At 34.1% G+C, this 144179-nt stretch overlaps 8 protein-coding genes and 1 long non-coding RNA gene across 13 annotated transcripts; all 9 read right to left on the reverse strand.

The window, feature by feature from the left end:
* Positions 1 to 323: 323 nt before the first annotated feature.
* Positions 324 to 12630, reverse strand: LOC117327382 (CAAX prenyl protease 1 homolog). The gene is made up of 10 exons (XM_033884332.1): positions 12496 to 12630; positions 10540 to 10686; positions 9338 to 9424; positions 8954 to 9070; positions 8418 to 8570; positions 6850 to 6991; positions 6080 to 6225; positions 4366 to 4533; positions 3657 to 3797; positions 324 to 2243 (listed from the first exon to the last, which is right to left on the reverse strand). Exons 1-10 carry the CDS (start codon positions 12583 to 12585, stop codon positions 2025 to 2027), a joined length of 1410 nt encoding a protein of 469 aa, XP_033740223.1. The 5' UTR covers positions 12586 to 12630; the 3' UTR covers positions 324 to 2024.
* Positions 12631 to 13945: 1315 nt separating this feature from the next.
* LOC117327385 lies at positions 13946 to 15575 on the reverse strand. Its single transcript, XR_004532628.1, has 2 exons — positions 14637 to 15575; positions 13946 to 13984 (listed from the first exon to the last, which is right to left on the reverse strand). It is a non-coding gene; the product is annotated as an uncharacterized LOC117327385 (long non-coding RNA).
* A 2022-nt stretch (positions 15576 to 17597) lies between these two features.
* Positions 17598 to 29404, reverse strand: LOC117327384. Its single transcript, XM_033884335.1, has 6 exons — positions 29304 to 29404; positions 22041 to 22105; positions 20315 to 21150; positions 20014 to 20168; positions 19401 to 19428; positions 17598 to 18196 (listed from the first exon to the last, which is right to left on the reverse strand). The coding sequence occupies exons 3-6, from the start codon at positions 20508 to 20510 to the stop codon at positions 18180 to 18182; spliced, it is 396 nt and encodes a 131-aa protein (XP_033740226.1). The 5' UTR covers positions 20511 to 21150; positions 22041 to 22105; positions 29304 to 29404; the 3' UTR covers positions 17598 to 18179.
* An 8663-nt stretch (positions 29405 to 38067) lies between these two features.
* Positions 38068 to 50272, reverse strand: LOC117327383. 2 transcript variants are annotated; one of them, XM_033884334.1, is made up of 7 exons: positions 50161 to 50272; positions 48275 to 48368; positions 42972 to 43013; positions 41876 to 42566; positions 41216 to 41364; positions 40704 to 40851; positions 38068 to 39229 (listed from the first exon to the last, which is right to left on the reverse strand). In XM_033884334.1, exons 4-7 carry the CDS (start codon positions 42201 to 42203, stop codon positions 39153 to 39155), a joined length of 702 nt encoding a protein of 233 aa, XP_033740225.1. In that variant the 5' UTR covers positions 42204 to 42566; positions 42972 to 43013; positions 48275 to 48368; positions 50161 to 50272; the 3' UTR covers positions 38068 to 39152. The 2 variants fall into 2 exon arrangements, with proteins under 2 accessions (XP_033740225.1, XP_033740224.1); XM_033884333.1 differs by lacking the exon at positions 50161 to 50272 and adding an exon at positions 49495 to 49580.
* A 3590-nt stretch (positions 50273 to 53862) lies between these two features.
* Positions 53863 to 60708, reverse strand: LOC117327387 (baculoviral IAP repeat-containing protein 3-like). Its single transcript, XM_033884336.1, has 6 exons — positions 60647 to 60708; positions 59820 to 60218; positions 59104 to 59291; positions 56662 to 56836; positions 56031 to 56408; positions 53863 to 54856 (listed from the first exon to the last, which is right to left on the reverse strand). The coding sequence occupies exons 2-6, from the start codon at positions 60184 to 60186 to the stop codon at positions 54669 to 54671; spliced, it is 1296 nt and encodes a 431-aa protein (XP_033740227.1). The 5' UTR covers positions 60187 to 60218; positions 60647 to 60708; the 3' UTR covers positions 53863 to 54668.
* A 5951-nt stretch (positions 60709 to 66659) lies between these two features.
* Positions 66660 to 80164, reverse strand: LOC117327389. Its single transcript, XM_033884339.1, has 6 exons — positions 79850 to 80164; positions 75529 to 75579; positions 74784 to 75122; positions 72942 to 73166; positions 71038 to 71116; positions 66660 to 70610 (listed from the first exon to the last, which is right to left on the reverse strand). The coding sequence occupies exons 1-6, from the start codon at positions 79899 to 79901 to the stop codon at positions 70433 to 70435; spliced, it is 924 nt and encodes a 307-aa protein (XP_033740230.1). The 5' UTR covers positions 79902 to 80164; the 3' UTR covers positions 66660 to 70432.
* A 700-nt stretch (positions 80165 to 80864) lies between these two features.
* Positions 80865 to 89213, reverse strand: LOC117327388. 2 transcript variants are annotated; one of them, XM_033884338.1, is made up of 6 exons: positions 89123 to 89213; positions 86780 to 86833; positions 85938 to 86276; positions 84681 to 84914; positions 83095 to 83173; positions 80865 to 82582 (listed from the first exon to the last, which is right to left on the reverse strand). In XM_033884338.1, the coding sequence occupies exons 1-6, from the start codon at positions 89172 to 89174 to the stop codon at positions 82411 to 82413; spliced, it is 930 nt and encodes a 309-aa protein (XP_033740229.1). In that variant the 5' UTR covers positions 89175 to 89213; the 3' UTR covers positions 80865 to 82410. The 2 variants fall into 2 exon arrangements, with proteins under 2 accessions (XP_033740229.1, XP_033740228.1); XM_033884337.1 differs by having other exon boundaries at positions 80865 to 82588.
* Positions 89214 to 99815: 10602 nt separating this feature from the next.
* On the reverse strand, positions 99816 to 114417 carry LOC117327390. Its single transcript, XM_033884341.1, has 6 exons — positions 114287 to 114417; positions 105991 to 106893; positions 103546 to 103715; positions 103307 to 103337; positions 102794 to 102868; positions 99816 to 102518 (listed from the first exon to the last, which is right to left on the reverse strand). The coding sequence occupies exons 2-5, from the start codon at positions 106670 to 106672 to the stop codon at positions 102810 to 102812; spliced, it is 942 nt and encodes a 313-aa protein (XP_033740232.1). The 5' UTR covers positions 106673 to 106893; positions 114287 to 114417; the 3' UTR covers positions 99816 to 102518; positions 102794 to 102809.
* A 10663-nt stretch (positions 114418 to 125080) lies between these two features.
* LOC117327392 lies at positions 125081 to 134543 on the reverse strand. 3 transcript variants are annotated; one of them, XR_004532629.1, is made up of 3 exons: positions 126132 to 126237; positions 125788 to 125901; positions 125081 to 125352 (listed from the first exon to the last, which is right to left on the reverse strand). XR_004532629.1 is itself a non-coding variant. In XM_033884343.1 (3 exons), the coding sequence occupies exons 1-3, from the start codon at positions 134343 to 134345 to the stop codon at positions 125309 to 125311; spliced, it is 474 nt and encodes a 157-aa protein (XP_033740234.1). In that variant the 5' UTR covers positions 134346 to 134543; the 3' UTR covers positions 125081 to 125308. The 3 variants fall into 3 exon arrangements, 2 of the variants coding, with proteins under 2 accessions (XP_033740234.1, XP_033740235.1); XM_033884343.1 differs by lacking the exon at positions 126132 to 126237 and adding an exon at positions 134030 to 134543; XM_033884344.1 differs by lacking the exon at positions 126132 to 126237 and adding an exon at positions 126257 to 126599.
* Between the last annotated feature and the right edge of the window lie 9636 nt (positions 134544 to 144179).

Here is a 144179-nt window from a genome sequence, read left to right on the forward strand (position 1 = left end):
TGAACTACATCTCATTTTTCATAAGTTTTACCCCCTCTCAGTGGAGTTGATACACAAACAGCACTAGGCTGTCCTGCACAACTTGTATCACCCTTTATAAACAGCTGCAGACTCCTCTCTCATCACCTGTGACAACCTATGACTTTGTAACAAAACTGGTCAGGTGTTACACATAGACAATATGGTTCCCTTCACAAAACTGACAGCAAGTCAGTGTCTATTTTTTCTGCCCAGTCATTTTGCACTCAAGAATAGTGTGACAACATTGTTATTCAATACAAATTTGATTTTCCTGCGAGAGATAAATAATACCAAACAATACATAAGGTTTCTGTCACAGCGCTCCTTTATTTCTGCTCTTTTGCTAGCATTTCTATACAATAGGATTGACAACAAAATATTACTCTACATCAATAGCTGAATTCTGAATGTCTCCACTTAATCATTCTTTTGGGGTAAATATTTTGATTAACATCGTTTGTGGTAATATCTTGTTAAGAAGCACACAAAGAGAATGTGTAAGTAAAATTGTTGAACAATACATTTAAAAAATTGCATTCACACCCAAATCATAATTTAATCACATCAAGAAACTGGTCCCTCAATTACAGACCATCTAGAGCAATAAATCAGTTATAAATGATATACAAAATGTATATCTATATTATGTTACTTAGCAAAACTATTTTTTTCACATGATCTAATTTCCAGTTGGCACGGAATAGGTATGTACAAATTCCTGTGAAAAAGAAATTATACCAGAGATATAGGTTTTGTGTCATATATTATTTCTTTTGATGAGATCTAATTATAACAAATAATTGTTCAATTGTATCATTAAGTATATATTAAATATTTGTTTCAGCACACAAGAAATTATAAGTGCTGCATTTGAGACTTCTGTTCCTGCTGTATGTACACATTCTTTGCCATGGACTTAGCATTCAAATGACAAGACGGATATCAAGGAACAAAATCTTGTGCCAAGACTATAAACCACCTGATAGTGTTGAGCTAGAACAATCTAAACCCCTGTGTTATAACTGATTCTCATACGATTTACTCCGGTCAATGTTGAACACAAGTAAGACAATTGAACATTTGGGCCCGTAATCATTATGTTTTAATCGCAGAGGTAGAAAAGTTTTACAATTTGCACAAGATATTGCATGCACTGCATTATAAAGCATCACATTTAGATAGAATCGCCTTCAAGAGATACAGTAAAAAAATCATCTTATTGGTAAATATTGTCTTGAACAAATCTGGTATGATAAGGTCAAAAGCATGCAGAATGGTTTTAACTAAACATCTGGTTGATAGTAACTGCGGAGAATTTACCATGACATATCTGACATGACCTGTTGTAGATCTCGGAAACTAAGATAAGGCATAATTGCATGGTACGTGCACCCTTAAGATGAATAACTTCCAGGTGGTTCAAACAAAAATGAAAAAGAAATTAATGAACTGTCAAATATCCAGTATATCTGGAATGGACAAAAGTGAACAGTAACAAGTTATAAAGTATTACGAAAAAGACGTAAAGTCATATAAAAATCAAACAATGTCATTCCAAAACTAAGTGAACAACATATTCATAGAGTCCGGTATATTATTTTGCAGACACCCATTACAAAGGAATTGCAGAATTTAAGAAGTTCTCAAGTTCTAAGCTGTGAGAAATAGTTATAATAACAAGCAGAATTATCTAAAGATTTCAACTTATGATCAACCACTTTAATCTTTTGGTAAAATTTGACACCATGCACTTCATCAATTAACCTAATGGTATGATCATGAAAACATCATCCAGTGCAAAAATAACAACATCCATAAATAAGTACATTTAAGTACATGTAATCAAATATAATTAGTTCTCCACCGAAAATGATAATTAAAAAATGTCAAATATTATACATATAAGCAATCAAAAGGAAAGTCGGGTTTAAGCACTTTCAATTTGCATGTCAAATTCTGACATTATTTTGACAGCAAGCATGTATCGTATCCTGGTTGTAGTTTTAGTCTGTTTTATCCAGAGCCTTTAATCTTTCCAGCAGTGGGGGATGTGAGTAGCTCCATGTAGAATACAGCCAATCCACAACAGGGAAACCCAGATTGTCCTTGTTTAGTTTTATAAGGGAGGATTTTAAATCCGCAGCCTTGTTCATTTTCTTACTAAATGCATCAGCTTCAAATTCAAATTTACGACTGAGGACTGTCATACAGAAGGATAAAACCTGTAATCAGAAATACCAGAGATCTTTAACATATGTACACAAATGATATTTTTTAAATCAAATTTTTTTAGAACAAAGTAATATTTATATAGCATTCTAATCTAAAGGTTTCTGATATCTTATCAGCCTTTTAATTAATCAGCCCATATATTATACCTTCAACAAGAGGCCCATGGGCCTTAACGGTCACCTGAGTTTTGAAATATTTCTGTTACATTTGACACTTTTTGACCCTGCCCACCAGCCCCTTGGGGCCAATATTTGCATACCAGCAAACTGTCTTCCAAAACTGCTAATTCCAATAAAAATGACACAAATGATAGTCAAAAATGTGATTTCCTTATATAAACAACAGTAAAGGGTACCTCCTCCAACGGGGCAAACATGAGACCCCAGGGCCATGAAATACACAACTTTGGTAAAGCACCTTAAGACCCTTCCACCTATGAAAAGTATCTGATTCTACCTTATTTGGGTCTTGAGAAGAAGATTTCTGAATTTTCAGCTAATTTGACCTTTTTTTGGCCCTGCCCATAGCCCCTGGGGGTCAGTCAGGGCCAACATGTGCATACCATCAAACTGTCATCCCATGCTAATAATGTTAACCAAGTTAGAATGAATTCCAATAGAAATGAAACAAATGATACCCAAAAATGTGATTTTCCTATATAAACTATAGTAAAGTTTACCCCCTCCCCAGGCGAAAACATGAGACCCCTAGGTTTATTTCTAAGCCTTTTAATCTGATTTCCCTACTCAAATTTGGGCCACACCTTTTATTTACAAACTGCCAATGTATCAAATCTCATTAGATTGACTCTTTAATTAATAATACCGGGTACTATCCCCAGTTATAGATCTACAGAATTTCTCTCTATAATGACTGCCTAGCTATGTAAACTCATAGACTGTACCACTTTAAAACTGAATCCCTGCTTATTCATAAAATGAAATCCAAATCTCTTCTGATATCTATTCTTGATGAATAAGTAAACTGTTTCAAAAGAAAATTTTAATGGAGAAGGTGCCACTGCATAAGTTTTTATGACACAGGATAAGTTATCATAAGCTTCACTCAATAGAACTATCACATTTTTACAAGTGAATAGAAAGCTTTATTGTGAACAGTTTTTATGTATGTTGCTACTTTCTGACAGTCAAAAAGGACAGATCAGATTTAGGATAGTTTTAATGTATTTCATCTTTAACATCATGATAACCCAGATGTTTTCGTAATTATGAATAGGAGCCCTAGCTGTGGGTTGAAAAATGCCCTCCCCCCTTTCCCACACTCTTAAAAATACCAAAGTATTCATCATTCTTGTGAAATATAACTATATTCCATTATCAAATAGGAAACCAAGAATATTCTTTATGTTTAATTACATATAGTTGTTGGTAAGAGATTCTTACCTCATGATAGGGAGAGAAGATGAATTGGAATATGATGAGCATCCCAATCAGGATTGGCTGAGTGTTAAATCCAAAGGCTGAATACAATATAGTCTCCTTAATGAGGAAGGCAAATATCATAAAACACAAAAATGTGTTCACCTGGAAAGAAAAAGCAGTTGTTATAAATGGTTACCCATGATCATGGACAATCAGTGTTTCAGACTTAGGAGCTAATATTATATTTGATATCTAGGACGTCTTTTACCAAGAAAAGAGGTGACATATACGTATGTATTAAATAATCACCTGTTATCTTAGCAAGGGAAGATTTTGTTAGGAAATTTAATTGACAGATTTACAAACTGATAATAATCATTGAAGTGAAACCCAAATTATCAATACCCTTTCTTTTCAGGTCAAATATCATAAATAGTGAAAGGTATATTTTAGTAAATGAATTACCTTTAAGATACATCATTTTTATTCATCTGAGAAAAACAAAAAGCAAGATTTGACAGCAGTGATCCCAGCATGCTTTCAGGCAAATATAATACGTGACTCGGAGATTTTTTAGATATTCATAAGTAGTTTAAGGATTGAAAGTGGGTAAAAGACAGATGCAAACTGTACTCTGGGTTATTTTCAGGAATAACACAATCAACCTTAAGTGTATCTATCCTATCAAAATGATGACGAGGACAACATAGAATCCTATCATAACCAATACCTGACTGATCACCAAATTATTCAGGTTATGATTCAGTTTCCAGTGACCCAACTCATGAGCAAGTACAGCTAGGATCTCATCATCGGTACAGCCCTGCTTCTTGTGCTTTTCTTTTTTTTCTTCTTTGTCTGTTTTCTTTTCTTCAACATTAGCAGGTTCTTCAGATTCCTGAAAATCAAATGATTCTTTAAACATATTTTTAAAAATTATTGAATTTTTACTGAATTTCCTTTAAATTCATGGTGATATATCAGTATATTTTGGGACAGAGTGTTGTGAATGTACACGACGACTTCTCTAAAAGATCAGCTGTTTATGTCAGCTCATTCTGAAGGTGATGTTCGGCCATGCGCGACTACAATCGGGGTAGTCTACATCTGGTGAAGCTTGTACCTGCTAGCTTAATTGCAGACTATACTTGCCATTGTCGGCATATTATACATTTTTGTATATGATATTCGGCCACCCTTCATATTATTGGTGTCAGAAGTAAATGGGAATAATTTAAGCAGTGCCTTTACAGCGATACACTGTGTGCACATACGTAGTGGTAGCTATTTATAGCCACGCATTGCAGGGTGCTGCACGGTCAGTGTACTTTTGTTTAGTACGTAGCAGTTTTCACAAATCCATTTAATTTTAACACGTCATGTTGTTTCTATATCAGGTTGTGTATTGACTATTGACAGACGAGACAAGTACATTTACCTGTGCTTGTACTAGCTTGAAGTCAACAGATAGAGGACATGGTACGATCCTATTTATATGGACAGATCCCTATACCCACTGACAACTTGTTGTGAGGGGATTACAAGGGGGAAGATTTTTATGCTGCCAAACACTTAGTATAAGATACCCAAGACATTCAACAGGGTGTGAGAAAAAATAATTGTTCACCTCCTTGCGAGTGGGCGAGGGCGATCTCAGCCTGAGGAAGAAGATTCTTAAGTTGATCATTTTACTCTTACTTGTCTGGCAATTGCAAATGTTCCACAGCTCAAGAATCACCCTCTGAGGTTGGGATCCTCTATCTCACTACCAAGGGAGTGAATGATTATTTTTTTCTCATAGACTGTTTGACCTCTTGTCTAATTATGCCAATACAGTATGTTGAGAACATACTAAGGTTGAGACCTCACATTGACATCGGTAAAATTGTGGATTAATATTAGAGAAAAATAATCATTCACCCCCATGGGGGTGAGACAGAGGAACCTCAACCCGAGGGGAAGATTCTTATGTTACCAAACACGAGGCTTGCCGAGTGTTTGGTAGCTTAATTATCTTACCCCGAGGATTGAGATTCCCCTGTCTCACTTCCATGGGGGTGAATGATTATTTTTCTCTTACCCTGTTTACCCTCTTATGTATCTAGTATTGACGTTACATCAATGCAAGGAAATGTTGATTTGACGTGATTGAATTGTCAACGTGACGTCATGGTACTGTTGCTGTGATGTCATAGTATTGTTGACGTGATGAAATACAATTGTTGAGAACGTGAGAAGAGCATGTGTAACTTGTCTTTTCCCTAGGTTGAGATAAGAAAATCTCACCCCAGTAAAACTGTGGATATCCCTGTCCAGGGTAGGAGAAACTCCGATCTAGAAAATGAAGTCTATATAATAATGTTCAAATATCTATACTTTGATCAACATAGATATATATAGCAAAGACCACGCAACATTTTAATCAACACAGATACATCATGTACCTCCTGTGATTTGTCTTTTTGTTCTGAATCCTCTTTCTCCTCGCCTGGAGGTTTGTAGTCTTCTATCAAAGTATCAAACAGAACAATTCTCTTATTCTTGAAGAATCCGTAGAAGTAGGCATTACTGTGGGCTGATCGCTTTGAGCCTGGAAAGAGAAACTTCATTGTCAAATACCACTCAATTAAAGAGACGACTTGTATTTGGAAACCATATATTTATCACTTACCAAAGTTCAATTTAAATCCGGTTGTCCCCAAACTGCCATAGCTAGGTTATTTGGGTGTTGACTTCATAAAGCAATGAATGCAATAATTTGTTGTTTTTTTACTTGACATCAATTAATTCTTTAAACATCAAACATTCTTATCTGACAAAAAAGTTTAGCTGGGCATCTGATGTTTAAGTATTACACAATAAACAAATAACCCACCAATTTAGAAATATGAAAGACTAAAATTATGAACTATGTACAACTTTAGAGAAACAAGTCATTCATACTGTAACTTTATATAATTACATATCTAATGGAGTAAACTTATAATTGAGTATGAAATAGTTGCTACATAGATCATATTTGAAAATAAACTTGCACAAATACACAATCATCAGAAAACACTCAAAAAATATCCTTTATGTAAATTTCCACACATGTATCTAAATTAACCATCAAAATAATTGTATTACAACACAGAAAACCGATATAAAGATCTGTATTGACAAGTTTCATTTCCACACAGCAGGTACAAAATCACACTTAGCTACTCTTTACCTTCCACAACAAAGAGCTTTGTCAAAGGGAAGTCAATGCTGGCAGCTAAGGCTTCAATCCTAGTTCGGAGTTGTCCCTCAGGCAGGGGGGTAAACTTATCAAAAAGGGGAGCAATATAGTCAGCATAGATGGTGATCAGCAGCTGGAAATGGAGAATAATACATATAATATTATCTAACACAAAAATAAAAAATAGAAATTTGTTTTTGAGGACAAAAAACATATCTCCTTTCTCACCTTCCTAATGGAAAGGATGCATGTATTTTTTCCAGTCTCATCAAGATTACTTTGAACTGTTGAACATTATGCTCCAACTGCATGGACAGGATTGTACTGAAAATTCTGCACTTGATTGACCTTTGACCTTGTAATAACTTTAAGGTTACTGCATCTCTTTGGATATTCAAGTGCAGTTTTGCAATTTTCAAAAGTGAGGGACAGTGCTGGTAATCACTAGTAAAATCATGATTGATCATAACTTTTACAAATTACAAACGTGACTGATGATCGATTGCAATAACATCACTCCTAGACCTCTAATGAATGTTTAAACCAAATTAGAAGGGTGCGAGGTGTGTATTTTTGGACTAACAAGTTTTCCACAAACTTACCCCAAAAACTTTAAAGTGGCTTTCGGTGCCAAAAAAGTGAAGTCCACAAAATGGTAAAATGTGAAAAAATCACAAAGTGTTTCTGCATAATTTTCCATAACATCACTCCTAGACCTCTAATGAATGTATAAACCAAATTAGAAGGGCGTGAGGTGTGTACTTTTGGACTTCCAAGCTTTCCAAAAAACTTAAAAGTCTTGGTTGGGACGCTAATGCCGACCCCGGGGTAATAGCATTATTAGCTCACTATTACTCGTAACCGGTGAGCAAAAAATCCAACATTCATTCACATTCTAAAACCTTATAAAGTTAAGTTTAGAAAGGTTTAAGAACGTATAAATACTGGATTTTTAGTGCACATTAAGTTCCTATCTAAAGGGATAGGGTTTTTTAATTTAAATATCATTAACATTTGTTGCAAATGTTGGAGTATTTTATCTTAAAATTGTTGTATTCTGATAATTCATGTACATTACCATTGTAATCATGAAAACATTTTTGGAACTATATTTTGTGTTACCATGGTGACAATAGTAGCTAGCTAACTTCTGTTCCACTACTGTGCACACATGTACAATCTACAGAACAATGGTATAAAGTGATGTACTTATATTATTGTGAGACAGTTGAATTTTGCAATCTGTCTGCGGTAATTTTAAATTGGTTAACGTGAATATAAGGATTGATTGTCAAACTTCCCTTCATCAGTCTATGCAAGCAACAAAACTGACAACCAATCCAAGATTGATAAGTTATCTAACAAGAAACAAGGCTCATATACTTGTGATTTGTTTTTAAACATTACATGTATTACTAGGTAATATTATCTTCTGAATTTTTTTTTTTTTTCACAAAAGTTTACTTTTCTAATTTCACAAAAGTCTGAAAATACGTTAATTGTTTCCAATAGAGCACTGACATACTTTTCTTAAAATCTTGAATGAAATTTAGACTTACCAAAGACACCACAAAGGTAAAGAGCCATGTGTAGATGAAGAAATAGTCACCACCGATCTGGATAATGTAGATCAGCCCAGAGACAATTGGTAGGGAGATACACTGCATCACAATAAACTTTTTTACCTGATCCTTAACAAAAAACCCAGGTGTCTGCAAAAAACAAAGAATCATGTCAGTAACACAGGGTATCATCACAGGACCCTGAGAATAATGAATGTCTGTTATCAATTCTGGAAAAATGCTAACCCTAATAATGCTGTTAATATCCTAGTTATACAGAATCGGGGCATTTTCCATCTAATTTAAATGACTATGGAGTTTAACAAGGAAGTTCAACAATACCAAATTAGCCTTGTCCTTGCCCTACAGTTCATTATTGTGTCAAAAATAAAAAAGAAGCCCATTCATCTCAGCATCTGTATTGTAGTTCTCCCGAAATTTTCCCCTGGTTATTAGATAAATGGTAAATAATTGTATAGGTAATTGTTTGTGGTGTGACCTATTTCTAACAGATGATAAACTTAACGACTTGCCTGTTTGTTGAATCCATGCTTTTCCTCCAACACAAATGTAGAGTACACTGTCCATGGAAGGGAGGTAACTGTGGAAAATATGCTGGTGAGGAATAGGAAAACTAAAGACTGGAGGATCTGTGGGTTATCAAAAGGTTATATACATCATTCAGGTATTGTACTAGTTTTCAGACCACAAGATAAACAAAAGTAATAACAACTGATATAAATATGGAAATCATGGATTGAATTTTTCATATCTGATTATATGATTTGTGATTAATTCCTTGCATGCATGCAGAATTATAAATAAATAACTTTTTAAATAATATGTATTGTTCCATGGCAACACATGTATGATAGTTTAATTATTATAGACATTTCATTTGTTTTCTTTACACCTACCTCATATTCAGGTCCATATTCAAATCTACTTGTTATCTCTCCAGCATACCACCATATAAATGGAAACCCACCAAAAATCAAAATAAGCTGCAAAAAAAAAAAGAATAATAATAAGATAAACAAGTGCAATCAATGATTGCGAAAGCTCACCGGCGGCAGCAATCACACTATGCATTCATTTTTTATGTATGTATAAGCATGTCATTTTGAAATTGTATGTCACATAATATCGCTCCTAGACCTCTAATGGATGTATAAACCTAATAAGAAGGGTGTGGACTTACAAGCTTTCCAAAACTTACCCCCAAAATCTTTAAAGTGGGTTTTTGTGTCAAAAAAAGTAAGTCCACTAAATGGTAAAATGCCCAAAAAAATCGTAATTTTTTTTCTGCATGATTTTGTCACAGCATCACTCCTGGACCTCTAATGAATGTATAAACCCAATTAGAAGGGTGATAGGTGTATACTTTTGGACTTACCCACAAAACTTTAAAGTGAGTTTTGGTGCCAAAAAAGTTAAGTCCACAAAATGGTAAAATGCAAAAAAATCACAATTTTTTTCTGCATGATTTTGCCATAACATCACTCCTAGACCTCTAATGAATGTAAAAACCAAATTAGAAGGGCATGAGGTGTACACTTTTGGACTTGCAAGCTTTCCAAAAACTTACCCCAAAAACTTTAAAGTTTTTGGGTGGGACGCCGACGTGACAGCATTAGCGCTCGGTTACTCGTAACCGGTGAGCTAAAAGCAACAAAAGTCCTAGTCACAGCAAGTTTGAAACATGATTTTTTTTCTTCATTTGGTGAATTTTGTCAATAGATGATCACTTTATCTTATTCTACACAATTATTCCAATTGGTCACTTTTTACTTTTGCTTCAAATCATAAAGGATTTCTCTTATTTTGACATACTGGCAGCGCATCCTAAAAAACCTGATTATCTAAATAATTGATCCAATATATCTGTTACCTGTATGTATCTGAAGTGACAGGCAACATGCTAGAACAGCATACTTACTATAAGCGTCAATGTCATGTGATAGGGAATAGTTTTTACATGTATATGACCCCACAAAGACAACACAATACATTACAAACAAATCACATGATATGTTGACACTGAATACTACTGTTCACATAGTATTTCATGTAGATAATTAATCTTATTAAAGCCAAGAGGAAGAGCAATAAATCTTACTGTTGATTCTAACTGAGAATATAATCCCTGCCAGAAGCCAAAGGTACTTTTGTCCAGCTGATAAAGACGTGCTTTGGTAAAAGTCTCTTGATCCAACACATGTTTTAGTGTATCTGGTACCGTCTCCACGGTCCGAGCTAGAAATCTCTGAAATACATTATACATATCAAATAACTTTAGTTAAAATATGAACACACATACATACATCCACAGAAAAAATATTAAAAACAAGCAAAAAATAAAAAGCTAGAAATCTCTGAAATACATTATACATATCAAATAACTTTAGTTAAAATATGAACACACATACATACATCCACAGAAAAAATATTAAAAACAAGCAAAAATTAGATGTTTCCAATCATTACGATACATATAAAAATACCAAATTTCCAAATCAATGTCTTTACAAGAGTCTTATGTTCCATTGTTAAATAATATTGCATGCGAGCTAGGTCATATAATTTACTACAAGTATATGGTGTATTTTTATAGGGATATATATCATAGAATAGATTATCTTATATTCATAGAACATAACACTCTTGTAATCATTTACAGATCTTAGACCTTCATGTATATTTACATAGATATATGTGTAAGATTAGTGTTTAAACACATTGTGGACATTAATCTGATTGCAAGTTGGACAGATCATCTATCTGTCAAATGTTATGTCTTTGTATCTGGACCAGAAGAAACTTGAATTACATGTACAATGTGCATATATTTGGATTTGTAACCAGGAAATGAAAACTGAATTGATACCACTGTTCAGACCAGAAGATTTGTCAAAAGTCGATCTGCCGATTGCTCTGGACCTTTGTATGCGAGTAATGGATGCATGATATTTTTGGTGATTTTGAGTGAGGGTACCCAATTTATATGAGACTAAATTACCCAGAGTTCCAACCCTGGCAATATATGTGTTTGGTAAATTGCTGATATTTAACGACCAGTTTCAAGTTTCCTCTGGCCCTGAAATATCTTGTGTATAGGGCCATGCATGGCCAGAGCACACTATTCCCAACAGAGTGAATTCCTCATTTTCATATTATGCCTAGTATGCTCTTGAGACTTGCTAGACTGTTATTACAATCCGGGCACCAACATTTCAGATAATTATACCAACTAAAGGTCTCTGGCTAATCATTTGTTAAGACATTACAATGGATCAGTCAAATTTCTCATCCTGTAAACCTCTAACATTGTTAGAGTAGGACACAGGCGTTTGAAGTTCTGATAGTAAATACCCCTATTTTTATATGGTATTATATCTCAGTTTGCAGTCAGAACTTCAAACGCCTGTGAGTAGGGCACCTGTACTTGGCCAGGGATGGAGAGTCAGTTAGCCCTCGTCTCTGACTCTGACATCATGTTTGGTGTATATAAGGGCCAGAGTACACCACTGTTTGAAAACTAAACAACACCAATTTAGTTTGATCCCGAAGACACTTGTATTAAATATAACATGACTTGTGGATAAATTAGCAAGCTTAGTTTTCTTGATTTAACTATATAAGAAGTAAAACACAATAAATGATATTTGGTCTTTTCCTTCCATTGTGTTCCGATTCAGGGAGTTAGGTAGTTGCACTGTCACGTTATGCCACTCCCGATTTTATTATATTTGCATCAAAATCTTAGCTAGTCTATAGTGTACACCACACGTGTCGAAGAATTCCACGTTTTCATATATATACATGTAGTAGAGCGCTCTGACCCTACACTACAGGCTACACAAGGCATGGTGTAAGGGCCATAGGAAACTAGGACTAACATTCAAGCTAGCGAGTCGGTGTTGTCGTTTAGATAGTCATATATGTATAGGAACACTAACCCGAGTTTCCTCTGGCCTTTACACCATGTCTGTTATACCAGACATGTTGTCAGGAACAGAGCAAACTCGGACAATAGGAACACGTGCAGAAGTGCCTGGTTCATTGTTAATAATACCTGTCTCGATGATAAATATGATTCCCACACGTACACAATCCACTGAAACCCGAGAACAGCTACAAATATTGAGGTCTCAGAAAGCTCCATGTTGCTACAAATGCCGGCTTTGTAATCATCTGTCTGCGTCAGATCGGTGCTTGGAAAACTTAAGCGTATAGAAGATGCAGAAAACAAATGCGCGCGAAATTTATAAGACACCTGGAAAATATCAGGAAATTGCAAAACTATGGTATAATGCTATATTTAGAGCGCCGTATGTCGATTTAAAAATTACAGACATAGATTCCAGTAATTTTGTAGTAATGCGATTATTTTGGCGAGGGGTCTGGGGGCCAAAATTTCAGGAAATGAAATGATCATCTCAGTACCGAATTAAGGTCACTCTTACTATGATTTTCTCCAACTTCGCTAATTATCGGATTGTTCTGTTATTAAAACTTACAATCTTCTTTTGTTGCATATCTAGCCAATGTTAAATATTGATGGGGTTCGATCATACCGCTTGAGATGACGCTATTAAATTATATTTAACACTAATATAATTCAAAACAAGCCTTTTTAGCGTTTATCAAACGCACGGTGGTCTTTTTTCGAAGGGAATTTGAGAACGGACCGGTCTGTGCTGTTGTAGTTGTGTTCTTGGGCAAGAAACTTTAACCTAATTGCTCCGGGTGCCATCGGCGGGCCTCCCATATGCTGTTCTGTGAGGTAGTCGCCAACTACTACAAGGCGTCTGTGCCTAAAATGACCCAATCGGATAACCTCGGGCCTTTCCGGCAAGTTAGGAAAAAATTTGAGAAGAATACCCGAGGAGTTCTGATTGAAAACGACCCTGACTATTCATGGGGCGATCAACCCAACAAACAAACCGATGGGGCTGAGGCATTGAGGTAATCCTTACTGACTGGGTTGTAACACTGGGACACGTCATTGTCGTACATAGCTTTGTTTCGCGAACTTGACGTTCTAGCAAGAAAAATACATGATAATCCAAATAAAAACTACCCATTTTTTATAGCAAACGAGGAATTTTTATGTGTATTATTATCAGAGACTTGCATAGTCTCTGTTATTTTCTATTTCTATTGATAGAGCGTCAAACTTACGACTTTTAATTCTCTGGTCACTTTATCACACTGTAAACTTGTGCAAAGTCATATGAAAAACCACGTGACCCTGTGATAGGTCTTATTTTTTGTGACGATCAACATTAGTGTATGTGTCGCGCCTCAAAATAGACCATATAAACATTGAATGGCTATTGTGCATGCATAACATGTATTCATACGCATGGAATGATGTCACAATTTGAGTGTCACTTATATTACTGTAAATCCAGCCTGTCTGGTTACCAGGTAGTTTGTATCGTGGCTTTACCATCCAAATGTAGCTGTATTTGATAAGTAGAAGTAAGATATATGTATAGATATAAAATGACAAACCAATGTTATATGGTTATATTTTAATAAAAGAATATAGTATAAATCTATGGTAGCACACCACAGTAAGACAGCCTGGCCATGGGCAATTTTTTTGTTAAGCAAATAACTCCTGTATTATGATATGTATAAAAAATGAAAAAATAAATGTACACTATAATTGGTATATCCAGTATGAAGTAGTACATACAGGCTTCACATTTATTAAAACAAAAATCAATAAATTGGTTCCGGATTTTAAATATCCGGATTTTCCGAACGTGTGTTTACACAGGAAATTTAGTTTCGCCTACAGCGCAAAATGGAAGCCCACAGAAAAGGTAAGATAGCGGAAAAACTTAATTTACAACATATGTCCAAACAAGATTAATTCTGTCTTTGGGATAGAGATATTTAATTTTAAATAGGTTTCAGAAAAAAAATTGTGTAGAGAATTGTGCCATTTTGGGTCAAATATCATAATATTTTGCAATTTTTGAGAATTTTTTAAGCTGTTACCATGGTATTCACAGCTCTAAAAATCACAGAAAATATCAGTTTACTTATCCTTCAGAGTTCTATTAAAATTGCAAATGTTGTACAGATTTCAAATATATATACTTTATTAGAGGTTATATGTAAGGTTAACTGGCAATGTTTACATATCTAAAGCATGTGCCATATTTTTCAGAATTTGGCATTTTTACTGTACACTGCTACCTATCGTAGCACTAAATACAACACAAATTAGCTGGATCCGTATTAGCGTAAGACAGCATATGTCAAGCTGCATGACTTCTAGCACTAGTGGATGCATCAAAATCAAAATACAAATGGATTTGATCAAGTTCAAAACAAACGATTTCCACCAAGAAAATAATTTTAGAGATGTTATCGATCTGACGGTCGCTACGTTTTACCTATATTTCCCCTTAGTTTTCTCTCCGTTCCTTTCCTTGACCGACACTAGATTTTTCATGTTTGGATAATTTGACTCCTGCGACCTTGACCTTCACGATTTGTGATGCGAAGACCTTGAATTGTTGCCCATACAATTAAAAGAACATGCTTTTTAACATGTGATAAAAACCTTTTCAATATAATTTATTTTTACCTCTGTCACCTAAATGAAGGTCAATGTCAACAACTATCATACTTTTTTAGCCAGGCATTAGGCCTAGTGCTATCGATGTGCTAAATATCGAGTCAGGACGTGTCAAGATAAAGGAGCAGAGACATTTTAGTGCGATTTTATGAAAATTTTGAATTTTGGCCGGAAAGTAATATCTTTTATCACAGTGCCATATCTTTTATTTTGTGGAAGCAGAACTTTGCATATACCGCTATAAGACCAATCTCTTTATATTGACACAAAAATAACCCAATTATTTCTCCGCAAAAGGTCTACGAACGGTCAAGAAGTTATGGTCGTTCAAATAAGTTCGAAAAAGTTCTATTTATAGACCGGTGACCTTGAACTTTAAAATTCTGTTAAGAAAAATGTTAAGGTAATCACTAGCTCGATATTCTCTAGTGTACTAAAATATGAACGCTGAATCCATTTTCGTTTTTGAGCAGAAATGTTTACAATATTTATGGAAATAAAGAATAAAATGATAATAGTAATAAAAACATGAAGAAAACAATTAATGATGGCAACTGTGATGTTGCGCCCAGGTAGGGACTCAGAAATTGTACTTAGCGTTAACTTTACTTCCACAAACGCCTGTAACCCATAGAAATTAGAGAACAACTGTTTTCCTGGAGGGCGAGTAAACACTGATAATGTCGGGAGGTGCCGGGTTCGGTCACCTCTGATGACCCCTGTTACACGAGTTTTTTTACGAGTTTAAACGTATTTTATTGTAACAAAATTTACAACAGGATTGGGCACAAGTTATTACAACTTATAAACGCACTCTCCTAACACAATGACATATAAATAATTACAAAATGCTTGAAATACATATTTAGTATTGAATAATATATATATATTTTTATAGAAAGATGGAGAGAGAGAGAGAGAGAGAGAGAGAGAGAGAGAGAGAGAGAGAGAGAGAGAGAGAGAGAGAGAGAGAGAGAGAGAGTGAGGGGAAGAGATATGGGGGAGAGGGAGAGAGAGATAATTAATGGATGGGCAATAAAAAAGAAAAACAAATGTACAAAATAACACAAGCATTAATGGTATACATTCAATAACGTATAACGCATATAACAAACAAGTAATAAGGATAAACATTCTCATTTAAGACACAATGGATACACGTTTTACTTTAAAATATAAATCGATTGACTTCTTAAAACCTGTTACTGTCCTTTATGAAATGTTTTATAATTAATATTCAAAGACATTTCTTGATTACCATATAACAGAAAGTCTAAATCTGGGTATTTCGAAAGCATAAAAACACAAACATAATTAGTGAATTAATACACTTTTTTAAATGGTCAAAGTTAACAGTTTGATTTTGATATCTACTTGAATAAGGAGGTGTAGAATTACTTACAGTCGGACCACGACTGTCAAAGTCATCACATGACAGCACAAATTTAAGTAATAAAAGAAAAACTATACTGTTCTGCTTCACAAAGACTTGCATAAATGTTAGATAAACGAAAAGTACACTTGAATACACAACTGTTTTAAACATGGAATAACATCAAAATACAAGGTAATGGTTTAGTTATCATCAGTAATAAATAATGGTGGACTAATGTGAAAACCCGTGCTGGATTGGTTTTTTTTTTTACTTTTTATTAAAAAAAAAAGAAAATCACGTCTAGAGGGGTAACTGTTGTTTTTATATTAAAAAAAAAAACGACAAAAAAAACTAAAAAAAACCCAAACAAACAAACTGTCTTGATACTCTGCGTTGTGTCCTTGCAGCAGCTAACGTCATATGATTAGGCGTCCACGAGACTCTCTTACCAACACCGACTCAGATAGTAAAACTTAACATAAGTTACTAGTAGCAGCGAGCACTAGAATTCTACCGGCCCAAACCTAGTTCTTGTAGCCAGATACATCCAAAATCCCTTTCTTTCGGTCCAAAATGTGCCAGCCGGTATTTTTTTTTAAAATATATAAATATAAAATAAAGTAATCATTTTCAACATATACCTACTAGTATCAACAATCTAATCACATAGTCTACTTTTCTTTAAACCTGAATATACTATTAAATCATAAAAAAAACATGAATCGATAATGATAATACAGCATATAATTATACATTTACGGTACCGTACCTATCTATCTACATCTATATAATATATATATATATAACTTTGCAACACAAATGACGAAGGAAGACAACTTTTAGACTCGTGCCCTGACCGGGCCTCGAACTCACTATCTACGGCACCCAATCCAATGCAATCGCATAGCCAGAAATACCCACAGCTTACCTAAAAAGTACGTTTCAATGGCGCAGTGATGGTCGGCCCGATACCCTGACATGATCATTGTCTGTATATATATATATATATACATATAGGTATTGCTCCACTCAAAAATGCTACACCACCGACATAGAGTACTTAATCACGATCGTTTGGATGGGCTGTTGTGTATTTTCATACCGAAAGTTATACATATGTATATATTGCTACTCTTTGCTCTAAAACACAAACAACGCTATTATGCCCTCCAACACTTGCGTCGCCAATTCCATTTTTTTGAATTTAAAGTACATTCTGAAGAATTCGCATGTAATTTTCGGTGTTGATTTATAATCAATTATAATCAGAGTGTTGTTAATGCTTTCTGTTTCATTTGTTGGTGATAATTAAAAATATTTCCACATTGGAGAATCCGGAACTGGGTTATACACGAGTGTGAACATTTATAACATGCTTGCTACTCCTCATTTTGGGCGGAAACTCTCTTTGACTATTTAAATTTAAAGTCGAAATATCAATGAAACCATTTCCGTTTCCACTACTTTGAATATATATTTTTCTCAATAGACACAGCAGTTTGAAGTATGTTGTTTTGGTGTATTAGTTTTTCAAGAGAAAGTTTATAAATGTTCTTTTCCGAGACTTCGAATTTTGATCATGCATAATTTTCCAAATGTGAATTCGGAGAAGTTGGCAAGCATGCTATACAAATATTACATTGTTAATACATATGGGGAGTGAACTTAACGAACTTATAATATGTTTAATGGTTATATATTAAATGTCAATACGATCAGATAAAATAAAAACAAAGCAAAACAAAACAAAACGACTTAAAGTTGGTCCCGTGCCACTTGTAAATCAGTTTTCAACACCATCTGAAAGCAAAAGGAAAACATTGTGAATGCCTTTCTGTTAGTCAGGAGCAGATGTACGCATATTGGGGAATCGATCCACGCCTGGTTGGCATTTTATCATTAATTACTTTAATCATCATGACTAGCATGTATTAGACACTACTCTTTCAGTAAATTTCCGTATATATTTTGTCTTCATAATTCATACGTAAACAATAAATTATAGGTTTTTGTATTGTTCTACTAACAGCAATTGACGGTTAATTAAGGATTGCTCCGCTGTGGGCGAGATACATACGTGTAGTGCACGTGTGTGTGTTTTGGGAGGCTGTGGCATGTTTGTGTTTGTTTCTTGTGATGGCGCGGCACTGATGCAGACTTTATAGTGTTACCTCACTGAAACATACTGGTCGAAGACATCTTTGATAATGATAACTACATGTTTGTATATGTTTATATAACATTAAACGATATGTTGTTGTTTATTTTTACAAGTAACAATTCCATGTCAAAAATATGTATTTCTTTATTCATTTAAAGCTAAAACTAGACTCTTGGCCTGGCAAGTGACAAAATATTTTCACTCCCATAAAAGGAATACATGCTCTCGATGAAAGACGGGGATATTATTCGATGTTCCAATCTGATTAAAATAAGCTGTTACATTGCTACGTTTACAAAGTACTACGCCTGAACATCTGAAGGTGCTCCGATCAGGGTCACATTCAGGTGACCTCATGGCAATGGATGCTCATTACATATTAGCCAATCATAGATGAGCTTTCCAAAGGCTTTGGTTGCAATTTGGTTAGCAACAAAAGATGCAACAAAGATGGCAGATTTAAATGAAGCGATAGAGACAATAGTTCTTAAGTTATTTCAGGTAGGTCAGCTGAAGATCGAGCAGACGAAGATACTTGATGCGCTACATGGGAACTAAAATTGTATGGTGGTCCTACTAACCAGGTTTGGAAATTCTTTACCGTTCCAGATGTTAGTTCAACGGAAACAGGAAATGGGCCTAGAGGAAAACGGTAAGATCATCGTGTGTTCACCACTAGTAACACTCCTAAGCGTTAGATGTAAGTGCAGAATGTAAAGTTTTATAATATGCAAATATTTATTTCCAACGTGTTAGCTAGGTAGCACGTAGTAAACCTAGCCATATAGATGTTCCGGCACCAATGGGACTATTTTTAGTTAATATATGGAATAATTTATTTACCATCGTGTTCCTGCTGTTTCCTTGTATCCTGAAAAGAAAAGTTGACATTTTGTTCTATTATCGTCAATTGCATACAATAAACATACTATGATAATTCAATAGACGACTCAGTTGGTACCCACAGTCAGTCAAACATGATATGTACATGAGTCTCGTTAGTGGAAGGGTGTGATTATATAGAGAGGTTTGTGTCGAAAGAGATAAACGTTCTAATTGCTCAAAAACGTGCAAATGAAAATATGGCATTATATCGGAATTATAATTCAATATTAATCCATCAAATGTTTGCTAAGCTGATACGTCAAATATTTACATTTTTGAAAACTTTTAGAATACATTATGAGGTAAGTTATAAGCAATCATGTATTCTTATAAGGTATAGAAGAAATAAAACAATTCGTTAATATAAGATCATTTTAGCAATCCTCGCTGTTCATAAAAACAGACAAGCATTGTCATATATTTCATATATATAAGGGCGATGCTACAGATGGATTATCATGTTATGTTAAATGCTTTTGAATTGAAAATTCATAATAAGGAAATACATAATTGTATAAATGATATTATATGCATTTACGAAATAAAAGAGTAGAACAAAATTCTATCTTACCTCCAAAACACTATGGATAAATTCTATTCCCATTCGGTGGATGACATGGGCACACGTTGGAAACCATCGCGCATGCTCACGGTCCGGATCAAACGATTGTCCCAGCATCCTAAGTTCGAGTGGACAACGACAACATGCGAGACGCACAATACTCTCTGGAAGAAGATCATATATCCAGAAATAATAAACTTTTTTTTTCCAATTGAGTGAAATAAACCAAATCAACACAATATTATAAAATACATAAAAAGATGAATTTTAGTACACATACACTTGTTTTCTATAAAACAATCACACTGACCTTGTTCCCTATTTTTAGGCTTCACGTAGAAGCCGGCATCTGCTAATATCCTATTGAATCCTTCATCACTGCAGCGTTTGTCGTTATTGAAGGTCAGCATTCTCTTTTCTGGAGTACTGTATTTCAACTTCAACGCAAGGCTGTTCGGCATAGACCAGGCAAACACGACTGTAACTTTTTGATGTGAGACATGCATCACCGTTCTTCAGTATGTCGTCAAAAGTTTGGACCCCACGCCTTTCTTTGCAGCTGGTATTGTCGCACGGACATGCACCAACAGGCGCAATTCTTGGACTGCATATTTTTTCGTAGATGCCTTGGATTGGAGCTACAGTATTAGCATTGCTTCCAAGTACAACAACGCTTCCCCTGTCTTTATGTTCTCTGTTCCGAGTGACAAGTCCGGGTATCTTTGTATTCTCGGACATGATCACGTAATAAAATTCTTGTTTATAAACCGTTTTCTAGGTTTTGCACCTAGTTGGTTTCAACAGGCGCAATTTATCGCCGTACTGTTATCAATCGTAACTTTATATCAGTGTCCAGTATCGAAGTAATCAGACTTTCCAATGTTGTAAGGTAAAACTGTCAGGGTTTGCCAATTTTATTACCTTCTCATGCAGTCATCTACCAGTCCGTGGTCTTCACTTGCCCAGATTCCGTAAAAAGACGAGCTAGCAAGCAAACATCTGTTTTTCCCGACCGTTCTCAAAAGACGGAGTTTGGGGGCACTAAGTCTAAAGGTAGGTGTATGTCCGTTGCTGGTAGGTTGTTGTCTCTTTCTGAATCCTTCTTTGTGATTCAATCTAAGAAGCATTCTTCAACACATCATATATCTAAAACAGAATATATCCCCACTATTACCGATGATTTGATATAAAAAAAACCCTCTTTTTGACAAAAAAAAAAGAAAAAAAAATATCAATTTTTACAATAATTTCACCTGGTACAGTAACACTCACTGGTGTCGAGCATGTTTCGTTCGGTCCCGATTTCCCCCTTCTTTATCTTAGTAAATTAAACACGGATGATTCGAACACTGTTGAATCTGCGGTTGTGTGGAATATATTTTGTGGTCCCTCCCTTCTAAACTATACAAACATTTCCATGATGTGTTTTATGTATTAAGGGTCGTGTCAGGAATATAGTACTATCGGTTTGATAAAGCAACGAGTTCAACAAGAAGCTTGTTCTTGTGTGTAATCTAAAACTAATGCAGTAGTGTTTTATAATTACAAACATAATGCTAAGCGATCAATAGTAGGTCTTTCTTGACATAAGAATCTCTAGTTTCATGACATAGTTCCCTTCTTTCAAGTCTTGCTTAAAAGCTTAAAGCTATGACTTCGCACGGATCGGAATATCTTTCAAATGTTTTGTTCAACAACACGAAAGTCAATGAGTTTGTTTATTCGACCTTAATTTCGCATTTTAGAAAATAGTCGCGTTGAATATGATTCCCCATCCATACTACTACGATACACTAACATAACCCCCAAATTTGTGGTCGACTTATTTTAAAACGTTCTCGGGATGTAAACATCGATTCCCCATTTATAAGGATCTGTTTGTAAAAGTAGTAAAAATTATGTTATACAGTTATACATGTATATATAACATAAAGAAGTAAATGGTTTATAACTTTCGTTGAAAAAATGAGTCTGCTTATGAATAAAACCAAATATCACTTGTCTAAAAGGATAATGTGAGATTTCAAGAAACTTACTTTCACTTTCATCCGCAGTAAACGTGGTGTAAATTTGGATAACAGATTTTCTCGTTATTCCCGATCTGTAAGTAATTGAATGAATTAGTATCTTATCACACTAAGATAATATGATTATATTCTAATAAATGACAATTTAGTAGTCTTATAATAATGCGAGATTATCATGCTCCGATAGCTTTATTTTCATTGCAATAATGAACTTCATTGAACAATTCAACCTTGCTTAAAACTCGTTATTATGTCGTCGTTGTAGGTGTTATTGCGAGATTTCACTTAAATATCTATGCAATGTTTATAACATTGCAGTTTTATCAATGCCGTAACTTTATATTGTTTACCTAGTCAGTCCTTTAGTTTTGTTAAATGCTCAAACCTGTATATGAATACAAAGCAGATAGATTATCTGAAACAGTTATATAATAGTGTCAGGTCAGGCCCACATTGTAGGATTCGTGGAAACTTTGTTGGTATTTCCAGGTTATAATGTACTACTAGTATCATGCTGTGGTATTCATGATATAACGTCATTTGAGTTTTCAGGAGAATTGTATAATCAATAAGGTATGTAAAGCTTTATCATGTATGTATGTACTGTATGTACAATGTTAGATCTAGTCTAGTCCAGAAAGAAGATGCCCAGCATTGCAAATTATTTTAAGGGGGTGCATGTGTCTTTTCTTTTTCTTCCATTTTTTCCCTTATAATCCAACTATCTATTTAAAACTATTTATACAGAGACAAGCGGTGTCTCCGTTTCCAGTGTAAAATTATGCTGTTTCCCATAATTTCAAATATAAATCATCACTACGGTAGAAGCCCGTAATGATAGGTAAGCTTCTCTTCATTTTCTTACTTTTATGATTCAAATCTTGTAACCCATCCTACACTTCGCAAGCATATTCAAGGAGTGGTAAAATAAATCTTACATATATATATATTCTCAAGAGAGCATCGCAACGAAGGAAGTACTGAAGTTTCTGAAAGATATTAACCTTTCTCTTGACAGAAGTATAACATTCATATCATCACCCTACTTTGCATTTGAATTAACAGTTAAGTACAGTTTCATCTTAGTGATTACATGATGATAGTAAAGTTATAGTAAATATCAAACTGTATCAATATTTACATTATTAGTGATTATCAGGATTGAAAGTAATCACCTATGTTTGAGCCCATGTATTTACATGTAAGTTATATGCGAGAGACAGATTCAATCGCGATATTAAAAGCGAAATTGGTCCAAGATTGAACGTAGAGGAACGCCTGTTTCAATTAGACTTACAGTCGAATAAACATTATATATTATAATTGCCCAACAAAGAATAACTAACAAACTCCTTTGCCAAACCCTATCAAAAGTTTCAAAAATATACAACGTACATTGTGATCTACTCGTGTTATGCTACAATAGTTAATTATGCAATACATACGCTTTGTCTTCATCTCTACTTACTAAAGTCAAACCTCGATAATTCGAATTTCTCGCTGTATTGAACTGTTTACTCGGCCCCGAATTTCCTCACTATATCACTATATAACACTGCTAACGAACCTATGTATGATTCGAATTTTTACAAAACAAATGTATCGAACTTTTTTCATGGACCGTTAGCTATGATATTGTAGGTAATTATTTAAAAACAAAACCTGTACTGACCACTGGACAGGTGTTGGCCGTGACCCCCCCCCCCCCCCCCCCCCCCCCCCCCCCCCTCCTCCCCCGGCAGGAAAGACACCTCACCCTCAAACAGTATGACTTACAATAGGGAATACGATAGCGTGTGCTGTCTAGTACCAATTATGATTTTATCAATAATCAGGTCCTATGAATTGATTACTTGTGTATTTGTATTAGTCGATAGAACCAGTAGAATTAATTGACCGTTAAACAAAGCTCCAATATAATATAGGATTAGAAGATGAATACCAATCAGTAATACCATGCACAATTTCATAAAAAGATTATTTTTTCTAACTTATTCATGTTATCAACTTATTCCCTGAAATTTAAATCTATTAGGTATATCAGTTAGATGCGATAATTGAATGTATAATAATCTGCTCCATTGTAATGGCAAAGTTTACGTTACGAAATTTAAGAAAAATATATTAACACCAGCTCTCAGCAGTACAACCAACACGGTCACTGAGTGACAGTACTACTGTTTATCGTAACTGCAGAAGAGTCAACACGGGACATCGAGCAGGATAAAAATCAAGAAGATTGATTAAAATCTAACATTAGATAGTGCAAAATAAATGAATTGAAAATATCGAACACAACATTTGTGTTCCAAGTAGTAAATAGTCGACGCTTACATTCTTTGAAATAGAAAGAGTATTTCTTAAAGACGTCCGAAAGTTTTCCTAAAATGGAAAATTTGATTTTTTTCTGAACTCTAAGTGGTACCAACAATAAGTATAGAATGAAAAATGTTTATTTTCACCCTACTTACTTAATCACCAGAATGTTCTAATTCCTGCAAGCGATCAACTTTTTGAAGTATGATTTATATAAACCAAAATGCCATCCCCTGCAAAAGTTGTATCTAATCCGAAGGGAGAGTAGAAAACATAGATAATCGTCAATAGAAACTAAGTTATCTAAATGGATCGATGTAAGAGGCGTGCTTTCTTATTCACTAGCTGTGTCCTCTACGTATTCTGACTTTTCTAATTCTCAAAGGATTAAGGATGGAGTATGAAGAGCTCGTCAAGACCTTTAATGCATATCAGAAATTGGAATTATTGAGAAATTAAGGGCAGGATAACGTTAACTTTACATATATCTTTACACTTGTCTAGTATTCCGGATTGTATTCAATATAATAATATGTTTCCAAATAGGCAAAATACCAACGGTAAGTTTAATACGAATACTTTACTAGTGTATTTGTTAAACTGTTATCAGGGTGTTCTTTTAGATTTGTTATTTGATACTCAGTTAAGCGTCTTTTTGTAAATTACACTTGCATAACTATATGAAGGGAATCTTCTTTTATACGATCAGATGGAAAACAATAAACGTTATAAAGACAAAGACAAAATTGAAATATATGATAGCATATGGAAGAAGTGCAAAAAAGTAGTTCTAATGTGTGTTTAACAACACGACTTTATTGCAAACAATACACAGAAGAAAACTAACACATTTTTCAAGTGTTAGTAATGACTATAAATAGATACCCCTAAATAAGGTTGGAGCGTCACCACAAACGAACTATTTAAAGAACAGAGTGGCGTGATACAGTTCCAGGAAAGATATACATCTGGGTAAGGACAGATTAGGTGTATACTATAAATAAATAAAGGGCACACCGGCGAGGTAAGAAAAACATGTGAACGAAATGAAAGTTACTTAACAGGAAGTCATAGATAACAATCATGTCATACCTTAAAATAAAATATATGATAGATTTGTATTCGACACTGTAAAAGACGGATATCATAATTTTTACACACAGCAACAACATTAGAATATAGAAAAAATAATACATTCTAATCAAGTTGCTTGCTTTCAATGTTACTATACCCAATTTAATAATTCTGTCATTGTGTTGTCTTTATCTCGTGATTTTAATTAGATTAGTCTCTTAGTTTAGGAAATTCGTAGAAAAATGAAATGATAACGATTATCATTTTGTTTATCAATTCATTTCGTTGAGAAGCCCGAGAGACTGAAATGATATATACAGATAATAATTTAAAAGTAATCTCATTAACCAATGAAATATATTTCTCATGTAAAATCGATGTATTTTGCTATGCTAAAAGAATTTCAAAATAAATATATAATGATGAAAAATTAGCACAGTAATAAATATATATATATATATAAAAGGTTTTGTTTTAATCAAAGTGATGGTTCATTTTTCATATAAATTATAAATCATTATTGCCAATTTATAAAGTGAATAAAAAGCTTATAAACATTTATTAAATCTAAGATGCCATCTCTATTAAGAGACCACTCTACAGTAAGAGACCGTTTTTCAACTTCCCTTGAGTGGTCGCTTAATACAGATTCGACTGTATATGAAAATATATTAGATTTAGGAACTTATAATCTGTAAGATGCTTCTGGAATAATACAAATACTGTAGATCCAATAAGGTATACTTGTAGATATTTTTACTTTTTTGAGAATAACTTAAATATATATTTCATGTTGTGCAGATATAAAACAAAAATGGAGTGTATTCCAAATAAACTGCGAAGTGGTTATGATGAGAGTACAAAGTCTTTTTTTTTGTGTTATAGCTCTAGAAAATCAAAATACATTCAATTTGATTCATATACTTCCATCTACAGTACACAATCCCCGAGGAAATCAACTGTTATTGAAGAACTCAATTTTATAACATAATTTTTAAGCCAATGAAAGTGCTTGTTACAAGTGAGATTAAATTATAATAATGTAAATGTGAAGTTTTAAGTCAATTGTAGTAGCAGCATATGAACTATATTCATCTATATTGGAATTCTGAACTTCATATGAAATGCTAATATCTCGATCTTTTAGAATGCATCATTCGTTTGGTTACACAATGACCATAACGTGTTGCAGATGATATGGTGCGTTGTTCATGCCTTTTAACAATAATACAGATATTTCTAGTTCAGAATAAATAAGTAGTAAAGCATTACTAATCATTTCTGTTTAAGCCCAGCCTAGTGATTCTTTCCTTTAAAAGGACTCCCATAACTAAATAAGTAGACTGGCCACCAGACCCTAAGTGGTTTTTTTTTAAGAATTACCAAGCTAAATTCTAATACCAGATTATCTGCCCCTAGTTTGAAACTTAGGATCTAGAATCAGACATATCCTAGGGATCAAAATCATAAAGCTCAATTTTATTTATAATTTTAATATTCTAGAGACAGGGGGCCAGTCTACTAAATAAGCTGCTTCACCTGAACAAAGTCCTTAAAGGGTTTTGGACACATAGGGTATTTTTCCATTTTCTGTTAGCCCGACCCCATACATTTTGGCTGACACATGTTTCACCTCGCCTTACAAAGCTGTTTATCTATTTTAGGCCAGTAGGGGGATATTGCTGCTGGCTGAAAAAAATTAATGAGCTAGGTGGTCATGTGGTCCAACGCGTCATCTGGTTCACCTCACCAGTACCACTAGGCTAGAATCTGCCTTGTTATATGCATTTATAGAGGGAAACTTCAAAGAGCCTCATATTATTTTGTAAACATTGAAAGCAATGACAGTGAATGTCCTGATTTTATCATCTTACATGTTTAGATCTTCTTTCCACACCCCATGTCTGTAATTGTATAATCAAAATAGTAGACCAGCGGACAATATCATAACCTTGGTAATTTACTAATATCACATGTCATCTTTTTTATTTTTTTTTATTTTAAAAACTCAAACAATGGCATATACACTATAGGTCTACTCAGATATGTAAATATCACATATGTGATATATACATCTCTGGTATACTATACAGTGAGGTGACAAAATGATCTCACTTGTGCAGTCTTTTTACGGTGATTAATTTTCCTAGCCTTGTTAACCATTTTATTTTTGGCATAATTTGATAAGATTTTGTACACTTTTAAGAACATGTTTTACCCTTTCCTGACATAATATTAACATAAAAATATCCATTTCTTAATTTTGCAAGATAAAGATTTGATAACAATGCAGTAGTTTGAAATACAGTTGTCTCATCCTGATGTAATTTAATTAGATAGTACGTAATCACAGAACTGATTTTGTTTTTATCTAAGACGATACACAGGTTTTCTGTACATTGAACTTTAAGGATTTCCTTTGTACATATTAAATCAAGAATTTTTAAATATTGGTTGAAATTAAAGCGTCCAGATAATTTTTTACTCAAAGCATGTCATGATGACATATTGGAAACTAAAGATCCTTGGATTCTTTATTCAAATCAGGAACTTTGAACTGTCAGTCTTGGGTAAATGTTTGAAGAAATCAGTTACTGTCCTGATCAATTTTACAGTAATGTATTCAAACAACGTCCTTTTTTGACAATTTCCTTAAAGAATTTGTTATGAAGGTTATGAAGGAAATGTATTTCATGTGGTGAAAATGTTACGCAGACATTCGTATTGATTTGATTAAAACATATAATTTTAAATACCCTAGTATGCTTAAACGTATTCAGTTACTCAAAGTAGAAAATATAAAAGAACTTAACAATCTAGGAAAATATTTATCACTAGCAAATAAACTAAAGGAAAGATTTTTTATAAGATTTTAATTAGAATATATTCATTTTTAATGATTATTTCTCTGTTTCCCTGTAACAAATCTGACAAATTAGCTTATTGAATTATAAATCATGTAAGAGTGGATGCCTTTGTCCATTAATGTTATATTCTATTTTATCCAATAAGTTGTAAAACTTATGGAATGAAGTTGAACTGAATACAGTTGTTCAATGAATAACAGGATCATCACTGGAGTACACGTAACCTAATATATTAATGTAAAGTATTCCCACATCACAAAACCTTTGGTAGATAGTGTGTAAATAGTGATTTAATGCGACACACATTTGGGTGTTTATAACGTTAGTTATACTATCATCTCGGCAGCAGTGAACCTGTGACGTAGGAGGCTGACCGACCTCGTTATCAGAATGAAATTTTGCATATAGGTCAGTTGTCCAGATGGACCCATACCATGCCCTGTATCTCAGCGTGTATATACACAACCCCAGGAGTGTGGGGGTAATTTGACTGGCTTTTCAGAAAACCAACCTATAGACAACTTTAACCTTTTTGTGTCTAAAACCCTTTAACCCGACTTATCTGGATTTCATTTTCGCCGAACTAAAGCTATTAATAGCTCGGGTATTTCCAGATTTGCTCCATTTGTAGTGGTGAGGATTTACAGTGTGTGGAGGGTATTTTTAGAAACATCTCACCTCACTTACCTAGACTTTGCCAGATAGGGCTACCTTAGTGTTTAACCGTGCTTTTAGACTGATTATCAGCTAAACACTGTTAAGACATATTTTGAATATCAACACAACTTGAAATATTGTAACCACCACGTACGTGAAATCCAATATATATTTATATATAGAGAGAGAGAGAGTCCGCCTGAAGAAATATGAGAGATCAGAAAGGCCTACAGGCAAATCCTTGGTTTTCTTATATTTTGTTTTATACATTTACCTTCGCAAGGTCAGATTCTTTATCTATATATACAGTTTGTACTACAGGCTACATATCTAACTCTACTTTTGTGCATATACTTACAATTTCAGTCCAAATAACAACTTCCTTATGCGCAGCTTTTTAAGGCGTGATTGTGTAACACATGTACATTCACTAAGGTGTATAATCTAGCACTGACAGAAAAGTGGTGTACTGTTTTCTGTATATGTGATAATTAAATGTAATGATTCACCAAAGGTCAAATGTCAAACTTTAACAGAAGACTTGTGAAAGTGCGTTCTACTGAGTAAATTATTACTGTAATATCGTAGTCTACATAGCATTAATATTAAAAAGTAGTGTACAACTTGCACTGGAACTTTTCGATTTTAATATCTCGAAGAAGTATATTGCATATAAAAACCATATACATTATTTTTTTGTAGTTGTTTTTCATCAGTGAATATGCTTTTACATTTTAAAGATTATATTGCACGCAAAAGTCTTTACATACTTACAAGATCGCTCCAGACAGCGGCGTCCTAAATGGGCAGGTATCTATAACCGCCAGTAGTATACACCGAGGTGCAGACTGGGAAACATTGATACGCTTGTCTACTTTTTAATTATATAAAGAATTTGATGACTCATTGAAGGTCCCAGACTTGTAACGGAAAGAAAATATGTGAATAACATCCTCAATGTATTTTTTGAATAGTTGACTTACATACACTCATAGCTAAAGATAACGAGGCAGCAATTTTATGTTTATGTATGGCACGCGATTTAATATTGTAATAGCGACACAAGGTAAAAATCAAGATGACCACGATTTTTGTATTATGATTATGGCGATACGAACGCAGGCGATATAAAATCAAATTAAATACAATTACCACACAGGTCATATTTTCGTCTTAACGTTGTCAAAATGTCACTTTTTGTTGTATGGAGAAGTATCCATACATAATCGTTATATAGATAGCCTTTGGACGAAAATATCCGAGTGTAAGTACTCGAGGGCCAAAGTGTGATTGTTGCTATCCTATCGAATATCCGTGGAGTGTTTACTCGGGTTTATAATATCACCCCTATTTTTAACTTTGTGCACCAACGTATTATATATAGCAGCATTATATGTATAATTGGCTTTAAAAATGTAAATGAAATGTTTAACAATGTCACTCAACAAATAAATTCTACGCACGGGTACCATATATGTGTATCGTCTACGAAAAAACATGGTGCTCTCACAAAGGATCTAATATTTAGATATGAAATAAATTTGTTATTGAAAAAATAAAAAATAAATAAATAAATAAATAAAACAAAATACAAGAAAAAGAAAAGAAATTTTTCCCCTCATCGTTTAGGAGTTTTACTTCCGAAAGGAATGCGCCTCGTTGGTGATGTCTCGAACCCGGCTTACATCTAGAAAATGGGAGGGTTATACTCTAGCCGGGAACATGTGTATATAATTTCCTTCCATCCAAGAGTTTACTTGATCCATAGAGTATAATTGTATCACTTGCTCACACATCCATATAGTTCAGCAACACAGCAGCTTACTTTTACATAATAACTTTTAATCTTACCTTCCGAAAATAAATTATTAATTCTATTTGATCAAATGCTTATTCTAAGACAGAACACTTAGTAAATAACCTTTACATTTTATTGGCTAGATTATATTACATATATGTTCTTTTAAATAATAATGATTATATCTATGTGGGTGTGGCATACAATAGTTTGACAAAAAGTGGTTTAAGAATACACTAAGAATTATGAATATACAAAGTAGCACGATAGTTTAAGGGTATCACCTACTCACCCTGATGGAACCACGGGGGGTAGGCGCTGTGGATGGAACAATGGAAGTCTTAGACATATTGACAGAATGTCAAAAAAATCTATATTTTCCTACGGGGTTTATGATCAATTTGTTAATGGCAGCCTGTGCTTTAACGAAAAATTATATAACTTAACCGGACTTATCTTGATTTCATTTTCGCCGAACTAAAGCTATAAATAGCTCGGGTATTTCCAGATTTGCTCCATTTGTAGTGGTGAGGATTTACAGTGTGTGGAGGGTATTTTTAGAAACATGTCACCTCACTTACCTAGACTTTGCCAGATAGGGCTACCTTAGTGTTAAACCGTGTTTTTAGACTGATTATCAGCTAAACACTGTTAAGACATATTTTGAATATCAACACAACTTGAAATATTGTAACCACCACGTACGTGAAATCCAATATATATTTATATATAGAGAGAGAGTCCGCCTGAAGAAGTATGAGAGATCAGAAAGGCCTACAGGCAAATCCTTGGTTTTCTTATATTTTTTTTATACATTTACCTTTGCAAGGTCAGATTCTTTATCTATATATATAGTTTGTACTACAGGCTACATATCTAACTCTACTTTTGTGCATATACTTACAATTTCAGTCCAAATAACAACTTCCTTATGCGCAGCTTTTTAAGCCGTGATTGTGTAACACATGTACATTCACTAAGGTGTATAATCTAGCACTGACAGAAAAGTGGTGTACTGTTTTCTGTATAACCAAAGGTCAAATGTCAAACTTTAACAGAAGACTTGTGAAAGTGCGTTCTAATGAGTAATTTATTACTGTAATATCGTAGTCTACATAACATTAATATTAAAAAGTAGTGTACAACTTGCACTGGAACTTTTCGATTTTAATATCTCGAAGAAGTATATTGCATATAAAAACCATATACATTATTTTTTTGTAGTTGTTTTTCATCAGTGAATATGCTTTTACATTTTAAAGATTATATTGCACGCAAAAGTCTTTACATACTTACAAGATCGCTCCAGACAGCGGCGTCCTAAATGGGCATGTATCTATAACCGCCAGTAGTATACACTGAGGTGCAGACTGAGAAACATTGATACGCTTGTCTACTTTTTAATTATATAAAGAATTTGATGACTCATTGAAGGTCCCAGACTTGTAACGGAAAGAAAATATGTGAATAACATCCTCAATGTATTTTTTGAATAGTTGACTTACATACACTCATAGCTAAAGATAACGAGGCAGCAATTTTATGTTTATGTATGGCACGCGATTTAATATTGTAATAGCGACACAAGGTAAAAATCAAGATGACCACGATTTTTGTATTATGATTATGGCGATACGAACGCAGGCGATATAAAATCAAATTAAATACAATTACCACACAGTTCATATTTTCGTCTTAACGTTGTCAAAATGTCACTTTTTGTTGTATGGAGAAGTATCCATACATAATCGTTATATGGATAGCCTTTGGACGAAAATATCCGAGTGTAAGTACTCGGTAAGTGTGATTGTTGCTATCCTATCGAATATCCGTGGAGTGTTTACTCGGGTTTATAATATCACCCCTATTTTTAACTTTGTGCACCAACGTATTATATATAGCAGCATTATATGTATAATTGGCTTTAAAAATGTAAATGAAATGTTTAACAATGTCACTCAACAAATAAATTCTACGCACGGGTACCATATATGTGTATCGTCTACGAAAAAATATGGTGCTCTCACAAAGGATCTAATATTTAGATATGAAATAAATTTGTTATTGAAAAAATAAAAAATAAATAAATAAATAAATAAATAAAAAAAAAAAAAAAATACAAAAAAAAGAAAAGAAATTTCCCCCCTCATCGTTTAGGAGTTTTACTTCCGAAAGGAATGCGCCTCGTTGGTGATGTCTCGAACCCGGCTTACATCTAGAAAATGGGAGGGGTATACTCTAGCCGGGAACATGTGTATATAATTCCCGTCCATCCAAGAGTTTACTTGATCTCCATAGAGTATAATTGTATCACTTGCTCACACATCCATAGGGTTCAGCAGCACAGCAACTTACTTTTACATAATAACTTTTAATCTTACCTTCCGAAAATAATCCCGATAAAGATCCCTGTGTGAGGAAAAACCGGAAATTTTATATTGTTTTCGGATACTGTGTTTATTTGATTTTTGAGTACAATGAAACTAATCTAAACAAAATTAAATAAATCATCGTGATCAATCAAGTCATCACGCAATAACGCAAGGAACGTTATGTAAAGTGCACCACTGCGATAGTCCGGATTTCAACATCAGCGCTGTCTTTTCTACATTGGATTAAAGAGCAGGAACACACGAAACTGAAGTACGTATGGCCACAGGTGTCTGCATCTGGTTAGTATTCATAGAAAAATATGTTAGCCCCTACTCCTACTATATCAACAAGGTGTAACACTTGATGATCGGACGACGCAACAACTGTGGAACTGAAGTAGGCGATTTTCTTAGGGCAGTTTTAAAACGGAAAGTCTGACTGGTGGTCGACAATTATAGTTAATATATATTTACAGACCTGTTGACCAATTAGATTTCCGTTGTCTGCTTCCGTTCCACAGTAGATACATTGTCACCTATCAGGACCGCCGTGGGACCATTTTATCATATTTAAATCATTGTCACACGACAAAAAAATAACATGCGTTGATATTTAAGGATTCTAATCCATAGTTCGTTGATGAGGTTTGTGTGCTTTGACATTTTAGTCGGGTGGAACTTCAATCAATGATTCGAAGCTACCCCCCACTTCCAACTTTTAAGTGTTGCACCTTGTTGATAGAGAATGGGTAGGACCTAATATATATATATATATATATATATATATATTTTTTTAAGTACCAACCACATGCAGACACCTGAGGTATGGCTAGCATTTAATAGGTCCTGTGTGTCCTCATCAAAAGACCTTTAGAAAATATTTCGATTGATTTATTAATTTCTTTTTCCCCCCAGATATATTCCAACTTTGAATAAATGATACATGTACATGTATAACAAAATAATTCCTTATATGGCAAATAATATAAATATTATATACATGTACAGTTGTATGTACAATACATTTAACTATACATTTTGATAGATGGTAGCGTTTAAGTTCTTTACCAGGGAAAAGGATAAGTAAAGATGACAAAACAACTTTTTGATACCACCGGTTTTATTTACAAAATATTGTTTTCTTTAGACCCGAAATTCTAAAGTGTATCTGTCGACAAACACATCTTTGTTTTGTATTGATGACAGCATTAATTATCACCTGTCAAAAGGAGAATGCTTCTGTTTGTTTATTCAATATTCACTTAAAAAATAAGGAGTTTGCAAATATTAAACTCTATGATAGAACTGTCCCAATTAACTTCTGTGTGATTATTACATACACTTATCTTGATAACCTAGGGTATCGTATTTACTTATATTGGGGATAAAGCTAGTTTTTACTACCTACTGTAAAGGGTGCCTTTTAAAATGCTTAAAATCATCGTGATTTACAAGATGCGATAAAACAAATATGTATCTTTTCTTTACGGAATTTATAAAACGGAGAATTGCTTTCTGTATTTATTTATTTATTTATTAAATAATTAATTTATTAATTTTAAATTATTAATTCTATTTGTTCAAATGCTTATTCTAAGACAGAACACTTAAAAAATAACCTTTACATTTTATTGGCTAGATTATATTACATATGTGTTCTTTTAAATAATAATGTAGCTACTTTCTACACAATAATATACAGGGATGTGCATTAATGATATATGGATATTGATTATGAATATATCATCCATGATAAGGCTTGATCATTGCAATTTACACATTTCTATAGCTGCAATAAAAACGCACAAATTGAAAATTGAGTTTCAATTTCACATTCAGTGTTGATAAATTTTATTATATCAATGTTTCTACGGAATGCATCAACCAGTTAATAACAATCCTGATATCAAGGTATCATTGATTTATAAACAAAATTATGACGGGACCAAAATTGTAAGGTTTCAAAGGAAAATTAATTGGAACTGCCAATCCCCCGGTAATCTATTTAGTTCTGCTAGTCAAAAATTTATATTTGTTTATTTTGGCTTATTATTTCAACTAACAAGAAAAATAACTTAAGTGTGATATAAATGAATTCCTCTAGAACTGCTAAATAAATTAATCACTCGGGATATCTTTTATCTTTGAATATAAATGCGGTTTTAAAGAAAAACTGGTATAGGTGTGACACAATAATGTACATGTAATAGATACATAATGGGTACGAGTGATGTATAGGATATATCACACGAGTGCGTAGCACGAGTGTGATATATGCGATACGTCACGAGTACCCATTTTGTATCTGTTTTATCCAATGACAGCCGAGGTTTTGTCACCCACGTGCCTAGGGGTGGAGCTATAAAATTGATCAGAACCTGTCACTGTGATATGTTTCCCGCCAATTTCTGACTCGTTTTGTTTTCTGTCACAGTAGCCCATTCATTTCTAGTGAGACTGTCAACCATGACGGATCAGGTACTGATCACTGATGTCGATGTGTTCACTGACCTCGACGATATAACATTATCACAGGCCGTAGATAAGTATGAGTATGAACTTGAAGATAGTGACACGATAGCTACTGACATTGGAATAGTTGATATCAAGGAATTAACTCAGCCAATCGTTGTAAATGAACTGAATGGTAATGTGAAAAACATGTGAAAGGCTGCAGGATTCGAGGGAAATTACATAAACCATTCCGGAAAGAGAACCTGCGCTACTTCCCTTTACTAAGCAGGTAAGTCTAAAATCATATCGTTTGAACAAATTGTGAAATGAAATATTTTTCGTAAATTTCGACGTTCACAATGTCACAAAATCCTTTCAAAATCCGTGAAATTGTTTAAAGAAATCAATGAATCGGTTAATCGGTATTTTTATCCACTCGTCTTGTTATCATTTTCATCACTATTTTGTTTATGATAGGATTTTTGTGCAACGAAAGTATATTGTTACATTAGCGTAATCTGTATAACCATTTTTTTTTAAATGACTGAAATTTTATATGTAATCATGTAATGTATGCTTTTTTTTTACTGACCTGTTAAAATAGATTTTACTTAATAAAATATGAACAGGGTTTTATATTCTGCTTGGTCAGGTTTTGATGAACAACTCATTATGGACAGAACGGTACATCGCAGCAGGGCTGTACGTGCATACAAGGTGAAGAAAGAAGACGGAAAATTTCTAAACGGCACTCGTATTTCATTAAATTTTGTTTGAAATGCATTTCCTGTCTTTGCTCATTTGTCACGCCTACATTTGAAATTGGCCCCGCCTCAAGACTGAGGCATGGACCAATCAGAAATGCCATGTGATATTTCAGATATCACATATGTGATATTTGAAATATCACATAGTATGCAATATATATCGCCAACAAAAGATCAAAGAAAAACCGAGGCGTCATTGGATAAATTAAGTTATTATACAGTTACATACAATACATATACATGCATATTGGGTTTTATAACAGATACCTGATATATTTTGGTTACGTCTCAATAAAATACAGTTAAGTAAAAAAAAAAAAAAAAAAAAAAATACAACTGTGAAGCCAAGCCTAGTTACTACATTTTGTATTATAAACGTAAAAAACAATAAGGACCAATACAAAACTACAATTCTAATAAAAATGAAATGTTCTAGCACAATAAAAGCTATAGATAACTATATTAACAAAAGATATGACTGTTACGAAAATCTGCTATCAAATCAGCAGATACATGGATTTCAAAAGGTACTATTATTGGATAAAGTAGTCATGTTCAAAGCTGCATGGCATATCGCATTAGTAAAGAAACTTTTAACCAATAGGCTCCAGGGAATTAAAAAATCTACGAGAACCATGCTATGTTGTCAACTTTAATTGTTATTATTATATGCAAGTATAAGATCTAAATAAAGACATATAACTGAAATTATTGTATATGGATCATCTATTTATATTATATATATTTAAGATATCCTTTCGACAGTTTTTGTTTTACAGTTTAAAACAGGAGTATGTACATAATTATGTGAGTATTTATGGGAGACAATTGTTCAAAGCACGATGTAAAAGTAGAAAATTTGTGATACAAGGAACTAAATCACAGCATGATTATTTCAATGTAGCTTTATAGATAAGTGCAGTGTTTCCGTGATTTAGTTTGGTGGTGTTATTGACTTTCATCCTTTTAATTAAGTTAGCAAAACAGTGTTTTACTTCTATAAACGTGTCTTGGTGTAAATGTCATGTTTATTTCCGTCATGATTAAATATAAATGTATTTGTAAAATATATATAAAGCCACAACATGGTTACCATATGAATTAAAATGCTTCTCTTTGTTTATTTGACAGGACAGAAGATAAATGAAGACAACCGTGGTTATGTTGCGAGTTTGTTTGAACAACGTTCAAAATTAAATAATTACTATGGCACTGCGAAAAAACACGAATTTATGTCATTTTGTCATTAGCTTAAAGAACTTGGGCTTACATGGAAGATATCTTAACTGATTTCAACGATGAATTATAAATTCATTGCAGTATTTGATACATCCTACAAATGAAAGAAGATCTTCATCTTCATATTCTCTCTGCCCTGTCAAAATGTCAATGCGTTTCGCTGGTATGCTTTTACAATTACTAGTCACAGCAAAAGAAAAAAGAAAAAAAAGTACCCTTAGCCTAATCAAAATGCGACGAATATTAGAAAATGCTTAACGACTATATACGTTTGGGATCAATATACAATTTATTCACCTTCATTACCAGTGAGGTGAACACAAAACCCTGGATAACAAACGAGCATATGTTCGAAATTCGAATATTCAAAGTGGGTAGCTCCATTTGTGCACATGTGTGTTAACAAAACATGTTGATTAGGAATACTACTGTGACCAGCATGGTGCTGTTTTGGACCATTCGTTTTTTTGTGACAATTCTATATTGACAACACAGGGATTGCATCATTTATTGATATGATTCATGCTTTACACATATTCAAGTAACTACATGTATGTGATCAACTGTCCACATGTTAACAGTTTTGTCGCTAAATCTAGACCAGTATAAATACAAATGATGCAGCTGATGATAAGGTTTGTTACATATAGACTCGTCTGTAATCAATATGCTAATCACAGTTCAACACGACAGGTCATTCTGGTCGGACTATTCTGTACATCAAAACTGTTAAACTGTAGTGTAGCCTGAAATAACTGTTAATAAGGACTTTATTTCTAGTACAGATATGTTATTATACTAAACGAGTTCAAAAAGAAATCCTTATGTTATTCTGACTACAATGTACCCAGTGTATTTTTGCGTAAAATTAACCTGGCAATATAGTGCAGGTTTGTTTTGTACTGACTTTAAAAAAATGAACACTATCTAATTTTTAGCGATAAACAATTACCAGATATAAGCAACCGACTAACATCAAACGGGGAAATTAATGTTGTGATTAAGTATGCAAAAAAAATTCTTTTCGACAATTTATCATTCCAATTTATCTTAAGTACGTGTTCAGTATCAGCATACTCTGTTAAATAGATTTAACCCAAACAGGTTATCTCATTAATTTTTCAAAATCTGTTTAGAGTAATACGCACAAAAGACATCTTAATGATTGATTATCAAAGCGTTGTAAGCACTTTAAGGCAACGGTATGAATATAAAAGCTGTATGTGACTAATGAGACGATATCGCCTATCTGGTATATAAAAATATCCATTAAATCAGATGAAAATATTGGCCAAATGCAATAATCGTAATATTTCAAAATAGATTTGCAACATTGCCGTAAATTTTCCAATGAAATACTTTTTTATGTAATAACCTGACCAGATGAGCGAAAAGTCATGAGCAATTTTTTTTAGATCAGTATACGTTGCCGTGCTTCTTATATATATATATTTATATACTGTATATATGTATACATTATATATGTACATGTTCAACATGCTATTATGTCTACAACACACACTACATATAACTATTAAGCGTTAAAACATGTTTGGAATTAGCTAACACTAATATATCTAAGCCAGTTCCATTCCCAGGAATCCATCTGTGCTATTTATCTCCTTACGAAGGTTCTCCACGTTGGGATATTCACCTACATTTAAAAGAGAAAATAAAATACAGTCCAGAATGTTACATTGGATGTTATTATCAACGGGTTAGCTTCCAGTACATTTGATATCTTTTACCGTAGTTATATAAAAGACTCGTTATTTTATATATTTTATATACCAGGCATTGTTATTACAGTTTTGTATTTTTGATACTGTTTTCATTTATTTTAAAGTATTTTTTTTTCAAATGTTAGAATCACCGCGTACACATTTGTTATTCAAGCTCATACTTTTCAAATACTGTTTATTTGTTAGCATTCGCGGGGGATTTAATTTCTCTATATTACAGCCATTAAATATAACCAGAAAATAAGTAACCAGTAACGTTTATTAATACAAACAACCTCATAGAAGTGTTCGCTGCAGATTTTTAAAAGCCTTGGTTACGCAAAATTTGATAGTAAAAGAAGGTCCGACCAGGAAAGCTGCGAAATATTAGCCCTGAGAAATTAAAAACCTATAGAGTAGACGCCTAATTGTATCTCAACCTTTATCATCACATAAAAAAAACCCAATAATATATCGAGCCTAGAAAAAAAATGATACGATCAATCTTCTTGATATGAGTTGAGATAAATCCCTGCCTTTTCTGATGCCAGTTATTTCTCACAATTATTATTAGCGTGACTTTACTTCTGTTAGGTAACATATTGCTTAGAACGACTCAATATCACAAGTACTTCGTTCTCAATGGATTTTTTGCTTCTTGTAATACATAAAATATCATGTCAAATAAACATTTTTAGCCATAACAAGATAAAACAATTAAGGCCCTCTTTTCAAATTCATTTAAGCAATGAACGGGTTCCCATGCCATTTGCCCACCATACATCTTGCTGCCATATCGACTATAACAACATTAAAACCACTGTTCAATACTTATATTTACATTGTCTAACCATTTTCGTCAACTTTGAAAAACACTAAACAACACAAAAAAAAATCCGCCTTTTTTTTAATGTCACATGACCCACTGGGTGTTACAGCCTGAGGCACTGGGTGTTATAGGCGTATGGTGGCAACTGCCTCTTAGCATTGTATCAATGGGGAAATGCGAGCAAATGTAAATATACATAATTTTAATACACATCAGATTTGGACCCTGTCAGACGTTTTGATGGTATATGCATGTAATCACATTTATATAATCATTAATAGTCAAAAAAGAAGGAAACTATCATTTAAAAAAGATGCTAATCGACAATCTCTTTATATTGTTATAACACTAACGATGTTAATAAAACGAACAATAGTAGTTTGATAATTTTTCCAGTACATTTTTGTTGTTGTTTCTTTTTGAGATGAAGAATGTTTTGTCAAAAGTTCATTGAGACAATACATTTATTACTACATATAGAATTACAAAGACGACAGAAGTTTTATTATAGCTGTGTTCAATTTTTTTTTAATTATTTTCATACCATAGCCTAATCAACACTTGTAATATTCACTCACCAGTTCTCATGAAGTACCGTATGACTGCTGTCTGGATTTCAGAATCTTCATAGCCATTTTCCAAAGCCTCAATTACGTCATCGGTATGCAACGTGGTTCTTCGCCAAGGGTGGATACCGGTTACGGTTTGCTCCATGGTGTTTATTTCCTAAAAAAAGTAAAACCAAGGTGTTTGTATGTAAACTATCTATACAATATACACAGTTGCAGTATTAGATGATACTTTGAATGCATTATTTCTCAAAAAAAAAAAAAAATAATAATAATAATAAAATAAAAAGCAATAAACGGATAAAATAAAAATGAATTGGTTAAAACAGTGTTATTTTTCTTTGGTGTGACGTTTAAAAATTCACAAATCGTAATAATGTTTGAAATCGAAATGTTTAAAACAAAATCGAATATTTCTTGTCATTAAGAAACAGATAAGGAGAAATAAGTGGTGTTTTAAGGTAAACTATGTCTGAACGATTACATTAACTACAGAAACTGAGTATTGATGCATCTGATACCTCTTGCACGGCAATTCTAACATCTTCATTCGCCAATCCTTTGACAAAAGGACAATGCGGTGACCAAAGTGTGTGTATCCGCATCGGGTTTGTAGATTCGGTAAAAGCCTCCATTCTTGGGTTTAATTGACAACAGAAACATTCAAAAGCTGTAAGGTAGAAGATATTGAAACGTTAAATGCAATCACAATAGAATAACTGGATTATGTCCTGGGGGAAATCCAGGTTGCATTTACTATTTTAATCACAAAACGTTTGTGCCGTGACACCCAGAGACAGAAATAAAGCATTTAGATGAAATCTGGTCAAACATTTATATGTATTTAGCTAACACTGAAACAGCACATGGCTCAAATACACATGAAAGCCGTCTATCTAGTATATACAACTGTAATTATAGCTTTTCAGGGGTATTCGGTTGATCTACTTTGAAATTATATACATAGCATGATATTATATATGTACAAGGACCATAATCATTCAGAAACTTTAAACCTTGCTTTAATATTTTAATTGCACACGTCAAATCTTTCTTGAATCATGACGGGATTCATTTATAGATTCGATAAGTATAATGGTCAGTGTTTAAAAAAACGGTTGTCTTTGAACATTAAAGCCGGGAGTGTGTTACAATTCAAGTTACTCAGTTTAAATAATTACCTTCATCTGTTTTGTAGAATCCTGCCTTGGCGATTTCCTGAAAGCTTTGGTCATTATCAAAGGTCTCCATTCTCCGATGTAATTTTGAGTATGTCAAATTGATATGCACCGAAGCTGCACTTTCCAAACAAAATTTGTTGTAACCTGCATCAGTTACCCGTATACCTCCGTTCTCATTGACACAATCCCACGTAAGGTTTATTGTTGGTCGCGTTTCTGTGAATCTGGGACTAAGGACACAACTTTCCGAGGGAGGTACAACGTCATTGTTTTTAGCTCTGTCGTTATATTCCTCATTCAACCCAAGCAATGAGGAAGATGGGGTCATGATAAAAGTGTAAATGTTCAAAAATATAAAATATGAAATGTGAAAGAATTGGATTTTTATACAAAAATATTAATCATCAAGACAGTCGTTTGCCAAACCGTGATCCTCACTGGCCCATATACCGTAAAAGGAAGAACACGCCAGTAAGCATCTATGTTTCCCTACACTTCTTATAAGGCGCTGGTTTGGAACGCTTTCAAATAAATTGATAAGACAATTTTCTATAAATTCCTTTTGAGACTTCTGACTTTGACCCGAGTGGTGTATGTTTATTTTTGAGGCGAATTGTTGAAGTGTCTGGTGAAGCTTGCGTTTTCGTGTTTTCTTAAACCTTCCGGCCATTCTCGACATGATGAACCATGACTGAAACAAAAACGAAAAACAAAACACTATAGCAGTATCATATTGACAATACATTATTTAAACCAAATCACAATTCAATTTTAATACAATTTAATCTCTACTCGGACATACTCGTTATGAAATGCATGCTTTACTGACATTAAAGGTCAATAACTAATAGAGAAAATGAAAAAAAGTCCCAGGAATCAAGGGTATTTCATTCGTAACAGGTTTACAACCAAAAATCACATGTTTATGTTTTTTTGTATATGACTGTGGCAGTTAACATTGACAGATCAGCATAAAAGGACATTTGTCGTTACCGAAAGCATTAACAAACATTGTCTCAGCCGTTCATGTCAAAGATGGAATAAACAAAGCGACAAAATCAAGTACATTGTATTTCAAACAAAATTAAAGCATTACCTGGTACTGGTGCTATAAAGTTTAAGAATCCTGTCGGTGAATCTAAAAAAAAACCACAAACACTATGATAAAAGATGTAGACGACTTGGTTAAGTTTTTCAAAGCTGGTTATATATTGATAATCCGGTTATGGATATGAGCAGATCAGACTTCAAATGAGGAGAACAATATGCATAATCAACTAAAATGCATACGCGGAGAAAGTCAATTTCCAGGCATTGCTGAGTACGAAATAAGTGAGTTCGAGTATTGTTTTTAAAAGATTCAGTAGGTACTACAGTTTGTATCATTTTGAATAGTGTCTGCATTACATCGTGAGTCAACGGATTTTTATACAAATCATAAAACATTCTAATTTATATAGTTAGCCTACCAAAATTTCAGAAGAAATTAAATGAATTCAAATATTTATCTGACTTTTTACCAATGCAACAATGCTACTTCGCTCTTAAACATTTTACATAATCCAGTGAAAAGACAAAAATATAGACAGTACAACGATGCTCTATTGTTGATCTGAAACAATTTGCCGTATTATGTGTAACCAGGATTGATTGTCAGTTTTGTTGCTTGTATGGTCTGATATAGTGAACTACGGATTTAGAATCCCGCCGTCAGATTGACACGGCATTACGTCAGCCACTCTCGTCGCCCAGGCAACACATAATGTCGTTGCAGATTCAAACATTTTGATGATTACGATGTTGATATGCATATATAACGAGACAAGATACTCATTTACAACAATAATAAAACTTAAAAAGACATAATATTTACTTAACCATGTGCTTATCAATACGAATTTAATTCGCGGTGTTACCAGTATATTAAGGTTGTGATTTGATAAGTCGAGACACAGAGGCTCGGTTTCAAAATCTGAGTACAAAGCCGAGGTAACGCCAATCGTGAATAACCACAACACTAAAAATTAAGTGTTTCTATACATCTCAAACTTTTTAAATCTCGACTTTATCAGGTCATATAATACTAATGAAAGCTGGACTTTTAGTCCGTCTTGTTGTTATTCACAAATCATTTATAAGTCTAAAATGGAACCACGGTAACAGTATATGTGATTCAGCCTAACAGTAGGGATGTTCAGAGCTCGTGTATCAATATAGGATTTCATTGTCGCACTGGCGATATGGAATGTAAATTCTGATATTGGACAGCCCAACACTTTTGTCCCCGATTGGCATAGGTTATGAGTGAACTTAATTCAATTCACGTTAAATCTATTCCGTAAGTTTTGCATCAAAGTACAAAAGCATCCACTCTTATATAATTTATTATTCCTTTTACAAAATAGTTCCAACTGTCGTCAGACACATTTACATTTATCAAATTATTACTACCTGTTTTGAAGAACAATAACAATTCATATATTATTCGTAAAATAAACTTCTTCGATAAGATTCGTAACAAGGGAAAATAGAAGAAATATTAAAAAATGAATATATTCCAAATAAAATTAAATAACAAATCTTTCCTACGTTTATTTATGGGTAATGAATATTTTCCTAAAGTGTTAAGTTATATTTTGTACTTAGAGAAACTGAATAAGGCAGTGCTATCAGGAGCGTCAGTGTTTTGTCAGATCTTGTGTTTCTAAATTGTCTGTACCATACGGGCATTTCTTATTAGAACATAAGTACATTTTCCACTTGTTCTGTATCATAATATATATATATATATATATTTATATCCCTTACATTGTGCGCCAAACAACTCGCTAATCAAGCGACACGAATCGTAATAGTAAATTGCAAAATCACCAATCACTTCTTTGTGATATCAACAATCTATTTTGGGATAAGGTTTTAAATGTTATATCGTACAACACTTAACCGTTGTGTTTATATATGTGTTTCTATATCACACAGGAGCGAGAAATGATATCAATTCGGGCAAAATATTTACGTTTATAGGTTTTTATTTCATCTGTATAATGTTATTGTTGTTATTGCAGTTGTGATAAGCCATATACAAAGGACGTATTTATCATAAAATGTTATGCAGACGATACAATGATTAGTCAGACACTTAAAATAAACACATGTAACCAAACCAATCTAAAGGTAAAAGGGCACTTATTCTATATACAGCATCACGACGTCTGAGGTAACAAATAATTAAGGTATTATTGACATGTGATTGATACCAAGAGCGCGCTCTATCTCCTTAAAGTATGATATAACGTTCTAAATATAGCACAAAGCCAAATCAACACTCAGAGTCGCGTGATCAGATTATAAATAAGCACATGCAACAAGACGATTATATATATATATATATATATGTGTGTGTGTGTATATGTAAGTATGCGCATATACAGCACACTGGCCGATAATGACCGGACACGAGATACCCCATTACACTGGTTGATAATGACCGGACACGAGATACCCCATTACACTGGCTGATGATGACCGGACACGAGACTGATAATGACCGGACACGAGATACCCCATAACACTGGCTGATAATGACCGAACACGAGATACCCCATTACACTGGCTGATGATGACCGGACACGAGATACCCCATTTAACTGACTGATAATGACCGGACACGAGATACCCCATTACACTGGCTGATAATGACAGGACACGAGATACCCCATTACACTGGCTGATAATGACCGTACACGAGATACCTCATTACACTGGCTGATAATGACCGGACACGAGATACCCCATTACACTGGCTAATAATGTCCGGACACGAGATACCCAATTACACTGGCTGATCATGTCCGGACACGAGATACCCCATTACACTGGCTAATAATGACCGGACACGAGATACCCCATTTAACTGGCTGATAATGACAGGACACGAGATACCCCATTACACTGGCTGATAATGACCGGACACGAGATACCACATAACACTGGCTGATAATGACTGGACACGAAATACCCCATTACACTGGCTGATAATGACCGGACACGAGATACCCCATTACACTGGCTGATAATGACCGTACACGAGATACCTCATTACACTGGCTGATAATGACCGGACACGAGATACCCCATTACACTGGCTAATAATGTCCGGACACGAGATACCCCATTACACTGGCTGATCATGTCCGGACACGAGATACCCCATTACACTGGCTAATAATGACCGGACACGAGATACCCCATTTAACTGGCTGATAATGACAGGACACGAGATACCCCATTACACTGGCTGATAATGACCGGACACGAGATACCCCATAACACTGGCTGATGATGACCGGACACGAGACTGATAATGACCGGACACGAGAAACCCTATTACACTGGCTGATGATGACCGGACACGAGATACCCCATTACACTGGTTGATAATGTCCGGACACGAGATACCCCATTACACTGGCTGATGATGACCGGACACGAGATACCCCATTACACTGGCTGATGATGACCGGACACGAGATACCCCATTACACTGGCTGATAATGACCGGACACGAGATACCCCATTACACTGGTTGATAACGACCGGACACGAGATACCCCATTACACTGGCTGATAATGACCGGACACGAGATACCCCATTACACTGGCTGATGATGACCGGACACGAGATACCCCATTACACTGGCTGATGATGACCGGACACGAGATACCCCATTACACTGGCTAATAATGACCGGACACGAGATATCCCATTACACTGGCTGGTGATGACAGGACACGAGATACCCGATTACACTGGCTGATAATGAACGGACACGAGATACCCCATTACACTGGCTGATAATGACAGGACACGAGATACCCCATTACACTGGCTGATCATGTCCGGACACGAGATACCCCATTACACTGGCTGATAATGTTCGGACACGACATACCCCATAACACTGGCTGATGATGACCGGACACAAGATACCCCATTTAACTGGCTGATAATGACAGGACACGAGATACCCCATTACACTGGCTGATAATGACCGGACACGAGATACCCCATTACACTGGCTGATGATGACCGGACACGAGATACCCAATTACACTGGCTGATGATGACCGGACACGAGATACCCCATTTAACTGGCTGATAATGTCCGGACACGTTATACCCCATTACACTGGCTGATAATGTCCGGACACGAGATACCCCATTACACTGGCTGATGATGACCGGACACGAGATACCCCATTACACTGGCTGATAATGACTGGACACGAAATACCCCATTACACTGGCTGATAATGACAGGACACGAGATACCCCATTTAACTGGCTGATAATGACCGGACACGAGATACCCCATTACACTGGCTGATAATGACCGTACACGAGACTGATAATGACAGGCCACGAGATACCCCATTACAATGGCTGATAATATCCGGACACGAGCTACCCCATTACACTGGCTAATAATGACCGGACACGAGATACCCCATTACACTGGCTGATAATGACCGGACACGAGATACCCCATTACACAGGCTGATAATGACCGGACACGAGATACCCTATTACACTGGCTGATAATGACCGGACACGAGACTGATAATGACCGGACACGAGATACCCCATTACACTGGCTGATAATATCCGGACACGAGCTACCCCATTACACTGGCTGATAATGACCGGACACGAGATACCCCATTACACTGTCTGATAATGACCGGACACAAGATATCCCATTACACTGGCTGCTAATGACCGAAGACGAGACTGATAATGACCGTACACGAGATACCCCATTACACTGGCTGATAATGTCCGGACAGGAGATACCCCATTACACTGGCTGATAATGTCCGGACAGGAGATACCCCATTACACTGGCTGATAATGACCGGACCCGAGAAACCCTATTACACTGGCTGATAATGACCGGACACGAGATACCCCATTACACTTGCTGACAATGTCCGGACACGAGACTGATAATGAACGGACACGAGAAACCCTATTACACTGGCTGATAATGTCCGGACACGAGATACCCCATTACACTGGCTGATGATGACCGTACACGAGATACCCCATTGCACTGGCTGATAATGTCCGGACACGAGATACCCCATTACACTGGCTGATAATGTCCGGACACGAGATACCCCATTACACTGGCTGATAATGATTGGACACGAAACTGATAATGATCGGACACGAGACTGATAATGACCGGACACGAGACTGATAATGACAGGACACGAGACTGATAATGACCGGACACGAGACTGATAATGTCCGGACACGAGACTGATAATAACCGGACACGAGAAACTAGACATCCCAATAAGTTATACATTGTATATATACAGATGTAAACTTACCGGAGCTGATCCGATGGTCTTATTTGTCTCCAAATTTTATCTGTACACAATACAAGCTTGATATTCTAGTATCGGCATAAACCAAGAGCTGAAACTGAGAAAATGTAGCAAAATGAATCTACACTGTAGTGCAATATTTGTCATCAAGCAATATGGTCACGGTTTCAACAACGCTATTTTACTTTAGAAAATTACTGAAATCTATGTAAACGAACTATTGAGGGAATAGAACTTTTATTAAAGAAACCAACAAACCTCGCATTCCTTTTTACATTCAACCCCCCCCCCCCCCCCCTCCCCACACACACACAAACACTTTTTAACCAATTGATTTTTCTTATGCTAAGGAATAATAATCATTATGTTGATGAAAAACTTTTTAATTATACATAAATATTCCAGCAGATATGAATTTAATCAGTGGCAGTGGCTGTAAGCCCTTTTTTTTTTTATTATATAAAGGAAATATATGTAGATAAAGTATCCAATCAGTTAATGATATATGATACTGGATTCAATTTCATTATCCTTATTATGTGTAACTACAAATATAGATCAAAATAATTCATTCCTGATCATGAGTTGTCTTCTAATCATAAACAATTGTAATGAATATCGATCACATATTCCTGTTCGGTCGGTCTTGGTTGGTATTATGTTACGTCCAATTAACACAAGGCCATTTACAACGTGAAACAGCGGAACGTAAGCAGTGCCACAGGGGCTCGGTTTCGAGTTTGTGAGTAACATATGACATCAGTAAACAACCACAACACTATCAATTAAGTATATACATTCTGAAACCTTATAATAAATCGATCGATAACCCCGATTTTTATAAGGTTTCAGAATGTATACGAATACTTAATTTATAGTGTTGTGGTTGTTTAATTACTGATGTCATATGTTACTCACAAACCCGAAACCGAGCCCCTGTGGTTAAACTTCGATGTCCCATGAAACATTACATTATAACATTATATAATATGATACAACTTTCACATACATGAATCGAGCTGTAATGCATTGTCAACAACCTATAGGTGTTTTACGTCCTCCGTATTTACCTACGATTGATAAAGTATGATAACGGTTATAAAGAAAACAAGATTAAAAAACTTTAGTAAGTAATATACTGGTAGATATATACACATATACTAGATCTACACATATAAACTGATTAACGAGCCAGTCTCACCGTGTTGGCAGTGTTTACCTACATTGTATAATCACCACTACAGATGTATTATGTCCGCAAGCTGACTCGATAATAAGAACATGTAAATTCAGCCATTCAGCTTGCGCCTGCCGAATTCTATATATAAATACATACGCACATCGATAGTGACAGGGAATTTTCAAATCTATTTATAGTGCCGTATGGGTTTTTCCAGAGACTTGTACATGTATATCATGGTCATATACGTCTCTGGTTTTTCCTATGTACATTGTATATTTAGAACTCATATACATAATATATCATGCAAACATTTATCGCTAGAAAAATATTGTATTCTTGTGTCGGGTACAGTCAAAGCTAATTCATTTGACCACATTCTTTCAAAACAATTTTATCACAAAAGACTTTATGTAACATGTTAAAACATTTTGAACCTATTTTACTGTATAGGCATAAATCATACCCACTGATATTACCAGTTAACCATAATTATAATATTTTTGTAATAAAATTTTAACGTAAGTTTATTTATCTATTGTCTGGTAGAGTAATAAATAAAACATGTTCTCATGAAAAACTAGATAAAGTCAGAGTCAGACAAAGGCTCACAAGCATTAAAGGAATATAATACGCAGTATCATCACTGACAAAACAACTGAAAATGTGAGATCGTATAAAAAATTAACAAAATAAAATAAAATTTTACCTTGGCTTTGTTTGCCTATAGTCTGGTCACGCGCTTAATAAATTATGGCTTTGTGTACGGAAGCGGACAGTATTTCCACAGCACGTGTGATTTGTTTTGGTTTTGTTTACTTCCGCCTCGCAACAACCACTGCAAAGGAATAAATATAATAAATAGGTTTTTAATCAATGTCTAATGCCGGTCGCACCTAATATGTATATACAAAATCCTTACGTACTGTATCTAATGCGTACACCAATGTCAACCTCTACATTTATATGCAAATTAAGACATTAACACATATAGCATAAGCTATTTATGGAACGAAGTGATAAACATAACTTTGTAGACTTGCTTAAGTCATTTTTTCTGTTTTCTACCATTGATATGTATATATTAGCTAAATTGAACGGTCGTCCATACATTTCACCAGCAAGAATTTATGTTAGACTGATCGCAGTATATACCCTGTAAACAGATCAACTAATGAACTTAACTTAAATTAATGTTTATTGATTTGAGTATATCTTAACGTACCTGTTGATATCGAACAAAAAATGTCGTGATATAAAATACTTTTTAAGTGAAAGAAAACATTGTTTTGGAAATATCAGTGAGTACACTAGCAATAACAATTATCTTAAAATCTTCTAAGAAATTGTTAATATTTAAAAAAAAATCAACTGGGTGATGTCGAAGTTTTAAGGTTTATTAAAACAATTTTATCTGTATTCTATGCCAACAATATTGAAAATCAACCCTGTTTCAAATATCTGATAGAAACGCTGTATTATATCAAATTCTAGCCTATGTACTTGAGTTTCATATAAAAAAATAATCAAACTAGTTACTCACCAAACCTCAGCTCGTTCTCTCTGGAAAAGTTATACTATATATAATATCCAGTCTAAACTGATTAATGCTCTCAATATGTTATACTCACCAAACGTCAGCTTATACTCTCCGGAAAATCTAAACTAGATTTAAAATCTTCTGTATACTGCTTTATGCTCTAGATATGTTATAGAATGTACTCATCAAACCTCAGCTCGTACTCCGTGGAAAATTTATACTATCTTAAATATCAATGCTATACTGCATTATGTACTAAATATATTTTAAACCAGCATTTTATTTATCGTCATCCTATGTTTTTTGTAGATAGACCTTGGGACAGTCAACAAATTCATCACATAAGATTTCCAACTTTGAAATGAAATATACAACTAGATATAGAGGGTAGATTATTTGTCACGACTAAAACTTTCCACTCTTCAATTTCGGGTAGTTTAGAATGTGTCATCAGCTGGACTCTCCAACATCGACTTAATTGTACTTTCGTTTTACTAGTTAAAATTAGTATCGATCAACAAAACAAGTCACTCCCTTAGAAAAAAACCAATTGTTATTGTGACTACGCCATCTAAATGTGTTCTAGTTTCTGACTGAATGACAAAATCTTGATTGTAAATAAAAAGAAACGATTATGATAGTTACCATGGGTATCCTAGATATAGCACTATAGGCCGAGTTATTGTCTGTCCATCTCTCCGTGGGATCCAATTAATCATCATTACTTGTATATTCTATGATATAGCTTTACTGTACTCGTATGTTTATAATTTGTTTTGAATGTCAAATACAGATACAAATTTATCTATTGATAGAAACATGACCATTAGTCAGATGGTTATTTTTGAAACAGAAATAGAATCAACAAGAAGTGTTTTTGTTAAGGTTCATGACCAGACTACCAGTAACTATTATTTGCTATTGAAATAGTTACGTTGTAGAGTCGTGCGCAAATTAAGTACGTTACTATCCAAAGGCGTGTACGCAAAATGTGACGGATTAGTTATTTTGTGTTGTTTTTAAATGTTTCATAAAGAAATAAACAATTGGACGGGCCCAGCTTTATCATATGTGGTGATTCAAGACTATTGCAATATACAGTATATTGACCTGTATATCATTGCTAATAACTGGTACATCAATGTTAAGGTTCATGACCAGACTTCCAGTTAATATTATATGCTATTGAAATAGTTTGTACAAACACCAGGGTGTTTACGAGATTAGCTATTGTTTACCTGTGTTTCTTTTGAAAATGGAACATGCGCTCTTGTATTCATAAAGGCCTACCAACTCTTCCTAATAAACCAAATTGTTGATTTGTTTACAGCGAGAATAAGTAGAAACTTTAAAAAGATATATCTCAAAACAGGTAACAGGGACGAAATCATGCTTTTCTATGTATAACCATATGTTATTTACAAAGGTACTCCTATGCTTGAATTCTAAAAATACATTAGATTTTAACCTACAGTGTTGCAAACTTACCTACCCTATGCAACAACAGACCACTTCAGAGGGGGTAGGTACACGTGTCAATGATTTTTTGGTATTTTTAATCAATACTCGGGTAAAATATTGATAGCAGTACCTTTCAGACAAATGGATAAACAACTTGCTTTGATTTCATAATGATGCTAGTTCCAGAAATGGTTCTTGATATTTTTGAAAGGAAATAAATTTTGCTATTGGATTAATTAATATCGGGCAAAGTATAGGTGAAATACACAGATAATATGTCCTTGGATTGTGAAAGTGAAAGGGTAACATTAAAAGGTGAAGCGTAAATAAACCAGAAACCAGAGGAATGAATAAAATATATGCTGTGTTCACTACATGGGGATGCGAAACTCCCAGACCGGACGTCACCTGCCAGGTGGGTGTCCTCCCTTAGATTTCCTCACAAAATAAGACCCGTCAATCTAGCTAGCAAGCGTGAAGACACAGTTTACTTTTTTCATGAACAACCGAAAATCCATTACTCATCATCATGTCGACATTATTACAGTAACTACCGCACACCCCAATGCTATTCATTATGTCTAAGTTATAGCTACAGCACATCCCGTTTACTATTGTACATCCCATTTATCATTTGGATACTATTAACTACCACACATCCCAATACTATTCATTATATCGACATTTCAAAATACTGCTATTCAATATGTCGACATTTTAAACTACCGCACTTCCCATTACCATTAATCATATCACTACTACACATTCCATTACCATTAACCATATCGACAATATAATCTACTACACATTCCATTACCTATATCAAAGGTACATCCTACTACTATTCATCATGTCAGCATTATAACATACCCCGCTACGGTACATCCAAATTACTATTCATTATGTCGAAATAATAAACTACCGCACTACGGTACATCCCAATACTATTAGTCATGTCGACATGTTTACCTACTGCATATCCCAAAACTTTCATCATGTAGACGTCATAATCTACCGCACATGCCACTACTATCTATTATGTCGGCAATATTTATTAAATGTAGCGAGCATCACGTAACTTTTCATGATATCCCCAAACTTCCACGTATACCATTAGTTTTTTTTTATTATTTTGACATTACAATCTACCCTACATCCCATATCACTTCATTATTTTAACATTTCAAGCCTCCGCATATTACTTTCCTGTTCATTTTGTTAACTATCATACATCTAAAACAAGACCATCATAACATCAACAATCTTATCGCTACACGTGATGTTGGCAATTAAGAATACTGAAGATCACATTGAAAAACTTTTTTTTAATTTTGACTAAGAGAATTTATTGAATTCTCCATATTGAATACACACACAACCCCCTACCTAAAACGCAATTAAACAATATAATTTCTTGAGTATTCTGATATTTTATTTCGTATTTTCATTAGATCAAGCTAATATATATATATATCAGTACAAACAGCACATAATTAACCCTGGTTTGATAGCTGCCTTCACCTTTAAAATAAGTAACATGTGAGGTCGACATTTGGTAGGGATTTCAAGTTGCAGACGTCCATACAAACAAGTCCTTGTGCTAATGAAATAATTGGTTGTGACTATAGACTGTTCAGTTTGTTAATAACTGGCCAAACAGTATGTCCATATACATTTGTATATGTATATATTCTCACAAGCTTAAGTGATACACAATTTAACGATGCACCGTTAATCCACATAAATCATCTCTTTCATAGAGCACTAGCTAATTATTGCAAGATTAACAATATACTATGTATGAGGACAATCACTGGTACATATTGCATCATGAAAAATAATACTCTATCATCAAAAAATGAAATATATTTAGTTTGTTTGAAAATTCATTCAAATATCACAGATCAGCAAATATACATGTTTTAGTTCATACCAAACTCAAACATTAAACTGAGTCCTTGCATGGAAATGGTAAATATCACGAACAATCTTTGTTATGCCAGCGCCCTCCTCCTTTCTCAACTTGGGCTTGGTACCAGCTAAGGCGGAGTTAACACCGGTTGATGCATTGCCCTTATGACCGTGAAACTCGTTAGAAACTAGGCTTGTTCAAACAAACACGTGCTGAATGCGAATGCTACGCAAGACAAGAGACAAGCGTCTGATTGAACGAGACTGCGCTAGAAATTAACCTTGTTCGACACACAGTAACAAGACTATGCTAGGTATACTCTAACGGTTCCGTGTATATGTTTCCGGCATAGCGGGCACTTGATCAGCGACGATGCACACTCTGCACACGTAGTCAGATGCCCACAAGGGAGAAAGACTGTATTGGAGTTTTTGTCCAGGCATACCTTACACAAGTGGCTTTCTTTTAGCTTCCTGTTTTCCTCTTCTAAGTCTACAAAGAACGAAAAGAAGAGACTATTACAATACAGCCTTCATTGTAACAGTAAGGAGGATGAAAAGTCAAAGGCAATATGTTAGAAGGTTACTCGTCATATGTCAAGACGTTCAGAAGTGAATGGTCAGATTGTTTGGAGATACAACACATATAATAAAAAGTCAGACAACGCGAAGGTGATTTGTAAAAATATAGTTTAAAAATAATTAAATGGTAAGAGAATATAAAATCTTTATTGAAACATCAAACTCTTCTGCGTTATGTGGCTAAATGTCAAAAAACATTTTCAATAGCCAAAGTGAGATAACATAATTATACTTGTATGTCATACCGTTTGTAGAAGGGTTGGGTTGGCAAATGCCAAAAATAACGAGATGAGAAATAATCAATTTATCACTGTTCCAGAAAGAAATATGAAATGTCCAATTGGTTGGAAAATTGTCAAAAGGGATATTTAGGAGATCAATGTCGGATGTCACTGTTTCGTGTGAATTGTCAAACGTCAAATTATCAAGAGCTTAATTTTCAATAACTTAATTGTTCAGTGGATAACATTTAAATGTCTGAAAATTTTGGAGATAGTAAATGTCAAAATAATCGAGTGAAAACGGTCAATCTGTTTGGAAAGTGAATTGTTAGAATAAATACAGGGAATTACCTAGAATTTCTGTCTAAATTGACCAATTATTGTGAAAATCCTTAAGATTTTATACATTGGTACATTGTATCTTTAAACTACTCGACATCAACATCTTGTAAATTTCAAAAAAAAAAAAAAAAAAAAATTGCTGTTTTCTAACGTTGTTTCAAGGTGCATAATTTTACCATCGAACGAAACTGAAAATCGTATTTTCATTTCAATAAACAAAAATGTGATTTCCACCCGAGGCCGAATAGCCCAATTTGAATATCTTAGATACAGTCTGAGACTCTTCTTAGCTACTCCAATAAAGAAGACAGAGAATGATCGTTGATTTTTTTTAACTAGGACACCGTGGTTAAATCTATATGGATTTGGTGACTAAGGCAACTGTATGTGAAAATCGCGGCCATGTTTCCCACACATTAGCCCTTTATCTAACTGTGAGAGATCAATTATCTTTGGCCTTCATACACATATATGTATAGCCTTTATACTGCTACAACTTAAACTTCGGACATGATATCTTACCGTTCAATTTATGGAGCTCTGAAGAGATGAGTGGCTGTGATGTTGACTCCTTTTGCAATGATAAGGATTCAAAAGTGTCCACAATTGGACGTGATGAAGCATAATTGGTCACTGGCGATGATGATGTGAACATGGTATTGGGCCCTGATGGTTCCTCTGTACATTGGGAATATGTGGTGCCTGTTGTAGACTGCTTGATACAGTCGTTTTCTTTTTCAAGTGCCAATGATTCATTTTCACGTTCAGTTTTCAATACGTCTTCTCTCGTTGTCTCGGTTGGTATATTTTCTGTATCGCTAGTGTTTTCTAATTCTTCTTCTTCTTCCTCCATGTCTAATATCGTCTTCATTATTTCTGTGGCAGGTAGTTCCTTTTTCCCTATTTTTAAAATAATATAACGGTTTCAAAGAAGTTGAAATTTTGAAAAGGGAAATAAAGAGAAAACATAACCAATAAAGATAAGTTGTGAATATATATCACGAAAAATGATGAAAAAAATGAACATCTAATCAGAGAAATAGGATTGCACGGGAGCTCTTTAGCCGTTTTTATTTAGTTTTAGCACTACATTATTACCATGATTAAGTTCTGTTGTTATCATCATATTTCTTTTTAAATAATTGGACTGTACCTGATCTAAGGCACCTCTCTATCGCCCGTATGATCATATCCCTACTATATCCCATCATCATTACACTTTGGGCTGCCGGAGTGTTCAGGATTAGATCAATAGTATCAGCAGTCGTAACGTTTTTCAAGGGAGCCTCTCCACAAGCAACAGCATCCGCAACGTTGTACTTTTCATTCTGAAAATATAAAGGTTATGATAGTTGGTCAGATACGATTTTATTTCATGTAATTCATTATATTGATTTATCAAACCGCATTCAATGATAGATAAAAAGACCCTATACTGATCAATGGATTTCTGTTTCAGCAGAATCTTCTTATTGAGAAAAAAGATATTCCAGAAAAAATGAATTCTGTTTGAGTTAGCGGTGATAATTTGCAACGTTGATGAAAATTGCCTGCTATATAGTCAAGTTTATTACTATAGATACTACAAATGACAGTCATTTGACAGTAAATTTTAATCAAACTGGTAATTTTTATGACGGAAAAACTTTTCGTACCTTTCCTACGGTTTAAAATAACTTGTTTTGATAAAATCTATGACGGTTTTTGAATTCAAATTATAACGCTTGCCTGAAATTTTGTAAAGTTTTCATTATAGATAAAATAATGCATTTAATGAAAATTACATTGAAATAATTTTCTTTTTTTCACGTAAAATCTTGTCATCGGGCAGATATTTGTTTTGTAGATATATGTTTAGTTTTTCAGTAAAAGCTATCTGAAACTATACTTTATTGGAAATTCCACTTGATTATTTCCTTCAATCAAATCCCCATGTTTAGTCATTATACAACTTTATCATGACGCCAAGATCGCCACAGGTTTGTTAGTCATTACGGAAAATAGAGAAAAAGACATCCCTTGGTAAATCTTACTATTATTACAGGACTTTCAAAAATCTCTGCGTACATATGTAAATAACAAATACATAGGATATATGGACTTTCAACTTCGTGTGAAATGATATAAATATATATAATGGTTACTTAGGAATTTTCTATACAATAGATTTAGTGATTGTTTGATAAAATAAATCAGATGTTAACAGGGATGTATTTGAAATAGAGTACAGCATGAATTCAAATGTGTGTTCTATTACACTTGAATTCTAATCTTATCATATACTTTACTTCTGTAATTAATCGTTTTAATACCCGACATTATACAAAAATCAATATTTTCCCTTTATTTTAATGCGTGTGGTCTTGACATAGATTTATAGGAAAATATAACCATTTGAATGTACACTACCGTATAAGATACCAAACATTATATAACGAGATTTTCCTTGTCTGTTCAGCATTGACTACGCTAACACGGCTGTATGAATTATGTATGAATAGATAGCAACACGAGATCACTTAAAACATATAATACTGTATATAACGTGGGTAGATCAACTCTATCACTTATATATGTTGGTCCTTATGCATATATTAAATGTCACGTGTTAAGTACATGTGTATAACCTGTGAACCATTGACACATAACCTAGATACCAAAGGTCGAATGCATTGAACTGTGTACAATGGAAATCCCCTGCTATTTTTAGACACACGTATTCATACGAGATGGAATTTCCACTAAATTATTGAGTGCTTGACTTCCTTTGTGTACACACGAACCTTGTTCCTGTGGCTGTGGTTATATATAAGTATTCTAAGTAAAACTATTTTAACAGATTACCATTACACCTATTGTATATAAAAATCCAGTGTAATGTACAAAGAGCGTTATGTACGCGTACAAAGTACAATGTACTTGAAATAGGCATTTATCAATTATACTAAAAGTTGGAAATAACCACGGAATACCATGAAAATAATGGTTCTTACTCATTAGTCTTTCATATTATAATTCATACTGTACTTGCTTTGTTGTTTTTTAGTTGTTCTATCCTGCACTTGCAAGTTAAATACAGCAGTGTAGCTGTTTTTTTTTTTTTTTAAAGTCCACTATATCAACGGGCGTCATTATTATAGTACTTAGAAACTGGCACGATTTGTTTAATCTGGTACCATAATACATTGCTTGGGTACTTAATTGACAATATCAATACTACTGCCAATTAAGTATCCAAGAATTGATACATAAATAATGTGTGTAATTTTAATCACACCAATGGCAAAAAAGCTGAAGCTATTTGATGGGTAAAATTGAGAAAAAATTGAGAAAAATGAGAAAATGTAGAAGCATTATTTTCTGAATTAGGAGAGTATGGCTTCCGGAATAACCTTCAAATTCCCAGAGGCCAGACACTCGAACGAAAAGAATAATTTTGTTGATAATTGAGTCTGAATAAGATTTTATATTCAAATACAGTTTGTATATCTATAAATAAGTGTATTACAAGAACACGCAAAAAAAGTAGTATCTGAAAAAATATCATCAAGAAACAATTAACGGGAGTACGCCTCGTTTTGATGAACTATTTTACCTGTTTTGTTCCGTCTGATGTTTCTTGACTTTTAAGTTGTGCCTGTCTTATGAAGTTCTCTCCCTTCGCTTGTAGAAGGTAGCTGCAGCTCGGGAACCAGTGAGCGTGTTCTATCATAGGGATGTCCTCTGGTTCCCACTCCTTTAGACTCCCGCCACAGGAGAAGCAAGTCACAATGTCACCCGTCCCTATTTTACAGATATATCATTCATTCATAATAAATCTAAATAGATTTGTTTGACGAATCTTGAACTAAATGGACATTTCGGTTAGAAAACAGAAAAGGCGAGAAAACAATCAGAAAGACTCAACCTAAAAATACCCTGTGGATAAATCAAGGTATTAATTAATGAAATAATTATTAATGAGTATATACATGTATCGGAGCGTGCTGACCTCTGACCTATATGGCAGAGTTGAAAACTGACCTGATGCACTGCTCACACCTAGCACAGGCGTCTGCCACTTATTAGTATTTATAGAAAAAAAGATATTAGTCCGTACTCTTACAGTATCAAGAGTATACGTTAATATGTATATCTATAAAAACACTAACCAAAAGCAGACGCCTATGTACCCAGAATATAAATGGTTTATCCCTGTAGTTATGTTCCTTGTTAACTTCATTGTTTCCTGATAAGCGTGCAGATCTTTTAATTTTGATTTTTGTCTGCTGGTGATATCCGCCAAATTAAGTATAATAATGGGGTATTCACCTCGGTAGAAGAATCCGGCTAAGGCCAAATCGTTAGGTTTCTTGTGAAAGTCTGAGGGCCAGGGAGTGAAGGACTTGAGTCGGTCGGCAAACAGAGAAAACTCGGGGTGTGCAGGGGGGTTGAGTCCTGGTCTATCCGTAACTTTGTAATGGTTGGTTCGATGGGTGTCGTCAGACATACTGGAGGTCGGGCACAATGGTTTATCACGTGCTTTTAAGTGATTCTTGGGGGGTGGAGGATCTACCGGAACAGGGGGTCTCCCGTGAGTCTTGGTTTCCATGTAAGTATTGCACTCTGCTGCACAGGTTCGGAGTCCTCGGTGTTCAGAAGATGGTATAGTAGATGTCAACCTGGACTCTATTTGCATGATGATGATATTTACAATGACGATGATCGAGCCTGGAAAATGAAAAGTATAAAAACCTACTGAAATGACTTTGCTTTTAGCAAGCTCCTAAACAAAAATCGGTGATGAATTATTTACTTGAATGTTATATATTGACAAATATGATTAGTCAAGACCAAATGTTAGTATACATCTTAATGAACCGATTGATACACATAATAATAAAACTCTTATGAAAATGTGTACTTTTATAAAAATGATTGACAACATTTTATGCCCTCCTTGATACAAATGTAATATTTTAAAACAGTGTTGTGTATCGACTACGACCACGACAATAATTGTATGTATTATATTGCATCTAAGTTATATGTTTTTAGAACTGTAGGTTTTGGATATTGTAATATTCAATATCCTTATCCAATGCTCAAACGTAATAATGCAGTTAGTAGTTGCTATAATGAAGCAAAGTATAGCTTACCTCTGTGTCCGTGGGTAACGCTGCGGTGTTGATAGGAAACCAACCAACCTTATATACACTTTACACGCGGGTTTTAAGCACGGTTATTTATAGCTCTATGTCAATTTACACACACTATATTTAGAACAGGAGATTTAACATTAGCTCCTTATTCAAGCAATTTTGCATCAATCTAGATACACTTATTACTTTTTAGTCTGTCGAAGTAAGTAAATAGACATATACTGATTTTAATGTTCGATCAATCGAAACCATTTGATAAACTAAATCAATATAAACGTACAAACTAAATTAGAGTGGCATTTCTCAGGGTGTAAATCCTGGCTATGGATATATCCCCGAGATATATATTGATAACGTGGTCATGGTGTGATGCTGCAAATATATGATATATTCTATGTTTAGTGAAGCACGGTGTATCTTTCATTATGAAAACTATAAGTAAATGTGTACACATGTGTATACTTCCACAAAAACTGCTTTTCATTAAGTCGCTGCGAGATCACGTTTAAAATATATTTATCTAAACCTTTTTTTCATAATAAGGTTTGTACATGACTAGTTGCATGTACGTGTATGTATGTGCGTGAGTATTGATTTTGTACCGATGAGAAGATTGTGCATAATTAGCATACGTATGTAGTGTTAACGTCACAATGGTATAGCTTAATCTACTTTGGAATAAATCTGGTCGTTTGCCACATGCAATATTTCTTAAAAGTGACATGGAATCAATTTTTAAAGCAGAATATGTTTTAATGCTTTTGCTGCATTGTATATGTATAAACTATATCGATAAGAAAGTTTCCTAATCCAGCATAAAATTTATTTTTCTCGACTAAGTCAGACATGGTTGCTGCATACAATGCATATATATATACTTCGTATGTTATAATGTTTGTACATGCATCACTTTAATCGGACACCATCATCATATATCATCATAGATAACACTTAAATTAGACGAAGATATATAAAGAATGATGATGTAAGTTGTGGTCAAGTTATTTTATTATTAGGTTCACGTGAAGCACGTGGTTTCAAGGAAGAAATTATATGATTTATGCATTTCCGTAAGTCGTGTTTCAATTTATTATAAATAGATTGGTAATAGCAAGTATCGTGTGTTGGTGATAAGTCCCTTCCGTCTTCCTTAGCATGGCATGATTTTAAAACAATGTGTTAAAAATAACTTTAAAGGACTTTTGAAATTTTCTCCGGTTTGTCACTAAGAATAAGTCACCGGACATTTTCTGGTTATCATTGCTGTGTAATAATACCGTAATTGTTTAGATCATAACACGTTAGGCACACAGCCATATAATTATAATCAGTAGTCGTGTTGATGGTATACATTATCTACATATATGTATATACAATGCGAAGTACGTGAATTGTTATGCTACCCAAGGCTAACTAAAAATGGTTGGAAAATATTACTTCTTAAAAAAAAAAAGCAAACAGATCACATGACAAAAAATGGATGTTGGTTTATAAAAAAAACCAAAAAAAAAACCAAACAGATCACATGACAAAAAATGGATGTTGGTTTATCGTAAAATCTTACCAGCTTTAGGTATGTATTCCACACCGAGAAGAAAATAGAACTATATCCCGATATGAACTGTCGATGGTTTAGCAAATACATATAGTGTGATTCTAGTTGACTAAACGTCGGGTTTATATTAGAGTGATGCGATATCAATTAATAGTGATAAGCCTACGCGTATCCTATTAATATCGTAATACGGGGGCTGATAAAGGACATACAAGGCTTTTGTTCATTGTTTGGGCTATACTTAGTAACTTAGTAACCCGTGACCCTACAATTGTTATCTTTGGGGCCTAACGTAGTAACCGGGGGCCCTAACATAAATATCTTGGGGTCCTAATATAGTAACCTAGGTCCCTAGTTTAGTAACCGAGGGCCCTAACATAGTAAGCTAGCGTCTAACTACCCTAACATTGTTATCATAGGGTCTTAACGTATTAACCTATACCCCTAACATAGCTATCTAAGGGCCCTGACATAGAAACCTATAAGGGCCCTAACGTAGCTATTTTAGGGCCTTCACTTAGTAATATAGGATCCGAATATTGTTATCTTAGGGCCCTAACTTAACCGAGGGCCATAACATAGTCACCTAGGGCCCTAACTTAACCGAGGGCCATAACATAGTCACCTAGGGCCCTAAGATAACAATGTTAGAGTCCTAGGTTACTACGTTAGGGTCCTAACTTAACTTAACATAGTCACCTAGGGCCCTACGATAACAATGTTAGAGTCCTAGATTACTATGTTAGGGCCCTAACTTAACTTAACATAGTCACCTAGGGCCCTACGATAACAATGTTAGGGTAATAGATTACTATGTTAGGGCCCTAACTTAACCGAGGGCCATAACATAGTCACCTAGGGCCCTAAGATAACAATGTTAGGGTCATAGATTACTATCTTAGGGCCCTAACTTAACCGAGGGCCATAACATAGTCACCTAGGGCCCTACGATAACAATGTTAGGGTCATAGATTACTATCTTAGGGCCCTAACTTAACCGAGGGCCATAACATAGTCACCTAGGGCCCTACGATAACAATGTTAGGGTCATAGATTACTATGTTAGGGCCCTAAGATAACAATGTGAGGGACCTAAGTTATCATGTTAGGGTAAAAAATATAGCTTTGTCAGGACCCTGACATAGAAGACATTTTTTGTATGTCCTAGGTATTGCTTTGCCATGATATCCTGTTATCATTATTATGAGTTTATTATGTGATGATATAAATGTTTTGGCCTGTTGGGTATTTTTCATAGATACAGCGGCCTATTTTTTTGGGAGGTTAGCATTTTGATATATTTGCCTCAAGCTTTGAGCACATGTATATCAACTGAGTGACAGTATTGATAGATAATTATATATAGATATTATATATAACCAAACAATAGTATGACATCAGAGGTAAACTAGAAGTCAGGGTATATGTCAGGAAAAGTAATGATATAGAGTATGTCATGTAGATATGGTGGCATATTTCTGTCATCGAGTTGCCGCCTTACGACTTAAACATGTCGGCATATTTCTGGGAAGATGTCGACATCATCAAAAAATATGTCGACATAAACCGGAAAATATGTCAACTGAATAGTTTACTTATCGAGATAATATTGCCGTGATAATTATCTAGGAAGTCGATGGCAGAAAAATGCCACTGTGCGACATAAAACCGAGTTTCCGACTTCCTAGATAATTATCACGGCGTTAATAGTTAATATCTTGGCAACTAAGCTAATAAGTCGACATATTTTCCTGTTTATGTCGACATATTTGTTTATGATGTCGACATCTTGTCAGAAACATGTCGACATCTTTAAGTCGTAAGTCGGCAACTCAATGGCAGATATATGCCACCATATGTAGATGAACTGTTTATAGCTGTCGATGTTATTGAGGAAGACGGACAGATAATTCAAATATGACATGATAAATTAATAAATTGAGGCAGCGACAAATGAGAGGTGGTTACCCCTGTATATGTTTGGTTTGGATAGGTAGAAGTTGAGTACACAGTAAAAACTAATTAAACAGAACCTCGCTGAGCATATCAATGTTTTGTTGAAGGGTCATGTATATTATAGAGTTGTAATAAGTTTCCATTTTGTGTCTTCAGTGTATATACATATATATACACACTAAGAATTATTGGTAGTCAGATGGCATTACCACTTAAATACAATTATTCCCATACATTGAAACCAGGAAGAAACACTTAACGCACACTTGAATGTGTAACATTACAAAACTATATAAGGTATAAACATGCTAAACCACTGCATGATGTCACACCACTGATGTCAGTCCTATAACCGACAACATTCCACCTCTGTGATAAATTATATACTATTAGAGGAGTTACCAATAATAAAACAAAATAACCAAATGGCGCCCAGAATATACCTCAGTGGGCGGCACTATAGTATCTAACGATGATGTAAGAATTTCAAGTTTAATAATAGTTCCTATGCAAGTAATTTAAGTACATTCTGTGTTTTTTCTCGCGTCTTCGTACAGACCGAATTATACAATTATATATCATGTTCTACAAATGTTAACATTTCATCTGTACCTAGTAAAATGTCTCATTGTGTCGGGTTATCTTGTAGAAAAAAAAAGAAAAAGAAAAACCCATGTTTTTGAAGTATCTTTAATATTTAAGCCCTTTAATACAGTTAAATATATGATAAGTAGAACATGTAAATATTAAGGATGCTTTCTAGTCAGAGCTCAAAATTTTCTGGTAAATATGTTTTTTCTTCTGATTTTCGCTTTCACTTTCAGTATTCTGTCATGGTCTGAATCAAGATACGAACGAAATTTTCTGTCTTTTCAGATTTTAAAAGTCCCGACAGAGCTAAATTCCACAAATTTCACATTTTCTTCTTTTTTCCCCGTGTTACATTTCTGAGATAAAGACGTAATTCAAGATCCTAACACCGCTGCGTGACAGCGACATTTCGCTATTCAAAATATCTTTCCTTAAAATAAGTAACTAATTACCAATAAAACATTCGCAGCAGTTTACTTGATTTTTTTTTGTATTTTATGAAAAATCACTTCCAAGAATATCCAAGAAAAGCTTTAGGTTATTTCCAAGCATGAAAGAGTTACCTCCCTTAAAACTGATTAATTCGCACCACGCGACCCGTCACCAGAAAACAACTTAGCATAACTTCCTAAGTTGATTAGATCATGATACTATAGACGGAGCACATGTCATTTACACAATGTAGTCCTCATCAACTCTTACCGATATATTGTCCCCAGTTTTCAACAACCAAATTATGTTACGGAACTATAAAATCTCTCGTCAATGCATACCGATGTTTAGGCGTACATTTGTATATCACTCCCCTCGGCAATAGTCGATTACTATTCAAAATGTGTTATAATCAAGCTTTATATTATGATATACGGGAAGGATTTTAAAAATAAATCATGATTTATAAAGTTTTGTTGTATCAGATAACAGAGACGTTAATGTGACAAGTACATAGCTCTGTTGTCATGAACTCGTGGATAAACGGACAGTTTTCATGGTCAAAATGTTTTGATTTAATGCTAGTTTCAGTGCAGTATTAACACCTATTATCGAGGCCTGTCTTAATATATGAAGAGACGGTCAAGATTCATACCTCATATATTACATTAACAACTCCGAATTACCCAATGCTCTTATCAGTTGTTTGATGGGAACGTTGGCGCGGTCATTAGCTTGATTAGCGTACCGGTTCTTTGTGTAATAATTCTCCTATCATAATTTGGAGTTGTGTTGTTAATTGAACTTGACGATTCTTAATTCCGTTATATGCTCATACATTTTCCACTCTTCGATACTCAAAGTGTAAATATAATACTGGACTATCCAGGATAACATTTGCCTGGATATCAATATAAAGGATTTACTTTATTTATGTCTTGCAATGCTGTCATCCGTTTGAGATATTCGAGCTTTGATAACATATTGGAACTCACTGTTTTTATTTTTCATACTGTCTGGCTGTTTCAGACTGTCTGGTCTGTGTTTATGAAATGCTTTTATTTATCTGAGTGAACGTCGTACCGTGGTGAACTTTGTCAATGGTAGCATTTAGTAAATAAATTGCTTAGCTTTACTTCAGAATTTTGATGAGAATGTGTCTAGAATGATCTATATAACTCTTTTTTTTATTCAATTCTTTTTTTTACATAATCACATACATCTATACATCGCATATGTAATTGGATATATTATCATTCACATTACAACTTAATATTCAATGACAATTCTAAATAGATTATTTAAATTTTCCTTATATTTCTAATATGAATGTACAGTACATTACACATGTAAAAATGAAAGGACATGAATCTTTGTTACCTCATGAAACGTGGTAAAATTTTAAAACAGGAACTGTGTAGTTTACAAACCCATTGGTTTAGCAATAGATTAAAATTGAGTAATTTACCAGCCAGCTAATTTGTTATCTTTTTATTTTACCTTTTGACCTTATCTTTATATTCCTAATATGCATGTACACGTACAACATATGTAAAATATGGACATGTATCTGTTGTTACCTCATGCAACATGGTCAAATTATAAACAGAAACTGTGTAGTTTACAAACCCATTGGTTTAACACTAGACAAATATTTACGTAATTTGCCAACCAGCTAATTATTTGTTAAGCTTAAAAGTTGATTAATAAAAATCCATTTATATCTTACCTTTTTTCCTTTACTGAACTTATCTTTACATTCATAATATGAATGTACAGTACATTACACATGTAAAATATGGACATGTATCTGCTAATTGTTACCTCACGAAAACATGGTAAAACTGTAAACAGAAACTGTAGTTTACAAACTCCTTGGTTTGCCAAAAATACAAAAATTGTGTAATTTACCATCTATTTAACTTGTTAACTTAAAAGTTGATTAATAAAAATCCATTTAGATTTTACCTTTTCTTGTTTTTTATGGTGAAATGTATATAATCCCATATCTTCTATTTTATTGTAATGGTTGATGTATTTTTTGCTTTCAGAAAATATTGGAGTTGTGTTTTTCAATTTACACAAATATATATAGTATCTCATAAGCAGCAATAAAAAGTTTATCTAAAACATTTAAGGTTGTTGCAAGGGAAACTGGATCATCAGATAATGTGAAAGATGTATCATCTGCAAACTGGTTTACTAAATATTCCGAACTATTAATTGTAATGCCATTTATATTTGGATTAATTTTTATAGCTGAACTAAGTAGTTCTACACATAAGATAAGATAAAAATATACGGGCTCAAAGGATCGCCCTGGCTTACTCCACGCTGTATTTCAAAAACATCTGAACAATGGCCATTGTTTGTAATACAACATGAACTATTTCTATATAAGGATTTAATCCACTGAATTATTGAAGGCCCAAAACCATAAAAATGTAAAGAGTCAAAGATGAAATTAAAATCTGAAGAGTCGAAAGCTTTTTCGAAATCAATCAATAAATGGAGTCCTGGAATGCTATTTTTTCTGTGTTTTCTAATAAATCTGCAATTAATCTAGTGCATTCACCAATATATCTCCCTTTAATAAAACCTTTTTGCGTATCACTAATAAGAGTGTCTAAAAGTTTCTTTATTGTGTTTGGAATAGCTGATGAAGCGATTTTATAATCAACAGTTAAAAGTGTTATGGGCCTCCAATTCTTCATATATAACTTGGATTTTCTTTCCTTGGGAATACATGTACTCATACCAGGTCGCTGTGAAATTGAAAGCTGACCATCTCTATGTGCCTGGTTTAAAGAACGTATAAGAAATCTATAGATATCTACCCGGAAAAAATTATAAAACTCAACAGTGTATCCATCAATACCAGGTGACTTATCATTTTTCATGTTTTTAACTGAGAAATGACACTCACAGTATTCCAGTTTACCTTCCAATTGATCACTCTGAGCTGTAGATAATTTTTTCATAAATGGATTTGTTTCATCAAAAAATATATGTTGATTATTATCCAATGTTTTGTTTTGTATAGAGTTTTTCATAATAGTGTTTTTGTTTAAGTAAAATATCTCCTAAATCTATTACCTCATGTCAATTATCTTTTATAAGTCTAGGAATTAGTTTCTCCTGATAGTGTCTTTTCTCTAAGTTACAAAAATATTTGGTACTTTTATCACCTTCTATCTTCCATCTAGCTTTTGCTCTTAAGATAATACCATTAATTTTCTTTTCTCTAAGTAATTTCAATTCATTGTCTAATTCCTGTATATGTTCTACTTGTCTATGTTCTGCTTTTTGTAGTGTTTCTAATTTGGATTCTAACTGCTTCTCTTCCTTCCCCCTAGGAAAAAAGGAAAAAAAAAAAAGATCTATATAACTTCATTACTTACATATTTCCAAAATAGTTTTGAACTATAATGTTAAGTATATGCTATATACCATCTATGATTTGTTTGTGAATGGGTTGAAATAATATTGATTTCTCTAGGATAACTTTGCTGCCATCGTCTTATCATATAATGTATATAAGGAGATGTCAAAGTGAACTTTTGAATATTTTTTAGTTTTAAAGTGAAATTAACTATCTGTGTATGTTCAAAGCTAATGCCTTAATAATAATTGTGACGAAGCATGAATGACAATTTGGGGACGAAGATACCATCAGATATGACAAAGACACATAGTATCAAACCGGTATTCGTTAACAGAAACAAAAGTAGATCTCTCAGGGAAAAGATATTCTCTGTATTTATTCCATTGCTTTTTTTTCTCAAAAAGACTTATTCTGACATGTAAAATCTATTTTTGGTACATGTATATCATTTGTCGTGCAACAAGAATTTGGATATAAAGGGCATTTGGGAGGAACACCGGTCATGGAACCTAGAGCAGGAAAGGGAGAAAACATTATGTCTTTCCTGGTCTTGTCCTCAATTGAATCCAGCACGATACATTGTTACAAGTATTAGGTGGGGTCCTCTGACATTCCCTGTCATTTTGTTCCTAATGTTTACTGGAGTAACGTTCTCGTTAAGGAAACACAGTTAAGAATTAAAAAACAGACCCCCCAACCCCCACCCCAAATTTTTTTTTAATTTTCTGTTACCTTTCCCCATTTGTGTGAGGAATGTTGACATCAACAGCAAAAATGTCGTTTGTTATAGATTTGGAGCAACTCGCGTCACCCAACACTGCAGTGACGCCATTATTCAATTCTGAAAGAGGCTTTGCGTTTTGTAATGTTAAGCAAGCACAAATGTGAACATAATTAAGTAGAAAATATGACCTACATATTGAGACCAACTGCATTAATATGATAAATCAATTATGATGTCAATAATTAACATTACAGACAGCAATACTGACTTTAAAGCACCAACCTGTACACACGGGTGTAGTTCGAATGATGCTAACCAATATGTCCAATATCATACTTTACCTACGCTAGTCTCTGATATATAATCAGACAAGTATACATATCCGTCGACAAAAAATGAAAAAGTAAAAAAAAAAAAAAAAAATACGGATCACTTGACTTGATATGCGTTGCAACAGTCATACATAAATGCAAGAGCCTAGAAATTTGCTGCATCACACATTGGTATTGTATCCGAGGATGGAAAGTTACTGTATTTTTATCTCCTATGTAACCCTCATTTGATTGGTGTTACCTTTAATCCCTCCTCTCTGTGTCAGATATAACATAAAAAAAGAAAGTAAATATCAATCTGTAATATGTTAACATATATTGTTCATAGAAGGCGCTGACGCATTATATCAATGAGTAATTCCGGGACAAGCACACCGACATGGATGTAGATTCAGAGATTGTCATGTTTAAATTAAAGATATTTAGATCAAGCAGAAACGTTAACTAGAAAAAGGAAGATTTCATGTTTTGATAAAAACAGGTTTGATAGAAGTTAAAGTAATGATTTTAATACTAAATTTTGTATTAGACTCTACGAATGATATATGACAATGCCTTTAAGAAATTGAAAATGCTGTCCTCAAACCCCAAAACCCACGGCTGCGTTTATAAATAAAACAAAAACAAAAAAAAGGTAACAACGCTGGATGCAATATTTTGTTTGGTCGGTGGGATAACATTAGCGGTTGTTATGATAATATTTCATAGGAAAATTGGTTGTCATTTCCATTGAAGGATAATTTGGGGTGAATAAAAAACTCAAAATTTCAAATATCTAAAATTAACTATATTGTGCTGTGTGACTTGACTAGGAGACAGTGACACCAGCTCCCGTATTGGCATACATTCTCCCAGCAGTAGTATCGGCGTACGTATGTGGGGGTTCCAGACGATCTGTGTCGATGGTATCGTAAACGACAGACACTGTCCGGTGTGGCTGTGAGATGTGATCTGTGTTGTTTATTTTTTCATCCAGTACCAATCGCCTGTTGTGTTTGGTAATAAAACAATAGTTAATAGTAAATACACATTTAACAATAATACTTCTACTCATAACATTTTCAGTACCATTATCTTACCATTGAGAGGTTTGACTCAAAGACAAAATTATATTAGAATAGCATTACTGATACTCATATCGATCATATCGATGTTTATTTCTATATAATTTTACCAAAAGAAACTTATGCTGAAGCAAAATAGTGTTACAGTATTTAAAGAACACACGATCACTGTAGTGTCCATCTCAATCAACCTAAAAAACACATCATATAGGACTGTAAAATAAACGCAGTGGTAATTTATCTTAATTAATTGCGTATGGTTCCAGGTGATATTTTTATTTAAAATTGTTCCAATGAAAAAAAAGAGATACATTGTTTAATATGACCACCATGTTGTTTTTTGACCTACCTTCTATAGATTATGACATTAGCAATGGTCGCCACTACTGCAATCAACACAACAACCACTATTGGTACAACCACAGTCGCTGAAACAAAAAATAAATCAAAACTGTGATGCCATCAAATGTGACTGTCCAATGAGTTACAGTGCACTTTATGGATTGCTACAGCTACAGAAACCTATCGGACGGATACAGGTAACTCTTTGGTTTAGTCTGTTTAACGCCCTATAGCTAGGGTAATTTCAGGACATGCCAGATTTTTGAGGTGGAGGAAAGCCGGAGTACCCGGAGGAAAACCACCGACCTACGGTCAGTACCAGACAACGTCCCCAAGTGGGTTTCTGACTCGCAGCCCAGAGGTGGAGGGCTAGTGATCAAGTTTTTGGGCACCTTAACCTCTCGGCCACCGCGACCCCCGCCACAGGTAAATCTTTGGACAGCGAAACCTCAGCTACAGAATGTACAAATCACTATACTGGATACTGAAAAACAGTGATATTAGCAACGGGTTTACAAATGATAAATGTGAAAATAAGTTGTTATTAATTGTAAAACAGAATATTCGGTTATTATATCCCCATAGTCATATTTCCAATGCAAAGTTTTCCACAAATAGAATGGTGGATTACGAATCACTCTTTCATGTATGTATACATATCCAATCACTTTACGGAGAGTAACAATTCCATTATCAATTGTGACTTTTTTGTATTCACAATTTTGGCGATATCACTTTGGAGGGCATCGTGTTATCGTTTGAAAGATTCATATAGAGCACCAAAAATGCAGCATATGTATATTTATACTTGTGTATCTGGCCATTCACTTACTTAAGTCTGGCGAATATATCAATATATTTGCATTTGTTTATTTTATCCTACGTGCCCTGGATCTTTTTTCCAAGAAAACTGTTAACTATTTATTATTTACTGATAAATTGGGTGAGAGAATGAGTGTAAGGTTTTGTGTTATTGTTATGTAGTAATGTTTATGTGAGAGAGTATGAGAGGTGAAACATGTGTCAGTTATGCGGCGAGTGAGAGCCCCTTGTGTGGGGACAATATTTATATTTTGAAGGCGGACTCCAAGGCCCCAACCTTGGCAGCCTTCCAATGTATTCATGTTCTGGGGGATTAAATTTTTTTTTGTTAAAAACAAAATATATATAGCACCAAACATACGCATTGGATATATATTTGATGAATACAAATGCGATGCATTGTTGAAATCTTGCCTTTCATGTAAATCTCTCACAGAAATACACCGCAATCACATTCTTCAATAAATCAACCACATTATTTGATTTCAGATCATCGATACCGTATGCTTATGCTCAAAATATGATGTGCATGAACTGTTTTGGGATATCATATTCTACCAAACAACATCAATCAATGAAACCAAATTTTACTACGGTATATTTCACAACCTGCAATGCATGTACTTGTGCAAACGCATGAAAAATGTAATAACCTTCATGGTTAATTGCACATACTCACCAGTTATTGAAATAATATGAACACAAAGAGTAATGTGTGTTAAGATATTAGAATATATTTTATATACAAGGCGGTTTCAGGCTTCTATCCGTTACATCCCAAAGCACTGTAAAAAGGCCATGTGCCTACAAATGTATTAGCCATTTTGAATGACCATAAGTAAATCAATGTCAACTAAGAAATCGAATGTAACGTTAACAAAGCCATACATCTAAACATCAACAAAATCAAAATATTTAAACATTATCTATAAGTCTGCTTCATAATAATATTTTACGATTACAATTACGTTCAGCAGGCAGATAAATATCGGTGCCCTATATGCTGTGACAACTTTTGTTTTTATTTTCTAGCAAAATGTAAACACATATATATGGCGTGACTAATCAATCTTTTACTGAATTTTTTACCTGCTGAAAAAACTTCAACTGTTTGTGTTAAGCATATTTGCTTTGTATTCACTTCCGGTGTCATAGATGAGCTTGTCCTTCCAGAACCGGTGGATGCAGCAATTGTCGTGGAGGTCGGTTGCGGAGTTCTTGTTGTTGTTGTTGTTGTTGTTGTTGTTGTTGAGGATAGTGTTTTTGTTGTTACTTTCACAGGTGCGTGACAAGTAATATTCCATTTGGTGTTATCTGAAGACATAAGGATAGATTATCCTTAAAAAGGCTGTACTATTTATATCTTTATGTATGATAAACCATTTTGCAAAATGGATTTTCAACAAATGATCGGAACATAAAACAATTGATAAAGACATTTTTTTGTTGTCATTCTATTATGGAATTTATTGACAAGTAATATTATACCTCTCTGAAAAATACAAAACGCTTCCTAACTGTTCCTCAGGGAATCCTAAACATCCCGGCTTTATCGATGTGTGTTCACTAAAGAATACATCGGAGAATAGTACATGAATAGGGACATCTAGGGCCTGGTTAGTTAGCTTATGATTTTATGGTTGTTTTCTCATTACACATTAACCAGGGTTACTATATTGAACATGATTCATTTCCCTTTACTAAGTATGTCTGTCCGGTATGATGTCATTGTCGTCGTAATCGATATCAAATAAATTCCTATTCAAATAAAATATGCATTTCAACGTCGCCTTGTTAATGACACCAAAATAAAATTCACAATGCATTCAATGTTTTATATTAGGCTCATTTCCTTTTGTCATTTGTTTTCGGACAAACGTTGGAATACTTTTTTTTTGTAAAAAAAATTATAGTCAGCTTCAAACTTTCGCCGGTAAACACTCGATGTTGTGTCAGCGCTGCCATTGATTGTTCGATCAGATGATTTTTGAACCATGTTTATATCAACCGAGAATTGGGTCCTAGAAAAATGGAAACATTTTTGTCACAGTGCAGTCTATGTGCATCAGCTGAGGCGATAATAGTTTCATAATGCTAAAACGGGATACACTTTAAACATATAATGACATTTGGTCTTGGACCAATCTAAGAATGATCGAGATTTCAAAATCCTTCATTAACATGTTTAACGGTCTAGTCAGTTATAAAGTAGACGATCACACTTGCACATAGGTTTGCCAACATGTTCATTGATGTATCCTTGCAATGAATATACACTATTAAATATTGTTTAAATCACTTTAAACTGTTTCATTAACATAGATAATGCACCTACTTCCCCTACAATAAATGGATATGGGCTCGTCTCGATTCAACTTTGACGTGCGTCGGGAATCGACTAATTTTGGTATGATAGCATCATTCTCTTCAGCCCTCGTGGACAATCACATTGTTTGTACTATATCCGATAAGGTAATGTTATGAACAGGTTTCGGGACGTAGACTTTCATTAGCTTTTCAAAGAAATTTCTGGCGCAAACGTTTTAATGTCATTGTAACAAATATATCAGAAAGTGCATAGATTTTGACTTTTAAATTGTTAGCATTCCGATTGGCTAAAATATGAAGATCTAATGATTGAGTGGTTTGGTGCCGATATGTAATAGTATAATAACGATAACTTGAAGCTATTTATCACATTAACACAAGAACCCCCCCCCCCCCCCCCCCCCAAAAAAAAAGAGAGAGAGAAAAAAAAAGAAAAAATACTACTACATGTACTAATAATAATAATAAAAAAACAGCCGAAATACACGGTTTTCTATAAAACATACGTTCTATTACATGTATCAATGCAATTATAGCAACATAGCAAACTTGCTGGTGTTCGATATTCTCACATTGCAAAATTGTATAATTATATATACTGACCTGTTTCCAATAGAATACAGTAACCATATCGCCACGGATTGTTCACATTTGTCCTTGACAACGTGAACTCCAACATACTCCTTTTCTCAGTATATACGTTGTCAGGCCAAACACATTCATTACTTAGGGAGTCTTTTCCTGATGAATCAATACTAAGTCTACTTCCACAATTTAGGTGTTGTTGTAGACTATACGCCCTGCCAAAGCTAACGAGATAACTAGATGTTATATACTGAGTTGCAGTGCAGGTACAGCTATATACATCCGGGTCCCCAGTGTCGTATGTATCTATGACTACACGTTCTGTTTTCCAACTTCCGCTCTCACACATCCTTATTACTATGTAAATAGAATACATATTTTTCATTGTTAATTAATTGATAGTTAATGCGCAATATTTGATCTTCAGAGATAAAGCTACATTTTGCATTCTAAATCAAAATGAACAGACAAATATTGAGATTCAGGAAAATATTTATTTTGACTGTTGATAGTAATAATGTGATCTTGTTAATAATTCATATATGTAAGCATCCATTTATAAACTGTTTGTTCAAAGATTTAATCAAGATTTGCTGCAGTGTATGTTTCACGTCCGATTTCATATGGAATATGGTTATCAGACTGTATTAAAGTTTTATTTTTGACTTGTTTTTTTTAACGTACTTCTGATAAATTGAAATAAGAACATGCTCTACATATGTTATAACTACTTTAACCAGGTCTGTAATATATACTTATCTACCTCTAGTGTTCTCCGATGCTGCAGCTTCTGAACATATCGTACATTGTATACCTGTAAGTTAATACATAAAATTAACACATTTTCTTAATACGCAAATACTTGTCTATCGGGAAAAACACTCAAAAAAAGAAGCTATGGAAATTAATTGTATTGGCAACCCGCTACACTAAATTGCACGTGCATACATCATTTATCCTGTGTTTGCTTAGTTGTCTCTCATCCGTTCATTTGTCACTCTACCACTTGAGCTACCTGGTCTCCGATGATCGATCCAGTCCAGTTCCGCTACATTCCTCCCTCCTTTTTTCAAGTCTTCGCCCCCGAAGACCACAAGTTCGGATATCACCTTGTTAAGCATACTCCCATTGCCTTAAACAAGGGTAGGCAAGCTCGCCAATAACGTAACAGGAGAGGAGAAAATGTAGCAGCCAGACCGGGGCTCTAACCCGGGACCCTCCGAACTCTAGAACGGACACTCTAACGATTGAGCTACTTGGTCGCCGATGATCGACCCGGTCCAGTTCCGGTTCGAAGGTCTTAAAAAAAAGGGAGGGAAGAGTGTAGCGGAACTGGACCGGGTCGATCATCGGCGACCAGGTAGCTCAATCGGTAGAGCATCCGGCTAGTGTTCAGAGCTCCCGGGTTCGAACCCCGGTCTTGCCGTGCAATTTTCACTCCTCTTACACTATATTTTCCCTATACATATCTAAATGTACAAATCACTGGTCTTTTGTGATATTAGTAAAGCTTATGATCGGGTTTGGCATGATGGTTTGGTGTATACGCTAAAACAATATGGCATGCTGAAATGGTTTACACCTTATATGAGTAGTAGAATGCAGGGGGTGGTCTTTGATGGATTTAAATCTACCTTGAAAACCATACAGGTAGGGGTACCTCAAGTATCTGTCTTAGGAACATATTTATTTCTTCTCTATATATTAATGATGATATTACTTCAAACGTAACAGTGTCTGTTGGTTGTACTTTTAATATACTCTCATAGAAGAAAAACAAGCAGAAATTCATTGAAATTCTGAATGGAATTTTTCTATGAGATATGAAAAATGGTGCATAATGTTTAATCCTGACAAAACTGTAGCTCTTCTCTTCTCAAGGTGGGTTGACTCCCATATTTTGCATCCTGGTTTATTCTTTGAAAAAATAGCAATTGATGATATCACCAATCATAGGCACTTCGTTGTGTTTTTCAACGCAAGGTCTATCCATATAAACTATATCAATGCAAGAACATGAACGAATTGATCTACTAAGAGTGCTAAAATTCGGACTTATAGAAAAAATATCCTGATATTGGTTACATTATTTTCAATTTTTGAGTTCGGCAGTGTTGAATTGTGAACTGTACTCAGGCGGAATGCAACGTCTTCCAGTCAATTCAGCTTAATCTGCACTCATTATCACTGGTTTATGACGGAGAACTAGTCACAATATCATATATAGATACATTGTCATAGTAATGCTTAGAAAACGGACACCGTCATCAAAACGTTATCTTTCTAATATTTATAATAACAATTGCCCTTCTCATAGCAGTAGCTTATTAAAACCTTATATCAATTTCAGGAAAAATAACTTTGGCATGATACATCATTTAATATTCCAGTATCTAGAACTCTGTTATATAATAACTGTTTCCCCGTCTCTCATGTCAAGTTTTATCGATGTTTTTCTCTTAATGTACTGATGCTTTAAATACCATAATGATCGAGGAATTTATTCCATCTTATGGCAGCTAAGGACGTTTTCTTGTAATGAGAACTAGGATATCTTTAATTCACACCTAAGTGACAGTCCCGCCTGCTTATGTGGTTTTCAAGTTAAAGAATTGAGAACATTATTTCCTCCATTGCCCTCGCTATCAACCACAGACGACTCATCTGTATGCCTGTTTCTATACTTAATAATAATATCCACCTGGATTTCCTCTCTTTTATCACTTTTTCCTTTTGCAATATTATAAATAGAGAAAGCTAATTATTATGGTAGGTTATACTTTATGATAATATCGTTCTATTTTATATACTCAATGAATAACTATATGGATATAATATTGCCATAAGATATGTATGTACTGTTCAAGGAGAGGGCTGTGCTAGGGTATACACAATAAGATATTCTGAAACGAGAAATACAAATGACTTCACGCGATTTTATATGACATAACACAATCGTGTTGGAAGTGAAAATACGTGTTTTCCTAGATCGTCGCGTTGATATTTAGAGAAGCATTGCGATTGCAAATGTTTCTCGAGTGATACATGATAAAAATAATAATGAAATTTAACACTAATGTGAAATATTTGATATATAGTTTTCATTTTTTTGTTTATTAAACGTGACTTAAAACCATCTGTTCGTGACTTCCTTACTACGTGCTACACCCAATGATAACACAATGGGGGTCCCCTTTTTATATCAGAAAAAAATATTGAACTATGAAAAAAACACCATTAGTATAAAACAATTTGGTTCTCTTTTTAGGAAAGTTTTTAATCCATCAAACTGATAACAGACATATATATTGTATTGTTTTGGATGTTTCTTTTCCTCATAGAAAAAGCTTTGACTTTGATTATTCTACGGTGAATATCTACCCACTGGTCAGACTGATAATCTGGACTATAGGAAGGTTTGATGGAAACTTTCCCATTACTTTCCAGATTTCTAATATTTAAAAACCCTTAATTATTGGTTCAAATTTTGTCTCTTCCGTGTGCGTTTCGTGTGTGCCTATACTTTCCATGATATAAATCGTCAAGTTTAGTAAATGGAACAGTAAGTGTATTTGAGCATGGCAATTTCAACAGTTTCACCATAGGATGGCATACTGAGCTAGAGTATTTTATACTCTCCCCGTCTACGATGTCTGTACCTATACCACTATTAACCTATCTAGTCAAGTGATACCTGTCCATCAACAAAGCTATATGTACAGTTTTATAACGTTGTAATGGACACTTACGTTCTAAGTTATGTGCTTTATACTCTCACAAAATGAGTTTACATTTTACCCAGTACATTAATGAAAATAGCAAACTTATATGGCGCTTCCATTTAAAGCTAGGTCGAGAGATGCCATGGATTTTTTAAAATGCATCCGTTCAAGGAAAGTGGGCGATTACCACAGAAATAGTAACATAGCATACCCGAGGAATCCAGGTTAATTTTGCTTAAAACCCCATTCACAGGCAGGGTCATTTAAAGACATACCAGGTTTTAGAGGTTGCGAAAAGCCGGAGTACATGGAGAAAAACCACCAGCCTATGGTCAGTACCTGGCAACTGCCCCGCGTGGGTTTCAAACCCTCAACCAAGAGGTGGAGGGCTAGTGTTTAAGTGTCGGAATACCTTGACCGCTCGGCCACTGTGGTCCCTAACGAGGAACCAAACTTGAATACAAATACAATAGAATCCAATTTGTTAATATGTCTAGGAGACAGATTACATATATTTTCACATGCATCTCACTCGACTCCTTAAGCATACATGCACCTATATCCTGCTTTGTTCTATCACATAAATTTTCATTATATATTTCCCTGCATGTTTTATTTTCCAGTATTCAGAATGACGTAGGAAGAGAATGTGTTTAAAAGATTACACAACCGGCAAATTTGATTGCACTGACAAGCTAAATACCTTATTGCATACGTCGCTGTTATGAAAGAAACCCACAGAAACGGTCGATGTTTTAGTGTTCTAAAAAGGGAATAATTGGATTATTTGAAACTACTTAATTTATCATTTAATAAAATCGATTTAACATAGCCGAACAGTATGATATACTACGCATATCTTATTTTGGCTTGTTGCGGACTGTAGGTTGATATTTCTTCTTTGTTTCCCCTTTGAAAATGTGGTTATTAAAATTCAGACAAATTGATAAAGTAGAGACAAGTGGAATATAAAACTTTGTACGTTGTATATCATCATAACTATCCTTTGGGTTTGATATTTTTTATAATAAATCTATGAAAACAACACATCGAGTGATCTTTTTCTCTGTCAATAATGAGTAGTTTCCCGTCTCCCTAACACTGGTCCTGTTGAGGTCATACCGTCTGACCTCTGTGTAGACACGCCCTCGATTTGATACACGTCAATTGTTATTGTTAGTGAACTTAAGACCTTGATAAAGTGTATTAAGCATTGTTAACCGGAACATACTCCCAAACAAATTCCCAGACAAACAGTGTTCCGTTTATTTCAATGTATAGATAAAAGCATACTTGTTAGTTAGGTGTACACTCTGTCAAATTAGATAAAAACATACACACATTCACTATAGTTGAACTCACCTTTATAGAAGCATACAAGTGTCCAAATGTAAACAAATATCCAATCCATCATCCTGTAGGTTCATAAACAACAGTTTTATACGACGTAGCATTAGTAGTTCCGGTCTTTTAAGGAATAGCGAAAGAGTAAATCAAATTTTCATCAGCAGCTTCAGACGATATAACTGGTCAAAACTATAACCGAGACAACACAAGATATAGTGAGTATGTTAAATTTAACTTCCTTGACTGCTCTACAGTGTGTATCACACTGACAAACCTGTGTATAAACTTCCTTTGTTGGCCAGTCATTTGCCCTCTGGCTTTTTGTATGAGCTGGCAAATTGGTATTGAACTGGACTGGTCAACTTCTATAGTATATAACATTCTATCATAAACTATGAGGGAGATTAATTCAATTCAATTCAATGCATTTCGTTTAGTTTTATTTAATCCGTAATCTGTTTAGCTTAATGAACATAACTGAAATATAAATCTAAAATGAATTATACATTTTGTGTACACAATGTTGAAAGAACTCGCACAACTTAATAAACAAATCAGATGCTGTTTCACCTGAACCAAATCCCTAGCGAGAATGTGTTTCGTAGGTTTGTATCTATTTGGTCTAGTAATCTACATATGGGATAGGTACTTCCTAAAGCGATGATAAAGAGTGATGTCTGAAATTTTGACGAACAAAAATATACACTCCTTCTGAGAAGAAAATGACGTGGGAATTCAGGCGAAAAAGGCTGGAATTCTTATGATAGAGATTCCCCAGTCTACTTTAAATATTATGGTAACTGTGTTTCGAGTATTAGTTTGAACTTCAAATTAGAGAGTGATGTGATGGAGTCACTAGTAATAACATGTAGTAAAATATGTATTTGTGCAATTCCTAAAGCACAGCTGTATTCACAATAAAAATAACTGAAATCAATCTATTATCTACGATGTAGACAGCAAATCCATCGCTTCTCATAAAGTGTATTAAATAACACCAACAATAAAGAAAATAACTGACACCTACAACTTAAAACACATAAACCGTTTACTGATGCATGGAAATATCTCTGAAAATGTATTCTGTCTACAACATGTCCTATCGGGTTGGATATATCAATTGGGATGCTATTTTGTTGTTACTGGATGATTTCGTCTGCCCTGATATTCATTCTAGTATGGAGAAAGTCACAGTTCTTTTTTTACATTGACACACACTAGTCTGAGACTCTGTTGTTGGTCAGGCACTTGTCTCTCTCCTGTGTTGTAAACGAGTTCTAATACATATTTAACAATGATTTGTAAATGATTATAAAGAAAAAGAAAATTCATAAGATTATCATTATATATTATTTACAAATACTCTTTCTATATATATACTATACTTTCCATTCCTGACTAATAACCGGATACTAATTATTTGAAATAAATGTAATATGTTATGGAGAGAACTATTATGTAGGTTTAGCCTGATGTTCAATCCATTTGATTTGCAATAAGATATGTTGAAATGAAATATCACACACTACACATAGATACATGTAGATATGGAGTAGCTGACAACAATATCAAAAACAACTAAAATTTCATCTTCCTCCGACGCTGTTCACTAGTGTTACTTTAAATGATAAAAATGCTAAGAGTAACAGTCAGAAATTCAATCTATGTTATCTTGGTCAATGTCCATTAAGGTGGCGAAGGTACGATATCTTTGAACTGTAAGGGAAGGTGATACCGACAGGAAAACTAAATTCGGGTCTCCAGAGAGATGTCACGCTTGGTGTTAATGTTCAGCGATGATAAATATTTATCTCCACATCATTTTGTTATCAAGCAAATACCGAAAACATCTTTATGGAGATACGAAAACACATACACTTAATCATGAAACAGGTAGGTGTCATAAAACTTAAGACAACTTATAGAAAACAAAAAATTGACACCCCATATCATTTGTGAAACAAGCGTAGTTATGGGATAAATACATGTACATGTTACATTCCACTAGTGAATACGACCTTCCGGTGATTTGATTGGTCAATAATTCGAACTGTTACCCGAGCTGCAACTGTTATTGACGTTACCAATAACCGAATGACGTCACATCACCGATCCCGGGCGTCATCTGTACACCTTATTTGCAAACGGTTTTCATGAAGCCTTTGAATTTAGATCTCCCTCAATCAATTCTACTGGAATAGACACGTTTTTCGGTTGTTTAAAAATGAATAAAATTATTTATGATAATTCAGTTGCTCTTAGTAGTTCACTTCCTTTTATCAGGGTGGTCGGGTAGTGCAATGGTTGCACACTTGTCTTTCACCTCGTCGACCGGAGTTCGATATCCTGATCGTATATGAAAAATATGGGATCCCACAGTAAGACGTGTCGCGCACTACCATTCCCGGCCAACAAGCGTGACTAGTATAAGTTGATACACAAGTTTCTTGTTTCGCTATTGTTATGAAAAAGATAAAATTTACACTATCTTTTTCAGATGGACGTATCTTTGGCAGCAAGGCAATAAGGTCTTTTTAACTTATTTCCTGGTCACGGCACCAATGGTCGCAGCCAGTCTAGGAGACAGTGACAACCGCTGACGTATTGGCGTACATTCTGCCAGCAGTGGTATCAGCGTACGTATGTTGGGGCTCCAGACGATCTATGTCGATGCTATCGTAAACGACAGAAGCGGCTGGCTTTAAATCATGCTGTTCGTTCTTTTCTTCCTTTTCAAGTGCCAAACGTCTGTTGCTTTTGAGAATAAAAATTCAAATGTAGCATTGTAATCTTATTGAAATGAATGATGTCTCGTTATGGTAGCTTATATAAAATCGTGCTGTTAAGTTTGGCTTTTACAATTGATTAATGTTTAAACCAAATTGACGGCATCGGGTAATCAAAAAGACATAATCCCACAAAAGAGTTTGTATACGCTTTGAGAGACAATGTGTTATTCTATAAGAGGCACCGATTTATATCAATACTCTTTTAATGTAGGTTTTATATCGAATTAATTAAAATTGATTCATTATGGAATTACGAAATATAGCAAATTTCTGGCCTCTGATATCTGTTTCGGAGATCAATGAACTGGCTACGTATATATCCTTAAGCCAAAACATCCGATGTAACTGTTTGTAAATTGTTCACAATGTTATATTTGACTGTGTAATAAATGTAATATCATTGTAGTAACGCCAGATAAATTTCTAATTACAGTGTAATGTTAACAGAAAGTAGTGATATTAATGTCATACCTTCTATAGAGGATGACGTTAGCGATGGTCGCCACTGCTACAATCAACACAACAACCACTATTGGTATAACCACCGTCGCTGTAATAAAGTTTACAATACGCTTTAACATGGTCTCTTATGCTGAATTTGTATATAAGATATCTATTATAAGGCTATATCATACTAATAATCCTCATCGTCAACAATTTTCGATATTTTTCATTTAATCATAATATCTCCAGTTCTTAAATTGAACTAATCAAAACCAAAGGAGGTGGTGCATAGGAGGGCTAAATAGGCCCACAGCGATATTTTTCCCGGAAACATATTTCAAAAGCATAATATCCCCGATTATGTGAGAGGAATTAATTTCCATTCCTCAATGTATATATTCTTTTTTTGGTGATTTCATTATTGGCCCATCAAACTGCATAAGAAGCTAATGTTTTGACCACTAATTATTATAGAACACATTTTTATTTCCTATTTGTGAAACAAATTCACCCCATTTGTTTAAGGTTTAATTTTGTATATGAATCATCACGCTCCGTGACACTAAAATTAAATTTCAGCCTAATTTGATGTCTTCTTTGTGAAAATCATTGTTTTTAACTTTCATTTAAAGTCTAATACCACAAAGTTATTGATGAAGTACTATCAAAATTTCCGGTTAGAAATAATCTATGGATATTCATAAACATTTAATGAAACAAATTTCTTTTGTGAATTACTGGATATGCCAAGATTTTATTATGTTAAATGTATACACCCCCAATTTTTGACAACATATCAAAGTACCGAAGTACTTAAAAAATAGAGGCAAATGCTAAGAATCCAACAAAAATAACAATGCAATCAGACTTTACTGCTTGTGCAGACAGGGTGCTCCTTTTTAACCCTTGCTTTTTTAATACAATTTACTTCATGACCTTTCTTTGCATGCAAAAATCTTTTGTTATCCAGTAATTTTTGATGATTTTTTTTGGTTGTGTATTAAGATTAATATGCAAATATGTTTTTTTAAAAGCAAAATTTGATAGTACTCCAACGATTATTACATTTTACCTACTTAACAAATAAAAGAAAATTTCAAGAAGGTAAATTTTTAACTGACAATTTTGTTAAAAAAGCGGTAATTACACTTTCTATTATTCAAATTCATACTAAACACACATGTTTTTATAAAATGTAACATCACATGAGACTATCGATGCAATATGAAATTTATCAAGTACGTTTGTACGAGAAATATATTGAATTTAAAAGGGAGGGTGCACATTTTTTACAGAAATCATGTTAGGTGGCGCTGCGTATACAGCATTTGCAAATTTTCGTTTTAGTGTCTAAAATGACATGTATTTGGTAAAAGTCTATCATAATATCATGCATAAAATAAGATTCGGCTGTGGGCCGCCATGCATCACTTCCTTTGCATTTAAAAATTTCTACCGACTAATTAATGCTATGTTATTCTTATATGACAATCAGAATGCAAGGATGCAAGGATGCAATATAAAACCACATCAGAACGACGTCTAATACAAGATTTGTGATATAAAATAGTTTGCAGGTGAATTTGTTGTAATGCTTCAAGCTGTTTATTTACCTGTTGAGAAAACTTCAACTGTTTTTGTTGAGCATATTTTTTCAGTATTAGTTTCCGGTGTTGTGAGGGAGCTTGTCTGTGTCGCCGAAACAGATGATGGCGACTCTGTGTACCAAGAACCTGTGGTTATAACAGCTGTTGTAGTGGACGTTGACTGTGGAGTGGTGGTTGAAATTGGTATCTTAGTCGTAACCTTAACAGGTGGGAGACAGGTGATATTCCATCTGGCTTTAGCTATAAATATAAGAATCAAACCATATTTGAAACGTTGCGAAACATAATAAATTTGCAATTATTAAATTGTCATATTGGTATCCCTTTATGCCATCAAGTGCTGTGATGGATTATAATCTATGTGGAAATGTAATATCTACTTTGGTGTTATGCCAGTGAAGACAAAAAGTATATATTTCTGAACAGTCCAGTAATATGTGATTCTGTTGTGTAGATTGAAGTTTTATATACCAATGTAGATAACATATCACGTGACTGAATCCCACATCAGATTTAGCCTGTATTCTCTCACTAACCACAGCCAGAGCTAGATACGGTAACCTCGTGTCTACAGAAAGCTACTCGTGAGGAGATATTTGTTTCAGAGACATTGATAAAGTTTCATTTTATCGAAAATTATCGTCATCACCATTGTATCCGACGGTGTATAATAATTGCTTCATGTATTCGTAAATATTTTGAGAAGCAATGTAGATGTAACGAAAGTTTTGAAGACATCGAAATAGACAAATTACTACTAACAAGAAATATCTTTTTCAAAGATAACCAGCATAGTTTTAATGCTGGTGGTTATAATGTAAAACTGATGGTGAAATAAATTAACGAACTAAAGCGTTTTAGCACGAATAACAAAATTATATCAGTTTGAATAATTTTTGGTAATAATAAGACTGCATTTGAATCAAGAATATGATTTTATTAATGTGACATTTGAAAAGTTAATCTACTTATTCAGCTTACATTCAATTCAATCTTATCTTTGTTTCGTTTTTAACTGCATATCTGCATTTTGCATTTACCGCTACATTGACCAATCACATGCTTCATCTTGACCAAAAGAAAAGTATACGGCTATGCCGAAAAATCAACTGACAATATCTAAAATAGTGTTTATTGAAAGATGCATAGGCCTCTTTACAATATTTGATAGAAAGAATTGTTTAACTCAGTAGATTTTATGATATTTTAAAACTACTTTTGTTATAAATTGTCAGTGTGAAAATCATTACTGATAATACTTACTTATCTCCAATAGAATGCAGTAACCATATCGCCATGGATTGTTCCGGTCAGTCCTGGACAACACAAAATCCAGAAAACTACTCTTCATAGAATACACTTTGTCAGGCCCAACACATTCGAACCCTACTGTTTCGTGTTCTGATGATTTTACACTTAGCCTACTGCCGCATTCTATAGCTTGTTTAACTAGATACGACCTGCCAAAATTAACGATATTGGTGTCTGCTTTAACAGGTCTGGCATTACAGGTACAACTGTATACATCCGGGTGTCCAGTATCAAAGATATCTATGACTACACGTCTAGTAATCAGGCTTCCGCTCTCGCACATCCGGATCACTATCGGGATGTAAAAACAACGTAAATAAATGAAAACAGTGGTACATTATTGCTAACAAGCCTTTCGTCTTGCAAATAATCAAAAGCTTGTAATATATTCTAATAATGTGAATTCAAATTCCATACGACAAGCTAATCCTATTGAAATCATGACGTACCTCATGAATTGCCAAGTATATCACACATATCATGGCGCTGTACATAAATGTCCGTCTGTATACAGTGTAATGTTAACAGCCATGCCTTTATATCTAGGTCTGACATTTCTGCATTACATTTTTTCTTTTAAATCTATTTTTTTTTTAAATTCTTAAATATAAACTTATATATCAAAAGTAACCTTTCTTAGTTCTGTTTATATTTGTAAGAAAAACGCAATACACAAAAGGTATATGTACATAAAAACCAAATAAAATCATTGTCTGGGCGATCGCTTTAATGGTTTTTGAATTATGCAAAGTGTCAAATGTATTAACATAGATCTTATTTCTTTTCATACTTACCGTCAGTGTTTTCTGTTGCTGCTGCAGCTTCCGAACATACCTTACATTGAACCCCTTTAAATAGACAAATGCTTCTATAATAACAATATTTAGTTTTTCTTTCATACCGACTTCAGGTTTTTACAAGAAAGATACAGAAGTTATTGATACTTAAGTAATTTTTTTTTAGGTTAACCTAAATCAAAATGAACAAAAGGTATACCAATCAACAATAGGTATATAAAACAAAAACAGGTATATCAATCAACAAGTATAACAAAAAGCAACAGGTATACAAATCAACAACATGTATACAAATCACCAGCAGGTATACAAATCAACAACAGATATATAGATAAACATCTGGCAAACAAATCAACAACACTATACAGCCCGTGATCCATTCGCAGGTATACCGATGATCCCGCACATATAAGCAAGCATACCGATAATTCACATGCATACATGTATACCGAAGATCCACACCTTGAAGGCAGGTATACCTTAATTCCAGAGCACGTTTGCCGTTATACCGATAATCTACAACATGAACGCATGTAAACATACATGTACAACCCACAGCATGTATACCGATAACACATAACATGTACTCATATATCAATAAATCACCATGTACCATTATATACCGATAAATCACCATGTACCCAAATGTACCGATAACACATAACATGTACTCATATATACCGATAAATCACCATTTACCCTTAAATACCGATAAATCACCATGTACCCAAATGTACCGATAACACATAACATGTACCCAAATGTACCGATAACACATAACATGTACTCATATATACCGATAAATCACCATGTACCCAGATATACCGATAAATCACCATGTACTCATATATACCGATAAATCACCATGTACCCTTATATACCGATATATCACCATGTACACAGATATACCGATAAATCACCATATACCCAGATATACCGATAAATCACCATGTACCCATATATACCGATAAATCACCATATACCCAGATATACCGATAAATCACCATGTACCCATATATACCGATAAATCACCATGTACCCAAATGTACCAATAAATCACAATTACCCATATATACCGATAACTCATCATGTACCCATATATACCGATAACACATAACATGTACTCATATATACCGAATAAATCACCATGTACCTAGATATACCGATAAATCACCATGTACCCAGATATACCGATAAATCACCATGTAGCCATATATACCGATCAATCACATGTACCCAGATATACCGATAAATCACCATGTACCCGTATATACCGATAAACCACAATGTACCCATATATACCGATAAACCACCATGTACCCAGATATACCGATAAATCACCATGTACCCATATATACCGATAAATCACCAGGTACCCAGATATACTGATAATCCACAGCATGCATCTAAAGATGCCGATAAACCACAACAGGAACCTAGACGTACCAATAATCTAATAGTAATACTGATAAACCACAATATGGCTACCGGTATTCAACAACATGAAGCATTTAAAATAAAACCGGACGGCTTGAAAGATGTACATCCGGAATTGTATTCGACACTGCAGCCAGCAAAGTTACATGTATGTTTGGTCGGGTGCCACAGTGGTAACACATTTGTCTTTCACCCTGACGGTTGATTCGATTCCCCATTCCAATATGAAAAAGTGTTTTCTCGGGTACTTCGGTTTCCTCTCATAGTAAGACCCTCGAGGGCTTCCGTACGGACCAGCAAGAGCGAATGTAAGTTGATGTAACTTGTTTTTCGTGTTAACATTTTTCACGTCTCTTTAATCACGATGAAGTTATGAAATAGAAACAACTGCGTGCAAGTTCGATCAATCCAACATGTATAGAGGATATCTAACAGTGCCAAATATATTTCACGAGTGGGGCTAATATTTTGATATTTTTCACTCGTGCTGCGCACTCGTGAAAAATATCAAAATATTAGCCACACGAGTGAAATATATTTGGTATTACTGAAGACACTGTTAGATAATCTGTGTATTACATTTTTTATCAACGAAAACCTACCCCGTATTCTAACTATGACTACAGCGATAATTTGTCAACAAAAAAAGTAGTTTCCCCTGTCCAGGTGCTGACATATATGTCGGGCTTTCTGATCGGTCAATTATTTTGGTATTTTCTTATCATTAATTTGATTGGTCAAATCAGCAAAAGTGATATTTTTCAAAATATGATATTTTTTTACTTTTAAAGAATGAATAATTTTTGATATTTCACTGGTAAAAATGTAATGAATATATATCGCGATTTATATGCATATTAGATGACTGCCTATTAGTTATATATATAGTGAAAAAGGACTCACCTTGGTAGCAACTTGAAAGTGCTAAGATGCCAACAACATACGCGTGATTCATCTTTATTCCTCTTACCTGAATAACCAGCTGGAGAAAATAAAATCGATACCTTGGGGACTACCAAGCGAGGTGTAACAGTATAGGCATTTAACACATACATCCGGAAAATCCGTCTATAAATAGATCTATGTCGACGCCTACCTCTCTTTATATTCAATTAAGCGTATCGAACGAAAGCTCCCTCTACTATTAATCTTATTGGTGTATCTGACTGTAACAAAAATCTAGGAGGAAGTTAAAATTCCCCATCGACTCATTCTCTGGCCTTTTGCCAGTCTACATATTATTTCCTAATTATACGAAGATTAAATAGGGATGCTATGGACTCGGTAATAATTTACATAATATTCACATGCAAAGAAAAAAAAATCTAAAAATAAATAGTTGCATTTCACTTTAAAATGATATTAATCTATATAAGTCATCAGCAACTGTACATAGTCATAATGTCTCACCAAAATAACACATATTCAACGGTTGCTTCCCTAAAAGTATAGTGTGTTAATCTACTTGTATATGTTGGAACCATAAACTTATAAATTGTACAGTAAATATCAAAGCTCATGTCAAGAGCGAGGTCACACGGTCCTTTTTTGAACACGCAATTAACCGCACATATTAAGTGCAAATAAGTCTACGTACCTCGTGTTTCGTGGGGACACTTTAACATAACGGGATTTCTTTGATAATAAATAGATCTGTTTATCAGAGTACAAAACTATTTGTCTTTTGGTGTCTTGTTACTAAACTAGAAGTTAATAGCCCTTTGTCTACAGCATGAATATAGATGATTTCCCAATATCACCAATAATTTCACACTGCCAGAACGCTGTGTTAGAGCGGTTGAATTATCACCAACCCACCTCCAACAAATAGTGTCATCCACAGTGTAGGCTGCTGGTTTTTTTTTTGTTTTTTTTTACATTTGGTAGTGTTTGCTTCAGACTTTACCCCATGCAGCACTATTAGTCACTAGTTCAGATCGGCATCGCATCATCGACCATATTTTGAAGAAATTGTTTTCCTTGGAAGTTTACAGTGATAGACGGGTAAGAGGTTGTCACCAGAAATAATAAGTATATCATTAATGTTTTACCTTATATTACAGCTAATGAAAATGACTGATGATCACAGAGTTATTTCTTGTACATAGCTTATTTCAGATCTTGTCACATATTTATCTATTGATTTGAGTTGACACCAAGCCCAATTTCGGGTGGAAACCTCTTGGTCATAGTCATATCTATGGTAACCTTTTAGTAACAAAGTCATGTCCGTGGTAACCTCTTGGTAACAAAGTCTTGTACACACTCGCCAAATAAAATATAAAAATTATCTAAAGATATGCTATATCAGTTTATTAGCAGTTTGAATAATGGTTGTGTATATATGATGAAAACTAAACTCTTGGTTGCTTATTAAATAATGTTTACCTCTTAGTTGTTTGTTTGTTATCCCTGATAAATCACCATAGTACACATGACTAGTACCAATTTGTTATATATAAATATGATGAGAACAATATACGCATGTTAAGGATTGTATTAGTTCAACATACAAATTTAATGAAGAATATGGAACATGTTAAAATAAATGCTATTTCAAGATACAATATGAATTTACACCAATACTACTTTCAAATTTCAGACACTTTAATGGAAACTGGATTCCAGCAAAATTACTGATATTCGATTATCTATATTTGTGCATGTCGGCATTGTCTAAAAGGATGCTTTAATTGTCAGGCTTGTTAAACCTTAACTTATTTTCGAATTCCGAGCAGAACTTAATAAGTACTTTTCACATGAATCATATAAGGCCGGATAATGTAGGCGATAACACCTTAAACTACATATTGTAACTAACAATATCAAAAGAGTTGAATAAAGAGTCAATAACTAGATAAATTACGTTCTTTTGAATGAATTTGCAAAGAAAAACCTTTTTTTAGAAATCATTACCAATATGTACTTTTTTTATCAAAACGAGAGCTTTAAGCTTTTGGCATCCATTTAAAATTAATAACCAATTATGATACTGCATACATAATTGCCCAAAACAGACCTTTGTTTTTTCGAAGACTATATGTCTTTTCCTAGGCTCCTGCTTTTTCATATCACTTGCACTCTCCGTTAATATTCATAACGTTTCTATGGGAACCGACGGTTCAATTCCCCCATACCTGCTAACGACAATGCCGATCGAAATTCGCCTTTGCTTGTGTATTGTCCCAAATCCACCGATCAAAATTCTGTTACTAAATAAGTTATGCTAGCGATTACACTACAAGATTCGCCAAATAGTATCAGAGAAGCTACATCTCCGACAAAAACAACTTTTATAGAAAAAACGAATGAAAAGTTTTAGACAAATACTATATCCCAAACTTTTAGACCTTTTTATCACCAATTTAAGCCGAATAAATACTTAATTGAATCCTGAAGAAAGTTTATCGTGTTCCGCCTCAGTATTTGGTATATACAGCACCATTGGCCTGTTGTGTTTTAGGCTATCATTGTTAGGACGCTATTATAACTGCGCTCATATATTTGTGTTATTAACAGAGATTTCTATACTATGGGTGACATTTTCATTAATTATTGAATTATTCTTGGTTGAACAGCAAAATTGTAGTTTTGAGGTATACAATCACCCTCACATTTCGATATGAACTTGAGGCAGCTACATTGGTCATCCCTCCAAGCCGAGGAAAACATATACAAATACTGAATATGAACACACAAATATTGTTACTATTGTAGCTTAGCTATTGCCTACTTCTTGAAAGACTACATATTATTACAGGTAATTGTCAAAGCATATCTGTTGAAGGTATACATATAATTCGATACTGTTGAATTGTTACACATTTAGAAAGAAACAGTATCACCAAATAAAGACACCATTTCAGAAAAACAATGAAGTTGTTCATTGAAATATTTACAATCTTATACAGATGCTTGTAAACCTTTTTCATTAAGCAAGTCCCGAATGTCGACGGAAAAACTTAGACACTACTTTCCTTTTTAAATGTGTCCATAGCCTCTTTGACTGATCCTATCTGACCAGTTCTGTATCTTACCATGTACTCTTAGGGAGAGCATTAAGTTCGTCAAATCAGCCTTGTTATTAGAAGCCAAAACACTTTAATGTAATCATTATGTGCCATTCTAGGCCAAATTTTAAGAAACAGCTGAAAGAAGTACTGTTTAAGACACGCGATGCTATCTTTTGTTGTTATTGTTTCTATCTTTGTAAATGTATTATATATAACTTCAAGTCAATTGTATTATTGGACCTTAATGTCGGTTGAACTGAAATCAATTGAAAACTGAAAAGCGTTACCAGAAAGACGCGATATATCAGCATAACATTATCAATGTTATCGTTATACACACCTTAATTATACAGGATTAAATTTTTTTTTTTACTTTTCTCCTAAACGTCGGCGTGTAAAAGCTTGACTGTACCTAAGTATTTTGCCAGACACCACTCACTAACCAACGAAAAGATTCCGACCTATGAACGGCTCGATATCGCGGCGTGCAATCACCGTTATCGTATATTTTAACATCCACTGAACCGTCGCTTATGAATTCGTAGAAAACGTTTCCGACAGGAATGACGAGAACAAATTGTCCGGTTTCTGTGGTGAAATTTACTTGGCGGTTAACAGTAACCGTCATACTTTTAGGTTCAGATACTAGTAAGGTCACACTGTCACCCGCGAAAGATATGTTTCCAGTAGAATAACTGTAAATAACTCGGAACGCCATTCCGGAATACATTGCATCTTCTAGGACGTTTGAGGAACTGCTTTCTACGATTCCATTTTGAACCCTGAATAGTTCATTCCAATTCACTTTGTCTATATACCATTTAGCTCCCGTTGAAGTTGTATCGTTCCTTTTGATAACAGAACTCGCAAGTCCGTAAATGAACTTTTGAACTGTGCCGTTGGTGGAGACTATAGTTACTACTCTCTCGAAGTGATAAGGTGTATCAGTGAAACCTCTTACAACAGCTGAAATAATGTCATTCTGAATGAAGAGGAAATCCGCTTCAGCGGCAAAGGTGCCGAACACTAATCTCACACGATGTCCGCCATTATTTACATAGTCATGTAAGTCAAACAGAGTACCGAACACGGGGTTCCCAGAGTCCGAGTTCTCGTAAACTAAGGTCCAGTCAGTATCCGTCAGCCAAGTCATCTGCACACTAGTATCATTGACTGTTGCAACGTGTTCACCAGTTCCACTCTGCCATTCTATTTTGTAACGAAACCCGGAGTAGCTCAACACGTGGCTTTGCCAAGCGCAGTTGCCATCGAAGTTCGAAGTGTAGGGATTAGCCATCGAAGCTATCAGAGGAACACTCCAAGCAAATTGAGCTACCACATCAGTGCCTAAATCGTCCAACCAATTGAATGGTAACCGGTTGTTTTCTACTAGAGTCGTGATATCATGACCGTTTTCAAGGGCAGACGACAGGTCTTTTAATACGGTAACAGGTGTTCGGCATTTCCCACCTGCAAACCAAGTGGATTTAACAAAAGCTGTAAAGTCACGTTCTTTTGCATCCAAACCGATAATCCATCGCTGTTCTTGAATAAAACCAGATGTACAAATCAACAGTACCTGGCGGGAAAAGAAGATGTAATTGACTGTACTTAAGACTGATTGAGCACAGACCTCCTGATCATTAACTTCGATTTGATTTATGCTGAACAACTGATCCTTTGAGTTGAAGTTCCAGAGAAGTATTCTTACGTCCACGCCTAGTTTGACTCTTTCTATAAGCTCAGATTTATTTCCATACAAAACAACGCCCTCATGTGTTGTTTCGAAAATCTTTTCATAGGTTGATGCACATGGCTCTTGATTTTCTAGATAAAAAAATAAAAGCATCATATTAAAGTAACAACGTTAGTTATTTGATAGTATATTGTTACACGTTATACTTCAGGACACGGTTTTAATAAATTGAAAGGAATCGTTTAAATCAACCATTATCTGAATGACATGTGTGAAGTTTATAACATACATACCTGTTATTTTGCTTGCATCGTCCTGTTCCTAAATATAAGGACAAACAATAAGATTACATTAAATATATCTTCTTTAACGACTATAAATGTATAAACATATACTTTTGTATGCATCCATTTGATGTAGTTGTAAGTTGTCAGTCTTTGTTTTATGACGTCATAAGTCTTCAAAAAAGAAGAGCTCCCATGATGGAGCAAAAGCATTGGTGTCTCTGTTGGTTTATATATATATATTTTTTTCAATTATATTTTCTTCCACGAGGACACTGTTATTTGTTTTATTATATATATCAAAAGAGTTAAGTATCATAAAATAGAAAAATGAGATATATTTCTAACTTGATAGTACGTAGCGTCGTTAGTATATAATTTCAGAGAATACGTTACCGGTCATTAGATGTTAGATGATGTCGATATGACACAGTTTCTACACGATACATTCAAATGCTGATATGACAGCACATCTATTAATTGCAACACCTATTGACGATAAAAATACACTTAATATTGAAATAGAGATAATTTATTTATTTACATTTTTATTTTCAGGATAAATAAACCATTATTTCAAGATAAATAAACCATAATTTCCTCTTATTACTCTTAATACATTTAAAACAAACAGTAATATATTGCCATAAAAACATTCTTTACAAATTTTAACACATTTGGAGGAGTAATTGGTGTTTCTCATAACTTAGGGACACTTATAAAAAGGCAACGAATAGGCTGAAGTGTTGTCGTTCATGTACATGCCTGGAAAGTGTGGCTGCCGATATTTTAATATTTTATACCTGGAAGGTGTGGCTGCCGATATTCTATTATTTTATACCTGGAAGGTGTAGCTGCCGATATTCTATTATTTTATCACCATTGCTAATAAGAAAATAAATGTTTACCTTCATAGAGACAGAACAGTTATATTCTTGGCTCATCAACGGCGAATCGCACCAAAATTCTGCTTTAGCATTCTTTGAGAAAAGTGTACACTCAAAGTCCCGTCCATCATGTTCCCCACATGTGTTGAACCCAATACAAGCTTTGGTGGTCGCGCACCACAATGCACAGCTCATGTAAGAGGTAGTCGCCTGGGTCTGGAGATGTGAAAAGTTCCAATATGTATCACGATTACATCGCCAAAAATATCCGTTTATAAAACTGCAGTTAATACACGAGAGAAACGCAATGTGGAAATATAATGTCAAGAGACAGACGTTTAGAACCAAACGTGGCATGATCTTTAACTGTTTGATACTAAGGTCTGTTAGGATTTCCGTACTATATAATGGAATCAAAGTAAACAAAACATCGTTTGACCTTATATATAGGTCACGATTTTTATAAAGACGTTGTGAAATAATTGGGTTGAAAGCAGTTCATTATCGGATATCAATCAAGCAAACATACACGAACTGAGCATGGAGGGTGTAGAAAAGGGTACTTAAAACAAAAGTAGTCGATCGGTGTATATCAACAATGTACTGAAATTGTATTAATTTGTTTTATATAAATGAAATGGGATATAAATACAGTACATATGTAAAGTAATCGAAATTTTATATTGATAACATGTCACTTCTAAACAAACCTTGTATTGTTTGTATATGTATAAAATAGATAATGAGCTGTGTAGAATTATGGACATGTTTGACATGGTATTGTTATAAACACCGATAACGACACGCTACCTCCTCAAGGTAGTTAATTATAAAACGATGATCATCATAATTAAAGTGACACAAAGGGAAGTAACTCTGATATATTTAAACAGTGCCTATTAAATAATCCAGAATAATGTGGTAAACTTTAGAGAAATATACAGTCAAACCTGTCTTAATTACTGCCTCTCATATGTGACCATGTTTTAACTTCCATTATTCTTGTTACCTGGACCTGAATTAGGAGACCAAATACCTCTCTTGGAAGGTCATTAATGACAGTTCTGACTGTTATGACAATATTCGAATATTCGATCTGTTTTTATTATAAATCACAGAAAAAATTATCTTCTGCTCTACTTACATGAGCAGGTAACGACACATTTAACATTTAATGAACGGAATACGTACGCTAGGGATAATTAATATTATAGGATTATACTGTAAATCTTATGACAATAGTTTTTGGTTGTTGTTTTTGGTTGTTTTGTTGTTGTTTTGTTTCAGGTCTCTGCTTGGTTGACATGCACTCTTATCCTTCATCTTACATGAATGATTTATTAATCATTGTTTTACCTGCTATAGTTATAGTTGCAAAATGCGTGGGAAATTATAAATAAAAAATAAGAATGTTATGTATACGACCTGATGATTAGAGAAATAATATAAATTTCTTTTTCGGCATAGCCGTATGATTTTCTTGTGTTCCCGGATTTGACGCGACAGGTGGCGTTACTGGTGAAGATGAAGTATGTGATTGGTCAATGTAGCGTAAATGCAAAAATGCAGACATGCAGTTATTGACGAAACAAAATTAAGATTGAATGCATGCTGAATAAGTGGATGAACTATTCAAATGACACATTAAGAAATTATCATATTTCTTATTCAAATGCAGTCTTATTACCACCAAAAATGATTTAAACTGGTATTATTTTGTTATCCGTGCTGAAACTGCGCATTTATTAATTAGTTCGTTAATTTACTTCACCAGCAGTTTTACATTAAAACCAAGAGCATTACAACTATGCCGTTTATCTTTTTTAAAGATAATTCTTGTTACCTTTATCTTGTTATTGTTTAAATGGCATGGGAATTCCGCCACATCCCTAGAATGTGTCACAGTAATTTCACGGAGAGATGGAAATCAAAACATTTTTTTTTCTAACGGGTGGTATGGTAAGAACTGTGAATATAGCTCGGGTTATATGATCTTGTTTCCTATCATGGCCCTGAACTAATCGATTCTGTATTACATAGAGGATATCTCTGCACACTCGTGAAAAATATCAAAATATTAGCCCCACTCGTGAAATGAATTTGGTATTACTGAAGACACTGTTAGATATCCTGTTTATTACATTTTTTATCAACGAAAAAACTACCCCGTATGCTAACTAGGCCTACAGCGAAAGTTTCGTACAAAAAGTAGTTCCCCATGTCCAGGTGCTGACACATATGTCGGGCTTTCTGATTGGTCAATTATTTTGGTATTTTCTGATCACTTATTTGATTGGTCAAATCAGCAAAAGTGATATTTTTCACTAGTGAAAAATATCACTTTTATAGAATGAATATGTTTCGATATTTCACTAGTAAAAATGTAATTTAGCGGATAAAAACAGTTTGTGTCATTACACAGCCCATATAATCGACATTACCAAAGTTACAAATCGTTCATTCTTCAAACAACTTTCAAGCTTGATCATAAAATACTCTCCTATAGATAGCCCCGTCTAAATGTTGTAAATGAGTGGTTGACGCGATAAAATCGAAAGCAAGGTAACTACACAACACTAGTTTGGGTAAACTTTCATTTCAACAACAATTTCATAAATGCTTAAATATTCGTTTTAGATTTTATAGAACGGAACGTTTGGTTTTGATTAATTAAGCTCTAATTGAGATAAAAAAAAGTCTTTGAGTTCGTAGTATAAGTATAAGAAAGAGATACGGAACAGAGTACATTATACAGAAGACTTTCATCCTCCTGTACAAAGTTCGTACAGTATCAAGTAGGATGAATATATATTTGTCGCAAACTTATATATAAATCGAACTTTTATATTACGTAATATTTAGTGTTATTTATTGGCGTTTATCAAATGCAAGATAAACGTGTTTAATACCTGTGAATGCCTTTGGTTAGTTTTGTATTATAATTATAATATTACTTAGTAACTTATAGTTGTAGTTTCATACAGTATATCGAGTGCACCCAACACACAACAATTATAGTAAATCGAATGCGCCCAATTAAATTCTACCCAGAAATCCACTAGAATTTAACTTCCTTTTTCTGGATATCGCCATTGTGTCTGCACAATATTTTTAAACCCTCCCTCCCTCCCTTTAATTACAATTGAACCTGTTATGCTGCCAGAATGTTTTGTATTGTAGAGGACTTGAATGTATGGAAGCTCTGTCATGTGCACATTATCTAGAGAGAGGATCAGAATCAAGCACGGAGTCGGGATTCTTGGACAGGAACTATATATTCCAGCACATTAGCTATATACTGTCATGGACCAAACTGGTATTTATAGTATGTGCATTAATTTGTTCCATTGTGACAATCCCTGGCTGGACACGCGTATGAGATGTGAACTGTCATAACAGCCGTCTGTGCCTTGATTAGTGAAATTGTGCATATTCGCGATTGTAGTGTGATATCTTTGCGATTGAAATTTGATATTGTGATAATTATGAACATACTTTGACACTAGACTTCACCTGGTAGTCAACATTATGATCAATCGGTAACGTCTCTAAAATATGAGACTGTGTTGTGTTACATTAAATTCAATTGATCTGGACATTGTCATGCAAGCATGTCAAAAAACTTGGAATGACGGAGATTCCATATAATTACACGTAGGTGTACTTTACATGTACATGTTTTGTTAAGACTCTTGAAATAGTCTACAAAGTCATGTTTTTTGGTTTAACTCGTATGGGAAATATTGATTCGGGAATGACAATTTTCATTTAAATTCATATATATATAAGTTTTGAGACCATTTTTAATTTGTCGCAGTTTGCTCTTGAGGGGTGGGGGTGGAACCCAGGGGGAGACGGAGAGGGACATGGGCTCATCCGGCTAAATACTCATACCAGCTTTACTCTACAGCAGGCTGTTGGTTATTTGATATGAAAAATGGGGATTCTGACGGTACCGCAGGTCTCCCCTCCCTCCGTGGTACCATGGAGGGAGGTGTCCACTTTGTCATGAGTCATGAATTTACCAAGGTGGGCTGGTGGTAATATTGGTTACATGGGTTTAGTAAACGGATGGGGGACTCATTGTCCAGTTCGCCCTCAGAAAGTTTAACCTAGGGGAACAGGTCACTCGTGGTACCATTGGTGACACTGGTATGCTCGGTTCTATATGGCTACCAGTTCTCCTCCTGGGTTCTGATCATACTGCGGCCATATTTCTTCCACTTCATTATGTAGTTCAGTTGAATAAAATCAAATTAATAGTATTTTTGTGGTTGGGTTTTATGTGCATGTAGTCTGTGTATGAAGCATTGATTATATTATCAAACTATGCTAATTTGAAAATAAGACATTTGCAGTATAAAAATGGGTCATTACAAATAACAACTGAATCCACTCGCGAAATGTAACCAGTCGCGAAAGAGTTAAGCATCATTATCTACTTTAGAAGTGTTTATCGGTAACTATATGATTTTGTTTCCTCTGTTGTAGATTGCCTCATTTAATCATTAAATGGGTATAACTTGGGACGCTCAAATAACCTTTTACATACATTAGTTTTTTTGTTTGTTTTTTGTTCGTTTTTTGTTTGTAATTGTTATAAACTTGTTTGCGAATTAATTGACAAGCAACAATAATTCGTTTTATTTGTTTCAGTGCACTTTTTACCATTCTGCAACTTGATGAAATATACATACAAACACTAAAACAATGATATCCCAAAATACCACTTTATTACGATGATGATAAATATACATTATATTCTTGGTATATGCATTCTAATTCGATGATTCAAACATTAATTTCATATACTAATTAATACATGGAAGAACAAAGATAAATTATCGTTTCATGTTTTCCTCATACCCATTATAAGTAATATTACTACCTTATATCTTTTACGATTTTTAAAATAATTGTATCGTTTTAAAACCTGTTTGTTTGAGTTTGAGTTTACTTTCTACTGGAATTCATTTTCAACTTTCTATCTTTTAAAAGTCAGAGGTATCCGACCTTTGTGTATATAGCAGCTTTAGTTCCGAATTCAGATACGTTTTTTTTTTGCAAATTGAACAAAAATGGTAAACTCATTTATGAATATTTTTCTTGTTAATGTCAATTAACTGTATGTATGGGTAATATCAATACGTGTATATCTATATTAAACATCAATCACATGTATTTCCAATACTGTCTGTTTTTGTAACACTGACAGCATACACATCTCGGTATTAGTACTCGTATAAAGTTCCCGGTATTAGTAATACGTTGAACTCTATTTGGAGAGATGTGCTACAAACATGAATACCACCACCTTTATGAAGATATCGTTAAATGATTATACGGATAATACCAATTAGTATACATCTTAACACAATAATAATCAATAAAATACCATGAATAATGTTTACAATTTCCTTCGCCTACATTTCAAGAGATGATTTTCACTTTAATTATATATATGCATTGTTAATTTACCTGGTTACATACTGGCAACATGTTATTCTTTGTGATCTGTAGTTGACGTTATCATCGATTTATAGATGCAGTACGAGACACTATATATAGGAGCCTCCGTCACGTTTCTCCACTAGTCATGCCAGTAATTCCCATCTAACAGCTCCTATTAAAATTAGATATATTACGTACGTCTCAGGTATGTATGTATTTGTATTGTATTTGTTGCGATTTGAAGATTTTCCTTTTTAACATATCAACGTAAAATATGTTCACCTTTCATACCAATGTTCACAGAAGAATTTGAGGAAGTTCCAAACGATTTGTTATTTTCCTAATTCGAAAGTATAGGTAGACGTAGTAGACATTTATTTGATCCTCTTGTGGTCAGCTAATTATCGGTAATTATTTGTTTTGAATTGTTGGAAGGTCCCCGTAGTTTTCTTTAAAGCACTTAATAGTGGTTCGTACGCGAAGTTACTGGTGCAAAAAGAAAAGGAAAAAATGGCAGGCCATTGTGTCGACAGCATGAGAGCTAAGTAAAATGATGTTATACAGGTGAATTTGAATTGAATAATTGCCAGTGCACACAGATCCTAAATAACTTCCAACGGGTTCAGACATTAAACATGTAAATCCAACCTATTTCGAAAATATTAATAGTGCACAAAAGACGCTCATATGATTTTTATACACAAATAAGGTATTTTCAAAAATGAATTAAGTACATGTATTTTTCAACATGAATTATGTAAATGAGCAAAATATGTCGAATAATGAAATACAACATACAATGTACTATATACAGTATAGCACCCTTCATAGTTCATGTTTTTACCTTATACTGTTCGACTCCGAATGAGACACCGTGCTTGAAATTCTGTGATTTCAGATATTGTCGATTTATTCAGACAAATTTAACTGTAAATGATTGTTTACAAACAATGGGAAAATGGAAAAAGTTATCACAACAAAGTTTCTTTCCATTCTGCATATGTCACTAATATGCGAGTACATAGTAAATAGTTAGCAGAAACCCAGCACCAACCACGACAAAAAATTGTCTGATTGATAGATATACAATATAGGTAAAATATTATTCACGATTAATAGACATACAATATAGGTAAAGAATTATTTACAAGTCGATCTTAATCATCAACAACAAAAACATTTGCTGCAGCATGTGGTCCATCCAATGTCATTTTGATTAATGACAATAGTCTGGAAACCATGGTCTCAAATGAAGTCATCTACAAAGCAGCATATTACATCTTCGAGATACGATAGGTGTTACACGTGGCTTAAAACTGCGGTTTACACGACATTGTCCTCCACATCCACATCAAAACTGACTTTAAAACATGACACATTTCCATCGTACACCTGTTGGTTTCGAAAATAATAACAAGATGCAAATGCACAAGTCTTTGAAGTATTTTCTTCGAGTCCATAGTCTTTGCATAAATAACCGTCGACATATCGATTGATTTCCATTTTATCCAGGTTGCAGTTCTATAGAATCGCGCATATTAAACGAGGTTGCTTCCTTCTACACTGAGGAAATCAACACTTTCTGTCAAAATAAAGTATGTAACCTCAACGATCTACGCGGCACATAGGTGACACACCAGCGGTCGTCTATAATAGCGTTGTCTACACCTGCTTCTGGATATCAGTCGCTTTCTAATAGTTTGATATCAACAGACATCTAAATCAGGCACTGGTACATAAAGGAAACGTAAGCTGGTTCTGTATGTCGTTTTTTTTTCAATCTATTCCATATGACGTTTATCTTTTGTATCATTTCGTTAGTAAGTAGGTAGGCCACAACTGTATGCGCATACAGTATCAATAGTTTCAAGTCGATGCCCTCCTATTGTATTTGTAATGTATTGTTTAGATAAATGTTTACACAATCATGTAGCTCAAAACGCCTACAGATGACACCACACTCAAAACCTATAAAAAAATAGAAAAAAAATTAACAAATAAATGCAATATTATTATTCTTCACATTAATTGTATAGAAAGTAATGTATCATTTGTACTATAGCAATAATACTTTATAATACTATTTGTATCTTCTCGTTTCTGGGTTAATTGAATTTATATCAACATTTTTGCGTTATGTGCTTCATAGAATAAACATAATTTGAGTTCGTCCCTGAATAATTCAATAATGAACTGTAATAAAACAGTTTTTTAATCATTGGCATGTAAATCATGCAACTCACTTTTCGTTGTCTTAGGTTACCAGCAGCGGAATAGGCGTCCCCCTAGCCCATCGTTATACTGTCGCCGGCGCAAGTCTGAAGCACATTCAATACACAATTGGTTTGTACATTTGATACATTGTTGTTGTTGTTTTTTTGTTTTTGTTTTTGTTTTCAATTATAATGATTGTTTGGATATACCGCTACAGAGTGAAATTGCAAATGATACTTAAATTACAACATGTGAATTAGTAACCATAATTTGGAATTCTTTGAATAAGCAGAACACACATAATATATCATAAAAACTACCATACACTATTGAATGTAATGTATTCAACTCAATCGCTTGCAAGACTACTGTATTGAGATTTTATCTGAACAAACTCACTGGATTAAAGTTGTTTCTTGTTCTATTTCATAACGATTTATCTAGTGTTCATATTTTATAATGAGTTTTGCCTCCTATTACGTATCTTAATTGAGGACATAGCTGTAATTACATACGCATTGATTGATTTATACAAAACTCACCGATTTGGGTATTCAAATTAGTTCGTTTTATCTGAAAAGAAACCAAAAGGAAAATAACATCGCCATATGACAGAAAAGAAACAATTATTAACAAAAATGATAATAATGAAAAATATGAATAAATAAAATAAAAAATACTGGTGATGTGGTAGACTTTTAAATAGTTTTATTTCGTTCCAGGTACTGCTATATACAAAACATTATTTCGAATGGAATAAGAAACCCAAAGCTTGGCTTACCCACAATCGACGATGAATAAAATTGTCCCCAGCCATCTTTCGCAAATAGGGACACGTTGGAAATAGTTCAGCGTGGAGTACCCAAAGGAGACAAACATGGCTAAGGCTTGGTTCATAGACCCAAAGACGAAGCCCGCAACAATTGCATTCAACTATAAAGCGTTCCACGTCTAAAAAGGCAAATCAATCCGAGATAATGAATAACAATATAACAGTCATGGTCTGTTGAAGTTACAGTGCCGCTATATATCGGGTAAAATATTGGTTAAAGTTAAAACTATGTAAATCATTATTAAAAGATATCAACTTCAAAATACTTTGATTGATGTCAAGTATAAGATTGCAGAGTGTTTTCTCGAACAGATTATCAGTTCATACAAGGCAGGACTGAAGTCATATTTACATAATTATCATGCAATCGTGAATTCATGAGAGGATGTGTGAGCTGAATTCAACAAACAGAGACTATGATTGATTAGATACCTTTTGCTTTTGTCTGTCGTATTACTGGTTACTTAAATGTGATTAAAAACTATGTTGCTTTCCTTATTTATAAGTATATGAAATACAGTGGAACTTCGTTAACTCGAAGTCGACGGGACCACGAAAAAACTTCGAGTTATCCGAGTGTTCGAATTAAGCGAGTTATCGTTTTTGGTGAAAAGTTTGGTCAATATTTGTCAGCATTATATAATCAGTATAACTTTGCTCTGTCGCTCATCAGTTTAGTGTGAAGACTGGTCAATACATGTAAATATATATGTAATGTTTCGTTATGTCACTTGTAATTTGGTGTAGTTTTGCCGATATACAGTCACGATAAAGTTTCTTTCACGTAGTCACTTCAATAACGATCTGATGTGCAAGTCATGTTTGCAAAAGGTAAACGATAAAACGGAATTCGACAAAATAACAAGTTATTAATGTCAAAACAAATAACCGTTTAAGTTTAACACAGATTGCATACAAAACGTAACAGAACCATTACCTTTTATTGGATATATATAAAATACTGTTTGATCGGCCTACTTACTTTTTATTGATAACCACGCCATTTCCATGTGTATTAGCACCGGAAGTTGGGCTGCGCATGTGCGTATAAAATGTTACTGTAACTGAGTTGCCGTTTTATCCGATTTAATAGACAGCACTGACCGTTACAGTTGTACTCTGAACACCTCGGCAGTAATTACGCTATTGTTTCAGCAATTTAAAGATTTAATAGGCGCCGGTGACTGTGTCATTTCTACACCTGTAAAAACATCAGCCGGGTAGATCTACCGGTGTGTCAGAGATTAGTTCCGCTTGAGCGAACGGGTAGATGAGTTGTTGACTATCGTGTGTACTGATATCGGCGACCGCCTTGGGAAATTACCTGATGTAAGTAAAGCAGTACTTTTTATCACCAAGACTTGTTGTTATACGATTCAACCGACAATTTCTTTTATGAATTTATGAAACACTTATAATAGCATGTAGGTTAGTAGTGCCGATATGTTCAGTATTAGTGCCTACAAACGGAATTTAGCTCTTAAAAAATGTCGGCGTTTGCCACCGATCGACGAAAATTATACTTCGAGTTATTCGAACATTTCAAGTAGGATTTTTATTGTTGGGACCAAATTTTTACTTCGTATTATCCGAGTTTTTCGAGTTATCCGAATTCGAATTTTCCGAGTTTTTTTTACTAAGATAAAGAGAGAATTCGGCCGGGACCGGCGAGGTACTTCGAGTTAAGCGGGGTATTCGAGTTATCCGAGTTCGAGTTAACGAAGTTCCAATGTAGTTGAGGAAACACAATGTATACAAAAATATTACGCTAACAGTCACAGACATACATTTACAAAACCAGAATTCTGTTTTGGTTTTTGATGTTCACCTAATAAATTCTTACACAGACTGAACTCTTTGTACATGTTACTAAGCTTTTAGTGACAGGACACTGTGGAACGTAATAAAGCTAACGGAGAGTGGGCACTGTGCTTATGTAACCAAACGTACATAGACTGGTGACTGTGTGGTATGTAATTAAGCTGACGGAGACTGGCCAATGTTTTGCATGGTGACACTCTCTGCTTGGTATCGCTTCAGAAAGTCTACACGTTGAAGATAGTGTTTCCGACCTTGCGTCACATATATACGAAATAGCCGAATTACTTTCGGCCAAACGAAAATATAGTTTAATTTCTGGTGAGATATTAACACTTTTCATGCCATTGGTGTGGTAGTAACGAAATGTTGAATTTTGCTATATAAGAAAAATGATAACAATAAATGTCTGTTTTATCTTGCTGTTAGAAAACGAATTGTAGGGTGCGACATGACAACTTTAGTCAATTTTTCAGAATTAGTTTGCATACTTGAATTGAAATTCTAACAAATTCAAGTTAGATAGAATCAGTGTTTTTAAAAGGACGTATGTTGATATGAACAAATATACCTCACCTTGATAGTAGCAAACAAAAAAGAACCCTGCTACAGCAAGTGACCTTCTAGTCAAACGACTAAGACCAGGGGGAAATGTTGATACTCTGGATCCAAACTGCGAAAATTGGTTGTTTCCGGCCTTTCCCGGTTGAATGTAGAGCATCTTCAGTTGTCTGGTTTTTAGTACATGATCCCTGTTTCTAAGACCAGACGTTTCGTTCATTACACGGACGTTGTCTTCATGGAAATCGCTCAAACACGTGTCACATGGACACATGCTTAGACAGGCATCTACACAGCCATTGAAGCCATCAATTACGTGTTTCTGTCTGATGTCACTTTCATCCAAATCTGTAGGTTCTGGGACATGAAAGCTGACTGTGGTGCATTGTTCAGGAGATGATTCTACCTCCCGAGAAACAGTGATGTTTCTGAGGTCTTGTCCGCCATTTTCGAAAGCACAGCCTGTGAAATGAGCATCAACAAGCGCATTGTCGACAAGAGAAATGTCAGTTGTTTTCTGACATGATACGCAACGAACACGATGGCTGATGCCCTCGGACTTCAGACCATTTTTTGTCAATGGCATTACCAGTTTTGTGCTCGGCCAAGCCTGGAACGTATGAATTCGTTCCCATTCATAAAAGTCAAGTTTGGCATAATGCACGTTTTGCAATTTTAGTGGAATGTATGAGTTCATTTTACTTCAAGGTAGGAACGCAAACAGTCAGTGTAGCGTCTGTAGTTGTAAAGACTGAATCGTAACTGGCACGCGCTATATGTTTTCGGTGTTTTCCAACATTTACTGGTGATATTGGGGTGTTTTTCGCTTGCCTCCTTGCATTTTCATTATTTATATAATATAGATAAAATACGTTCATTTTTGATGGTGATAATACATTTCCTTGAAAGTCCTTCTGCCTGAAAAAAAAAGAGAAAAAATAAAAAAAATTAAAAAAAATAGAAAATAGAAAAATAATAAGAATAATGAAAATGGAAAAAAATTTCAAAATAAAAACTAACAACATTAGGACAGTAATATTTCAAATATTTCCGAAACGTGTCATGAAGGACATCATAAGTATCATTTTAAACATACACAGCTTTCGGTATTGACAAACATACATGTTGATTAACAAGACCGATACTAGTCTCGAATTTTTTTCCTTTCATCGCTTTTCTTCATGCATATTGTAAGTTTTATAGCTCATTTTTCATGTTATTACTACTTTTGAGTTCATATTACTTACAAACATAAAAAGAGTCAGAAACATCATGACAATAAGCTTCGCTCGACGAATTATTATTTACCATTACTCATTCATTGATCCCATCCTGAATTTGAATCTTCCATTTTGACATTAGTTAATTTTTAAATTAAAGGGACATCACGGTAAACCAATTTTTATTTTGTATTTTTTCATATTATTGGGTATATCTTTAAAAAATATATCCTTATGAACAATAACCATTCGAATTTGATGATATATGTATATAAAAAAACATAAATTATTAATTATAAAAAGGTTATCACAATTCGTTGATCAATAGTCTGAATATGCAAATTTTGAGACATATACGATAACACGTATGCGCACAACACACTAAAACACCTGAAAACAAAAATGGCTTCCAATGTGAATCGACTGCGGTTGAAAACGATAACAGCTTCCGCAATGAAGAAAATAATTGGAAAATGGGTCAAACACAATCCTAGAATTAAACTGGGGAAGCAGTACAATACAGTTCAAACATGAAAACAGCAGTAATACGGACGCTGCTCGTATTCTGCTGCTTGATTGCTGGATAGTAGGTCATGACAATCTCGGTAATATTTACACAAACTCGGTAATATTTATACAGTCTGTACCAGTACATCGCTACTGTCACTATACTATATGTACGGTGTTTACACTTATTTACACATAAATATATGTGCCGGAATATATACAGAACGTGTTATTTAACATTTAAACCACTGTATAATATCATTGTCCAACTAATAATTCGCCTTGTAAACTATCGTGTGTTTGTGTTGCCTCGATTTCAAAACAGTTACGTGATGATTTGAAAATAATTTCCGCGCTAAATTTAGAGGGGGATTCCCAACTAAATCAAGTGGTCAAGCTGGACATGAGGTCGACTGTGAACATTGGGACAGCACAGAAACATAACTGGAAAGGAACAAAACACGTACATTCATTGAAAATTACAACGTTTTTACCGTGATGTCCCTTTAACGTCTTACATGATGTTGATAAAACTGAAAAAGTCTTGAAACATTTGACATGAAATATAATCCATGAGATACGCAGTCATGCGTGCAGTTTCGTCTAAGTCAATAGAACGCACTATACAAACACATACTTAGTAAAGGATGTAAAGCGGCTAGTGACATTGATGTTTTATTTAAATATTTGTCAAGGGTACATAATAATATGTCATTGACAAAACAGGGAACCTACACTAAAATGTATATTAGTAGTCTTTGTGTGACCTGCTTGATTTATGCTTTAGACATTTCGTAGAAAGGTTTTGACTGTGGGATTTTATTTGATCAGTGTTTATCACGTAAGTATGATATTTTACCCATTTTTCGTTAATAGGTGTGTTAGTTTATGTCATAATATTGATTGACTCTATGGAGTATTTACTTATTGTTACAGCACAGTTGTTTCACATGATATTACAACAACGAATTGTGATATTGTGATATAAGAATTACATTCATTGTTGTTTACGTTCATTATATTCTCAAATAGATATAATAGGTCTAATTAATCAGTTTCATACCCAGCTGTAAATTAGTTATAAACCACACCCAAACATGGTGTTGTTGCTAATACATACCTTGTTGTAATTAGTGCGTGCAATTTCTGTTCTTTTATAGAGTTATTTTTAGTTACAGGATAGGCTAGGCGTTGAGCGTGTGGAACATAAACACATAGTATATGTTACATTCTAGTTTACAATGTACATGAAATGTCGGTGATATAGTGATAGGTACAAAGTGAAAAAGGGAGTTGCTATATTTAGATCATCCGTTATACAAACCAGGTTGGTCAAAAGATTTTATAGTTCGTAACAGTGATGCGATATATCTATATACAAAGTCTAGGTCACACTTATGTTGCAATGATATATTACACATAGAAGTGCCATGCAAAACGAAAACAATGAGGTGACAAATTAAAAAAAGTGTTCTTACTACATCAAAATTACACATGCTACAGGTATAGATAATCAAGTCATATCTTTTTTAGCACCAGTGAAAACTTTTCGCCATTATGTTCAAAATGACAAAAAAAAAAAAAAAAAAATTCTAGTTAGTTATTCTGTTCTTTGATAATCCAGGCAAAATGTGTAAGTATGAAATGTTTCTTTATCAAGTCAAGTGTTTAATACTTTTTATAAGCTATACATGTATCTAAATTGATAACGTACGGTGTAACAGATTGGCAGTCATACGGTAGTTCAACTACAGGCGCTTGCATAGAAAATAAATAGAGGATATTGAATGGTTTCGCGTTTAATATAACAAATATTTCACGAGTATGACAGAATATCGATATTTTCAGGAGTGCGAAGCACGAGTGAAAAATATCGAAATATTCTGTCTGGAATTGATTGATCTAGATAAAAAACATTAAATCAAATTTTTAATTAATGATTGATAAAGGTGCATACATCATATCTATTTGCTTCGGGATGTTGTTATTGTATAAAAGCACTGAGTGAAACTTCATTACAAAATACTACAAAAATCCAGTCTAATTATCATATCGACTTAAGAACCATGCTCATAATAACATAATTTCATAATAAGCCTGATAGAAAACGATGTCTTATTAGCCATTTTACTTATGCATTAAATCATGCCGTTTCACTTCACAGTTTACACGAATACCGATCACATTGGCCACGCTTAATGTGTACACATTAATGTGTGTCTCGAGTATACAAAAATGGGTGTGGTTATTGATATCAAAGATGTGTTCAGCCTTTGTTAACTTTCATCGCTCTGTCACTCATTACATCAATACGGTTTACTTCCTCTAATCTCCATTTGTCAAATCAATATACAAAATTAATCCCCAAAACACTGCTTTCCTATTTCTCTTATAATTGTTTCAAACTTTTGACAATAAATTATTCCCTTAGACATCATAAAATCAGTTTGAAAAACAAATTACTAAATACTCTGTACTCCGTTGTGATCCTTTCAGGGAACAACCAACCAATTGAAAAAATATATTTTTGAAACAGCCCCTGTGTATAGAACGTTGAGCCAAGGATAAAATGTCTGGCAGCCACTGATTGGCCAGTATGTTATGAAGTGAGAAAATAGATATGTAGCCCGATAGGTAACTATCAATAAGAAATGTTGATATAAATTTCTTAAGTCCGATTGGTTTTTTTTCCCAAAAGTTCACGTAATAATAGTAAACAGGTAAACATTTAAGATTTTTGAGAATTTTTACTGCGAAATTCACCTATTTTCAAAATGGCTACCCTGGAGAAAATTTGAGCTGAAGGACCCAACTTTTTTTTTTGATTAGGTGTTATATCAGACCCTAAACTTTTGTTATAAACCATAATCGTCATATTTAATTCAAGCATTTGAATGAAATTATCCAAAACGTTAACACTAAGGTCTATGGGAAAACAATTGGTTGGTTGGTCTCTACATACAACAAATATTTGTTATCACGTTTAAATTAAGTGTCCTTTTAAAAGTATATGCTTGAATCAAGATCAATAGTATTGTATGTTTCCGTCAAACAAGTTACAAAGGTGGGATTTTTATGTATTTATGTTATGCAAATCGTTAATTAAAAATAGTTTTGACTGAAATTCAAGGCCCGCTGTTAAAATCATAAATCAGATATAACCTGGCTGTATATCCTCCATAATATACAGTAAAAATATTCAAATGTTCATGATATCTTTCACAGCTTCCAATCTCCATATACATATACGTATATGTATATGTAGTGTCATAAATGAGTCACTAATTATTATTCAAACAGATATTTAAAGTTGTTAAAATATGCATTGTTTGAAAATGTATCATGTTTTTGCACATGTATCAAAAATATGTTATATATGATATAATTCTATAGCAAACTTAATTAATCAATTAGTTGATTATTGTTATTTCAATACGGTATAGCTATACTTAATTGTGGTGTATGTACGATGAAGACTTATGCTGAAAAAATGAAAATAGTTTTACTCTTTTACATTTTTTCTATGTATTTAACATATTCTGTGCAATAAATATTTGCCTGGATTAATTGAATTATCGTCATGTATGGATAAATTTCTATATTTATTTCTGTATTCGCAATAGATAGATGTTGACAAGTATATTATATAGCACGACATTATTGAAGACAGATGAAAATATGGGTATGCTTAAAAAAAGTCAGAGGTAATTCTGCAGCATGAAGAAAGCGTACTGGTTTAGGATGAGGTTGTCGATTTTATTACCGAACAAAACAAAAAAAAATCTTTTCTCGTGAAATTATTGTTATTATTGTTACTGGCATAAACTTCATGTGTGAAACCATGTCGTGAAGTGCATGATTTCACGGTAATATGAATCCTGGTCACCGGTTAATAACCATACGGGTGTGTGTATCTACCAAAATCATCATTCATGAAAGTCATCATTCGTTGAATATGAGGACCGCAAATCCACAATAAGTACCGTTTTGTGTGTTGTTTTTTTTCCAAACCATTGCATTGATGATAAAGCATATATTAGTTCTCTTCTAGACAGAGACCAATATATACCAATGACACATGGGAGATAACTCGCGACTGAAATCAACTTGGATATCTTATAGCAGGTTTCTGACCACAAAATGTCCATACCCAGTCGATAATCAAGGTTTTCTTTGATTTATATACTGGAATATTGATATAAATAGATTTTCTGGGGAAACATCACAATCATAATATAAGTAGAGTTAGATCCACATTGCATTTGGATAATATTCGTTGTAAAATAATCATTATATTTCATACTTTGTACATCCAATAGGTATAACAGCGAATTGTTATTTAATTTAAATGAGTCATAACTCAAATTACTAGTATTATTTCGTAGTGGACATAGAAAGATGTCAATTTTTCCAGGTTCGTGATTTTGAAAAATGTTGGTTATCATGGCTTTTAAATAGCTTTCTGAACTAAAAAAAAACACGTTAGGAGTAAGACTCGGATAAGTCATATAATTTTAACTAATTGAAGGTAGAAAGGTTTTTTTTAGAGTAACTATCTGCTAGACACCGAGACGGGTCAAATATACATTTCTTATTAATTGATACCGAATATTTGATGTATTGTTAACAATTTGGCTAAGAACATACCTTTAAAACGACTGCAGTTGGGAGTCAAAGTGCAATGTTTAAAGAGTTTGATAAGTTTATTTTTTGCTTTGTTCAGCTAATACTATCTGTTGTATTTGTTTTTTTTTCACATAAAGTTTCTTTTTTATTGAAGTACCCGACGTAAAACTATAATTATTGTACGGCCTTTAGCTGAAATGACTCTTAAAGTACTTTACCGCGATCAGAAGAATTAACTTATAACATTATTACATATTTTAAGATTGTTCAGATATAAAAAGAGATATTTAACATTAATTAGAGGCTCCTTCAATGTTTCTTTTGCAATATTAAATTGTAGATCTCGTATTTTAGCGAAGATGTTGTATTTTGAAAATCATCTGATAACTTTTCGTTTGAATGGAATGGATACTTATCTCTAACAGCATAAAAAGATGAATAACCACTTGGCATTTTTTTGGTATGTTCAACTTAGTTTGGCATATAATTAATACAAAGAAGAAACGAAAAATGTTCAAGAACAGATCATTGGGAGATTCAAGCATTCACATCATGTAAAAAAAAAAAAAAATTGTAACTTTCACTGAAGGAAGATTCTTGGATTTCTTCAAACAGATGATATTTTGACCATGATGATATTTTCCCGTTATAATCATTCAATTGGAGCTTGAATAGAAGGTGAACATGCCCTGTACTATCAAACCTATTGCTAGCATCACAAAATACAAATCTCAATTCACCAACCCTATCTGATTTCAATGTTATAAAATATATTGATAAGTTGATTGACCATAGAGCCACCGATAAGAAAAAAAGCTTGGTGGCTTAATATTGGTAACGGACCACAGTGGGACATTTAACTCAAAATACAAATATATTCTAGTGAACTACAGTGGACAGTACTGGGTGATTATTTAAGATACACCCGATATGTCATCGTGTTAATTGTATTATATCTTAGACATTAATGGGGTATTTAGCAAAATTAAAATACTGTTTGTACAAGGTAGCTGACCACAGTAGGTTAGCCTGGCCATATGTATTATTATTATGATATGCATAACAAATGATAAAATAAATGTATACTTTAATTGGTATATTTATCATGATGTAGTATACAGGCTTCACACCGGAACTGTTTTGCCTATAGCAGAAAATGGTATTAAGCAGACGAGGTACGAAAGCAGGAAAATATGAATGGTAAACAACATATATATGTCATAACAGGATAAACCGTGTCCTTTGGATAGAAATATTTGAATTCAAATAGGTTTCAGAGACTAAACTTGCGTAGGGAATTGTGTCATTTTGAGTCACGATATTCTTATTTTGCAATCTTCACATGTCTAAAAAACATAGAAAATAAGTTTACTTATCCGTCACAGCTGTATAGAATTGCAAACATTTGATAGATCATACACACATCCCCTCCCTCTCCCCCCCCCCCCCCCCCCCCCCCCCCCCCACACACACACACACACATCCCTACACTCTCTCTCTCTCTCACACACACACTCAAGCACAAATATATATCTTGGCATAGGTAATGTGTAGGGTTAACGGGCTATGTTAACGTATTTAATTTAAAACATGTGCCATATTTTTCAGAATAGGGCATTTTTGCTGGATATTAATACTTATACTCAAACAGGCATTGGAGTTATCTCCCTTTAACTGTTGTATCATACTTTAACGTTGGGATATAAATGTTTATCAATGTGTTTTCAATGAAATTAAGTTATATTTATTCGTGTAGACGAAATGGTTAAAAAAGAACGATGACATCGCAGGAATCTGGCAATTTCAATTTAGATTACATGTTCATCAGCGTTCTCTTCATCATCACGTTTGCCATCCACCCAAGTTTCAACAACTCAGACCTATAAATAAACTTCGGTACTATTGAATCACGTGACGTTACAAAATCGTGAACAAATAGCATGTAACATAAAACTTACCTGCTCAGATGAACCAAAGTAATATAAGAGGTCCTTTCCTAGACTTTGTATACATGAACGGTCCCTTGTGTTCCGAGCGATAGGAGTCCAGTCGATAACAGGTTCTAATGTATACGAGCACGTATTATACCTTCTGTATACACACATATATGTGATGAGTCACGATCAGGTCCTTATTCAATTGACAACATAGTTTACCACTTGATGATTGATATATTTGTAACATAAAACACAATGGAATTTAAGAAATAATCAATTTGTTGAATATCTTTCTTTTGGCGTTTTGCTGAACTATATTTTGAGCTGCAGTATATATAAACTAGAGTGCGTAATACGGTTTACGTAATTATTACAGTGTATTTATACGCCACTCGCCTAATTTTATCCACTAGAAAGAACGCGAACACATACATGAAACCGAAGACAGTTATTTCGAAAGTCGCCATTAAAATATTATATCACAAAATGGACCAACATCTGACACTGATTTGTAAAACATAAGACATACAAGAACATCTTGATGCTCCGCATCACTTCGCCGACAAACAGTTATTCAGTTATGTTAACCTGATAACAGAAGTAAACACACCACAGTAACTAGTAAGTAGTGTAACATAACTCCACAGCAATATAGTCCAAGCAATAAATTTATTTTTGCATTAGAGGTTGGACAAAATTTTCAACAAAGGTTTCTCAACTGAAATGTGCTAAGTAATGGTACAATAGAACACAGAAAAAAATCCACCCGAATCCCTCCATGGCAAAACCTCGTTTTCGTCCAAAATCCAAGATGACCGCCATAACATAAGTGCCAATATTCAAATGGACATATCAGGAGGTATAAGGGGACTAGAAATACATTCTAGGTGTCATTTCCAACTAGATTTGAGTTGGTTATTAGTTTGGCGACACCTCTGAAGTGATTTCGACACATCTGAAGTGATTTAAAATCAAGATTTTTTTTCCAGGATGAAAGTCAATTTGAAATTAGATCAAATTTTGACTCAAATTTTGGCGAAAATTGTGTATATTGATTCCGTGATATTGTTTGTTTCATTTTCAGGTGCTGATCATGATCCAATCTTTGCTTATTGTAATGCATAGATAATAGATACATCTTATTCATCTGGCATTTTCTATGTTTGTTTCATAAATATAAGTGTATCTACAGTCTTTGTGTGAGATGCTGCACAACAAATACACAAAATCCTCTCATCATCCCTAAAATGTTTGAACTAGAACGTGCCCACCCGTACATGCAGCTTTCACGAATGGACTCTTTCCTGTCAGGAGAACTGATGGTGTGTGGTCAGGGATATTTACGGATTTCTTCATCGAGCAAGTTCTTATGGCTAGCATCAAGTCAAGTGGGGGTCTGACACGTGGGCTTAGCTTCACTGAAATTACTCGCCTACTTTTCCTACCCTTCGGACCGATATGTGCAGAGGTTAGCAATACTATCTTCGAGAAAGCAGGGTTGTCCTTCTAATACCGCAGATGGGCATCGTTACCTTGCAAAATCACGTATCCGACATGACATGTCTGATATTCAGAAACTGATTGAGGTGATTATTGAACGGGGTCAAGTGGCAGAAGAATAAGTAAACACAGCTAATGCCAAAAATGATGGCAACAAGATTCTTGCTTCCATGGGTGGTAAATCTGTGGCAGGTTACAACTTTTCTCAGAAGAATCAAGTGCATACCCTAGCCTCAGCTGTCCATGTAAAATCAGCGTCTAGTGAGCGAATCGAAATGGACCCCCAGCGTCTGTATCAGCTTCCCCTTGTTACAGGTATCAACGATATTTCTCTTTTTGAACTCTTCAAATACGAACTCTATTCATACCCTCCGTAACTCTTTGATAACTATTTGTGTATGCAAACAGGGGACAAAGCTGAAATCATAACCATCTACTGAAGCTTGCTCCTTTAAGAATCACCCGAGACGTGATCGACATAGGATTGCAGTTTGTAACTGATGGGGGAAGGTTGCTCCACAAGTTTTCGTGGCCTAAACATGCCAACTACGTAGAAATGTATACCCGCAATGTCCATGAAAGTTTCGGCCACGCATTGGTGGTATTTGACGAGTACCATTACTCCAGCACCAAGGCTAAAGCCCAATGTCGTCGGAAAGGATACGATGTGGGCGTTTCAGCGTCAGTGTCTGACAAAATATGCACACTTGTATGTCTTTATGCGGCTATAAAGCCAACAGCTGTCGTTGCTGAAGATCCCGATGTATTGTAGCTCCAGGTACATCATGCAGATATCAGTGACCACAGCGAATACCTGTACATGTTGACATCAAGGCAGACGGCTTCTGTCACTAACGTGAAGACTCTGGATCCCTGTCTTGCTGGAGCTATACTTTTTCTGCACGCATTTAGTGGATGCGTTACCACGTCAGGGCCTAATGGAATAGGAAAAGTAACCGTCCTTACCATGTTCAAAGCACTACAACGGTCTTCATCCGTTTCCATGTCTCCATCTTCATCAAAAGATGACATCGAAAGAGCAGGAGAAGATGCCATGTTGGCAATATACGGGACCATGTCTGCACCAAACCTTAACGCGGCAGGAGTGACAAAGTTTCAGCTAAAAGTGGCAACTTCTGCAGGATTCGTGTATCCTAAGAAATCGCCTCCTACCAGCAATGCAACCGCTTATTACAGCCATCGGACATATCATCAGATGCAAGCTTGGCGCGATAAGAACATCTCCTCTGATCACTCTGAGGGATGGCAAAAGTCCTCTACGGCTGGTCTTGTACCAATCCTGGTGACCAAGCCAGCTGCACCAGAAAGACTAATTTCAATCATAAGGTGTAACTCCAGTGGGAAATCAATCTAATTAAAATATAGATGGTCATTCTCACTACGTTACCTGAACATCTAGATTTTAATTAGATTGGTGGGAAATATACCCCAAAAAATGCACTTGCTGTAAGAATTGATTGTTATGATGTATACCAGCATGAGGTCAGTGCCGAAGCCTCACATGTTTAAACGGACTACCCTCAGAGAGCCAGGACGATGAAGACATGGAGGTAGACGATGATATCACGGGATGTTAATCTGGATTGGTGCTTGATTAATAACGAACGCCGATGTTCAAATGTATGCTATATCATTTGATTATTAATAGATACAAGTAAAACCGTTAAAACCGTTTGCAACGGCATCATTTGTGTTGTTTCTTCTTCATATCTATTTGACAAAACTGCTGCATTTATGGCTTAAACATAACTTCATCTTACATTTATGATATTTAACTGTTGAGTATCTAACTGTTAATTATCAAATGAATGACTGTAAATGGCAAATAGTCATGTCTGGAGACCGACAAAGCGTTACAATACTTGAATTTTGATTTATTTTGGTCATTTAGCTTGCAACTTCCTTAACAAATATGTTATTGACCTCTGATGACTTTGAAAGTATCACCAAACAATTCGTTACCCTAAAATTAGCTGAAATTGACACCTTAAATGTCACTTTCGAAGTCACTTAGTTCCAATACTATGACCGTTTGAAAAGTTGAACCTTCTGTAATGGCGGCCATCTTGGATTTTGGACGAAAACGAGGTTTTGCCATGGGGGGATTCGAGTGGATTTTTTTCTGTGTTCTATTGTACCATTACTTAGCCCATTTCAGTTGAAAAACCTTTGTTAAAAATTTTGTCCAACCTAAGTCATTCATTGCCTGGACTATAAGCGTTAATGCTGTACCTAATAAATCTAAGTCTAAAATCCAAAAGGTCACCATGTCTATGAAAATGGTTATTTTATAATGTCAATCACCAAATACAGTTGAAAAACACATCATGTAAGGTACCTGGTAACAGTGGACCAGTTTACACTGCATAACACTCCTTCAGAAGGGTCATGTGATATAACATGTGTGCAGCATTAACACTGGCTTGAGAATTTTCCCACGCAATCTCTCTCCGTACATTATACGGTCAAATTAGAGTTGCCTTTGAAGATTATCAAATTAATGCACAACAACATATGGGAACAGTTTTTACTTGCAGTAAATTAGGAATAATCAGTCAGGTCCGACCAAGGAACAAACGTCACCAGACTAACTAAAATATTCACGTTATCAAGAATGTTTTGCAACTACTTCTCCATACCAACGTAAAAACAATGTAAAGCAATAATCCCTTAGAGTTACAAGATTGTTGGATAGGGAGGCGTGGTGATAAGTATATGACATATATGGCATACACAACAATGATTATTTCAAATATTGGTTGATAGCTACCAAGTCTGTCACTGGGTGAGAAAATGATAGTAAATCGTTTGTGTGCTTGTTATTTGGAAATGCCAGTGTTTACCAGCTCTGGGGAAATAAATGTTTGTGTTTAACAATAAGTCTCTCACGAGTGTCTTTCGAGATATGATGTGCATTATATGGTAGCTTATGTGTGGCTGCAATTTGGTATTAACATTAAATTAAATGGAGACCAGAAACATCAGTATTAAATTCAATCGTGATGGTCACGTTGCAAATTTAATTTCAATCATAATGTTATCATGATATTTATAATTTTTTTCCGTAGGGAAACCCCATGAAACAGGAATTTATGATAATTCTAAAGAAACGTTCTTGTATTTACCAATGTGACTGCTGTAATGTCGTTGGTGTGACGGAGAAGAATCTAAGATTATCCTGTAGCGTTTTGTTCTTCTTTTATCTATTTATAACATCTCTATTGGTTAACCAAACAGGTTGCCGCTCATTATGACAAGGTCTATTGTAAAGCCGAGTGTACTGGTCCGTATAACCAATAAGGTGACCTGAGGATTGTTCGTTTAAACTCAAAACCTGGCATTAAAAACGTCCAAGTGTATTCATTATCTTGCCTAGCATCTGCAACTGTATAGCGGTATTAGTTAAATATCCGAGTTCACTTTGCGGTTTTGTCTATCTATATCATTATATAGATTAAAAAATCATCTTAGATAAGCTACTTAGTGAATTAAGTCGATAACCTATCTTTATTCATATTGAATACGCTAAATCAAGACAAGGGTATAGTTTAACGAGGACTATAACGTATACATGTTATTCTGGCAAACTTTTATCATCAGCACTCGCCAAGGTAGATATGCATCGACTATAAAAATATATGCAAAATAATTTAAGCAAGTGAAGAGTCAAATAAACTTCTGTATAAACTGCCAAAACCTTAAAATATCTTAGGAACAACAAAACCAAATATACAAATTAGACAATTAATCTACATTACACTTATTGGGAACTGGTGCATTTCTCCATAATCATCTCTATTTTGGAAAATATTATTTATAGTTCAAATCTTTCTCTTAATTTTCAAGAATTATTTTAATTCATCTCAGGGCGCATGTCTGTAAGCACATCTCTAAGTCTCCTAATGACCCCTTTTCAAATGCTCAAGTCAACTTTAGAGTCTTGGTGCAACCAAGTTTCTCTGTTCATTTCAAATAAAAGACACCATATACTAAACCTAACTAACATATATTAAACAGTCCATCCGAATCACTGTATATATTTTGATATATAACATGACTGAAAACTTAATACAACAGTCATTGGGTTTCTGGTAAGATGAAATTGTATTTCTCTGCATATATCGACAAAAATCACCTATTTTGAGATAGCTTCCCAAATAAATCTCTTGTTCTGTCTAAGATGTTGGAACAGGCAGACGGAATAGTGGACGTCTTTTGGAAACTTTATTCTAAAAAGTGTTTTTGGAGGCGATGAAACAGCAAACTAATAACCAATTCAACTTTTTAAACCTAAAAAGAGGGGTTTCTTCTTCTTCTTCTTCTTCTTCTTCTTCTTCTTCTTCAAAATAACACATTAATGCAATATACATCTCATGATCAAATACAAAAACATTTTTCACATATGCAAACACCTTTCTATTAGCAATATTTGGTCTGTTAGTGTCGGTAATGTGCTTGATTGGATTCCTGAAAAATAAATCATACATGAATAGTTTAAGTTTGTTATACCTCTGATTTATCGTATTTATCTGATGAAAATGGCTTATCTGATATAGCTTGAAAACTGAGCGTAGTTACAGTTATTACCAGTATTTCCATATCTAAACGTTATTCTGTCAAGCCGTATTTGACTCTGCAAGCAAGCGTAGCCATACAGTTCTTTGTATAAATCTTAAAACTATGTAAAAAAAAAGACCATTAATCGGATTCAAACTTATATTCTTTTTTAAAACAATCGCCTGACTCGAAAGTGATTTGATTTGATTTTCTAATATCAAGTTCAAAGACGGCTATCATTTCCTGTCATAATATTGAGGAAAAATTCTATTAACGTGTTCATATTTACAGCATTATGCATAAGGTCTTTTATAAGATTAGAAACTGCGTATGAGATGACAAAGTTGACACTATGCAGGTTGGCGAGGGAGTTGTTTTGTTTGTGTTACTGGGTTTTCGTCCCGTTAACAGTCAGCGTCATTATGAGGTGTGGTCTCCTTGTAGTACATTCTGTAGATGGTAACTAAATCACTGAATATACGGAAGTTCAGTTGCATAAAATCCAGAGCAATTACGGTAAAGTGTCTTCCCCCAAGGACACAGCCACGACAGCACGGACTGGCCGTGCGTGAGAAACACATAATGATACGGGTAGGGAGCGTCTTACCACGCATCTTCGCCTGAGGCTACGTGGCCGGCGCTCAAACCGACTTCGCATGGGCGTAAATGCTGTACCTAATAAATCTAAGTCTAAAATTCAAAATGTCACCTTATCTATGAAAATGGTTATTTTATAATGTCAATCACCAAATACAGTTGAAAAACACATCCTGTAAGGTAACAGTGGACCAGTTTACACTGAATACGGTCAAATTCGAGTTGGCTTTTGTAGATTATCACAAATAATGCACGGCAACATATGGGAGCAGTTTTTTTTCTCGCAGTAAATAAGGAATAATTGGTCATGTTTCCGACCAAGGAACAACAGTCACCAGACTAACTAAAATGTACACGTTATCAAGAATGTTTCATTAAAAACTACCAAGAAGGGGGTCTTAAAATGATTCATGTCAAGTCTTTTATCGAAGCCTTGAAACTTACCTGGAAGCGTAGGTTATTCACATCAGGGGGTAAATGGCAAGTGTTATTCGAAAAATATGCTAATAAAAAATGTTATTTAATTGTGGCTCAGAATATTTATCAATTATTAATGACAAATGTAAAAACCTTTTTTGGAAAGATATTGTCCAGTCATGGAGAAAATTAGCAGATAAAGAAGTTTCTATAGGAGAGAAAAAATATACTGAAAATGCCTATCTGGTATAATAAATGTTTAAAAATAGGAAACAAGAGTTTTTTTCTATAAGAAATGGTTTGAAAATTGTGTCATTATTATAAATGACTTATCAAAAGATAATTCTAATACCTTTTGTAATTTTGTGGAATTTTCACAAAAATGTGATGTAAACACTAACTTTCTCACATATCAAGGTATTGTTAACACTATCAAAAACTATATGTCCAATGATGATACTTTAAATAGTTTGATTAGTTATCCATATATACCCATAAATTTAGAAGTATTCATGAAGCATAGGCATAGGAGAGGAACTCAAGATTTTTGGAACTCAACAATTTGTTGTGCCATAATAGTACCAAATCCACAGGGAAAACCAAATGGAATGAATTGTTTGATTTTGATGAGGACACATGATAAATGATATATATGATACCTTTTACTGTCACGAGAAAATTCTAAATTACAATGGTTACAATACCGAATAAACCAACACATTCTAACAACAAACTCTTATATATTTAAAGTTGCTCTTACAGATAGTGCTATTTGTGTTCAATGTAAGTCTGAGACAGAGACAATTATTCATACACTATGGGAATGTGAGAAAGTACAAGAATTTTTGAGTTCCTTCTTGATGCATTGTTTATCCCATTTGGTTATAATAAGGAAACCTTCATTTTTGGTTTATTTCGTCAAAATAGTATCTATAGTAGGATAGATAATACCATAATTCAAATTATAAAGCATTATATTTACCAAGTGAGATGTTTACAGACATCATTGTCAATAACGGCACTTAAGAATGTTATCAAAGATACATATTATACTCAGAAATATATTGCGGTTTATAAAGGTGAATTATTTTTATCAAAATTTAATACTGAATGGAAAAAAATGGGAAAATTTAATTAATAATTCTTAAACACTATTGTCAGTTTTTGCCAAAATAAACAACATAACTTTTATTTTGAAATGCATACATTGTTCACTCCCTTGAACTTGTTGGCACAACTTTAGAATCTCTCTCTCTCTCTCTCTCTCTCTCTCTCTCTCTCTCTCTCTTTTCTAGGACCTTCTCTCCTACGTCTATCCCTTCCAAACAATGCCCATATATGTACTTTAATTTAATTAACAGTAGGTCAATTCCACACAATCACAATCAATTATGAAATTAATTATGAATGAAGGTTCATTGGTGAATGAAAATGTGTGAAAGTTAAATTGTTCATGTATGACATATTTGCATTGTTATAAACTTGAGAAAAAAAATTATGTTTCGTAACTACTTCTCCATACCAACGTTCATTTCATCGACTATGGTTTCGTTTGAAGATTTATAAACAATGTACAGCATTAAACCCTAAGCGTTGAAAGATTGTTGATAGGGAGTCGTGGTGACAAGTATATGAAATGGAGCACTTAAGGCTTGATGTAATAATGCAACTAATTGTTTGGTGATGTGCTTCTACCAGGGAAAAATCTACTATTAAACCAGACACGTAACTACCAATAAGCAAAAGATAATACTAGAATTCTGGTTAAATTTTGTAAGGAGCTTGAGGATAATGATAGTTTGATGTTGATTTAATGAATGTATGTGTGACTTCTTCATAACAAAGAGGGACGGTATTCATGAGGTGGCTTCCAATATAGGAAATTCAAATTAGTAATGGTTTGCTTGCATCCGGGAATCGGAGCTCATGATAGCATATTGTAGTGTTTCATACCTTTTATGGCAAACACGACCATTATTTTTTCAAATATTGTATATATTGTAGTTTTAAACGGGTACGACCACAATATGGTACTAAGTGTAACGTGGACATTGGTTGATAGCTACCAAGTCTGTCACTGGGTGAGAAAATGATTGTAAATAGTTTGTGTGATTGTTATTTGGAAATTCCAGTGTATACCAGCTCTGGGGAAATAAATGTTTGTGTTAAACAATAAGTCTCTCACGAGTGTCTTTCGAGATATGATGTGCATTATATGGTAGCTTATGTGTGGCTGAAATTTGGCATTAACATTAAATTAAATGGATAAAGTGAGACCAGAAACATCAGTATTAAATTCAATCGTGATGGTCACGTTGCAAATTTAATTTCAATCATAATGTTATCATGATATTTATATTTTTTCCCATGAAACAGGAATTTATGATAATTCTAAAGAAACGTTCTTGTATTTACCAATGTGACTGCTGTAATGTCGTTGGTGTGACGCCAGGGAGAAGAATCTAAGATCATCCTGTAGCGTTTTGTTCTTCATTTATCTATTTATAACACCTCTATTGGTTAACCAAACAGGTTGCCGCTCATTATGACAAACTTCACCTTTTCACAAGGTCTATTGTACAGCCAGTGTACTGGTCCGTATAACCAATAAGGTGACCTGAGGATTGTTCGTTAAAACTCAAAACCTGACATTAAAAACGTCCTAGCGTATTCATTATCTTGCCTAGCATCTGCAACTGTATAGCGGTATTAGTTAAATATCCGAGTTCATTTTACGGTTTTATATAGATTAAAAAAACCATCTTAGATAAGCTACTTAGTGAATTAAGTTGATCACCTAATAATTGTATCTTTTTTTCATATAGAATACGGTAAATAAAGACAGGGGTATATTCTAACGAGGACTATAAAGTGTATATGTTATTCTGGCAAGCTTTTATCATCAGCACTTGCCAAGGAAAATATGCATCGACTATAAAACTATATGCAAATGAAGAGTCAAGTAAACTTCTGTATAAACTACCAAAACTTTAAAATATCTTAGGAACAACAAAACCAAATATACAAATTAGACAATCAAACTTTTTTGGAACTGATGCATTTCTCCATAATCACCTCTAGTTTTGGAAAATATTATTTATAGTTCAAATCTTTCTCTTAATTCTCAAGAATTATTTTAATTCATCTCAGGGTACATGTCTGTAAGCAAACCTCTTAGTCTCCAAGTCTCCTGATGATCCCCTTTCAAATGCTCAAGTCAACTTTAGAGTCTTGGTGCAACCAAGTTTCTCTGTTCATTTCAAATAAAAGACACCATATACTAAACCTAACTAACATATATTAAACAGTCCATCCGAATCACTGTATATATTTTGATATATAACATGACTGAAAACTTAATACAACAGTCATTGGGTTTCTGGTAAGTTGAAATTGTATTTCTCTGCATAAATCGACAAAAATCACCTATTTTGAGATGGCTTCTAAAATTAATATCTTGTTCTGTGTAAGAGGTTGGAACAGGCAGACGGAATAGTGGACGTCTTTTGGAAACTTCTTCAAAATAACACATTAATGCAATATACATCCCTGGATCAAATACAACAACATTTTTCACATATGCAAACACCTTTCTATTAGCAATATTTGGTCTGTTAATGTTGGTAATGTGCTTCATTGATTTCAAAAAGATATAGGACAACAAGGTAACAAAGCATTCAATTGTTGCGTTTATTTAGAATAGAAATCAGCTAATAACAAGAGTCTAAATTGTTGTTATTATTATTTTTTAAGTTGTTTAACCAGGAAAATAATGTACAAAATAATAACATCCATTTTATTGAGAAATATAGGACATATGACTGACAAAATAGCTCACATAAATTATGTATATGTGGTTTTAACTCTCAGCACTGAATAGATCATACACGATTTTTCAGTTTCCAAATCAAATTGACTGCGACATTTCCAAAAGGACAATGGGGTCAATTTCTATTCCAATTTATCTATAATATCTTCGAAGGACCATTCTCCACCTAAAAAGATAGTAAGACATACTTTCATTTAAGCTGCCTTCGTTTTCCTATCCCGTAAATAATATGAATACATGTTTAAAGAATACATACTATATCATACGAAATTAATTGTTTTAAAGAAGCTAAATCTCCAGCACAGAGTAGTTACCATCGATTTCAAGTCAGAATCAGTTGTTGTATATCTTTATACGTACTTTACCCTCATTACGATCTTCATCAAGCTCATATTTATCCCCAAATGTTTGAGCTCGTGATTTTATCGTCAAAATTAAAAAAAATAATTAGATGCACATCCAAAGAAATTTCATATTGTTCCGTCTATTTTGTATGTAATTCTCCGTCTTTAAAGCAATCAAGGGGATACTTTAAAATGATAGCCATGGACAAAATATACTTTAGAAGGTGATTAAACACTTCATTTACTGTATATATTACCTGACTTTGCCAGTGTCTCCTGAAATGCCAGTACAATGCGCGTATCGTCACCAGGGTGGTCATATATTTCTTGTAGGGCCATGATTCCCTCTAGTCTGACTCCTAAAAAGCGTGCTGCAATAAACATCAAAATAGTTCAAAATGCAACAAAATTAGGAATACGGTATGATACAAGTTATTGTCCATACATATTACATATATTCTTTAAATGTCATTATCTCCATAATGAACAAAGTAATAAATTTGCGACAAAAATGTTGCAAGGTTATGATTTGCTTTCCGAAAGCCCATTATCTTAAGACTACAACAAAGGTTACAAGGGTACTCAATGAAGATTGACCTACCGTGTACCTCCGCCATGGCGCGGGAGTGGCATTGGCGTTTACTGAAAGATAACATAGAAATTGTAGGACAATTATTGCAATCGTTCTTCTCGTACTTGTAATTGTAAGCAAACACTAAAATTTACCATTTCCATATTTCCTGTCCCCGTCTTGTGGATGAAAACTTCTTTGAATACTGTTACAAATTCGAATGTTCCTCTTGTCGTTTGTGCCGGAACACCAATCGTGATGAAGGTTTAAGTCTGGTATTATTCTAAACAGACTCGTATTCTCGTTCCGTAAATGTGTATGTTTAAGACAAAAGGCACAAATCACTTGACCGTCTGACTTAAAACAATAAACACCTTGCTTCGCAAGCAAAATGCCAGAGGTGCATGTCAACGGCCAATCCTTGAAAGATCGTAACCTGACCATTTCATCAAAATATCCGCGGAAGCTCATCTTGGTGTTATACACAACCGCTCTTGGTGAGTAGTGGTGAACGTACAATTATAATGATAATTTCAGTCGGCTGGAAATTTGCAGGCATGATTTTTGGACTGTGACGCGTACAGTGGTAGCAAGGATATTATACGCTTGTAACATCGAGTATCGCCTTTGCACTTGAGTTTTAATGTTGATACACAATGTATTCACGTACCTTGAGTTTTTGAAATCCGATATGTAAATGCTAGTGTAACACTGACATTCCACTGGTGTAAATATATTTACAAGTATTATATTCGTTGTGAAAATATCAACTGCAAAAAAATCAGTTGATCAGATGGTTCAAAAGGTTTTACGAGGGGTTTTATCGTTAGGTTAAATTCCTTCAATACCGAGCAACTAATTTATTCTGTTAAACGACTTTTAAACCTCTTCGCTAATGTTGATATTAGATATGTGTTAAAGCGACTGCTGTATTATGTAATACAATTTATATACGTCTTTTTTCTGATTGACTTCGAAAGAAAAATGTATTTCGTAATTATTCCGACAAATAACATTTTCTGGTTTCTTTTAGAAATAATATGATAAGTTGGATTGAAATATTTATCAGGGTGGGGATCTGCCTCGCTGTATTTATATATATTCTGTGTTGTGTGACTATTAGCCTACGAAACAGGCATAGAATTAAGGGTAGTGATGTTTATAACTGTCTTTTAATTTTACCGCAGTATGTACAACACAATTGTCTGGCACTTAAGGTACATGTTCACACTTCTGACATAAAATCACTGTTCAGATGTATTTTACCTGTAAACCCAGGGCTTCTTACGAAGCGACTACGGTAGTCACACCTGGCCGTATATGCCCAGGGCTTTTGAGACTCAACTCTCAATGAATCCTATTGTAACACCGTCATGCTTGACCGCAGACACCTTACTGGCTTCCAAACAGGTTTTGCTGATGAGGTACTGCATTGGGTATTTAACGTAACTGAAACACGTTGTTATGTAAGATTCCATTGAAATTGTATAATGTACCTGCAGTGGACCCCAGATTACCTTGCACTTTTACAATCCAAGGACATACTATCTGTGTATTTCACTATACATTGCCCAATATTAGCAAATCCAATGGCAAAAAGTATTTCCTTTCAAAAAAACCCAGAGCCATTTCTGGAATTAGCATCATTATGAAAATAAAACAAGTTGTTTTCCATTCGTCGGAAAGGTACTGCTATCAATATTTACCTGAGTATTGATTATAAATTCCAAAAAATTATCGACACATGCACCTACCCCTCTGAAGTGGTCTATTGTTGCATAGGGTAGGTGAGTTTGAAACACTGAAAGTTGAAATTTAAAATGAATTTTTAGAATTCAAGCATAGGAGTACCTTTGTAAATGCCATATGGTTATACATAAAAAAGTGTAATTTTTTACCTGTAACCTTTTTTGAGATAGATTTTTTTGAAGATTCTATCTATTCTCGCTGCAAACGAACCAACAATTTGGTTTATTAGGAAGAGTTGGTAGGTCTTTGTGAATACAAGAGTGTTCCATTTACAAATGAAACACGGGTAAAACCATAGCTAATCTCGTAAACACCCTGGTGTTTCTACAAACTATTTCAATAGCAAATAATGTTTACTGGAAGTCTGGTCATGAACCTTAACGGGACAAAATTGTCACGAAAAGAAGCAATTAGTAAACTGTATTCAATGCAAAATTATATCAGAATTGAAAATAGATATTTAAAAAAAAATCGAGGAACTGGAGTAAATAGAAGCTTCCGGAGGTGGACTTATAATGGGGAAGGAAAAAGTATCCAAATCTTTCAATTAAATTCCTCGCTAGTTAACATGAGATACATAAACCGAAATTAAAAAAAAAAACACAAAAAAACAAAAAACAAAAAACAAAAAAAAAAACCCACCATACTAATCTGATCATGGAATAAAAAAAATGTCACATTTAATTGGTAAAATAACATAATTGAAGCAATTGGTGTTTCACAACTTAATGTTTTATTTATTGCAGTGTCCCACCCCGAGGAAACGTTTTTTTGTACACTTACCTGCAAGTTAACAGTAAAGTGGAAAGAATGAAAGGAAAACTTGTTTATCAAAACTACAGTAACTGTGGTTCGATATTTCAGTTTCCTTATAGACAATTAAATGAGGCTGAATTACAAGATGCGTTTGATCCGCATCTAAATAGAAGTATGTAGTAAAACCAGCAATGAAAACAAAGACATGTTGTCAAATTACTGCTCACATCATGTATGATTATATTCGGCTATGCGATGAAATGTAAAAACAAGTTTGCGACTGATGTTTCGAACGCTTACAAACTTGCATCTGGTAAATGAAATGAATATGAACGAAAATGAAATATACCGAAAGACCTACTTATGGTTTGATGATAATGTAGCTATAATAATAAAAGGCAAATTTGCATTAAAAACTGATGTAAAAGGGGTGTAATTGATATGAACATACAAAAATTATTTTCATAGTACTACAATTCAAGAATGTAATAAAACCTCAAATACTAGTTTTCTCCAATACATCGGTGTTTTTCCTGGAGTTAGTCATTTCAATTATAAACCAGGCTTTCCCAAAGAAACGTTTACTTGGAATCTTTCTTGAGAAAGTCCAGAGGTTTCAAATAGTTTAGCATCCTGGTATTACACATGGTTGTTTTATCAGGGCAGAAGTAATGTAATAACAAGGTGGGGATCTGCTTTCACTAAATAATTCTTTATATAAAGCAAAAACTTCATAGTATGAGTGTAAGTTTGTTTATTTTGTGGTTTTATTGTTTTATTTTTTGTTATTAAGTAAATTTTCTTGGCATTATATTTAAAGCTTCCCTTTGTTATTACTGCTAACGTAAAAAACAGTAGTTTCAGTATAGAAGTTATTGCCATATTCTGGCAACAAATCATTTCATATTCAAAACTCTCTTTTGAAATTACCCTGCCATTCTGAGATTGAAACTATTTACCATATTCTTTGAAAATGTCAGGTAGTTCAGAAACTTGTTCGCAGGTTTGAAAGTATTTTTGAGGCACTCGTGATACCTTTTCATTTCACGATTGTTTTTTCTCTAAAAATGAGTTTTATACTCCTGTATATGTCTCAATCATCTGTGTGGTACGTGCACTCCCCCTGAAGTCAAACTTCATAGTGTTAGTGTTTTCACTGTATATGTTGCTGGTTCTTGGTGGAGTTAAGTTTTTTTTATCTAGAATAGTTTAGTGCTTTTCAATCGAAAATAGCATACGTACCATAAGCAAATTATGATGGTATGCCCGAACGAAGTTTTTCTTTGTGATAAAATCCCAGGATAGAATTAAACGAGTATTTGTTTCAAAAAATAATCAAAAAACGTCATCGTGCAGATGGATTATTATCTCCGCTATGTGGCATTGTGTTATAATTTGAAATAAAAACCACGAATGAAGCAAGCTCGGTAATACGTTTCTGAATAGTTATTGCTTAGAATATACATGTAACTGTAGTTATTACAAGAACAGATAACTGGAGATTACTTTGATTTAGAGTAAAGGATTAACTTCAAATCTAAGTAGGACTTTTCATATAAAGACAAAAAAATGTAAATGAAAATTCGAAGTGAGTATTTCCCTTTAGCAATTTTAATCAACACATTGGCATGAAGACAGAAAATAATATAACTTTTTTTTTACGACGACTTGTATTTCACCAGTAAAGTGTCAGAAAGACAAATGGCAACACTAAACATTCTAATGAAGTATTTATTACCTACATGCGATTTTTGATACTTTTTAAAGTTATCAAATGAAGTACTGTAAATAAATTATACAAACATTTCCCGTTGGGGATCGAAATCATTTAGGTGAAAGGCATTGTGCTACCAATGTGTCAACCGACCATCCCAGGACAAATGGAGTAACTGATATTGATATCGAACATTGATCCAATAAATGAGCCTGGTGTATGTTATTCAGTGTGGTAGTCATTAACAACATTTACTACAAGGAGACATGGTCTTAAATAACCCTACTTCTTCACGGGGCGATAAACCCGAAGGGATTCTGTTTTTTTTTTAACTAAATAACACATTACATTAATTATTCATATATCACTACTATTTTCACTTATATAAACACGTTTCCATTTGATGTATTTGGTATTTTGATGACAGTGATATGCTTCATTTATTTCAAAAGAAATAAGACTGCAAAGTAACAATGGCAACATTTAAAATTTAAACGATTTAAAGTTTGTATTTATTAATAATAGAATCATAGGTAATTGCAATAGAGCAAATTGTCGGATTATCAAAAACATTGTTTTAACGTTGTTCTACCATGAAAGAGTATGAAAAAATGATAACATATATTTCATTTATGACATAAAGCTTATATGATGATTTGATAGCAGTCACTAGCATAAATGATGTTTATGTGGTTTGAACACTCAGCACTGATTAAGTTATAGCAATCTGTTTTTTTCAGTTATGAAATGAAATTGGCTGTGACTTTTCCTTGAGGACAAAGGAATCAGTTTCTTTCTAATATATTTACAATATCTATAGTAAAGGTAATTAGACGTGCCTGACATTTCATTTTCGTTTTTTAATCTAGTTTTAGATTTGAACATATATTCAAACAACATATGTACTGTATTATACAATATTTTTAAAGTTTTAAAGAAACTGCATCTCAAACACAGGGATTTTTTTCCCAAAAGGCGCACATATATTCATTTGCTGGTAGAGGTTCGGCGTCTATATTTGAGCTGTGCCACTTTCATTATAGTACATGTAAGAACCCTTGCGAACTTCAATATTGATTAAATTAAGAAAGGTTGATTAAAGGCAAAGTTTACAGATAAATTGGCATGTGGTATTGATCTAGTCCCTATTTTGAAATTATTAAAGAAATTAACATTATCACCTACCTCCTGATCTAGCCACACTTAACCAAAGCCCTGTTTAGACAAAAATGTCTTAACCAGTTAAACCCAATTAACCTAAGATGATACAGCAGTTTTTTTTTATTATGGGCTATTTTTTGCCAATTCATGATAGATTTAATGTGTCTTTCGTATTTTAATGGCAAACATCCAAAAATCACAAAATACAAGATTAATAATTACTAATAAATGGATGATTAAAAACAAGTAAGTCAATAAATCTAGTAAATCTTCTGCGCTTTAAAGGCAAATATCCAACCTTCTCATATACATATAACGTTCATGGTATTCAACAAAAGCATGCCTTTCTGATTCTTTGTACCAAAGGCTATCATACAAAACACTTATATTGTTTAAAAAGAAAAGTCATTTGGATAAGTAAGCAATTTCGACAAATTTTTAAACTAGGATAATGTTCACAACAACGTTTTTGCATATTGGTGTGGCAAATATAGATTTAAGACTTAAGTTTCGCATGACCGCTTAAATAAAAGATTAGAATGTGAACTTCACCCATGAAGTCAAACTCTGTAGTGTTAGTGTGTTTATACTGTACTTGTTGCTGCTTATCGATACTTCCCGGACTTGCTGCAGTTCACCTTTTAGACCAGAGAATCTTGCAGAATAAATGAGAACTTTCGAAAATCCAGTAAAGATTTTAGACATTCTAAAATAGCATAGTCTTAAAAGCAAATTGTGATGAAAACAACACTGACTAAGTTTAATTTGTGATAAAATGCCAGGATAGAATGAAAAGCTTTCCCAGACTTAAGAAACGTCAAAGTACATGATGATGTTCTTCTCTGTAAATGTACGATTTTGCATGTTTAATTTTAGTTTATGATGTGTTTGTAAACATAACAAACACAGATAGGTGCATTTTATTTTGATTTCATGAATGGCTTAGGTTTTAGAGGCCGCGATATTCTCACATCTTATTTAATATTTATTAGTACTGTACTATATATCAACTAGCAACCACCCATACAGCATGTCATCTTGCCTCATATTTTATAAAGACGAATATATTATTTCACCAGGAACATTAAAAAAACAAAAAAAAAACAATTGACAACACTATTCATTTTAGTGAACTTTTATTACCTATACATATTAGTTTATATGACACATTTTTTTGAGATATTAAGGGGCCGCAGTGGCCGAGCGTTAAGATGTCCCGCCACTTTGTCACCAACTTTCCAACTCTGGATTGCGAGTTCGAACCCACTTGGTACTGACCGTAGGCCGGTGGTTTTTCACAGGGTACTCTCCGGCTCTCCTCCATCTTCAAAACCTCGCACAACCGTAAATAACCTTGGTTGTTAATAATACGTGAAATAAAATAAATCCAAATCTATGGAGACATTAACATTTGCTTGTGTGTTCTGTTCCAAAACAAATATTTTCCTTTCAGCCAAAAAGTACACAATTATTACTAGACAATCATGTTTCGTTTTCATTGTTTTGCTCAAATAACAGATTTTTTGCATTCAATATGTATCAGTTGTTCGTATATAATTGCCATGCACCTTTTCCACGCATATAAACATGTTTTAATTGATAAAAGTTGGTCTGTTAATGACGCTAATGCATGGAATGATATACACATATCAATATGTCTTATACTTATAACATAGCAAGAGTATTATTTACGTTAGTGTGAACAAATATATCATTACTGTGAAAATACATGTAGCGTACTCCATGATAGATGTGGGCATTTTGTGTGAATATACGTGTGAATGTTTAAGTACTTAAACATTGTATTGATGGAAAACTGAATAAAACGAAAATGATGTGCGTTTCCGAATCAAATTGATTGTGATATCTCAAAAGGACAGGGGGTCAATTTTTATCCCAAAATATCCACGATATCTTTGTACGACCATTTTCCATCTGAAAAGATAAATTAACGTATTTCATTCTTCTCGTAAATATAATAAATATTTATGAATGTTATGCACTGCAGGCTTTGTTAAATAAACTTAAATTTCCGTCACCGAGTACTTTTCATCGATTTCAAAGAAGAATTGACTGATTTATATCTTTAAAGACTACTAACCGTACCAATATTACCACTATCAAAAGAATGGTATTTCCCCCAACTGTATGTTTAAAAGCTGAATAGGAATAAGACATTTTAGTTTGCTCCGCATGATCTTTTATGCGATCAATGGGATACTAAAATGAAATAGCAACGGACAAAATATAGCTTGGAAAGCGACAAAAAATCTTATTTACTGTGTGTATTACCTGACTTGTCCAGTGTCTCCTGAAATGCCCGGACAATGCGCGTATCGTCATCCGGATGGTTACCAATACAAAGACAAATTTTAAGGTGTTTGAAAATAACTAATAGGTTGATGAAGGAAATCCAAATGTCTTATACAAAAACTCTAGTTTGGCATGAGCCTTTAGTGATTAACAAAAAAGAACATGCATAATCACTACAATCGATTTTGTAAATTTGTAATTGTAAGGAGACGTTATGATCCAAAAGTAAGTTTACCTTTTCCATATTTCCTGTCCTCGTCTTGTGGATGAGAATTTCCTTGGATCTTGTTCACAATAGGAATGTTCCTCGTGTCTTTCGGACCAGAACACCCATCGTAATGAAGGTTTAACTCTGATATTATTCTAAACAAATGCGTATTCCCGTTAATTAAATCAGTCAGTTTGTGGCAGAAGGCACATGTCCCTTGGCCGTCTGATCTTGAACAATATACACCTTCCTTTGCAAGCAGGATGCCAGACGTGCATTCCAAAGGCCAATCCTTGAAAGACTGCAATCTGGTTATTTCATCAAAATACTCGTGGTAAAACATATTTGCGCTAGAACGTCTGCTTCAGGTTTCTACAGATTTGAAAATATGACTTTAGATTAGTCCCGTGTCTATACTGTAAGGTCTGGATCGTTTGACGGAATGACCAGATGTTGACCGCTCTATCAGTTGTGACGACCGGCTGGGACCCTCTAGTCTTACGTAGTGACAATTGAGTTGACTAAAAGTTATGATCTGCACGAGATGATCAATACTTTGAAACATAGAACAATGCACTGTAAGGTAACGAGTCATGTATTCCGTTACAATGTGTAATGTCAAGGTGTATAGTACAGGGTCAACCTTCCCTTTTAACCCATACCTACCTCAAAATCAAATTTAATTGACTTAGCTTTTCTGATGTTAAGTTAAGAGACATTAACGCAACCAGGAATTGTTATTCCAGGCAATGTGCATTGTGAAATACATACAATTATAGACAAATATATTCGTGCTATCATAAGGTGACATGTACAGAGTCTGTTAAAGGAGGAAAATGCTAATTTTTTGGCATTAGGCCATATTTGGCCTACATGATTCATCGGTGTGCTATATTTGTGCTATCATAAGATGACCTGTACAGAGTCTGATCTCTTATCCATCGTTGTCTAAAATATTTTAGACTGAAAAAAGAACTCTTAATTATGACTGTACACATTTACAGTTGCCCATTAATCAGCATATAAAATAATCAATAGATTTGAATAAATTTACATTTGTGCATTAAGGCATCACAAGTATTAGGACGTCGAAAATACAATATTGACACGATGTTCCTAAAAACGGAAACATCAAACCTAGATTTTATAATATTGACCTTTACATACCCATGTTTCAGCTGATGAGAACTGAGGAAAGTCGAACCATATCTGATATTGATTTGTAATACCAAAATCAGAAATACACCGTATAACATATCAACTATGGCGCGGTATAGAAAATGAAAGCAATGATGAGCATAAACTAAAAGCATGGACAGAGCACATGATCGTTGCCAACGAGATAACTTCGTTTTAATAAATGTTCAAGCAAAGGTCATATGCTTAGGTAAGAAAGTCAAGTTCAAGTAGTTTAGATTCATTTTGATCTCGATTGAATAAGTTCTTGGTTATTGACTCTTTATAGACTTGATTACAGGGAAATACTCCGTATTAAATTTAGTATCCTCATTTATAGACATGGTTGTTGATGGAAGGATGTGTGGCGGGGTTTAGCGCGTCTATCTTCTATTGAGAAACCATGGGGCAGACAGGTCATGCCTAGTAAGTGTTTGGCATTTGGCCAAAGTTGGCCTACATGGGTAGTTTAACAGATTCTTTGAGGGCGAGAAGTGTTGCGTAACAGTGGTTGGATTGAAGCTTTGTTTCTGTTGCCCTGCATATGTTAAACAGTATTCGAAACATCTTCTGATCTTGTGCTAGAGGCCTTGAGCTTGGTGCTATCAGGAGTGTCAGTTTTCTGTCAGATCATGATTTTTTAGTGATTATTAGATATGGAATTTATTTCACACGAGTAAGCTATTTTTTTAAAGTTACAAAAGACACGAGCTTTAGCGATAAATTCTATATCCAACAATCACGAGTCGTGCGACCTGTTTCTACCACAATGATATCGGCTTGAATCAAAGGCAAACGTGGCCAAGTATAATTTCGCGTATGCAAATAAAGTGTACCGGTGACGTCCGGGACCCGGTGATGTGACGTCATTCGATTATTGATGACGTCAATAACAATTGCAGCTTGGGTTAAAGTTCGAGTTCTTGACCAATCAAAAGACCGGAAGGTGGTATATAGAGAATACATGGTCAGTGTCTTAAAATATAAGCTGTATTTTGGCGAGGGTAAAGAAAGATAAAAGTGGCGCCTTGGTGTTTGTGTTATTTATAGCAATATTGTGATTGGCGCGCTAGCGAGTAAATCCCGGTCGGCTTTCGATTGACTTTGAAGTAAGTCTTGAATGATTAATATAATAATAACTTAACTAAAACAAAAAAAACATCTGACACTTCTGTCTGTTTATGTCCCCATTGAACACTATACACCTGGCCTATCGTAACACTACCATCACAAAGAATCCTGGATCTCGGAACAACTAAACTAGTATCATGAAATCTGATACGTATATATCCTGATATACACAAGTCTCTGATGAAATGTAACTAAACAGTTTGAACATCCTTTCGTAATATTCCGAGGTGGCATATTGAACAGAAAATATGTTATCGGTACTAGCGTATCGAGTGTGCTGACTTCAGGTACATGTACACTTATAATATGTATAAGAGCCACGATATAATTATTACAATTTGACAGTTTGAGTATGAGTAGAGTTTTAAAGTATTTTTTTCCGAATGTTAAATAAACAAAGAATTGTCATGGTATCATTATGAAAACTTGATGAAGCCATATATGCTCATGACCGCCTTTTCACTACCGGACGCTAATTATATAATGAGTATATTAACCCATGAATCCAGACACGACCGCGGCTCTATCACACGCCTCGGTTACTTCAATGTACAGGCAGATACAATGTACGTATATTGTATATTTACATAGATTCATATTAATTTCTGGTAAACTAAAAAAAATATTTGGACGTATTACCAGAAACGCGTATTAGGGATAAATAAAATCGCTATGTACCCGTTGGTGCATGGCTCCTTTTATTCGTGACCAGTCAAGCATATCCCTTATGGAGAAGGCCTTGTCCCCTATCACACACGCGAGCACAGGTAAATCGGTCTTTGCTCATGAGGGTGTCACTTCGGCGCAAATAGAGAGCTACTTATCTCTGTTATATATGTTTCTGGTATTACAAATTGTAGCACCTTTTCATTAAAATTTTCGATTGTTTTGTTTAAACATATTTTATTGTCAATTAAGTGAACAAAAGGATAAGGCACAAGTTATGTCAACTTATTGACACCCTCTCCTAAATACAATATAATATTTATTGGCCTAGACAATATTAATGAAATATAACACATTATATACATGTATATATATGTACGAATGTATATCTTAAAATCTTTTGCTGGACTTTATAAAATAATGCACATGTCTGAAAATATTTAGATTTACATTATCGGCATACAGATTGTTATCATACAATAAAACATTCAATGTTATATTAATATTTAAGTTTCTTAAATTGTCAAATAAAATGCCTCTGCAATTTACATACTTTTCACATTCAAAGAAATAATGATAGGCAGTCTCGCAACGATTTCCACAACTAAAATCTGGACTATTTATGAGATTTACACGGAACAAATCATAATTCAATGCACTGCATCTATGTCATAATTTAGTATGGATAATATTTGTCTTTCTGTCACCAAAATTATAAAATGTTGGATATTTATCTTCATCAGACCTGGATATACTTTTTTTTTTAATTTTTGATTTGTTCACAAGTTAAGGGAAATGTGTGCAATTAAAAAAAATTAAGAACACAAACGATACATTTTTGTTAGCGCGGCATGCATCAATAACTAGTTAAATATCGTTTTGATACAATACGGAATACGAACTTAAATATGTATATTTGCGCTGCATTGTCGCTATATGAACCAACTAATGTCTGATTCGGTTCAAGAGACTATGAACCTAAACAAGTATTAAAATGAACGTGCGATGAAAGTAAATAAAACAAGAGGCCCAGAGGGCCTGTATCGCTCACCTGGATGGTCAAAATATGTTCATGTTCAATTTGTTAATAGCTTTATTTGTTGATGTCAAACAATGTTATATGATTCTGATTCGGTTCAAGAGACTATGAACCTAAACAAGTATTAAAATGAACGTGCGATGAAAGTAAATAAAACAAGAGGCCCAGAGGGCCTGTATCGCTCACCTGGATGGTCAAAATATGTTCATGTTCAATTTGTTAATAGCTTTATTTGTTGATGTCAAACAATGTTATATGGTTATGGGGAACAGATATCAACTGCTTCATAGATAAAACCCAGAACAAAGTCCTGACCCCCTAGCGGTGTGGAAAGACTTGAGGGATTTTTTACCAGCATTGTCTTAAATGAAGTCCCTTGGAGTGAGGAAAGACCACAGGGCCTATTTTCACATCGTTATTGTGTTTATCTCTTTATACCCAACAATGCTATACATGGTTAATGGGTGGGTATCTCAATGATTTAAAAAAATACAAGAGGCCTAGAGGGCCTGTATCGGTCACCTGGATATTTCACGTAATATTACAAATACTAGATGTTTGAATACAATATCATGTTCCTAGTTAAGGATCTAAAAATGATGTAATCAAAACATACCAAATGCATTTAATAAAAGTCATATTGATATAAATTGACCATATTTGACCCTGCTCTACCATTTACAAATTTGAGTCCCCACCTCATGCAGGCAAAATAGGTCAATATAGCTATATTGATATGAGCAACTTCTCTCTTTTTTTTTCAATTAGAAGAGGTGAAATCAAATGTGCAAAGCATAAGAGATATAAAACTTACAGCTTATGCCAGAGGGGCTTTACACGACTCCGAACCAACTAGCCACATTTATATACAAATATCTATAGGGCATTCATATCATGGAACGTAAGAAGGTCAAGTATGTTTGAAAGTGTAGTATTCATACATATATGCAAGTTAACTATTAAATAAATTTGTAGAATTGAGGGGCGGGCCAAAAGGGGTATATGTGTCTATATTGATATAAACAACTTTTTCTCTGAAATCGAGCAGTTGATATTGGTCATTTTTGTCTGGTAGCATCACTATGAAATGGGGATTCAAAATTGTACAAATGGTTCGGCTGACCCTCCGGGGGCCTGAGGGGAGGGGCCAAAAGTGTTCAATATGGCTAGATTGATATAAGCGACTTCTCCTCTGAAAATGAGCAATGAATATTAATGCTTATATTTGCTTGGTAGCATCACTATGAAATGGGGATTCTAAATTATACAAATGGTGGGGCTGACCCCCTGGGGGGCCTGAGGGGCGTGGCCAAAAGTGTTCAATACGGCTAGATTGATATACACTTATGTAAGCCACTTCTCCTCTGAAACAGAGCAATGAATATTGCTTATATTTGCTTGGTATCATCACTATAGGGTGGGGATTCCAAATTGTATAAATGGTGGGTCTGACCCCCTGGGGCCTGAGGGACAGGTCGTTAAATGGTCAATTTTGCTATTTTCATTATGTATTGTAGTCTTCTGTTATGCTTCTTGAAGCAAGCATTTTCAAAAGACACTATTGAAAGAATATTTGCAAATTGGCCGATATCAGAAATTTACATTGGTTGAGTTCCATGTAATGATCCCTGCTGAGATATATATAAGAGAACAAAAAGAAATGATAAAGCAGAGACATATTTTACTCTTTTTATCATTTCCTCACAAAAATCTACCAAAACTGGTACTTGTACTCAGTACAACTACAAGTCTACTTGACGTACGTAAACAACGTTAACACATGGGGCCTCGAAAAAGGTAAACTTTGAAATGTTACTAGGCCTAGAAGTTTGCAGTGTGCAAAGAATTATCTGCCCTTGTTATCTGCCCTTGTTGGGCATATTGCTACCAGCTGCAGAAAAGCGAATGGAACCATATATTTTATACATACATTATTATTGTAACGTGTCCCGGTGGTTGGCTCCATTGTCTGACGAACTAAAAGCAATATTGTCGGGTTAAATATTGTTGCAAAAACGCACTACTCAACTCGCCGTATCGTTGACTATATATATGTACATTGTATCGTTATTTTTGTCCAATGATAGCTTTATTGATGTTGTATGAATCGGAATTAAACGTGTTCATGTGCCTTGAGATTTGGCGACTTCGCGGTAACTGCGCAGTTTGCCTTTTCGACTACGTGCGCTAGTTTTGATTTATATAATGTAGTTGTGTAAGAGTTCTTATTTTAAACACCAAATTCCCGTCTTGTAATAGATTTTATTGAGTTGTTATTTTAAACACCAAATTCCCGTCTTGAAATAGATTTTATTGATTATCCGTGATGCTTTTTAACGTCACCCGTTTCGACGGATCACGTTTTGCAAGGCGGGTCGGACAAGAAAACGAAAAGAACACATTTTCCATAATTGATATTTCAGCACATTCTTATCTATGCATTCTTCGTATGAAATTCTGATATATATAATGCATACAATTTATTTCATCGTGACTAATCATAATTAATACTAAAACTTATAAACTCGCAATGATTTTCGTGTATGATTTTTTTTCATTTTTTTTTCATTTTTTGCTAATATTTTTTTAATTGTGTCATTATTATGAAGTTATCGAGAACCTTGTGGTTTTGCTTTCCATTCGTGTCGCAAGTCATATCTTCAATTAAAAAGGGACTTTTAAAAGATGTATAACATGTTCGGAGAATTACGAATTCTAAAGTTTGAATGGGTTAGTATACCGCTAAACAATTACCAGGTGTGAAATTACGGTCCACAAGCTCGTCACGAGTGTAGGACAAAAGCCCCCCCCCCGGACATTAGCCCCCCCGGACATTAGCCCCCCCGGACGAAAGCTCCTTCATTATAAATTTAGCTGGTATACTTTATATAAATCTGTACTTTTGAAAAACAAAAACTGTATATATACTGCTGTTTTTATCTCTGAAATTTGGAGAGTAATTGTGTGGAAAATGAAGGTCCTTGGTTCAATGTCAGAGTAGCATTATATGTCTGTGGTTAAACATAATAATTTATTTGTTCAAACTTTATATTATTAAGTAAGCTGAACATTTCAGGAAAGCTTATCATTTAAAACAAAATGTCTTGAAGTTTGTACAATAAATTATGATGTTTTCCCACAAACTTACTCACAGTTTCTGTCATATATGTTGCATACTTCAATTAATGAATACAAAAACATGGTGTAGATTTCATAGTTTTTAATTTGTTATTATTCATTACAACACATTAATTTCACTGTTGATACACATGAAGCCATTAATGATATATTTCCTTCGAGGAGAATACAACATCAATGAAGATCAATTTGTTCAAAAATGGTTTAATGAAATTGATAGCTCCTCGCGAGGACAAGTATATTCTTTGTATAAATCTCAGTTTAATTTTGAACCATACCTATTGAAATTGAATCATAACGACCGAAGATATTTGTGTAAATTTAGAACTTCTAATTTAAAATTTCCTATAGAGACAGGGAGATGGAATAACGTTCCTCGCGAGGAAAGGTTATGTCCTCTCTGTACAAACTGTGTTGGTGATGAGTACCACTATCTATATGTCTGTAAAAATGATTCTGTTGTAGCACTACGAGCAATTTATATACCAAAATATTATTATATTAATCCTAATTGTGACAAAATGAAAGGAATGTTCTCTATATGTAATTCAGGTTTGTTAAGTAAAGTAAGTCGTTTTATCCAAAGAGTAATTAAGCTTTTAAGTATGTAAAGAACATTAGAATTATTCATGATTTGTATGATTTATCTTGATTTGTCTATTGATTACTTTGTCCATCCAATAGTTCTCTTTTTCCCCTTTATGACCTCTTGTTACATATGTATATATGTCATGAGTGAACCAATAAAATCTTGTAAATCTTGTTCTGTCGGAACCGCCTATAACTGCTGGTGAGTTGACACGTATGGTTTCCGTGCACGTCAAAAATGTTCCGAATATATGCTTTTACAGGTTGTACGTATATTTAGCTTGAGTTTTGTTAAAAATTTCTTTTTACTGTAGGGATTCATTTTTAAATTATACACATTATTTACATTTAAATTCCGTTAAGTTAAAACAATAAACATTCGTATCACAAATAAAATAATTAGCCTAAGTTTGAACATTCACATACCCACGATGTTGAAACTTTACTTTAAGCATTTATTTCATGTACGAATTCCATTTTGAACTTATATTATTAGAAGTGTTGTAATCGAAATCGTTATTGGTATGCAACGAAACCCGTGTCCTCGTAATAAAGGCTATGGACAGGGTGATGTAAGTCGTTACACGTTATATATGTTGTATACGGCCCGTAATAAAAGAAAAGTAGTAAGTTACATGTTATATAGGCCCGTTGAAACAGAACATTATTCAAATGTTACATGTTGTATACGGCCCTTTACACCAGTATAGTAGAAAATTAGTAAGAAGTTAAATAAATGTTATATGCGACTCGTTACAATAGAAAATCAGTGAGATGTAACATGGTGTATACGGCCCGTTACAATAGCAAATTAGCATGTTATAAACGGTCCGTTCAAGCTGAAAAATAGAACATTATATAAATGTTACATGTTATATATGGCCCGTTATAATAGACATTCAGTGAGATGTTACATGTTGTATACGGCCCGTTATAAAAGAAAATTACAGTGAAACCTCACTATTAAGAACACCTGGGGGTCCGGGTCAAAGTGCCGAGGTGGACCAATTTGAGCTAGACCATCAGGAACCGTAACTCTTAATTGACTGAACTCAGGTGCAAGTTGTATAGATTTGGCTAAATACATGCCATAGTCTTAACTTTAAATAAAAAGAAAGACAATTGTTTTTGTCTATCATTTCCTTTATTTTCTTCATAACCTTCTAAAATTTCTGTCTTTCTTTTCAAGATGCTCTGACCTGTGTTTTGCCGACCCCAAACTGTTCAGCAAGTTGTCGTTGGCTACGACCATTGCTACATTGAATCAGTTCAATTTTCTTTTTTAGTGATAACTCGTTACGTTTACGTGATGTGGCCATCATGAGCGAAAAAAGAAATGAAGTTAGAAAGAATAGCATAATTCTAGCGAAATATTTGAAACCAAACATGTTTTTTTTTCAAATTATAATAACACCTATCTACAGACCCTATTCGGCATTGATACAAAAACATCGAGATCGCTGAAAAAACTTGCACTTGACCAGAAAAAAAAATCAAACGTTACTATGTTTATTGTACTCGCTTGTATGTAATCGGGTCTTAAAACGATCAACAGCCACAAATCAATTATTTGAATACCATAATTAATAAGCAAATGTACGGTTATTACAATTTTCAAGGCAAGATAGATAATCTGATCACTTGTGTATTTGATCCGTCACAGCGCCACCAAGGAAGGGCGATCACCCGTAACGGTAAACAAAGGACTACAAACTAAAACCCGGCACATGTTGGCTTGTTACGAACAATGAAAGACTGGATGTTTATTTTACCTTCCGGTCAGTGCGAAGATTTCAAAGAGATTAATAGCCATTCTACTCACCTGTCGATACACTGGTCAGTAAACAAAAGATCGATTATTACGTATACACACGTCAATGGCCAGTTTGACACGCATTACCGTAAGCTGTTCACGGTTCGCTACACACCAGGTATTTTTTATAGACACGACCAACTGGTCGTAATTGTGGAGGTAATAAGCGTTAATTAGTATTCGTTGGGACTGCCCAAGGTGGTCGTAATACGGAATAGCAAAGTGGTCGTAATAGTGAAGGGACCAATACCAAGATATATAGAGAAAAAAATCGGGACTGAAAAAAAAGTGCCCGTAATTTAAATTTCAACAAATTTTATTGTACAAGATCTTATAATACAAAGGGATTTGACAACAGGCTTAGCCTATATCAGTCTTCTCCCACATACATATGTAAATGACATTTTGATAATATAATATTGATAGCATTTTTCTAGACAACTTGAACAATAGAGCTATATAATTAGGGTTATTTATAACATTTGAACATACACTCATACACTCATACACACATCATTGTAATAGTTTCAGTAGTTTTTCATAGTTTAATGGAATAATTTCTAGTTGAAAAGTATCAAAAGTTCAGGAAATATTTTTATTTATATACGTAAACATTATATATATAT

Source organism: Pecten maximus, chromosome 5, assembly GCF_902652985.1.
Source record: "Pecten maximus chromosome 5, xPecMax1.1, whole genome shotgun sequence".
NCBI classification, from domain to species: domain Eukaryota; kingdom Metazoa; phylum Mollusca; class Bivalvia; order Pectinida; family Pectinidae; genus Pecten; species Pecten maximus.

Bases quoted from the DNA above. Each gene is read 5' to 3' on its own strand.
- LOC117327382 (XM_033884332.1), bottom strand. From the start codon at position 12,585: ATGGAGCTTTCTGAGACCTCAATATTTGTAGCTGTTCTCGGGTTTCAG. The intron at 9,425-10,539 runs GTAAGATTTATT...TTTTTTTTGCAG, and splicing joins ATTCTCAGTTAGAATCAACA to CTTATTTTGATTTTTGGTGG. The intron at 2,244-3,656 runs GTAAGAATCTCT...TTCTGATTACAG, and splicing joins TCTTCTCTCCCTATCATGAG to GTTTTATCCTTCTGTATGAC.
- LOC117327384 (XM_033884335.1), bottom strand. From the start codon at position 20,510: ATGCATGTCTCACATCAAAAAGTTACAGTCGTGTTTGCCTGGTCTATG. The intron at 20,169-20,314 runs GTCAGTGTGATT...ATCTTCTTCCAG, and splicing joins GCCTAAAAATAGGGAACAAG to AGAGTATTGTGCGTCTCGCA. The intron at 19,429-20,013 runs GTAAGATAGAAT...TTTTCTTTTCAG, and splicing joins TTATCCATAGTGTTTTGGAG to GATACAAGGAAACAGCAGGA.
- LOC117327383 (XM_033884334.1), bottom strand. From the start codon at position 42,203: ATGACCCCATCTTCCTCATTGCTTGGGTTGAATGAGGAATATAACGAC. The intron at 40,852-41,215 runs GTATCAGATGCA...TACTTTTTTTAG, and splicing joins TTAGAATTGCCGTGCAAGAG to GAAATAAACACCATGGAGCA. The intron at 39,230-40,703 runs GTGAGTGAATAT...TTTTAAATGTAG, and splicing joins ACGGTACTTCATGAGAACTG to GTGAATATCCCAACGTGGAG.
- LOC117327387 (XM_033884336.1), bottom strand. From the start codon at position 60,186: ATGCAAATAGAGTCCAGGTTGACATCTACTATACCATCTTCTGAACAC. The intron at 59,292-59,819 runs GTGAATACCCCA...TCTGTAAAATAG, and splicing joins AGCCGGATTCTTCTACCGAG to GGACGGGTGACATTGTGACT. The intron at 54,857-56,030 runs GTAAGATATCAT...CGTTCTTTGTAG, and splicing joins AGAGCTCCATAAATTGAACG to ACTTAGAAGAGGAAAACAGG.
- LOC117327389 (XM_033884339.1), bottom strand. From the start codon at position 79,901: ATGATGGATTGGATATTTGTTTACATTTGGACACTTGTATGCTTCTAT. The intron at 75,123-75,528 runs GTAGATAAGTAT...CTATTTACATAG, and splicing joins AGCATCGGAGAACACTAGAG to TAATAAGGATGTGTGAGAGC. The intron at 73,167-74,783 runs GTCAGTATATAT...TTATGTCTTCAG, and splicing joins CTGTATTCTATTGGAAACAG to ATAACACCAAATGGAATATT.
- LOC117327388 (XM_033884337.1), bottom strand. From the start codon at position 89,174: ATGAATCACGCGTATGTTGTTGGCATCTTAGCACTTTCAAGTTGCTAC. The intron at 86,277-86,779 runs GTAAGTATGAAA...ACATCCCGATAG, and splicing joins AGCAACAGAAAACACTGACG to TGATCCGGATGTGCGAGAGC. The intron at 84,915-85,937 runs GTAAGTATTATC...TTATATTTATAG, and splicing joins CTGCATTCTATTGGAGATAA to CTAAAGCCAGATGGAATATC.
- LOC117327390 (XM_033884341.1), bottom strand. From the start codon at position 106,672: ATGAACTCATACATTCCACTAAAATTGCAAAACGTGCATTATGCCAAA. The intron at 103,716-105,990 runs GTGAGGTATATT...TTGCCTTTTTAG, and splicing joins TTTTGTTTGCTACTATCAAG to ACGTGGAACGCTTTATAGTT. The intron at 102,869-103,306 runs GTGAGTTTTGTA...AATGTGCTTCAG, and splicing joins TAATTTGAATACCCAAATCG to ACTTGCGCCGGCGACAGTAT.
- LOC117327392 (XM_033884343.1), bottom strand. From the start codon at position 134,345: ATGTTTTACCACGAGTATTTTGATGAAATAACCAGATTGCAGTCTTTC. The intron at 125,902-134,029 runs GTAAACTTACTT...TGTTTATTGCAG, and splicing joins GGACAGGAAATATGGAAAAG to CACGCTTTTTAGGAGTCAGA. The intron at 125,353-125,787 runs GTAATATATACA...CTATCTTTTTAG, and splicing joins GGAGACACTGGCAAAGTCAG to GTGGAGAATGGTCCTTCGAA.